Source organism: Notolepis coatsorum (assembly GCF_963971535.1).
Source record: "Notolepis coatsorum genome assembly, chromosome: 6".
NCBI lineage: Eukaryota > Metazoa > Chordata > Actinopteri > Aulopiformes > Paralepididae > Notolepis > Notolepis coatsorum.
Window position 1 is genome coordinate 117,110,123 of NC_140170.1, and position 144,179 is coordinate 117,254,301.

The 144,179-nt window shown below is 44.6% G+C and overlaps 4 protein-coding genes across 5 annotated transcripts in view; 1 reads left to right on the forward strand and 3 right to left on the reverse strand.

Moving 5' to 3' along the window:
* Window positions 1-2,443: 2,443 nt before the first annotated feature.
* On the reverse strand, window positions 2,444-48,220 carry ccdc51 (coiled-coil domain containing 51). 2 transcript variants are annotated; one of them, XM_084316029.1, is made up of 6 exons: window positions 48,204-48,220; window positions 34,469-34,776; window positions 32,011-32,148; window positions 20,445-20,609; window positions 19,037-19,243; window positions 2,444-4,413 (listed from the first exon to the last, which is right to left on the reverse strand). In XM_084316029.1, exons 2-6 carry the CDS (start codon window positions 34,688-34,690, stop codon window positions 3,592-3,594), a joined length of 1,554 nt encoding a protein of 517 aa, XP_084172155.1. In that variant the 5' UTR covers window positions 34,691-34,776; window positions 48,204-48,220; the 3' UTR covers window positions 2,444-3,591. The 2 variants fall into 2 exon arrangements, with proteins under 2 accessions (XP_084172155.1, XP_084172154.1); XM_084316028.1 differs by having other exon boundaries at window positions 48,130-48,206.
* A 54-nt stretch (window positions 48,221-48,274) lies between these two features.
* tma7 (translation machinery associated 7 homolog) lies at window positions 48,275-65,687 on the forward strand. The gene is made up of 4 exons (XM_084317392.1): window positions 48,275-48,405; window positions 49,558-49,613; window positions 59,059-59,146; window positions 65,316-65,687. The coding sequence occupies exons 1-4, from the start codon at window positions 48,390-48,392 to the stop codon at window positions 65,348-65,350; spliced, it is 195 nt and encodes a 64-aa protein (XP_084173518.1). The 5' UTR covers window positions 48,275-48,389; the 3' UTR covers window positions 65,351-65,687.
* A 12-nt stretch (window positions 65,688-65,699) lies between these two features.
* On the reverse strand, window positions 65,700-98,452 carry dnase1l4.1 (deoxyribonuclease 1 like 4, tandem duplicate 1). Its single transcript, XM_084317391.1, has 10 exons — window positions 98,380-98,452; window positions 77,494-77,579; window positions 76,679-76,767; window positions 73,045-73,131; window positions 72,505-72,617; window positions 72,257-72,369; window positions 71,945-72,102; window positions 71,678-71,774; window positions 69,163-69,214; window positions 65,700-66,081 (listed from the first exon to the last, which is right to left on the reverse strand). The coding sequence occupies exons 1-10, from the start codon at window positions 98,444-98,446 to the stop codon at window positions 65,945-65,947; spliced, it is 999 nt and encodes a 332-aa protein (XP_084173517.1). The 5' UTR covers window positions 98,447-98,452; the 3' UTR covers window positions 65,700-65,944.
* Window positions 98,453-134,781: 36,329 nt separating this feature from the next.
* The window catches only part of LOC311229653 (gamma-glutamyl hydrolase), a gene marked incomplete at both ends in the record, with an annotated part of 196,343 nt that continues 186,945 nt past the window's right edge, over window positions 134,782-144,179 (reverse strand). The window contains one exon of the mRNA XM_084315730.1: window positions 134,782-134,903. Coding sequence (XP_084171856.1) covers window positions 134,782-134,903 — 122 coding nt within the window. The remainder of the gene's footprint in view (window positions 134,904-144,179) is intronic.

The following is a 144,179-nucleotide window of genomic DNA, read 5'->3' on the forward strand; positions in this document are numbered from 1 at the left end:
ACAATTGCTGTGTAATATAATTTTGTATTGATATTTTAAGTTAATACTGTGTGAGGAATCAACTATTCAGTTCAAATATTGATGTTTTGAATATTCTAGTATGGCAAAAATCAAAGATGGCTGCAATTTCTGTATTTATTTCAAATTACGCTTCATAACTTTTATTCTATTGAACCTAGAATGGTGATGTTGGTGCCTGTACCTAGGTTTTCATGAATGAGTAATTGAATACAAATAAAATAAACATGATTGGAGCATATCTTATATGATATTTCACACAATGAGACAATAAATATGTGGAGAACTAGAGTTAGATATGAGAACTGTAAACAACAGTTGATTGTGAAGAACAAACGATGATTGTGAAGAATGTCCTCATCACAAGAAAGGATCTGCATCTCAGCACCAATGTCAACGCCATGCCAAAGACCTGATGGAGGTGTTGCTGAGCAATGGGAATCCCTTTGAGGAGGGCAATAAAGACCGGTTACATTAGACAATAAGGTGTGCGAGTCTGCGGCTGCTGCCGTATCTGTCCATCAACTCGAGTCTACGGGACAAGAGCAGTACAACAATTTCAGGAAGAGTGCTTGAATCAAATGACAGACTTCTGACAGCACCGATCAAGCGAAATAACTTACTGTTGTTCCATGAGAAGAAAACACAGAAGAAGACAGCAAATAAGCTGAGAATGCAGCACTTCAAACATCATGCAGAGCTCTATGGGAAAGCTTTTATTGTGCTAGACACAATACACGTCAAGTAGAGATATTTCTGTTGACGAGGAGTTAGTTGCGCCAGGTGTAACAAGACATTTTCTCATTCCTGTCAAATAAGTTGTTAACAGATGGACAGTTCCCAGATGACAAGATGTCTACATCACTGCAGGTGATCAAGTCCACCATGTTGGAAACAGTCCACCAATGGATCAATGCAACCATGAGGAAGCTGACACTTGTGTCCTATAAGGGCCCGCGTCCACCTAGCGCATATTTAGGACCGCACGCGTCTGTTTTCAATGTATTACAATGGGGAGGGAGCGCATGCGGCCCCATGCGGCCGCCTCTAGGAAGTGCGCTGCCGTCGGCTTCTTTTTTCAGCGCCTTTATGCGGCCGCACAAGCCAGAGAGTTGAAACTGGCTGAACTTTTCTAGAGCGGTGCGCCGAGCGCATATTCAAACAACCAATCACAGCCAGTCATCTACCACTCTGCTTGTAACCTGACACCGGAGCTGCCTGCCTGTCTGGCTGTCTCCACACAGACCATTGAGATCCGCGACAAAACTAATAATAATAACTACACGAATACACTACTAAAAAGCTAATAAAAAGCAAAGGGCGAACTGTGGTGTCAGGCAATAACTATATATATAATTAATATACAATAAAGTTATTCAAATATGCTATAATATGTGCAAAACCGCGGCATGGCTGTAGATTTCTTTCTGTCATCTACAAGATGCGCGTCAAGCCAGCTCTGCCGGCGCACTCCCAGCATGTTTCACGGAGAAATATGCGCTAGGTGGACGCGGGCCCTAATACATCTCCTCCACGCCCTCCAAACATCATCACTTGGGAGGGTGCATACTGGAGATACAGATGTTTGTCGTAATCCTTCTGACTAATTTCCATCACATCAAGCCACTAACAGATACCGGTACACACTCTACCCTCATTCTTAACCCCAACAAACCCCCTCCCCCACCTTTCCCCAAAATGTCATGACACCCTTAGGCATAAAAAAAAATATTGTTTGTTTCCCATTGGTTGTCAGTTAGGCCATGCGTAGGTAGGGAATTTATTTTATTTTTTTATTTTATTCTTTCCCACGGCGACTATGGATAGGGAATTTCTTTATTTAATTAAAATGTTCACAACAACATGGATGCATGTACTCTGCCAGCATGTTTAATATCCATAATACTAAAGGTTTGACTAAGATTTCTATATTCTATTATATATTATATTTCTATTTTCTTTATTCTATAAAAAAAAAAAAAAATCTGATTTTTTTTAACTCATAAAATATATTGGGTCGCACCTAAATCGGCAGAGTCGGTCGGCAACCGGAAACAAACCATTATTTTTGTTAGGCCTTATACCTATGGCCCCCACCCCTCTCAGTTTCAGGTATGAAGCTGTTCCTCATTCAGTGGGGGTCCTCTCACTCCGGGTGTCCTAGCTAGTCACCTCGTTGAGTCATCCAGCCATTCTATTGACTAATTTTTTTTTATTGAAACTGTGACTGAGGTAATAAATTGTATTAACCGGGTCTCTTCTGACTGAGTAAGTTATTCAGCTTCGGATACTTTCCACCCCAATTCTCACTCACTGACCATCTGGCAGGGACATATTGTCGGCTGCATGCACAGGTAGCACTGTGGGTCTGCATGGTTTTGTGCTAGTTTCTTTTATACATGCACATATACACAAGGGGAAAAGGTTGATTTTCTGTAAAAAGATTTATTGACAACTGTAATCCTTATAACATTTGTTCCCATCAGAGCAATGTTAACAGTGCATACCACCTTATTTTCCCTGTTAAACATCCTGTGAATATGAATCACAGATTCATAGAAATTATTTCACTGTCTGGGGACCGAAATAGAGTATCTCTCAGAAGAATAACGTGGCCCAAGTAATATATTACTATTCAAATATTTCCCTGCGATTAAGTATATACAAGGCATCTGGGACAGTGAAGAGTATAGGTCAAGGCAGTTAAAATGTCTGGGAGGACAAATTAAGCATTACCTCGAGTGGTTCAGACATCAGGGTGGTGTGCAGACTGCAAAACAGCTAAAGGGCAAAAATAGCACTAAGCTATTGGACAAGGAAATGGTACAAAGATATACATTGTACATTTCGTCAAAAAAGACACTTAAACGTTTCCTAGGCAGGGGAAATCCTGTACATGTGAAACCATATTCAGAAGATGTAGGTTATATTTCAGATAGACCGATGCAACATTCACATCTCAGCTTTGCTCGCCACTGTGTATTGCGCAATGTTGTGCATGTTGTGCCACTTGAACAAAAAAGAATAATAACACACACCACGATCCTTTTAAAATTGATTGGAGAAAGCCAATATATCATGAATTTATGAAACAGAGGAAATTACTACAACCTACTGTAAAGCTATTGGCTGCACGTTTGAGGTCAGCGGCACTGGGGTTAAAAGTTCAATTCCATAAGACATAGGACATAGGGACATAGGACCATATAAGACATAGGACATAGGGACATAGGACCGTGCGCTGCCTCTGTTGAACATAATGCCTGAGGCACTTGCAAAGTGTTTCCTCTGCTGAGATGTGAACTTGGCTCAAGTCTGGCTCTGGCTCTATAGGGTAGGATGGGTAGACAATCTTACGTGTACATTTTCAACCCATTTTACATCACAAACACAGCAATTTGATCAGAGCATTGTTCAATTTACCTATAAAGTACCAACATCCTTCTCTAAAATGTTTTCGGTTATGGACCCTAATGATCGTCAAACAATATAATATGCCCTAAGTAGTAATAATAATATTACTATTATTCAAGTAGTTCTGTATACTTATTCATGTTCAAGTACTTCTGTAGATTAGCCTGTCCCTCTGAGGAGCAGATAGAGGGCAGGGACAGTGAGCGCTGCAGCAGTGTAGGCGAAGACAGCGTTATACACATTGGTCCTACTGATGTGTCCCTCCAGGCTCCTGTGTGTCTCCTCCACGCTCTTCATCACACTCTCAGACTCCCACGCTAACCTCTCTGCTGCCTCCATCCTCGCTAGCTGCTCCATCCTCGCTGGCTCCTCCATCCTCGCTGGTTCCTCCATCCTCGCTGGCTCCTCCATTTGTGCTGGCTCCTTCATCCTCACTAGTTCCTCCATCTGCGCTAGCTCCTTCATCCTCACTAGCTCCTTCATCCTCACTAGCTCCTCCATCTGCGCTAGCTCCTTCATCCTCACTAGCTCCTCCATCCTCGCTAGCTGTCCATCAAACTGTTGTTGGGCCTGTGTTTCAGCATGTTGATGAGTCTCCACCAGCCCTCTCACTGCCAGGAGTTCACTCTCTAACTGACTAATGCCTCGGATGAGCTGGCCTATTTGCGGCTGCAGGGACTCCAAGAGGGACCGCGTTGTCTCACTGCACACACTCAGTTCTTTCAGGGCTTTGTCTGAGGGACATGGCTGTGGGTGGGGGTGGGGCTGAGGTCCTGGGGGAGGCACCATGACTGGGGCTGACAGCGTAGAGTGCCTGTCTTCTCTCCTCTGGATCTCAGCGCTGTCCACGGTGACCTTGAGGGTGTCTATGAGTCCGCGGAGCTGCTGCTGCTGGGCGAGGTGGGTCCCCGCTTGCTCTCGGATGGCTTCCTGAAGGCTGACTGGGCCTTTCTGGGCCTCCAGCAGAAGGCTCTTCAGCTCCTGGACATGAGACATGAGAACAACATACTGTAACAAATGGTTGTAGAATGAATTCCCCTTGAGGGCGCCATGGTAACAACAGTATGCTTAGCCTTTCTTTAATGAAGTTGTAGTATGTTAGACATTCAAATGTTCCTGCATTGATACTGTATATGCATCAGGGATGTGATTGCGCCTTAAGAAACAATACTTTTTTTTTCACACTCCATTTGAATGAATGAACACATTTTATTTGTATATATTTAACTGTTCACAGGGAAGAGGAAGGTGGGAGAGGAAAGGGACAAAGAAAATGAATCAAATATATCAGTGTCCCCCCAGTCATCCTGGCTCAAACACTAACGTTATCTTTTCTTCTTTGCAACCAGATTGTGCAACACCTGTAACCGCCTCCTCTCAAAGTCTTGCCTACTGCGAAGGGCTGCAGCTGGACTAATGGACTCTTTTGCTTTTCTTTTACTCTCAGCTTGATTTTGAGAATGAAGGTGGTGACATTTCTCCACCTCAGCTTCTTGGCTATGTCTAGGTTGGCTTCTGTACCTCATGCTTGAGAGTTTGATGTTTGAGAGCTTCACATTAACTGGACAACTGCTTGCTCTCCCTTGAGTAGTGTTGAGTGGCAGACTGCGGCACTGCTTGCAAGTAACCTTCCCTGGTTGGTCAGTTTTACAAAAGCAATCCAGTGTTAGTGTGTTTCCTAGTGTGTTGACGTCTTTACAGCCAGGGTGCGAACCATGGGGGAGCTAGGGGAGCCATGGCTTCCCTAGATGAGACATCAGCTCCCCTGAAAACATGATTTGTGAATTTTTGGGGGGTCTCTAAAATACTGACAATAAATGCTATTTTTGCCATGCATTTCTAATTTTTCTGTAATTTTCTGTATCGTCATCATCGTGTATAATGCGTAAAATTAGGCTATTTTGATGTATGATTCATGATTTGCGCACTAATTCACCATTGGTTCAATAGATGGTGACATGCATGCTATTCTTGCAATTACCATTTGGAGCGTGGCGGCGCTGCAGCCTGCAGGCACAAATCAAACTTCACCCGCCGTTTTAAAAGAAAGAAAATACAGGTATTCAGGATAATGTCGAAAGTTAAACGAAAAATCAAAGAAGTAAGCCTTCTAACCAATTTTGGTTTTACAAAGAAGGCGAAGCAGCCAATCGACTCGACTGAGCAGGAGCCGGTAGGAGCATACTTCTTCAATCGCAGACCATTTTAAATTGACTGCTGGCGACGCTAACAACCTGCTGCGGGGACTACTTCTGTGACATGCCGATTTTGAGAATTGGGCAGATCTTCACCATCAGGTGGGTGGCGAGTAATTTTAATACTGTAAAAGCAGTCTGGAATAACTACCCTGCTTTAGCGCGCCACTTTAAAACAGCAAGTGAGGACGCATCTCGCAGGCAGCTGATCCCAGGACTTTGTGGTCGCTTCTGTGTTAAGGTAAGACCTTCTTTTCCTAATTACAGTAACTGTATTATTATCATTATTGCTCATTTATAAAATGTCTATGGTATGATTATTGTGCGTTGGTGGTTACATGCGCAGCTGCGCTTGTCTCGTGTGTGGGTGCGTGCGGCTCTCACCCTGTCTTTTAGTACTGACCAGGGTGCTGACTGGTGTGATAATGTTGCATTTGCCTATTGTAACTGAGGGGTACAATTCCCTGACTGTATTGAATAAGTATGGTATCATTAAACCACTACTGAGTTATGTACATTACTACTGGCCATACAGTACACATGTATATGAGATGAACACCCCCACAATAACACGGCTTCACAAGAAATACTGTTTAGAAGAATATTTATTAGAAGAGCACGAAGATTATCTTACATTACTTATCAAGATTGAGAGTTGCGCTTGTAAGGCGAAGAATGTGCATGAATAGGTCAAGAGCGTAAGTCCATGAGCATATTACGCAGGAGATAATTAATACCACCTGTATCATAAGAATTATATATGGTACACTAGTAGATCAGCTGGAGATACTAAGAGGGTTCCCTCCGGTTGTAAGCCAGCAGGGGAGAGGATTTGTCGGTAGCAAAAGTCTGGGTCAACGAGGAATAAGGAGACTCCAGGTACAGGAGACAGTGCAATAATCCCTTGATCCGTAGACAAACAACAGCTATTCTCCGGTATGCAGTGCCGCATGGAGGAAAGCTAGCCAGCCTCAGAGTACTAGAGGCGGGCTCGACGGTGCTCCTCACAGGGTAGATCCCACACAGTAGTGGGTGTAGACGATTCTCCGCTCCAACAGCTACAGGACCAAAGCAAATATAATCCAGCCGAAAAGGGCTCTGTAGTCGTCGGGTAGGTTATCCAGTGTACATATCCACACGGTTCTCGTCTAGGGCTCCTCGGATGACGGCACCAGGTTAGGCCGCCCAGCCTGGATAAGCACACTAGCTCGGTACGATGAAACGTTGGTAATGCTGGTCACTGTAGAACGGTAGCCGCACGATACACTATACATAATAGACTATTACTTAATAATAGAATAGGTCGAACTCGACGATACAGCGTTAAACTCTGACACTTCAGCTATCAATTCGCACGCGGTCTCAAGGCTCTATTTCGGGGCAAAACGGGCCCACTTCACCGCACGTTGTATCGTGGTGTGAGGCTTCAACTTATTGGGGTAACACGTTTCGGGTAACTAACTGCTGTATCCACCTGCAACGTATTTATTTGTAAGGTGAACAATCTAGTACCAGCCTTATTTCTGTCTCGTATTCCTGCGCAGAACCGGGCATGTCCAGGCATGTCTTAGCGGTGACTTTGAACTAGACATTGGGGGGTATGGCCGTGGCGCCTAGGGGATCGCTGTCCAATAGGAGAACGAATATTATGGTCTGGCCTGTACTAGGTAAAGGGATATTCCGTGTATATGTACAAAGAATATACAAGGGATATCAGACGATATACAAATACTATACAATATATCTCAAGTAATAAATATATATATTCGGTTTAATCTGACCCTTTGTAACAGCCGCCTCCTAATTAGTCCGCACCTAATTAGATAAGCAGAGACAGATTAACCACACTGTCCACTACTCAATGTCCGTTGTGAGGAGTAGGGCAATTCACAAAGTCAGGGGGTCATGGTCGTCATCAGGAGAGTCGGGGAGCCTTGGCAACTCTATCAGCCTCGCCACGGGTCGGGTGTATGTCCGCCCTTGGACGAGCACTTCTGCCGCTCTAACCTTTCCGTCGGCACCAGTGATCACTTTGCTTACGCGGCCGGCCGGCCACATAGCTCGGGGTAGTGACTGGTCGATAATCATGACGACTGTGCCCTCCGTCAAATTGTCTCTTTCTTTCACCCATTTCTGGCGGGTCTGTAGAGACGGTAGATAGTGGAGGAGGAAACTGTTCCAAAACTTGTCAGCCAATACTTGACTGTACCTCCACATTCTTCGGCCGTTCGCTTCTTCAGGTCTGTACACTGTCTGTGGGAGCGCGGGGTCCAGCCGCCCCATCAAGAGAGTGTTGGGGGTGACTGGGTCGACATCTGCTACATCACTTGAGACGTAACCGAGGGGCTTTGAGTTCAATACTCCCTCGATCTCCGTGAGGACTGTCGTGAGGACTTCTTCCGCCACGGTCTGGGCCCCAAGCACGGCGTACAGGGCTGTCTTTATTGAACGTACTTCTCGTTCCCAAGTTCCACCGAAGTGAGGTGCATTCGGGGGGTTAAACTGGAAATGATTCTGAGAGGGACCGAGGTGGGTCTTAAGTTCTGGGCCCATAGCTTGGAAGCTCTCTCTCAGCTCTCTTTCTCCGCCTTTGAAGTTTGTCCCGTGATCAGACAATAATATAGACGGTTTTCCTTTCCACGATGTGAATCTCCGGAAGGCCATAAGGAATGAGTCCGTACTCATGGTTGTAAGGAGTTCTATGTGTATCGCTCGGGTGGTCATGCATTTGAATACAATACCCCACCGCTTCTCCGTTCCTCTTCCTTTCTTTACATACAGCGGGCCGAAACAGTCCATACCAGTGGAGTGAAAGGGCTTGTCGCCGAGTCGGAGGCGACAGGGGGGTAGGTCAGCCATCCGGGGTATACTGGGCTGTGCTCGCCACTTGCGACAGTCTAGACAGGTCCGCTGGAAGCGTCGTACTGCTTCTCTTCCTTGCAGTATCCAATAGCGACGTCTGATCTCCGCGAAGACTCTCTGCCCCGGCGTGGTGCACGTCCTCGTCGTATTTCTTTATGATGAGCTCTGTGACCTTGTGTCGGCTGTTTAAGACTATCGGGTACTTGACGTCATCCGTTAAGTCTGGGGCTCTCCTCAGACGACCACCCACTCTGATGAGATTATGGGCGTCGCTCTCAGGGGCCAAGTGGAGCAGTCTGCTGTCTGACGGGACTGGCTTTGATCCCTGCAGACAGTCTAGCTCGTCGGGGAACGAGTCTCTTTGGGCTCGCTGTAGCAGAAGGAGTTCTGCTTCTTCGTAGTTAGCTGCAGTAATGTCAGTAGTGGACGGAACCTCTGGGTGGTGCCACAGGAATGTCTTTAACTGCGCACTCTCAAGGGTGGGGCAGTCGTCTATGTTGGGATCTGTGGGGACTAGTGTGTGCGTCAACCCACAGAACATAGATTTCTTCTTCTCTGCCTCCTCTTCACTCGCCTCCCGTGGGGTGGGTGTAGGCCACTCTTCTTCCGGGAGCTTGAGGAACTCGGGACCGTCACTATAGAGATTGTGACGGGTGAGGTCATCCAGGGACATTCCCCGTGTGATGACGTCGGCTGGGTTCTGCTTTGTGTCCACATACCTCCAGCATGCTGCTTCTGTTAAATCTTGGATCTCTGTGATTCTGACTCCCACGAAGACCTTGTATCTACACGAATCGGACTGGATCCATGTGAGTACGGTCATGGAGTCTGACCACAGGATTGTTCTTTGTACCGGGATGGTGAGTTCACGTTGGATTAACGTGGCAAGTTGCGCTCCTACTAGGGCTGCGCAGAGCTCTAGACGTGGGATAGATTGTTGCTTGCGGGGGGCTATTCTTGAGCGAGCCAGGATGAAGGCAGTATGTATTTCTCCTCCCTCCTCTCGGGCCCGCAAGTAGGCCACCGAACCGTAGGCTACTTCGGAGGCGTCGCTGAAGACGTGCAGGTCCATCTGGCACGTCTCCGGCCTCACTGTGGGTGGGAAGTAAATGCGGCGTATGTTGACACCTGGGAGCGAGCTGAGTTCCGTCTCCCACTCTCTCCATGTGGAGGCAAGGTGTTCGGGTATGGGATCGTCCCAGCCCTGGTCCTTGTCCCATAGCGCTCGTACAATCATCTTTGCCCTGGTGGTGTAAGGTAGAATACATCCCAACGGGTCATATTGTCTGGCGAGTGTTCTGTATACACTCCGTCTTGTGGTCGGTAGGGAAATCGACCTTCCCTGCTCCTTGGTCAGGGGTGTGTGTCTATAATGGAGCGAGTCTGTTTTGAAGCGCCAGACTAGTCCTAATGTCATTTCTTGGGTTTCTCCTGGGATGGTCGCCATCCAGGTCTCGCTGCTTGCTGCCTTGTCCTCTGGGGAGAGGCTGCGCAATACTTGCGGGTCGCTACTGGCCCACTGCCGGAGATCAAAGCCGCCTTTGATCAGAGAGGCGCGGAGCTTGAGTAGGAGGGCCTCGGCTTCTTCTGGCGTCGAGACGCTTTGCAGACAGTTGTCCACGTAGAAACTATTTCCTACACTTTGTCGGACCTCTTCATCAGCTGTTGGGTCCTCTGCGACGTGTTTTTGCAGTGCGAACGTAGCACAGCATGGGCTGCATGTGGTTCCGAAAGGGAGGACTTCCCATTGATAGATGGATGGTTGCTCATCCCCGATCCTCTCTCTCCATAAGAACCGCAGCAGGGGCTTGTCCTCTTCCACTAGTCGCACCTGCAGGAACATCCCTTTGATGTCGCCGCTGATGGCCACCTTGTTCTGGCGGAAACGTAGCAACACGCCTAGTAGAGAGGGGCCGAGTGTTGGGCCGGGCAAGAGCTCTTTATTCAGATTTTGTGATCCGATCTGGTAGCTGCAGTTAAACACAATACGATCCTTGCCGTTGTGGTGGACTTTGTGGTGCGGCACGTACCATGATTCGGTCGTCTGATCGGCCTCTTTAATGTCAATTCTCTTTATGTGTCCCGCTGTGATTAGCTTGTCAATCTCAGCGCGGTACACAGTAGCTTGAGCGGGGTCTCTGGCTAGGCGCCGCTCTGTGTTCGATAGATACCGCTCCGTCGCTTCTTTTGGGGCGTGGAAGGTAGGCATACCCTCTCGCCTCAGGAGTGGAGTTGCGTATCTCATCACTCCGTTGACTTTGACTCTCTTTGTCCCCTGCTCGAGGAGGGCTATGGCATAAATGTCTTCCTTGGAACGAATGTGTTTCTTTTCGTTCTTAAAGGGCATTGTCTCTAGTGTCCATAGCCTCTCGACGTGCTGTAAGAGGGCGGTGTCTTCTTCTGTCACTCTGGAGTGGAGGCAGCGAGTGGCTGCTGTTCGGTTGGGAGACCTGGAGAGGGGGCCTTGTAGTGTCCATCCTAGGCGGGTCTCGACTGCTGCTGGACAGCCTCTGGGCCCAGTGTGGACCCGGTCCATCGGGACGATGAGGTGCGCATGGTCGGATCCTATCAGCAGGGTCGGGGTGGCACCGTCTAAGAGCGGTATAGGTAGTTGACGCAGGTGCACGTATTTGTCCATCAGCTTGGCGATGGGGTAGGTGTACTGCGACAGGCCTATGTCTTGGCTGGTGAAAGCGTTAGTGATCCTATACCGTCTCTCTGGCTGCCCGCTTGCTGCGATAGTGAAGGAGACGTTCTCACCCTTGATCGTCTTCAGGTCTCTTCTTATAGTCCGAATCGTCATCGTTTCTTCGCTCCCCCGCAGCCCCAGCTGGGCCGCAGCGGACGCGAGGAGAAGGGTCTTTTCTGACCCGTCGTCAAGGACGGCGTAGGTGTCCATGACCTTGTCCTCGTAGCTCAACGTTACGCGGACCACCTTCAAGAGCACCCGGGCGCCCCCGCTGCTGGCGGGGTCAATGTACATAACACTTGCCTTTGTGCTGCTTGAGGGTGCGGGCTTTCTTCTGTTACTGTCATGTAAAACGTCCAAGTGGGCTCCGTCACACCGACTACACCTCTTCTTTAGGCGGCACTCGGCTGCCATGTGACTGCGCGCACAGCGGCGGTTGGACTTTATCCATTGACTCACCTCGTCGGCGGTCATCTTCTTGAACGTGTCACAGTGTGACAGCCAGTGTTCCTTTTCGCAGTACTGGCATACAATCTTCCACTTCTCTTTCGTCGAGGGGGTACTGTGGTTCTTGTTGCGCGGTACTGATTCGGCTTGGTGCATGACGGTCACCAGCCTGCGGCCATCGTTTGATCTCCTAGGTCCCTCTCTGGAGCTTGGTACGCTCCGCACGAACGTATCCAGTCGTAGGCTGCTGACTTCTCTCGCCAGGAAGTCGGCCAGGTCTAGGAGGGATGGCTCGGGACCGTTGGGATCACGGTGGTCCTTTTGCCGCCTGAATCGCTCTTGTCGGGCGGGCGGAAGCTTCTCTAATATTCTCTCAACATTAGAGTTTGCGTACAGTTCGTGCATACCCTTTTCCTTTTGTGCCCCCAGCATCCCTACCAGGGATTGTACCTTGATAGAGTCAAGTCAAGTCAAGTCAAGAGTTTTAATTGTCACGGCATACAGGTATACAATGAAATGCGGGTGGTCTTGCCCGCAACGATGTGCAATACAGTGGTCAAAAACAAACATAATAGCTAAAAGTGAGTACATCGTTGCGGAGCTAAAACCAGAGGCGTCTGACCAGGGTCGCGTCCTCTTGATTGTTGTCTAATGAGCGATTGTCTGTGGCTGGCGGTAGACGGTCAATATTCCTTATCTCTTGTATTACGTAGTCCCATATGCGTCCATAACGTTGGTCGAGGGCTACTAGAGCCGCGGTGTATGGGGTACTTGAGTTGGAATATGCCAGCGCTATATTATACGCTCTGGGCACCTTCAGGTGCTTGAGTAGGATAGCATACTTGTACGTCTCATCTGGGACATCGGACATCATTGTCTCTAAGCACATTCGTAGCTCTGTGTACTGTGCTCTGTTCTCGTGTGTGAAGTCCGGGAACGTCGGTGTGCCAAGGTACGATGCCATGGATGGCTGGCACATCGGTGAGCGTTGGGGGAGAGGCCTCCTAGGCGAGTCTCCTCTTACGTGTCGTGGTGGGCTGGTACCTGGCGGGTACCAAGGCCCGTGTACCCAGGTGCTGTTCCTCTGGGCTGGTCGTGCGTCAAGCTCACCCGTGAGTTGAGTCGGGGGTCTGTAACGCAGGGCCTCGGGGGTAAAGCCTGGGCTGTACTGGACCTCCTGGTCCTGTGGAGTACGATGCTGCTGTTGGGCTTGACTTTCCTCCTCTCCCTCTTCTTCTTCCTCTGCCAGGTCTTCTAGATCCTGTAATCGTCTATTTAGTCTCTCTGCGGCGTAGGCCGGTTCTTCCCTGTTGCTGGGTCTCGCATGGACCGGTCGGGGAGGGGGTTCGGAGAGGTGTATAGGCTCTTTCTGTTGGCCGGGCTCCGGGTCGCTTGATCGGGTAGGACCCTTGTCTTGACGAGGCCCTGGAGCTACGTGCGGAGGGAGGGGGGGTTGCCCTGGCAATCAGTTGCTCCATTATCTGCGCTTGTAATCGGTCGCGCTCGGCTTCGCGCTTGATGTGAGCGAGGTCGCGCTCTGCTTCGCGCTGGGCTTGGGCTGCGTCGCGCTGTGCATTGGCGGCTCCGCGCTGTGCATCGGCGGCGGCGCGCTGGGCTTCGGCGCGGTCTCTTTCCATATTTTCTTCCGTCTGGAGGCGTCTGGTCTCCAGGCGTATGCGGTCGTCTTCACTCCTTTGCTGCGCCTGGAAGCGCTCTCGCTCGATCGCAGAGTGTTCGCGTTCACTAAGGGCTTGCGCTTGGAGCTGCGCGTGGAAGCGTTCTCTTTGGTCTGCAGATTGTTCGCGCTCACTTAGTTGTTGAGCCTGCAGGCGGTCTCTTTCCATGGTAGAGTGTTCGCGCTCACTTTGGTGTTGCGCGCGGAGGCGCTCTTGTTCCATGGAAGAATGTTCGCGCTCGCTAAGCGTCTGTGCTTGGAGTCGATCGCGCTCAGTGGAGGCTGCCATGGTGGCGATAAATGCCTGCGCTAGCATCTTGTCCGCCTCGCTGGGGGAAGACGCTGATGGAGGTGATCGGCTTCTGGCAGTGCTCGTTGGAGATCCGTTCTCCTGTCACGCTCCGAGGAGGTCCATCTCCTGGGTGCGCGTCTCTTCTGGTGGTGGGTCGGGTTCCGTCCCTGGAGGGCTTTCTTTATCCTGGAGCTCTCCGGGGACTACCTCGTTGACGTTGGCGGGGGGTAAAGTCATGTCATGTCCCTCCTGGTCCCCCCCGTGAGCTTGGTCAGTTACGTTAGAACCCACTAGGGTCTCTACTGGCGGGGTCGCCTGGTCGGTGGGGTTTGACATACTTTTACTATCCGCTTTTTCCGCGTTTAACGTCTGTATAAAGCTAGGTAGTAGACTGGCAGCGTAGTCCTCTAGGTAACGAGGTGGCTGCCGTCTGCGCTCCGGGCGATCTAGCTTAGGAGAACCGTTTGTGGAGTGTTCATCATTGGCCATGTCAATATTAATATTATATTAATATTACGCTAATTACCATCCGGCTCGAAGGACCAATTGTAACTGAGGGGTACAATTCCCTGACTGTATTGAATAAGTATGGTATCATTAAACCACTACTGAGTTATGTACATTACTACTGGCCATACAGTACACATGTATATGAGATGAACACCCCCACAATAACACGGCTTCACAAGAAATACTGTTTAGAAGAATATTTATTAGAAGAGCACGAAGATTATCTTACATTACTTATCAAGATTGAGAGTTGCGCTTGTAAGGCGAAGAATGTGCATGAATAGGTCAAGAGCGTAAGTCGATGAGCATATTACGCAGGAGATAATTAATACCACCTGTATCATAAGAATTATATATGGTACACTAGTAGATCAGCTGGAGATACTAAGAGGGTTCCCTCCGGTTGTAAGCCAGCAGGGGAGAGGATTTGTCGGTAGCAAAAGTCTGGGTCAACGAGGAATAAGGAGACTCCAGGTACAGGAGACAGTGCAATAATCCCTTGATCCGTAGACAAACAACAGCTATTCTCCGGTATGCAGTGCCGCATGGAGGAAAGCTAGCCAGCCTCAGAGTACTAGAGGCGGGCTCGACGGTGCTCCTCACAGGGTAGATCCCACACAGTAGTGGGTGTAGACGATTCTCCGCTCCAACAGCTACAGGACCAAAGCAAATATAATCCAGCCGAAAAGGGCTCTGTAGTCGTCGGGTAGGTTATCCAGTGTACATATCCACACGGTTCTCGTCTAGGGCTCCTCGGATGACGGCACCAGGTTAGGCCGCCCAGCCTGGATAAGCACACTAGCTCGGTACGATGAAACGTTGGTAATGCTGGTCACTGTAGAACGGTAGCCGCACGATACACTATACATAATAGACTATTACTTAATAATAGAATAGGTCGAACTCGACGATACAGCGTTAAACTCTGACACTTCAGCTATCAATTCGCACGCGGTCTCAAGGCTCTATTTCGGGGCAAAACGGGCCCACTTCACCGCACGTTGTATCGTGGTGTGAGGCTTCAACTTATTGGGGTAACACGTTTCAGGTAACTAACTGCTGTATCCACCTGCAACGTATTTATACGTAAGGTGAACAATCTAGTACCAGCCTTATTTCTGTCTCGTATTCCTGCGCAGAACCGGGCATGTCCAGGCATGTCTTAGCGGTGACTTTGAAATAGACATTGGGGGGTATGGCCGTGGCGCCTAGGGGATCGCTGTCCAATAGGAGAACGAATATTATGGTCTAGCCTGTACTAGGTAAAGGGATATTCCGTGTATATGTACAAAGAATATACAAGGGATATCAGACGATATACAAATACTATACAATAGGGCTGGGCGATATGACGATATTATATAAATATCGGGTACAGTTCATTAACGATACACTTTTTTAACGTATCGTGGATATCGTGATGTTTTGCCCAAGAGGATTGTGTCGCGTCAATCTGGTCCACCCCGTTCAAACTTTTGAACAACGCCGCTCCCACACACACACTACTGCATCAAAGTTAGTACGTATGATTAACAAAGGCATTCGTTTTGTGGCATCAACATTATATAGTTACACGTTATATAGTTACACATCAGCGTATTTACCCAAACATAGCAACGTCCAATGACGACATAGATAGCAAGCGTTACTGTTCATATCTCAGTCCGTGCCGAGTTGTGCGTGCCCATTCTGCGGTCTGTTAATAAAGTTTTCAATCAGACAGATGTATGGAAAGGCTTTTATTATAACATTTGTTGCAGTAAAATCATTATGCCTCGTTGTCATGCTGCGGTGCGCTAGTAATCACTCGTCGGCTGCGGTGAGCTGTTGTTGTTGTCGTTGAGCTGAGCTCTCGTTAAAATCAAGGAGGGCATTCAGGAAGTAAAAAAAGAATAGCGCTGCTTGCCGATTGGTGCTAAGAACAGCAGGGCGGGTACAAGCGGTGTGACGTAATTGGCAGACTCGACTGTCAATCAAAATTATTCTGTTGCCGGCTGAATGATTGAACGAATGAACGTTATTAACGATTGCAGAATGGGTACAATACAGTACAGCTCAATACAACAACAGTGGACTGACTGGAGGATGAAGACCAGAAAAAGACTTTCGGCTTTTTTACATAAGGGTCCTCCATTTTCAATTCATCAAAACATTTAGAGACATACAAATATATAGTAGTTTCATAAAAATGCTAAAATCCTATTGATTGATTGATTGATTGATTGATTTAAAACTTTATTAACATATTGCAGAATGGGTACAGTACAGCTCAATACATACAATTGTTAAGGGGATGCAGACCAGCGAAAGACTTTCGTCTTGTTTACATCAGGGTCCCCCATTTTCGATTCATCATATTTCATTTCTAAATTATATAATATCTCATTGCTAAATATATGCAATATATAATCTAATAATCCAATAATCTAAATCTAATATATAATATAAAAATGCTAAATGCATGGGTATTTTATTTTGTCTTTAATGTTAGCTTGCAAACTCAAATACTGTCTTGGTAAGCCTCATAATGAATTGTTTGGGGAAAAAAAGAAAAACATCGTGATGCGTATCGTGTATCGCCGAAAGGTCAGAAAATATCGTGATATCATATTTAGGCCATATCGCCCAGCCCTACTATACAATATATCTCAAGTAATAAATATATATATTCGGTTTAATCTGACCCTTTGTAACACCTATAATAATGTTAGACTCGATGTGTTTGGTCGTTGACTTGTTGTTCGGTATTGGTTAATCCGTGTGTTTATGTGTAAATAGGACTCTTGTGTGTGAAGTTTAGTGTTGGATCAGAGGGGTTATTCTGAGCATGTGTATTTCAATCATAGCTGTCAACATTGGGATTTGAAAAAACTGCAGATTTAGAATAGATATAGAAAGGGCACATTGTGGTGTATCATAATTTATTTGTTGAATACAATAGGATTTTTATAATGTTGACACAAATGAAGGAATATTTACACTAAGTTCTCTTTTACCTCTTATTTAATTCATTCATTAATTTAATTGTAGGTACTGTTTATATTGTACATGTTACTTTAGTGTTTATTGTCTCTTTCTATATACACCGTGGGAAGGGGGGCACGTAATTGGAAAATGACAAAGTTGACTTTGACTTTTAACATGTGTCTAGTGTCAGACACTAATTGTAATGGTAAAAACGGATACTGCTGTAATATAAAGTGAAATTGTACCATTCCTCAATGTATCAACTTTAAACATACACTAAATGTTAATGTTAGAAATGTTAATTTCCATTATTTCCACCATGTGCAACATTTCCTAAGAACAGCAATGTCCATTCTATCAACTCCAAATATGTGCTATGAGCTCAATTCTCCCGGTGCATGCAGAAGTAGAATTGCTGTCTTGTTTTGGATGAATGAGTAGAAATGAAAAACGGAAATCTTGTTTTATTAAAGTAGTTTTGACATTTAAAAAAAAAATACAAGATTCCAGAAAAACGTCAAGGATGCTAGACAAAAAAGTCAAGACTTATTTCCATTGTGGTCCTTGATATAGATAAAGATATTGTTTCATTGTGTATTGATTAACTTTACATTTGCGCTTCATTACTTTACAAAAGTTATACTGGCACATGGGTCACTCTAATACAGCAATGGATTATGGGTAAATGCAACATTAAAGCAGTGCCAATGTAAGACTGACTTTACATTAAACAAATGACAATAATATAGTATAAAGTAGGGTATTATTTGGACTAAAGAATGGTGTTCTCACCCTACTCACATGTTGAGGGAGAGCACCATACATTATACACTGAGAAACCACGGCCGAGAGTGAGCTCTCCGGGAACAACCCCACTTTGCGAGATAGCTTTCTTGGCCACCGTCTTCCGGTCTGACTTCCTGTTCTAATTTTCTAATCTACACTTCTGCCCCCTTTTGTCACGGAGGGGAATTGCAGCCATTTTGTATAAATAAAAAAAAATGGAAAAATACGGGAAAATATTTTAACAGGAGGACGGTGGGAGAGAAGGTTGAAATACGGGAGAATCCCTGGAAAAACGGGAGCATTGACAGGTATGATTTCAATATGTGCGTCTTCATCATGCATGCATGCAGACCTGTGTGGTGTGGACTATGTGTGGTTCTGTAACGTTACTCATACCTATAGCCTATGTCAGCATTGCAAGCGCCACAGCACGCGCAAAAAAATATAATGAGCTCCCCCGAAGACCATGGTATGGTTCGCACACTTTACAGCATCTCGTGCCACTCAACAAAACTGCTAACATTATCGATAGCCAATGAAAATCTGTTATGCAAGAATAGCAGGTCTGATAAATGTTGCTTTCGCGTTTCACTTAGACCAGGTGAACAAATAATCAAAACATAAAAATAAAAAAATAAAAGGTAATCTTTTTTTTTACAATTTTTTTGTTTTTTGTGAATATTTTTTTATCATGATTTTAGGTCCGAAAAAACTGAAATCCGGTTTAAAACGGAAAAATCACACCCCTGATGCATATATGCATTCAAATGTGACTTTGTTTGAGGGGCTAGATATAGTTATTACACTTTTATACACAATTTTGCCTGTTATGGCGCCACAACTGCTGGAAACTGTAGGGCTATATATAGCCTATACACTGTTGGCACAACAAACCCTAGCCTATTTTTGTGCTTTATGCCTTTTATGAAACACACACACACACACCGACGCCTGATGATGAATAGGGCTATTTTGTTTAAGCACCTGCAAAGTGTTTCCTCTGCTGAGATTTGAACGTTGCTCAAGTCTGGCTCTGAGTAGGATGGGTAGACAATCTTACATGTATATTTTCAACCCGTTTTAAATCACAAACAGCAGACTCGCAGTTTGTTTTCACTGGCACCCTACAATTCATATATCAAAATGCACTGAGCTGCACCACACATCATTAAATACCTTACCTGCAAACGGACACGGTTGACATACGTTGACCCCATGACTCCTATCAGGGTTCCCAGCACGGAGCCAATAATGGACCAGTTCTTGGTGCGCTCTGCACGTGTCCTCTCCTTGTCGTGGCTCTCCCTCACAGCAGCCGAGAACAGGGAGAACTTCTCCCGCTCAGAGCCCTCGGAGTTCTCGTAAGCCATCCGCAGACGACGCTCCTCCTACAGTCGCAATGAATGGGAGGGTATTTTGTATTTATTGGTTTAAAATACAGAGAGTGCATATTAAGGTACATTTTACTGTAAATATGCCAGTTTAGCCAGGTTGGCTAATTTTCAACTCTAGTCTCTGGGGCAGGTGACATGAGCACTATAATAATTAAGACAGTACAATAATTAAAACGGGTTGTAAAAGGTCTGCTGTAGATTTATAATCAATGTTAAACAATCAATGAATAGAGGCCTTGCACAGAATGTAGTTCTCCTTCTTCCAGTATGGCAGCCTGTAACCATTGGTAACCACTTTCAAATGGATATTCTTAATTTCTGCGCAGCGGTAGTGTAGGTAAAACACTGGAAAAGCATGACATTACTGTTCTACTGTGACTCGTTTACAAGATCCGAAAAAAAGAGACCAAACTATTATGTTTTTGTTGATATATTTCCTCATATCAACACAGCAACCATTGTTTTGCATTGTCATGTACAAAACAATGGTTGCTATGTTACAGGAAGAGAACTACGCAAACATTCTGTGCATTGTCTCTATTATTTAACCACAGTTTCTATCATTGGAGTTCTGAATAATACTAGGGGAAACATACTGTAACAGTGGAGGTTCTGTGTAACTCGGAATTTTCAGTTCTAATTCCTATTTTTATGACAACAACTTAATTTTGTTCTCGAGGTTGCCTTTCTGTCATCTTCTACAAGTTACCAAAGATGTCTCAAAATAACTGGAGAAATGCACCGTGGCTCCCTCCTCCCTCAACGAGCTGAAACTACTGTTTGGACTTGGGGGGGGGGGGGGGGGGGGGGGGGGGGGGTAAATGAGAGCAACATAGCATGTGGCACAATCTCTATTATCTTGTTTTCATGATCGTGGGAAGCCAAAATCGTAATCGAAATTGAAACTCGATTAATCACCCAGCTCTAATTACCGGTATAGAAGGTTTCACTGGAATTCTGTTGGTAGGGAACAGTTTGGACACAAATGTATTTCCTGTCAGTTATTGCATTAGCAAACATCACAACAGGAAGTAAACATGGGCCTTTTTAGAGCGTTATTATTGTCACTTTTAAACAGTCTACCATTATATTCTATTCTGTTTTATTCTATTACCTGCAGTAGTTTGTTCTATATCGTCACCAGCTTCCGGTGGTTAGATAAAATACCTGTCAGTCAGTTAGCCGGTCTGTTTACCTGCAGTAGTTTATGCTCCAGTGTGGCCAGCTCCAGGTAGTGGGCCTCCTCTCTGGATACTCGGTCCAGTCTGTCTCTCACCTCCTTCAGGCGGCCCTGCAGAGTCTCCAGGCTACCATGGGACTCCTGCACCATCCCCCTGGCCACCATGAATGCTGCTTCAGCCTGGTTGATAAGACAGAGATACCAGGTTCAGGTGAAAGAGAGAGGGATCCCCTTGACTAACATAAATGTGCCACCAGCCAGCCAACTAGCTAGATAGCGTGACAGACACACAGAAAGACAGATTCATGTTCAAAATGTGAGAGAGTTTGTTAGAAAAGGGGAGGAAAGTGTGTCAGGAATAGAGACAGAACAGCAGAATAGATGCATCACAGGTGTTTATTGTTTATTAAAAAGGATCCCCATTAGCTGATGCCAATGGCACCAGCTAGTCTTCCTGGGGTCCGAAGTACCACATATCAATATATACACATACACACGCACATACTGTATATACATGTATACACATACATATACACACATACAGTGGGGGAAAGAAGTATTGAACACATCAACATTTTGTTCAGTAAATGTATTTTCAATGAGCGTATTCAAGCGAAATTTGCACCAGACTTTGGTATTAACTCAAGAAATCCAGACAAGAAATCTAAACATTAAAGTCCATATGTAAATAAATTTATGTGTAATAAAGTAGAGTGAAACAGGGAAAAAGTATTGGACACACTAAGAAAAAGCAGTACACCACAGCAAGGAAAGGCAAGGAACTATAGCCGAAAACCAAAACTCTACCTCCTAATCTGTGCTAATAATGTCAACTGGGTTAGAATATATTGATGGGCTATAAAATGTTTTTTTTGTTACCAAGGTGCCACACAAGAAACATCAAATGATTGGTAAAAGCAAAGAGCTCTCAAGACCTTCACAAACAGATTATTGCAAATCTAAATACGTATTTCACAACTTCAGAATCTTCCAGTAAGCACCATTAGGGGTGCAACATCACTCCATCATCAACCGGCCACGCACAGGTGCTCCTCGCAAAATTTCTGAGCAGGGAGTCAGAAGGATACTTAGAAGAGTAGCCGAAGAACCATGGACCACTAGGAAAGAGCTCCAAAAAGACTTGGAGGCAGCAGGTACAACTGTGACAGAAAGGACCATAGGCAATGCACTCCATGGCCTCTGTGCACGCTCAGCCCGCAAGACCACTACTGAAGAAAAGACATGTTGAAGCTTGTTTAAAGTTTGCCAAACAACATTTGGACAAGCCAGTGAACTACTGGGAGCATGTACTCTGGTCAGATGAGACCAAAATGTTACTTTCTGACTGTCACACACAACACACCATGTTTGGAGGAGAAATGGCACTGCACATTACCCGAATAACACTATGGTGTGGGGCTGCTTCTCCTCTCCTGGTACTGGCAGACTTCATATCATTGAAGGAGCAATGAATGAAGCCATGTACAGAGAAATTATTGAGAGGAACCTGCTGCCATTCACCAGGATGTTGAGGATGAGAAGTGGGTGGACCTTCCACCAGGACAACGATCCAAAGCAAACAGCAAAGGAAACTCGCAGTTTGTTTCAGAGAAAGAAAATCAACCAAGTATTGAATAAATGTCAGTTAGTGTGTTCAATACTTTTATCCTATGTCATTCCACTTTATTACACATAACTTTATTTATGTATGGAATTTAATGTTTAGATTTTTTGTCTGGATTCCCTGAGTTAATACCAAAGTCTGGTGAAAATTTCATTTGAATGGCCACATTGGAAATATATTTACAGGACAAAATGCTGATGTGTTCAATACTTATTTCCCCCATTGTATACATACTAGTGCTGTCAGGTGATTCATTTTTTTTATCTAATTAATTACAGGATTTGTAATTAATCGCATTTTAATCGCATAACTATTTTAGTCCTGATATTCTATAATCATATTTCAAATGGCATGTGTCCGGATGGCAGAATTCAGTACTGCATCTACAAAACCTTCTGTTTAATCATCTTCCATTTATTCATTTGCTTAGATTTTTCAGGTCTGGTAAATTTTAGCATGGTGCTATTCACAGTCAAAGATAAAAAAAATATTTAATTGATATTCTCATTTGGTTCATTACAATTTACTCAAGCCTAGTAACAGACACAGTATTTCTGACACTGGGAATACATTCCCTGAGATCCATAGATGTCCCTAGAATCAGATACCAAGAACATGCAAATGGACCATATTAAAAAAAAAAATCTGTAAATGTGTATTCTACGTTCTTATGGAATGAATGATTAAAAAATATAAAAAAATAATACCAATAATAAACATTTATTAATTAATTTTGAGTAAATGTTCATAACACGATCATTTACTGTGTAATTAATTAATCTAATTAACACGATAAACTGAGCCCTAATGCATACATATACACTTATACACTTATACATACATACATACATACATATACATACATACATACATACATACATACATACATACATACATACACACACACATGCATACACATGTTCAGTATATACACAATACAACAACCTAACTTATTACAATCATCCCAAAAGAAGACGACATACAAAAGAAAGAACGAAAACAATATTGCACATGAAAGATGAAGAGCTAATGCGTGAAAAAGTAATACATTCGTAATTTATGTTTAAATAATGATTTGCTATTTAATTGACGTATGTGTTCTGGGCAGCTATTCCAATAAGTAATGGCTCGATAAATGATTTTCATAAGGCATTCGATTTTGGGCAAGGTAACATCATTTTACCTTCTTCTTCTTGTATATTTCCGGCGGACTACGCGTCTAGGCGTATTGCCGCCCTCCACAGGACAGTGAGAGCACTGTAGAAATAATATAATATGCTGCTTCTTCTTCTTCTTCTTCTATGGGGTTAAACACCCCCAAATCAACGCTGAAAGTCCATACCCCACCACCATCCACAATGTCCGTTTTGCGTTTACCACCAAGGAGTGCAGCTACTGCTGCTCCCTCCTGACTGAGCACCCCTCTGTTAGTGCTGCTCCCTCCTGACTGAGCACCCCTCTGTTAGCGCTGCTCCCTCCTGACTGAGCACCCCTCTGTTAGTGCTGCTCCCTGCTGACTGAGCACCCCTCTGTTAGTGCTGCTCCCTCCTGACTGAGCACCCCTCTGTTAGTGCTGCTCCCTCCTGACTGAGCATGAATTGTTCCAGCAAAGTAGGCTTCTATTATCAAATTACTTGTTTTAATGGGTATCATAGTAGTAAGTCCTACTGTAGAACATGACATATTAGCATGACATCTGGTTTATTAATGCCAATACTGGACAACAAGCGCAATTGGCTCTTGACAAGTGTAAACTATGGATTAGTCAGTAACAGTTCACGTCGGACCGTTTAGCTAAACGGGTTAGTGCGGCTGCCTGTGAATCCTATTGTCCCAGGTTCAAATCCTATACCCTCGGCACATACATTTGAACACCAGTCAGGAACTCCAGCATCAACACCCCAAGCCGAAAATTGTTTGATCTTCCGCGTGCCGTGACAGCTGGTCATAGCTTTTCCTCCCTCGTCGTGACTCAGTCAAACATCTCCACCTAGCCACTCCAGAACGGAACGGACGTAAAAAAAAATAAAACGAATTTTACCTTCTCCTGCCATTCTAGTTAAATGATTGTGTAAGTGACTGCATCTGATATTTGACTATATAGAAACACAGGCTTAGAGGTGTGGATGCTCTTATTGAAGAACGTGACTATTAAAGACAAGCCTTTTATCTACCAATAACCATAAGAGTTCCCTATGCATACTGTTTATCTTCGTTGTTATGGGGCAATGTAGGACTAGTCTGGCAGCTCTGTTCTGGGTAGTTTGTAGTTTCCTCTGTGCACTGTCAGATGCAGAGGACCAAATAGGTGAATGAATGAAATGAATGAATGAACATTTTATTTAACAGATTGCAGAATGGGTACAATACAGTACGGCTCAATACACACAATTGTTAACACTTTGGCGTCCGCAGTCTTGCTGCGATTTATGCCTCAAGAGGACAGCGGTTTGTTTACAAACCTATGTACTTTCTAAGAGATATATATATCATTTATAGTATTGCTATCTGTCCATTCTCATTTTCACTTGAGTGCATAAACCGTGCCTTCATAATGGCTTAAAGAAAATAAAAATCCATCGGTTGGTTGTCATTTTATAGCGTCGTGAATATAAGGTTTATCGCGCTTTTCGTCTAGTCTTTTTTCCAGGAAGCTAGATAATAGGCTAAACGTTGGCGCCGTTATATCAAACGCCATTTCTGCTGTATATATACGAATGAAATAAAACAAACTGCGTAGCATCCGGACTGTTACAGAGCATCTATGGATGAAATGGGGGCGGCGGGGAACGCCGATTAGTATTATTGATTAGCAATATAGTGTGCGTTCAATCAGCCATGTTCACTGATCATCACGTTAGGTTTTCAAACTGTAAAAGATTTTTTTTTTCTTTTTTAAATCCCCTCAATGATACTGCAGTGGAGCGATGGCGCCCCTAAGCGGATCTGGCCGGTAGTGCATGTTTCGAAAATCAAATATGTGGGTAAGTCATGGATCTCGATAGCGGACGTTAATAGCGTTATAAATATGGAATAAAATAATAACAACTTGCCACGAGTATATACGTGGCTCTGGTCCACAACGCATGGAATCAAAACACGTATATACTCGTGGCTGGTCCTTAAAGTGTTAAGGGGATGCAGACCAGAGAAAGACGTTTGTCTTGTTTACATCAGGGTCCCCCATTTTCAATTCATAGTGACATTTATGACATCATGACATTTATGGCATAGGGACATACATGACATACAGGTATATTGTACCGTTACATTTGTGACATATGATATGCAAATATACAGTACTGTTACCCATATATTCTGACAGAGTATATACATATGATGGGGATGAGACTGTACATTAGGAGGGGGTGGGTGGGTGGGAGAGAAATATATACACGGTGGGGAGAGAATATATACATACGGTTGGGAGGAGACTGTACATTAGGAGGGGGTGGGTGGGTGGGAGAGAAATATACATACGGTGGGGAGAGAATATATACATACGGTGGGGAGGGGACTGTATTAGGTGGGGGTGGGGGGGTTTGGACATTTACAGTGGCCAGTTTCGAATTGCAGCCTCCCGTAGGTGCTCTTTAAGAGCGGTTTTGAATGTGGGTCGGGATTCACATTCCTTTACAGCTTTGGGTAGGGCGTTCCACATTGTTGTGGCATAATTGCTAAACGTGTTTAGTCCCTTGTTTGAGCCGAATCTGGGTTTAACATGATTTGTTGAGCTTCCTCTGGTGTTGTGGTCGTGGTATTCACTGACCTTTGGGAAGTATTTTGACATGTACATGGGTACCTTAGTCGTATAGTGTATCTTGTAGACCAGGCCCATTGCAAGTTGCTGTACTCTGTCATCTACTCTAAGCCAGGGGTTCCCAAAGTCGGGGTCGCGACCCACAGGTGGGCCACGAGCCGCCGCGGGGGGTCGCCAGATGATTAAAAAGAAATATATATATAAAATGTTTATGCAGTCAGGCCACTGAACTTAGAAGCAGGCCAGGCCAGTGTTTCTAGTTGCACCAGCGCAATAGTTAGATAACCTAGGTGGGGAACAACCAGGAGATCACTGCAACTCACACAAATTGGAGAACTATCTCTCTCTCTCTTGCTCTCACACACACACAAAGGGAGCCGCATGTGATTGGTGGAGGCGGGACCCTTACAAAAAACTGCTAATCATTGACACATGCTAGCCTGTAATAATCCCCCCCAGAAAAATCTACTTTGCATTTGATATATTGCAAATATATGCCATCACACACACTGGCATTTAAAGGGTTAGAATTATAAAATGAATATGTGGTGTTATGATCAGGGTTGAAGTTGAATAAAATATTGTATTTATCAATTACAAAAAAACTGAAAATCCATAAAAATCTGTGTTGTTGCTAATCATACATATTCTAGCCTGTTTTTTAACAATAATTTGTGATGCCATCACAAACACTGGCATTTAAAGGGTACAAATAAAAAAAATCCTGCACCAGAATGCAGGAAATTAAGTCTTTGTAACAAAAAAATTCCTGGTGGGGGACCCCCTGCTTAAAAAGTGGCCTGACTGGGGCTATATTTTGCACTATATTTCCTGGCCTGAATGATTTCCCCAGTCCGGCCCTGGTTAAAAGCCTCCAATGCTTATTAGTGTGTGTGCGTTTGAACGTTTGCATGTTTCAACCATACATTTCCATTTATATATAAAAAAAAATATATATTTATACCTCCTATAATAATGGGGGTCGCGGCTCTCTGACACAGTTTTTTTTGGGTCGCGGCCTGAAAAGTTTGGGAACCCCTGCTCTAAGCCATCCTAGGTAGTCAAAGTGGGCAGGGGTGAGGTGGGTTCTAGGAGTAAGGTCAAGTAGTAGTCTGACCAGTTTGTTTTGTGATGTTTGTAATCTTGTTTTTAGCGCCTTTGAGATGCTTTGGTACCATGAGGTGCAAGCATAGTCGTAGTGCCCTTGATTGAGTGCTCCTGCCAGAGTCTTCAGGGTATTCTTGTTTACCAGAGAGGAGATCCGGTACAAGAATCTAGTTCGTTGGTTGACTTTGTTTATTACCTTGGATGCCATTTTGTCACAGAAAAGATTTGCCTCTAGGATGGAACCTAGGTATGTAATTTCTAGGGCTGTCCTAAATGCTTCGAAGCTTCGAATGTTCGATTCGATGGCACAAGCTTCGAACATTAAAAAAAAAATCGAAGTTTAAAAAAAAAAGAAAAATATGAATTTCTTTTTTCAAATTTTTTTTTTTACTTCGATTTGTGTGTGTGTGTAGGTGTGTGTGTGTGTGTGTGTGTGTGTGTGTGTGTGTGTGTGTGTGTGTGTGTGTGTGTGTGTGAACTACCCATCCCAGTTAGGACAGCCGAATCCCGTCCAATCTTTCGCCGTCGACTAAAGACTCACTTCTTCAACCATTATCTGAAATGATAAAACATCGAACCGTGACTAACCTTACTGTCATGCACTTGTCCTAATAAACTAACCTACACTGTAACACGCAACACTTTGATGAACATTGTTACTCAGCTGATAGAGTTGTACCCTTCTTGCTGTCTTGTCGTACAGAACTTGTAAGTCGCTTTGGATAAAAGCGTCAGCTAAATGACTAAATGTAAGTGTGTGTGTGTGTGTGTGTGTGTGTGTGTGTAGGTGTGTGTGTGTGTGTGTGTGTGCGCGCACCTTGTAGAATTCCACACATAAGAAAGAAAGATACTGGGATGAATAAACAAAATAGGAAATAAAATGTAGAAATGCATGCAATACATAAATAAATATGAATCTCCATATATGAAATATAACATTTAGATAAGGTGCTACTGAGATGTTTTGGTGAGTTCTTTGTTTTTTTGTGGAAGTTGCCCTTCTTAAAAATGCATGAACATTCACTGATAATTGGTCTGTAGTGGAGTCTACAAGGTCTACATTGCCGGACCATGTAGAATCCGGACCTTGTAGACTGACATAATTCTGTGCATAGTTTAGTCTACACAGGCCATATTTCAAATAATCAAAATCTTACTTCATTCATCTTAAACATTCTTGATTTGGGGGATTGGTAGTTCCCATGAAATCTGAAGTTGTTCAAACGACAACAGCGATCCACCTTGAATTAAATCACACAGCCGAGTGAAACCTTGTTGGATGAGTCAGTCACGAAAGGGGCTACTTAATTAATTAATCCAACCCACTTTATTTATAGAGCACATTTAAAAACAACGTTTACGAAAGTGCTGTACAAGTCCCACAACATAAGATATACATTTTTTTTTTTTTTTTTTTTTTTTTTTTTTTTAGAAGCTTCGAATTAAAATCGAAGCTTGGCCCCGAAGCTTCGATTGCCAAAAAAAGCTTCGAAGGTCAGCCCTAGTAATTTCATCTTTCCTTGTGACAATATTGTCACCCACTGTAACTGAGAAGTCTTGCTGAGTTTGTTATTTGATCCGAAGAGAATGGACTGTTTTACCCAGGTGTAATGATAGTTTGTTATTATCAGCGAGCCATGTGCAGATTCTGCCGAGTTCTGAGCTGAGGGTTTTTTCAACCTGTAACTTGTTCTTGTCAGAGACCAGCAGGGATGAGTCATCCGCGAACAAGAACAAGTTGCAGTCACAAACTGACGACATGTCATTTACATAAATTAGGAACAGTAGCGGTCCTAGTATGCTTCCTTGTGGAACACCACAGCTCACTGTGAAGGGGGGGGGGGGGGGGTAGGGTACCGTTTACCTCCACCATCTGTTCCCTCCCCTCAAGGTAGGATTGCATCCAGCTCACTGATAGACTATCGAAACCAATTGCTTTTAGTTTGTCAATCAGAATGGAGTGATTGACAGTGTCGAAGGCCTTTTGTAGGTCCAGCATGACCATGCCGCAGTATTTGCCCGCGTCCACCTCTTGTTTGATGTGGTCGTTCAAATAGAGAAGGCATGTGTCAGTGGAGTCGGATGTTCTGAAGCCAGATTGGATTTTTTCCGCTAGGTACTTTTCGACCTGTTCGTAGACTTTTTTTTCCATGACTTTCGAGATGGAGGTAAGAATAGAAACAGGGCGGTAGTTGCCTGGGTCTAATTTGCTGCCCTTTTTGTGCAGAGGGGTCACTCTCGCAATTTTAAAGTCCTTGGGGACGTGTCCCTGTTTTATGGAGAGGTTTATTATGTGTGTGATGACTGGGGTGATGGCGGCTGCCGATTCTCTGAGGAATTTGGAGGGGATGTTGTCATGGCCAGTGGCCTTGTTAGGTTGGAGGGCGCTCAGTTTTTTGAGTACCTCATCTGTTGTTACCATTTCCAGCTTGAAGTCGTCTTTGCAGACCCCTAGGTTTTTGTAGTAAGCTACTACAATAGGTGAGCAGTAGTCCAGGTGGCTTAAAACAAATTACTTAACGACATGTCCCAGAATATGTGCTGGAACATAAGGAAGGCATTTTCTTGCCATATAAATGCCATTACCAATTTTCTTAGCCACTGTGTCAATGTGCTCTAGTCGACTATCTATTATGACTCCCAGTCATTTTACCTTATCAACCTGTTGTATGGGTTCTCCAGACAAGTGCAGACTCAGTGTTTGATTGGCAAATAGTTTGTGACTGGTTCCTAGGATAATGGATTTGGTCTTTGAGATGTTTAATACCAGCTTATTTAGTTGTATCCAATTAGATACTGCATATAACTCTGAAGATAAAACTTTGTGTAGATCACCACTAGTGTTTGCAGCATAATACAGTGTGGAATCGTCTGCGTACAGTTGTATACTTGCTTTACACAAAGCAGATGGTAAGTCATTTGTGAATATAGAATACAGGGCCCTCATTCATCAACGTGACGTGGAAAATCTTCTATTTCCACACGTAAGCACAGAATTTAGAATCAGTGGTGCACGCACAAAATAAACGGGATTCACCACACGTGCGTATGCAGGCTCTACGCACACCTGTCATGATGAATATGACTTTGATCCTACGTTTGAGCTCGTGCACTGTTTTAAGTATTTGCATACCAGAACCGCCCCGATTAACCATATACGGTAATGGAATACCCCCATGAAATGTGGAAAAATGGACTAAGCCGAGGGAAGCGTTTTATGTGACAGGCTGACAGACGTGTATGGTGATGTCGGATATGATATCTATTAACCATTGCTGCCTGGGCAGCGCAAACACTAATAAAGACCGTGCTGGAATATGACTGCCTTTTCCCGTTTTGTTTGATTAATACCCAGGGATTAAAGTTCTCCTCAATTTTATTCCAAATCGCGACGGATTTTCCGTCAATTTTCTACCTGCTGCATATGATTTCTAGAGGCTTACAATCTATTTTGATGTCAGTATTGGGTAGCCTATATAAACAATAATACGAGAGCATATACAAGAACAATGAATCTCACTGTATGATGTAGCCTGCCTTTCAATACATGAACTTGAATTCCATCATGTTTGTGTGCGGGACTCACAAGGCTGTTGTCACAATGGGTGGTACCGGTACAGTAATAACAGTCTACACAATATCACAATGGACCATGCCATGTAGCCTATATGTTCTATTATGACATGATCTGTGACGACAAATGTTCTAGAATGTTTGATTAAGATATCATACTCTGACAGCATGTCAACAAAAACGCGAACTTGAATCCCATCATCATATTTACATAGTCTGTCCACTATCTGGTGTCATTGCAATGCGTTTTTTATTCTTTCTTATACAGTAAAAAGGGGGAAGAACACTATATCGTGGGTGTTCATATGACTTGTATTCTGCTTACAGCTTCGAAATTCCACTTGTTTCGTTTAACGTAAAGCCTTTTAAATATAATCAAAACGTTCCCGTGTTTCTGCGGTCTGTGCGCAAAATAATAACGAGTTGAGCTACGCGGAGCGCAGTCAGTCAGTACACCCCGTATGTTCCGATAACGCTATATAAACCATGCTGCATTCATTCTGAGAGAAATATCTATTATTCCGAATGCTATTTATAGGGTTTTGACCATAATTACACTACTGTTGCTATTTTACAATGAACTATAATGAATTACGGGTCATACAGAAGTTGAACACTAATGCACGGAAGCTTATTTCCGCCTTGAAACTAATGCAGAACTGAGGAGCGCTTATGCCGTAGTAACGATGTTCTACCACTGGGCGTCAGCTAAGTGTGCTCCGAGCTGTGCGTACACATAAGCACGAAGTCAAGTTCAAGTTGAAATTGATGAATCCCACTATTTGCTTAGAAATGGTCGTACGCACAGGTTAAGCACAAATCTGTGCGTAAGTCAGGTTGATGAATGAGGGCCCAGGAGTGGTCCAAGACAGCTGCCCTGTGGCAAGCCACAATCTAGCCCTTTGCAGTTAGACATGCTGCCATTGCCAATACACTCTGGGCTAGATCCACAAAGAATGGATTGCATGGAGCAAGTTGCACCCTTACTTAAAATTCATTATGAATTGAAAATGGGGGACCCTGATGTAAACAAGACAAATGTCTTTCTCTGGTCTGCATCCCCTTAACAATTGTGTGTATTGAGCCGTACTGTATTGTACCCATTCTGCAATCTGTTAATAAAATTTTCATTCAATCAATCACCGTGCAGATTGATTGATTGAATGAACATTTTATTAACAGATTGCAGAATGGGTACAATACAGTACGGCTCAATACACACAATTGTTAAGCGGATGCAGACCAAAGAAAGACTTTCGTCTTGTTTACATCAGGGTCCCCCATTTTCAATTCATAATGAATTTTAAGTAAGGGTGCAACTTGCTCCGTGCAATCCATTCTTTGTGGATCTAGCCCTCTGTCTTCTACATTATTAATAACTTTTCATGAATGAGATGGCACTTTGTGCGAATCCATAGCATTCCAATTAAAAGTTTGTGGTCTATCACATCGAATGGTGCGCAAAAATCCAGTAGCACTGCACATGTGTGTATGTGTGTCTTTACTATCTGACCCACCTCAGTGACTTTGGTCTGGGCCCCTCGGACCTCATTGAGTCCCACGAACTCCTCGTACCTTGCCCACCAGTAGTTGATTGTGGCTGTGGCAGTCCTGGCCGAATGCTGCGCCCACAGCCTCCCCAGCTTGCCTGCATGCTGAGGATCCAAGAATGAGGAGAGAGGAGAGGTAGACAAAAAAAGGACGATGACTAGATGGTATGGTCTGAAATTTACATCACGGTATAATCTGAAGCATAGACGGTAATGGTATATATCACGGTATATTCATTTAATCTTAAAATGTCTATATAAATGCTTCTAAAGGGGTAGAACACTGGTATGACAGCTATTACTGTACTCTTGTATTACTAGGACATATTTCACATAGTACAGATTTGCAACCACTGTCTTCCAACATAAATAGCAGATTACAGTTTTCTGCTTGGTGTCTGGCAAGCAAACCATATATATATGTCCATATAATGGAATTAGCACCAGCCTTTTTTTACCAATTACTCCTCTTCGTTGCATGCTGCACTTTCAGCCATTTCTCTGTTTATAGCGCAACATGTTCCAGATGATTCGGTGGTGTAGGCTGATGACAATGCAGGCTGATGACGATGTAGCCTGATGACGACGCAGCCTGATGTTGACGCAGCCTGATGACGATGCAGCCTGCACGCATTGCATTGCTGCCTCCCACTGGTGTGGTTACATCATTACTACTTTAGAGCTGCTCTACCGATCACAAGATATAGTCAAAATCCATACCGGTGTACTCTCTATACCGGATGTGTTGCTGCGCAAGGCCAAATCCTATGTTTACGCAAGTGGTATATAAGGCTGTCCCCGAAGCCTGTTTTTGGGATTCGAACTTCGTCAGGGTTTTTCGAACGAACGTTCGAACCTTCGTTTTTAAATTACATTTTTTTAAATAAAATTAAAAAAAAAATCATATTAATAATTACACATTTTTATTATATCCTCAAACTAAATCCTCTGTTTGAATAAAGTGATTAATTTGATTAAATTAGTCTTTATTTGTTTTTATTAAATCAACTTTCCAGCCCCAGACCCAGCCCAGGGAGAAGCCCCAGCCCAACTAAATCAACTTTCTTTAATGAATATAACTAATCAGTTTCTTTTAATACTATAATATTAGTGTAGCCTAATCTTTATCTGCAACTGTGAAGAATAAAAAATAAAAATCGAATGTTGATTTAGAATTCGAATGCCAACGTAACAAACGAAGGTTCGAACGTTTGGGCTCAGCCCTAGTGGTATAATTGCATGCACTCTCATACATGGTGTAGGACAGGGATCGGCAATAGGCGGCCCGCGGGCCGAAATGGGCCCGCCAGCAATAATTTCTGGCCCGTCAGGTTATTTTGAGAATATGATGTTTATTTTACGCGCAGGAAATATTCACTCGTCGTGACGCCAGAGTGTCTTTGTGAAGCTGTATCTATCTATTCATCATATCTATGGCTGTCACTATAGCCAATTGAAATGCTAGAAATGGTCACGTGGACTGGGAGAACCAATGGAATTTCACTTTCACTTCCGCGTTTGGGATGCAAAAACAAAACAAACGTCTTTGAATTACTTCTTTGCAACGGGGAACTACCAACTGATGAGCCAGAAGAGGAGCCTACGACCTATAAAGCTTCTTTTAATAAACAGGAGTCATTCTTAAAATACGGGTTTATCGCAACAGGTAACTCTCGCAATAAGCAACCGGTGACTCTCGCGTGTTGACATGGCAACACGAGGGAATGAAGCAAGCAACTGTGTTAAAGTTGGGTGGGCATTCAACGCGAGTGGACATTTTACATGTTTCAAACATTAGCATGGATTTTGGAGGACCGAAGCAAAACAATAATAAGTCCAGGGCAGGGCTGCCTGCATTATGGTGAGTGTTGTGTTTTAATAATAATAATACATTCGATGTATAATACACCCGCCGTGGTGCTTCAAATCAAATGCACCCTACTGATCTCGATTTATAATGCGAGCACCTGCATTAAAATCAAATGACTGTTCATGTGTTATGCACTGTGTGAGAGGCACTTTATAATAGAAAAAAGACAGTGCAAACATGTATATGTCGTTTTTTTGACAGAGTTAAAAAATGTTCACTATCATTGGCCCGCCACACAATGGCTTGGGTAAAATTTGGCCCGTGGGCAAACCTAATTGCCGACCCCTGGTATAGGAGGTTAAAAGCTCAACTGAGCATGGCCAGTGCAGCGCTTCAGCACAGTACCTTCATTATGAATGTATTCAGAGGTCATACTGGTGCAGTTACCAGCAGTGGAGCACCACAGTTATGGGTTCAGTGCCTCTTGAGTCTTTTCAAACACAAACGTAATTCATCAGCAGGAAACTAGTGGCACGTAATATTTGCAGTTCAAATAAATAACTCTCAAACAATGTTGAGAACGTTTGTTCCTGACGGCTTGGAGGTCTGCTGTACCTGTAAGGCAGCCCGGGCACGCTCCTTTGCTATCTCAGCTCCCCCCTTATCCTCTGGAGAGGTGGGGTTAGCGGGCGGTGGCGGTGGTGTGGTCGGCTGTTGGTGGGTGCTGTAGGCACGGACCAGAGGGACTCTTCCTGTGAGAGATTGGGGTAGGGAGAGGCGGTACAGGCAGCCAGTCCCATGGCTCCAAGGTGGGATGGCAGCCCCTCTGTACCTCATGGGGACAGGCAACAACTAGAGGTTCTGCAGGGAGGTTTAGCTCTTACAGCCCACTATTGTAAAATGGACATTGGAGCAGCAGGCACCTGTGAAAATAACAAGCAGAATTCAATATTATGCACTGCAGTGATAAAGCTGCACACCTTCCAAGGTTTTCAACACCTTTGTCAGGTATGGAAGTTGTGGCCATGGCTTTATTATTAGCTATTACTATTCACAGCTTGGTAGACTGATATAATCCTGACTATTCCTAATCATCTGAAAATGTACAACATGAGCTAGGTGGGCATTCAACCCTTAGTATTCAGTTCCCTATATTAAGACAGTAGGAAGGCTGAAAGGGGGACATTCCATCCTAAACCAGCAGGTGTAGCTTACATGTACAGCATTTAGATGCCTCACCGGATATGGAATTGTCAGGCGGTGGGTCTTGAATACTAGCTTACATGTAGCGGCTGCACAGGCAGGTGTCTTGAACACAACAACCTTTTGAGGGACCCGCATTAACCACTTAGTCTGTAAAGTCCCCCAGACTACCAGTACCTAGCTAGTAATGTTAACATGCGCTCCCACAAGGAAATTACTAAATTAACACTGCCATTGGAAAGAGGAGCTTTTCCCCTATCCATAGGTGTATGACCATAATAAGGTAATTTATAGTTCATAATTAAATGTTTTATGTATAATTCAAATGGATTATAATTCAGTACTGTATCTACAAATCCTTCTGTTTAATCATCTTCCCTTTATTCATTTGCTTAGATTTGTTGTACACTTGATCCTAAGAAGGTGCTGAATGAGCTCAGTGAGCAAAGTCGGAGGTTGCACAATTTTAACATGGTGTTATTCACTGTCACAAAAGAAAATTAAGCTTCCTTTGTTTCATTATGATTTACTCAAGCATAGTAACAGTAACAGACACAATATTTCTGACACTGCGAATACATCCCCTGAAGTCCATAGATGTTCTCTGGCGATTCCCACCCCTAATACAGATATACAGATATATATCATGACATTTATAGGGCTGTCTTAAATACTTCGAAGCTTCGTTCGTTGGGCATGGGATTCGAATATGAAAATAAAATTTGATTATTAAATACGTTTTTTTTTTTTTGCTAAATCAACTCTGCCTCTCTTTGTTAACTATAACCAATGCTGTTTGTTATTTAAGATGAGGTCGGACTCTGCACTGACAAATTTGTGTTCATTGTGCTGCTTTTATAAAGCCTCAAATGATGGCTTACAATATTTCATGAAAGCAAAGTGTTTTGTTTGTCTAAGATTTAAAAAGGTTTAAACTTTACAGCACTGACAAAGTTGAACAAAGTGCTGTACAAGTCCCACAACATTAAAAATAAAAAAATGTAAAATGTAATCTCGACGCTTCGAATTAAAATCGAATTTCGGCCCCCGAAGCTTCAAATTCCAAAGGTCAGCCCTAGACATTTATGACATACAGGTATACAGTATTGTTACATTTGTGACATACAAGATATGCAAATATACAGTACTGTTAAACAGAGATCCTAACAGAAAATATATACATACAAGGGGGAGGAAACTGTACATTAGGAGGGGGTGGGTGGGTGGGATGGGTTGTTTGGACATTTAGGGGGGCCAGTTCGAATTGCAGCCTCCTGTAGGTGCTCTTTGAGAGCTGTTTTGAAGGTGGGTAGGGATTCAAAAATGTTTACAGCTGTGGGTAGGGCTAGAGCTGCCGCGATAACCGCATTACCGCGGTATCGCTGTTGCATCACGCTCACCGCAGAGTTAGGCTGAATACCGCGTCACCGCTGTTTTTTATCATAATAATAAAGTTGGCTTGCGGCTTTGCAGATATACCCTACTCGGTTCCAAGCGACCCTATTGGGTAGAAGTGGTACCAGAAAAGTCATGTGAAACATTGCAGACCACTGACTGGTCAGAAGAGAGACGCGTCACAGTTTGGAGGCTCTGAACAAAAACAGAACGCCGCCATCTTTACTGCCTCGCTAAGGATGCATTTCATTCAGGATTTGTTTGCGACAGAACCAAGTGCAATAAACAAAAAAGAATGGATTCACTGTGTATTCTGCCTTATTTATTGATGAAACAAAACCGACATCAACCCAATTTACCACCGAGCGGAGAGTTTAGTGTCACAACAAGATCGCTGATGTGTTAAGTTTGTTGTTGTTATTAGCCTAATACTACCGTCAGCCGATATACACGAGAGGTAACGTTAAACCCGGGTTGCTTGGTAGAATACACAATGAGAGGTAACGTTAGCTTTGGCAGAATAGACGCAACGAGAGTATGGTTAATGTTGTTATTGATTGATAATGTTTTTTTTGTATTTTATTTTTTTTATTATTTTTTAAACAAACACATAAACAAACATGACAACACACAATAGGATATACAAATACACATATGCTCCAGCTCGTACCCCCCTCTCCCGGACCCCCCATTGGATAATCCAACCATTATAATTTGTTCCTGACCAGACACTACCATTATATGCTGGCTTTTATTCTCTCCACCACTTCTAACCACATTGCCATTTTGGATTCATTGAGACCCAAAATTCTAGCTGTTGATATTTCTTGATAAATCACATCGAGATATGTAAGAATCCAGACCTTACGGCACATTTTTTCCGGTTGAAACCATCGTGATGCTATCAGCTTTTTAGCCACTGTGATACCGGATAAAACCAATCTCTTTAGCTGTGGAGGTACTGCATGCTCAAATACATCATTCAGCAGTAATACAGAGGGGTGTACAGGTATATCCAGAGTTAAGAGATTTGACAATTGCTGGGTCACTTCTTTCCAAAATATCTTAACTGGTGGGCAGTCCCAGTACATGTGCATAAATGTCCCTTCGTCCCCATTTGTACATAAGGAGCATTTGGAGTCTTGTTTAAGACCCATTTTGTTCAGTCTTATAGGAGTTAAGTATGTCCTGTGAATATAGTTAAGATTGATTTGTTGATGGTCCGGGTTCCTTGATGCAAGGCGTACATTTGCCCAGGCTTCTTGCCAGTCAAAGTCTATCTCCAGGTCTGGTATATCCCTCCTCCAGACTGAGTCTAGATGTAGGGTTTCATACGAGGCCGTTAGTAATTGATGATAAAAATCGGAAACAAAACCTCTCGATGTCTCTCTTTCATAGAAGAATTTGTGGTATCTGTGGTGTACAATTGGTATCCTTAATGGAACACCGTGAGCCTTCAAACATGCCAATAACTGTGCGTAAAAATAATATGAGGACTTGGTGAGATAAATTTTTTTGCATATCTCATCAAAACTACAAAAACCCTGTTTGTTGAAAACGTCTCCTAATGTGTGTATGCCTTGCTTTTCCCATCTAGGGAATCTTATAGGTTGTTTTCCAATCAAGAGTGCATTGTTATTGAATAAGGGAGTATGATTATGCCATTTATGTGGGATAGAGTCTTTTTTTTGTGTTTCACGCCATATCCGGATTGCATGAGTGATTATGGGGCCAAATTTCCGTTCGCATTGCTTAATTGATAATTTGGTGTACACTATGTCCTTCAGCCTATGTGGAGCTACTATATTTTCTTCTAAATTTCTCCAGGATACTGATGCTTGGGGATCAAACCATGTTGTCAGTGGTCTTAAAGTGTATGCCTTAAAATAGTGGTGGAAATCTGGAAATGCCATACCACCGTCTGCTTTGTTTCTCTGTGCGGTGGATCTTTTTATACGTGGTGGTTTGTTATTCCAAATAAATTTGTATGTGGAGGAGTGTAATTATTTCCAGTAACCCTTTGGAGGGGGTAACGGTAGCATTGAGCTGAAGAAGTTGATTCTAGGTAGGACGTCCATCTTAATTATTGATATCCGTGCTTGTACTGAGTTTTTAAGTTTTGACCACCTGACAAGGTCGTATTTGATTTTATTTTGGATTTTTATGTAATTGTGCTTCACCGTTTGGCTTATGGTAGGGAATATTTCAACTCCCAAACATCTAAAGTGTTTTACCATCGGTATCTCTTCTGGGAGGGTTATATTTCTTTTTGCAGGGGCGTTAAGTGGGAGGAAGGCCGACTTCGGCCAATTTATCCTAAATCCCGATAAATCTCCAAAGTCCTCAATCAACTTGAGAAGATGAGGCAATGCGGTGTTGGGGTTTTGCATGAACAGTATTACGTCGTCCGCATATAAACTAATTTTGTGTTGTGTGCCCTTGATTACGATTGGTTCTATGGATTGGGATTGTCTTATATATTGTGCTAAAGGCTCTAATGATAGATCGAATAGTCCGGGACTAAGGGGGCAACCCTGTCTGGAAGACCGTGATACTGGAAAGATTTCGGAGGTGATTGTACCTGTTGTAATCATGGCCGATGGGTCTTTGTATAATACTTTAATCATATCAATGAATCCTTTTCCTAACCCCATCCTTTCTAACACTGCCCATAGATACGACCATTCCAACCTGTCAAAAGCTTTCATTGCATCCAGGGACAGCATCGCCTTAGGTGTGTTGTCTTCCTTGTTAGCATCTAGTACGTGTAGTAATCGTCTTATGTTATCAGTGATCAGGCGGCCTCTTATGAAGCCTGTTTGGTCCGGATGAATTAAAGACGTCATATGCTTTTGTAGTCTGATGGCTAATACCTTAGAGTACAGTTTGATATCGGTTCCGAGGAGGCTTAAAGGTCTGTAACTACCGCACTCGGTGGGGTCTTTGTCTTTTTTGAGGAGGACTGTTATGAGTGCAATATTGTCATTCTTATGGAAGTTCCCCTCCTTGACTGAGTATAAAATCATATTTAGTAATAATGGTCCAATTATGTCCCAACAAGAGAGGTACATTTCTGGTGGGATACCGTCTCTTCCAGGGGCCCTTCCACTTTGCATTTCAGATATGGCCTCCCTAAGTTCATCTAGTGTGATCGGTGTTTCTAACTGTTTAGCGTCATCCTCTGAAAGTTTAGGGAGGTTAATTTGATTAAGATATTTGTCCATCTTGTTTTGATCGAAGGTCGTTTCTGATTTGTATAAGTTGGAGTAGAATTCTTTGAATGTCGTGTTTATTTCTTTGGGTTCTGTAACAAGTCCTTGTTGTGCTCTAATGGTAGTTATATCTGCAAATTTTGCGTTGACTCTTAGTCGCATAGCTAATAGGTGACTTGGTTTGGAACCTTGGGAGTACTGCTGTTGTCTTGTGCTACGTATTTGCAATTCAGATTGTTGTCTGTATATGGCGTTAATCTTTTTTTAGTATATTGACTTGATTTTCCAGTTGAACCGAGTTGTTGTATTGCAAAGAATTAAATAACGTTGAGTAAAGTGTTTCCAGTTCAGCCAGTTTTGAGCATCGATTCTTGCGTATTTGGGAGGAAAAGCTATCAGTGAAATCCTTGATCATTCCCTTTGTCGACATCCATAATATTCTGGGGTCCTGCACCGAATTCACATTTATCCGTAGGAATACCGTAAGAGCTTCTTTGATTTGTGTAATGAATTCCTTGTTATTAAGCAGCATCGTGTTAAATCGCCATCTTGGGGCTCGGGATGATAGTATACCAAATGTTCCTTTTAAGAGTAAATAACAGTGATCAGACAATGCATTGGGTATCATTTCCACATCGTAGTTATCAAATAGTCTCGGGGTTGTGAAAACGTAATCTATTGATTGATAATGTTGTTATTGATTGATTGATTGATTTAAACTGTGTTAAACTCTGGCTTGCTGCAAGCCCTCGGACATGGCTAATTGGCTATGCCCACGGAGCTTTCAGTGTACACAAGCGAGCGGCACCGCCTGCATCCCCACACGGAGACAAACGGAGTAGTACCTGGCTGCAGTGGAAAAGGAACGAAGTACCAGGTGCCTAAAGCGGGTCGAGTCGAGTAGGTACTATGCAGTGGAAAAGCGCCATTAGACTAGAGGCAGGCTATAAGAGTAGACTACTAAAAAAAAAAAAATGCATTCAAACTTTTTTTTTTTTTTTTTGCGCACTGTGCGGTAATAACCGCGGCGGTAGGAAATATTTCGCAAATTTATGCGGTAAGGAAAATATCAATACCGCGGCAGCTCTAGGTAGGGCATTCAACATTGATGTGGCATAATTGCAAAACATGTTTAGTCCCTTGTTTGTGCCGAATCTGAGTTAAACATGATTTGTGGAACTCCCTCTGGTGTTGTGGTCGTGGTATTCACTGACCTTTGGGAAGTTTCAAGTTTCAAGTTTCTTTAATAGTTGTCATACAGAAGTACAGAATACTTTTGTACAAAATGCTTCTTACTGTTGCGCTCCAGAGACTGTGCATGACAAGATAAGTATGAAATAAAAACATAGTAAAAATTAGAAGTAAAAAAGAGGTCACAGTGTTCAGTTTAGACATATGTACAATGTTCGTAGACGTAGTTACCATACAATATACAATACTGTGCAGTGTACTAATATACAATACTATATAGTGCAAGGCATAAATGGACGAGGTGCAGTTTAGGTACAATTCACAGTAGGTGTACGAGTTGTAGTGCAAATCCTTTATCAATAAATATAAAGTGTAAGTGTGTTTGTGTGATCTAAAGTGTGGAGAGTGGGTGCTGCAGTGTGTTGTTTGTTTGAGTGAGTGTGTGCGTGTGGGTGTGTGTGCTGTGTGCATTTGATGGTTGTTGCATAGTGATTATTGTTCGTTTAGCGATTTTTTTTTTCGTTTAGCAGCCTGATGGCCTGGGGATAGAAGCTCCTTCTGAGTCTTTCTGTGCTCGCCTTAAGACTCCGGTATCGCTTGCCTGACGGCAGCAGTTCAAAGAGGCAGTTGTTCGGGTGGCTCGAGTCCTTAATAATTCTCTTAGCCTTCCCCTTGCACCGCTTGTTGTAAATGTTCTGGAGGGTGGGAAGCCCCCCTCTAATTGTGCGTTCGGCTGAACGTGTCACTCTTTGTAGTCTGCTACGGTCTTGTGCAGTGCTATTCCCAAACCAGGAGGTGATGTTGCCGGTCAGGATGCTCTCTATTGTACATGAGTAGAAGTTCCTAAGGATCTTCTGACTGACTTGGAACTTCCTTAGGCGCCTGAGGAAGTAGAGGCGTTGTCGTGCCTTCTTCACAACACTGTCAATGTGTGTGGTCCATGTCAAGTCCTCGGATATGTGGGCTCCGAGGTACTTGAAACTGTTCACTCTCTCAACTGGTGCCCCGTCGATGCTGAGGGGGCTGTAGTCCTTGACCCCCGACCTCCTGAAGTCCACAATCATCTCTTTTGTTTTGCTGACGTTCAGGGAGAGGCAGTTCTCCTGACACCACTGTGACAGGTTCTCTACCTCTTCCAGGTAGGCCCTTTCGTCGTTGGCAGAGATCAGGCCCACCACTACTGTGTCATCAGCAAATTTGATGATGGTGTTGTTGTTCCGCTGTGCTACGCAGTCATGTGTGTACAGGGAGTAGAGGAGGGGGCTCAGAACACAGCCCTGGGGGGCCCCTATGTTGAGCGTGATGGATGAGGAGGTGCAGTTGCCGGCTCTTACCACCTGGGGTCTGCCCGTCAGGAAGTCCAGGACCCACTGGCACAGGTCATAGTTCAAGCCCAGGTCCCTGAGCTTGGCTATGAGTTTGGAGGGGACTATGGTATTGAATGCTGAGCTGTAGTCGATGAACAGCATTCTCACATAGTTCCCCTGCCTCTTGTCCAGATGTGATGCTGCTGTGTGCAGCACATGGGCTATGGCGTCCTCCGTGGACCTGTTGGGGCGATATGCAAATTGCAGAGGGTCCAGGTTGATGGGGAGGGAGGAACAGATGTAGCCCTTCACTAGCTTCTCAAAGCACTTCATGGCTATGGAGGTGAGGGCTACAGGGCGGTAGTCGTTGAGGCAAGCGGGCGTAGATTTTTTGGGTACAGGGATGATGGTGGACTTCTTCAGACAGGTGGGGATGACGGCCTGTTCCAAGGACAGGTTGAAGATGTCAGTGAATACCGGGGCCAGTTGGTCGGCACAGACTTTTAGGACGCGGCCGGGGATGCCGTCCGGTCCTGCTGCCTTCCTGATATCCACTTTTTTAAAGATCCGTCTCACCTCATGCTCTGTTACCCTGAACACTGAGTCTCCATCAGCAGACCCCCCCCCCCCCCCCCCATTGCCGTGGTTTGTAGGCTGGTGTTGTTATTCACAGCCTCAAACCTCGCATAGAAGGAGTTGAGATCATTTGCTAAGGAGATGTCACTGTTCAGTTTGAGGGGGGTTCCTTTGTAGTCTGTCATTGTTCTGAGGCCCTGCCACATGCCTCTAGAGTCAGCCTGTTCAAACTGAAGTTCAACTTTATCCCTGTAACGCCGTTTTGCCTCTATTACTGCTCTCCTGACGTTGTATCTTGCCATCTTGTGTTCTTCCATGTTGCCTGTCACCAGCCCGGTATTGTATGCTGATGTGCGCACTTTCAGAGCCTCACGGACGGATTTGTCTACCCAGGGCTTTTGATTTGGGTAGATATTAATTTTGGTGGAGGGGATTATTACTTCTACCTGAGTACAGACATAGTCAATCACCGTTTCGGTGTATTCGTTAATATTGGCTGTGTTATCACGGAATACACTCCATTCTGTGCTTCCCAGCACTGCTTGGAGTGACTCCACTGACGTCACGGCCCAACGCTTAACCTCTCGCGAGACCACCGGCGTTCGCTTGAGACTCTGTTTGTACTTTGGCAAAAGGAATATGGCGGCGTGATCGCTTTTACCGAATGGACTAAGAGCCTGTGACTTGTACCCATTCTTAAATTGCGAGTATACATGGTCTAATATGTTCTCGCCTCTGGTGGGACAGGTCACATGCTGATAGAAATTCGGCAGCACCTTTTTAAGACGCGCGCTGTTGAAATCCCCCAAGACCAAAATGGCAGCGTCAACATTAGCTGCCTGGAGTTTGTTTACCTCGTCGTGAAGTTTTGAAAGTGCGACCCCAGTGTTCGCGTGTGGTGGAATGTACACTCCGATGAGGATGATGGACGTTAACTCTCTTGGGAGGAAGAAGGGTCGACATTTTATCGTGATAAACTCCAGGTCTGGGGAGCAGTGGTTAGACAGTTCCTTTGTGTTGCCTAAATCGCACCACTCCTTGTTTATCATGAAGGCAATGCCGCCTCCTCTCGTCTTTAGTGACTCTTCTGCCGTCCGGTCTTTGCGGAGAACGAAGAAGTGGTCTGCCGGTTCTATTGCGTGATTCGGGACATCTGGACTCAGCCAAGTTTCTGTGAAACAGAGGACGTTACAATCCCGAATGTCCCTCTGGAATTGGATCCTTGCTCTGATGTCGTCCAATTTGTTTCCTATCGATTGCACATTGGCCAACAATATGCTGGGCAATGTGGTTCTGTGTCGTTTGGACCTCAGTCTGTTCCGGACCCCGGCTCTCTTTCCTCGTCTTCGCGGCGGTTTCTGGTCTTGGCCATGGCCGGCATAACAAAGGATCTCGGCGGGCCATTTCTGCTGTTCAGCGATCCGATCCAGAGAGCAATCCAAGCGGTAAGTTTTTCTTAATCCAATGTCAATGATTGACTGACGGTCATACACATATAATGCACCAACAGTTGGTGCAAATAAAACTCCTAATACTATAAAAATTAACAAAATAAAGCACAGTCTCGTCGGAGCGATCAGAAAGGCAGCCATCAGAGCAGCGCCAGTATTTCGACATGTACATGAGTACCTTAGTGGTTGTAGACCAGGCCCCTTGCAAGTTGCTGTACTCTGTCGTCTACTCTAAGCCATCCTAGGTTGTCAAAATGGGCAGGGGTGAGGTGGGTTTTAGGAGTAAGGTCAAGCAGTAGTCTGACCAGTTTGTTTGTAATCTTGTTTTTAGTGCTTTGAGGTGCAAGCATATAGTCGTAGTACCCTTGAATGAGTGCTCCTCTTAAAGGTCCCGTGTCTTGCTATTCCTTTCACTATTTGGGCAACTTTACACAATTCCTGTGAGTCTATGGAACACATCTGTAAAGTTTTTAAACTTAAAAAAAAAAAAAATTCATTGTTTTGTATTTCTAATCAAGTACTCTAAACAAAGCAGCATTTTTCCACTTCAAGATTTCAAGCTGTTTTGGGCTGGGCTCCGCCCATAAGCGCTTTGAGTGACAGTCACCCACACAGCGTGATACATGTATACGAGAGAGAGCGAGAGAGAACGAGCGAGCGAGAGAGAGAGGGAGAGAGAGATAGGGATACATTGCTCCGTGCGCGTTTGTGTAAAATGCTGCAGGTGGACCGTGGAGAGAGAGAGGGAGAGTCAGGGACAGGGAGACCGCTTCCGCATTATTCCCACTGCTCAGTTGTGGAGTGAATTGTTGATTCTCTCTGTCGGCACTACTGGGTGGGAATCGCCAGAGATCTCGTGATACGATACTATCGCGATACTTGAGCCGCGATTGATACTCGATATATCGCGAATATTGCGATAATTTTAAAAGATTTTATCAAAAAAATTTTTAACTGCAAAGTAAAACTGTCCATGTTTTATCTAATAAAATAAAGTTCAGTCTGTTCATCTCACTTCAATATTTGTTATTGCAGAACATGGTATTTTCTCAAGCAGACAGATGTAAACACTGTAATCTGTGTTGCATGTACCTGACAAACTTTATGAATAATTAAATATCGATACTTGGCGTCCCTGTATCGATACAGTATCACCACGCAAAGTATCGCAATACTACTACGTATCGATTTTTTCCCCCACCCCTAGTCGGCACCCGCGCACATCAACCCGTTTGAGGAAGTGTCAGTATTTACACTGGCTTTGTTGTTGAGTGCGCTACAACCATAGCGGGGACGTTAGTTATGCAGATCAGCTCCTTGCTACTTAGGATAGCGAGTCAAATCAGAATGGCTTAGTTCACTGGGGGAGGATATAGTCTCAAATGAATTGGAGCAATCCGTGTTGCTCATGGGACAGGGTTGCACGCCGAGCAACCGGCTCTGTGAGCAGAAGCACGCGCACGCACATGCACGGATGTGCACGTGCATGTAGGGCTGGGCGATATGACGATATTATATAAATATCGGGTACAGTTCATTAACGATACACTTTTTAAACGTATCGTGGATATCGTGATGTTTTGCCCAACTGTCGCGTCAATCTGGTCCACACGTTGAAACTTTTGAACAGTGCCGCCCCACACACACTACTGCATCAAAGTTACTACTTATGATAACAAAGGCATTCGTTTTGTGGAATTAACGTTATATAGTTACACGTTCAATAACATCAGCGTATTTACATAGCAACGTCCGAGGTCGACCTAGATATAGCAAGCATTAGTCGTTCATATCTCAGCCCGTGCTGACTCAGTTGTGCCCATTCTGCGGTCTGTTAATAAAGTTTTCAATCAGACAGATGTATGGAAAGGCTTTTATTATAACATCCGTTGCAGTAAAATCATTATGCCTCCAGTCGTTTAGTCATCCTGCGGAGCTAAAAGCTAAACGTCGGCCGCGGGGAGCTACCGCTACCATTGTTGAACTTGTTGTCATTGAGCTCTCCAATGGCGAAAGTAAAAAATTAATATGCGCTTGCCGATTGGTTCTAAGAACAGCAGGGCGGGTGCAAGCGGTGTGACGTAATTGGCAGACTCGACTGTCAATCAAAATTATTCTGTTTGCCGTCTGAATGAATGAAAACGTTATTAACAGATTGCAGCATGGGTACAATACAGTACAGCTCAATACAACAACAGTGGACTGGAGGATGCAGACCAGAGAAAGACTTTCGTCTTGTTTACATCAGGGTCCCCCATTTTCAATTAATCATATTTCATATCTAAATCATATAATATCTCATTGCTAAATATATGCAATATATAATCTAATAATCCAATAATCTAAATCTAATATATAATATAAAAATGCTAAATGCATGGGTATTTTATTTTGTCTTTAATGTTAACTCAAATACTGTCTTGGTAAGCCTCATAATGAATTGTTTGGGGGGAAAAAGAAAAACATCGTGATGCGTATCGTGTATCGCCGAAAGGTCAGAAAATATCGTGATATCATATTTAGGCCATATCGCCCAGCCCTACGTGCATGCACACAGGAATGCGCTGCACTCGACTGATGCGCCAAGTACCCACCTGGCTACGCGTGGCGTCATTAAAACACAGTGCAACCAGCTTTGAAATCACCAACACACCCCTGTACAACAAGATATACAAATATACAGTACTGTTTAAGAGACTGAGATTCTAAAAGAAAATAATATACATTCGAGGGGGAAGAAACTGTACATTGGAGGGGGTTGAGGCCAGGGGGGTGTTTGGACATTTACCGGGGCCAGTTTCGAATTGCAGCCTCCCGTGGGTGCTCTTTGGCCGTGCCCTTGTAAAGGCGTATATTGACATACTATTATTATTTACTCTTGTAATTTATGGCAGGATTGGCAGCTCACCTTAAATTATTATAAAGAGACATGTTATGCATGAAACACAAATTATTTGGGCATTATTTATAGTTTATATCCTGGACAATTGGGCCATTATTTCCCGTTATTTTATTTGATCTATATTAACCTCCCCCTTTCCACACTATCATTGATTGATTGAAAACTTTATTAACAGATTGCAGAATGGGTACAAATAAATACAGTACAGCTCAATACACACAATTGTTAAGGGGATGCAGACCAGAGAAAGACTTTTGTCTTGTTTACATCAGGGTCCCCCATTTTCAATTCATCATAACATATGACACACAGATAGACAGTACTGCTACATTTATACATTTATGACATACCAGATTTACATACAGTACAAAAAGAGTAAAAAAGAGAGTATACATTTGACGGAAAAACAGTAGGCCTACATTGGAGGAGGTTGGCTGGTGGGGGATATAGTACACATTATATATATGTACTGTATATATATATGCAGCATTATTGCACATGCTATCATACAGATGTATATGCAGAATATAGTTTGAGGTAGGTGTGTAAGGCAGGTGTAGACAGTGAAATGCAGGAGTTTGAACAGTATGGATAACAGATCCTAGAGTATAGGCAATCAGGTATAGGCACTATTAACTTTAACTATTATTTAACTGACTAGAAGTTTTCCCAATATGAAGTACTTCATGTATAAGAATGACTCACTTTCTAAATTCGAACGGAGGTACAAGACAGCAATGGAGTTCTGGACTAAATCACAGTCATTAAATCCGCTCTTCATAACTGAGATGACATGACTCAGTACGATACTATATGGTTAATGGTTATATGATACTATATTATTATGTGTTTGACACCATCAAACATTATGATCCCGAATGGTAATCGGCTTGGTTGTTACTTCCTACACAATTTTAGCTCCACGTTGCTGGTGGTAGCTAACAATAACAATAAACCAATGTTACAGTAGCCCTGTCTGTCTGTTATATAGTAGTCAGCATTGTTGATTCATTTGAATTAATCATACTCGTTAACATACCGGTTGTCTGTCAAAGGCAAATAGGGAACGTGTCTTCGGCTAACACGCTAGCTAATGTAAAATGAGGCACATACCGGTAGCTGGCAAGGGGTCATACATTGCGGTCAGGCATATAAAGAGCCTCCCACATCCGGGCGTGCCGTGCACTGCAGTTCAGCAAGGTCCTCCTTACAGCGCCACCGACCGAACAGCAAGGATCCATTCACTCTCCAAAAATACCATTATATTGTTGGTGTTAGACGCTCTAATCAACCGTAAACATGTCTGGCAGAGAAGGTGAGATGTCTTTTCATTTGACGGATTGCTAAATATTTCTGTCGTGACAAAGTCATGTATTAAAAACCCCGAAACAACACTTGCGTCTTAGCTACCTAGCTAGTGATGTTAACATGCGCGCCCAGTCATCTCTCCGCATGTAACGTGAGGAGCGTTAACGTCACGATGGTGCTTTTTGGCACAACGTTACACGATGTAATATTCCAGGCCGTTTATGGATTATATTTCAGCTAGGGTGTCTGTTTCAATTTGGTCTCGATACCATGTCTGCTAAGTGCTAACTCCATAATGAGACTAGCCAGGCAGGAGGCCCGTGTGCTCCTTTCTTTGAGCTAGGCTAGGATGGATGTCTCGGCAGTCTTATGTGCTGCTCTCCACTGTACTGACAGTTTGTCTAAACACTGACCGTTTTCAATAGCTAGGCTCAATTTATAAACTCGTAATATGTCATTCCTATTCATTTGGACAGCAGTCAGCATTTTCTGATAGCCTGTAATTGGTATTATTACGCCTAACGTTATAGGCTATATCATTTTTCATATGTATTCTTGCAACCCTGCCGTGGTACATATTTGCAATGTAGGCTAACCTGTTATTTATGTAGCCGTCTGTAAATGTGTAAAATAGATTAGTCAAAGCATATATTTTTGTTAGCCATAGAATGGCTGATATTCCATACATTGCACGTATTCCATATACAGCCATAGAACATCCCATGTAATTTCTTGGCAGCATTTAGGCTACCCCTGCATCATTCTATTTTGTGATGCTGCGTATGTACACTCCCAATAATTAATTGATGTTGGGGTTCGTTCTTAGTAATTTAATAGTAGCAATTCCTTTGAAACTTCTGGCATTAAAATATCTACTTTTCCACAATATTCACATGGACCACATGCACAATGGGATGGCAAACGCAGTGGCACCAATCACATGGATATGTGTATATGGAATACCTGCAATATAGAATATCAGCCATTCTAGGGCTAATATTGTTGTATGTAAATAAAGACATGTCTGACTCTTTATATTGTATTTTCTCTTATGTCTTTGTTCTTATGTACATTTTATTTACAACCACCATAGTGCTGCTGACAACCACCACTGTAATAAAGTTATCATCTCTGTTGTTGACATTGCTCTCATTCACAGGTGGCAAAAAGAAGCCTCTGAAGGCTCCCAAGAAACAGAACAAGGACATGGATGATGTAAGTTGCACCCTGATCCTGCAGTCATATCACAATTATGTCATCTGGGGTTAGGGTGAGGTGGGTTAGGTTAGGGCTGGGCGATAAAACGATAACTATAGCGATAAATTATTTCCTCGAAATAAACATGAAACGTGGTCGCAAAGTTTCGATATATCGATTTTCCAAGCTTGGATATGAATCGATATTCCAAGCTTGGATATGAGCACACGCACTAACAACCAATCAGTGAAGGAGATGGCCGACAGCGGAAGGAGGCCCGGAATCTAGGACTCCAGTAGTCAACAGGCTGGCTAGGATAATTAGCTTGCACGGCGCTATTTTACAGTTTACCTGCCGAGTTGGTGTGTGTTTTGAATTCTGAGGGTAACTGTTATAGTAGTGTGGGGTATACGGTGGACGTCGTTGCAATGTATTGGGGCGGAACAGAGTGTTTTATGGTCATATTTAGTACATTGTCATGAGATACTCTGCTTGCTATGGCTAACTGCTAACGTGCGCAGACTGATGACGACATCAACTCGACTCGAGACATTCGCAGCAGCAAAACAAGTCTATTAACACTTTGACTGCCGGAAAACGCTTAAAAGCGTCATTCCCGGCCATTCTCAAGTTGCCGGAGGACGCTTTACAGCGTCCTTATATCAATATTTCAAAAATCTGCGATCGGATTCATATTTCCCCTCCGCTGGCCTGAGATCCACCAGGAGGACCCACTGAGCTCTCTGGCGGTTCAGGAGCGCCATCTGGTGGCCGATCGGCGCAATCGCCAAACAGGAAGTGCTATGGAGGTTGTGCTGGTCGGCCGTATTACTTCCGGGCGCTCTGTTTGGCTACCGGGACTCGATCTCGACACAATACATAGCGATCGATTGCCAATAACTCGATAAACAACATGATTTGGACATATATACTATTATACAAGCTGGAAATGGACCCGATATTTCGACATACCATAATAGGTAAATGACTGTTCCACGCTCATCGCCCAACGGCGTGAGGAGGATACGGTAAGATTCAGCGTTATTTTTGATCGTATTCCATATAAACTGTTATGATGAACATATCACCCACACTAGATGAATGATATAACGCTGCCCACGGAATTATAAACGATCCCCCGCCCATCCGGTCATCATCAGATCATACGTAGATCATTCTAGAAGTACGTCCAATTGAAATTTTTTATATCGCCCCGATTGCCATCAAACTGTATTTCATCATCAATATAATGCATTTGGGGCTATATATCACGTTCTGGAGAAAGCTGCAGAAAGAGATGAAAACATACTTATACATTAGACCATACTTTACTATGAATATGTGAATGAAAAAGTTTAACGTTGCTACACAATGAACAATACATATAGGACTTTGAATGGGCCCTAATAATGGCAATGTAGCAATAGAATTAAAAAAGTTATAGCCCTGCAAAGAAGGGGAATTTCTCCATAGACAAATAGCGCTGGCAATCCAGTCATTTTCCGGATTTCTGGCCGGCACCCATAGTGTTTTAATAGCCCGTCCATCGGCGCCGGGCATAAAAAGTTAATTAAACTTGACAGACATTATATCAACGATAATTATCGATAGAGTTATATGAAAATAATTTAATAATTTTATCACGATAACGTTTTTGGCCATATCGCCCAGCCCTAGGTTAGGTGATTTCAATGGGGATGTGAAGATATGGCAACCTACCCTTAATACTTTAATTGTAAAACTCATCCCCTAAAGGGATAATAGGATATTTGGATATCGACGACCCATGGTCAGAGTTCTGGCCCACTGCCCAGTTCCAAGCGGACGGAGAAGCATCAGACAACCAACAAATTATTTTGGGGGGGGGGGCTTTTTTCCCTGTCTGGTGCTTCCTGGTTCGCTCGGAACCGGGCAGTGGACCAGAGCTCTGACTGCATTGCATCAACTACACTACTAGCAAGTATTTCATATCACTTAAATGTCCAAAAATTAGGGGTGTAACAAATTAATGCATCAATCCTAAAATCGAATCGTGGTCAAGAGATTTCATGATTCATTGAATTGTTGCCTGAAGAATCGTAATCGAATCGCTGTGGGGTCAAATATTTACACTCTTACCAAAAATCTATCCAAACTATCCCTTTAAGTAACGAGAGTAATTCAGGTAAACAGATTTTTCCTCCATGAGTGTCTTGACTGTGGGACTGTGGGAGCATCACAAGTGTGGTTGTTTTTTTGGGGGGCAAGAAATGTACTATTTAGTCAATTAAATGTCATCAAACTAAAATACGAAATTGCACACGCTTATCAATTGCCAGCAGATAATTCCTCAAGCCCTGCCCTCTTTTCTTGGTCCTCCCAGGAGAAACGATGTTTATCTGAGGCTACGTTTAGACGGAGAGAGTCTGAACAGAAACCGCAAAAGTCGTCTTACGGTCTCACTTTTAATTTTGCGTTTAGACTAGCGTTTTGGGATGGAATTCTGCGTGCAGACGACGCTGTAACGACGGAGCCCCACTGTCACACGATTGGCGCATATGTCACATGACATGCTGTGAAGACCCGCCCTACTCTGCCTCTGATTTGCAGACTGTGGGTGGGGAATGTGATTGGACCAAAGCAGAGTCACTCACAGACAGTGGGTCCAGTACTAATAGTTGTGATAGCCGCGGGACAGATTCTTGTGTATTTAAAAGTACTGCCAATGTAGCCTTCAGGTGATCGCCATGGATAGAATCAGACATGCTTTGTTTATGCTTCTAGGCTACTGGCGCATGCCTGTGATGTAAGCAGTACACGCGACAAGAGCCTTGACAACCCTTTCGTCATCGTTTTATGCGGTTTGACAGTTTAGATGATAGCGCAAAGGTTTATCGTTTCTAGGAATTCCACCCTGGAAGGTGGTCTCACTTTTTTACGGTTTCACTCCGTAAAAACGCTGTTTCCGTATAAACGAAAGGCACAGCCGAAAAAATATTTTTGTGGATTCACCTGCTAGCGTTTCCGTCTAAACGGGGCCTGAGGGAGGAAACAGTTGTGATTGGAGGATCGAGAAAAGAGGCTGGGGTTTGAGAGGTCAATTTACATCAGGGGTCTCAAACTCGCGGCCCGTGGGATGATATTTTGCGGCCCCCTACTTGACATCAAAGTTTGGTGTTAATGCGGCCCGCGCGCAACTGTTCGCAGAGTCGTTGCGCGAGAGTTGGTTTTATGGGGCTGCGGCACTGCAGATATACCCTACTCCAATGATCCGCACGGACATTAGACGGTGTTGCACTCGCTACCCAGTCTGTAAGCTCAGTAGCAGTCGCAGAGGCTCTGGCTAGTAGTAACGTTCGAATGTTGTGATTTTCGATGCAAAATAAATATTCAACATTCTCTTTTGAGACTCCGCCTCAGACTCTTATCCTGGCACTTGGAACTTGCTGTACTTTGCTTGCAGGTCTGCAGCCATTATTGCTGGATTATGAATAGCACCAACCTTAGCCACGGTACCGTTAAGGTACCGTTGTCGAGCTAAGCTAGCTGACCTAGCTCGTCTTCCCCGCAAGGTTTTCACATTGACATGTAATAACGTTAGTCAGTAGCTACTTGACTTAAATACGATTCACCGTGGGTGCATTATTGTTGATAGACTGACAGTAGGTCCTGGAGAAAGGACAGGCGATCATCTGATTTGATGTAACGTTAAAGCGGATGTTCCAACTAGCTAGCTTTTCAGCTAATGATAATAACACCAAGCAAAACACATCCCGTCCGAGCTCCCCGTCACATGCTCTGTCGGGGACAATGGAATTTAAGAAAGTATCTGCTGTTAAAATGACAAACGGCATCACACTTTAAAACACGTTCATTTTATAATCCTCACTCTCCGCAGGAGATAAATTACGTCATGGGATCGGAGGCTAGAATTTACGTGTATTGATTGATTGAAAACTTTATTAACAGATTGCAGAATGGGTACAGTACAGCTCAATACATAATTCTTAAGGGGATGCAGTAGGGCTGTCTTAAATACTTCGAAGCTTCGTTCGATGGCACAAGCTTCGAAACATAAAAAAAGAAGAAAATATTATTTTTCTTTTCAAAAAAAAATCAAATTTTTTTTTTTTTTACTTCAGTGTGTGTGTGTGCATGGGGCCATTGGGTGTGGCCGGGGGACAAATACACTGGAGGAAAGTAACCCAGCTCAGCACTGCCCAAATTATATCATCACTATTGCCTGTTTGAAGGATATCATCCTCAAAACACATATACACCACCTACACGCCTATTCTCAGTCCTTGCCTCACAATGGTGGAATGAACTACCCACCCCAGTTAGGACAGCCGAATCCCGTCCAATCTTTCGCCGTCGACTAAAGATGCACTTCTTCAACCATTATCTGAAATAAAATTAAAAAAAATCTAACCCTGACTAACCTTACTGTCATGCACTTGTCCTAATAAACTAACCTACACTGTAACACGCAACACTTTGATGAATATTGTTACTCAGCTGATAGAGTTGTATCCTTCCTGATGACCTGTCGTACAGAACATATAAGTCGCTTTGGATAAAAGCGTCAGCTAAATGACTAAATGTAAATGTGAATGCCTTGTAGAATTCCACACATAAGAAAGAAAGATACTGGGATGAATAAACAAAATAGGAAATAAAATGTAGAAATGCATGCAATACATAAATAAATATGAATCTCCATATATGAAATAGAACATTTAGATAAGGTGCTACTGAGATGTTTTGGTGAGTTCTTTGTTTTTTTGTGGAAGTAGCCCTTCTTAAAAATGCATGAACAATGCATTCACTGATAATTGGTCTGTAGTGGAGTCTACAAGGTCTACATTGCCGGACCTTGTAGACTGACATAATTCTGTGCATAGTTTAGTCTACACAGGCCATATTTCAAATAATCAAAATCTTACTTCATTCATCTTAAACATTCTTGATTTGGGGGATTGATAGTTCCCATGAAATCTGAAGTTGTTCAAACGACAACAGCGATCCACCTTGAATTAAATCACACAGCCGTGTTGGCTGTGTCGGTCACGAAAGGGGCTACTTAATTCATTAATCCAATCCACTTTATTTATAGAGCACATTTAAAAACAACAAAGTTTACCAAGTGCTGTACAAGTCCCACAACATAAGATTTAAAAAAAAATATATATATATATATAAAATATTTTTTAATTCGAAGCTTCGAATTAAAATCGAAGCTCGGCCCCGAAGCTTCGATTGCCAAAAAAAAATTCGAAGGTCAGCCCTAGGATGCAGACCAGAGAGACTTTCGTCTTGTTTACATCAGGGTCCCCCATTTTCAATGCATCATAGTACTCGCCGATACCAAGTCCTCACTCGGTGGCAAGAAGCCATTCTCTCTCTCTGATGCATACATAATAAAATAATGTATGACTGAAGTGATGGAGACCATGTTTGAAGGCAAACAAAAGCAAATCCCCCTCAGATCGCACAGCAACCAGAATAACTGAAATACTGGCTGGTGATTTGATTAAACAGCTTTGTGATAGAATAAAAAGAATGCACAGTGCATTTCCATAGCTGTGTTCCACTGACACCACTGAGAAGCCTATGTTCTGAAGAACTGTTCATGTTCTGAAATGTTATTGCTAAAGATTGAGAAGATTGGATCAGTTGTACTTTTTTTTGGAATACTTGAAACCCTTTTTTTGTGGAATATTTGATGCGGCCCAGACTCTACCTCCAGCGGCCCCCAGGTAAATTGAGTTTGAGACCCCTGATTTAGTAACAGTGTTGGTGGGCATTGCAGATGTAATAGCAGCTACTCTCCTGTTGCCTGCACATGGCACCCTCCGGCGAGTGCTGGGGATTGAACCATTAAGTATTTTTGCCTCTAGACCAGGGGTTCTCAAACTTTCATACCGCGACCCCATTTGATTTAGAAATTCTTTTTGGCGACCCCACACTTAATGTATCGCGTAATTTCAATGTGGAAATAAGGAATATCAAAATAAAAGCACACGTTGTTGAACTTTATGCATATTCATTAGAAAATGAAATTACAGCACTGTTAATGAAATTAATTCATATTATCAACAAAATCAAGGGAATTGTTTCTGTATACACATTTATAAAACGAGGCATATTTGGCCAAAATATGTTGCCAGAACATGAAAAGAAAATGTGCTCACGTGCGCTTTGGCAGCGATCCGCTGCTACTCTGAAAATCCGGCCTCACAGAGGTATATTGATGAGAACTAGAAGGGGACAAGCTTTCTCAGCGCAGCATTACACATAGGGATGGGTACCTTTCACATTTGAACCGATACCGGTACCTGTGAATCGATACCGGTACCCAACGGTACCTTTTTTCGGTACTTTAGTCTCAAGACATTTTATTTACCTGCCTCAGTCGTAAAAAAAAAAAAAATTCAAACTTCAAATAACTACAATTTCGACAGTTTTCGGCTTGTCATTGCTCCGACTGCTTTGTTGTTGAATCAAGTCAAATCCTAGGTAAGCATATATTGTGCGTGTGAACGTTGACACGAAAAAAAAAAATATTCGGTTTCTCACTTGATTCGATACTCGGTAGTACCGACGTGTTTCGGTTCGGTACCTCAAAAGTACCGAATTCGGTACCCATCCCTAATTACACAACACTGGGTACTCGTTCCGGACTGATATCCAGAACTTTGCGAGGGCCTGTAGTGTCCAGTGAACTTGACTTTCAGTAGCTCGTCACACGAAAGACTAATTACCCCGAAATCTCCGCTGATTAACGTGTCACTAACGGAGTTTCGTATCCATCTTATTATCAGCACATTTCTCTCCCATTGTTTTTGTCTGCAAGGAAAATCTGCGCTTCTGTGTTAAAAAAGGCGATTTAATACTCTGCCTCGATAGCCACCTCACTTCAGTGTGGTATAGCAGCTGGTTATGTGCAGAGCCCATTTCATCGTGACCAACCAGCACCGCTTCTGACAACAAACCTATCCATTGCGAGTCCAGGTTACACACAGACCACACCCCCGGCCCCCTCCCGCGAACATTGCATGCACAGGATGTAGTGAGATGTGTATTGGAATACTGTGTGTCGGCCTCCGTTGATGAAGGGGCGAGACATGGCAAATACACACAGCTGCCGGGTGGAAAAGTTGATGAGTTTTTTTTTGTTGTGCCCGCGACCCCACTTTGGGTCGCGACCTGTAGTTTGAGAACCGCTGCTCTAGACCAACCTACTGCCCTTCACATGGGAAGACAAACTATCTGTCGTTGACTCCCTCCCTGCATCTGTAGCTATCGGAAGATGATTCATGTATTTTTTGATAAGAATACACATTCAGCTGTCTAGGTAGACATTTAACTGCAATGTAGGAAGAGTCTTTAAACGGCCTCAGAAATACATATTAAACCTTAAACCTGCAGTAGGTTACTTCTTCTGATTAACATCTTTTTGAATTCGGGCACAAAAAGGTAAAGGTTGTCACCCATGACTAGGCTAGTGTGAGATTTCCAGTATATAGGCCCAATACAGAGTCATGCCTTCTGAGAATTTAAGCGTGGCTTGGGCCTCCAGCTAATCAAGGAAATTGGCAGGGAAAGGCCCATACCTCATTGGCTGTCAATCACTCATGTAAGAGGCTAGAGCAGAGAAGCATGGCAGGCGATTATTATTTTTTCATTGTTAATTTTTACTAGGGATGCCCCGATCACGTTTTTTGCCACCGATACCGATCACCGATCGTCGTGAGCCATATCGGCCGATACCGATTGTTTTTGATTAAAAAGAAATTAAAAATTATTTTATATATATATTTTTCATTTTTTTTTATAAATATATATTATATAATTAGACTTGTACTTGTATTATCTGCGAGACATCGCCACCACGCAACAAGTCAAAATGCTCGCTATCTGCAAACAGCTCCACTGTCTGTGTACTCTAGTAGCCTCCAGCTCCAAAAAGGATTCTCCAGCACTGCAGCTGGACCCTATTGGTAACGTTACGGTTATTTGGTCATTTCACATTCAGCAAGCCCTCAGCTCCAATACGCATTGAATCAATGTTATAAGACATTGATATCAAGAGCTATCTGTAGCTACTGCTAGCCGGCTAGATGACGTTAAGACAGAACTTTAGTTCAATGGGACATTTCCTTTTGAACAGAGAACTAACGTCAGCTAACGCAAGCTAACGGAGGTATGAACATGGACTACTAGACTTTCTGGATCATTTGTTGATATCAGGAGCTATCAGTAGCTAGCCGGCTAAATACCGTTAGACAATGCCTACTAAACGTGAATAGTTGACTGGGTAATTTTGTTTAAACAGTAACGATAGCTAGGTAGCTAATGTTAGCTCAGGTCGAATGCACTACAGACTCGAGCAGGGGAGCCTCCTCTCAGTCCTCAGTGTTTACAAACTCTACACGGGGCGGGCGGGGCTAGGGAGGAGGAGCTAGGGAGGAGGAGCAGCGGCAGTTTGCAGGTTGTGTGTGTCTGAGACAGACAGCGAGTGAGACCTTCGCTTGATCGGTTTCCGCTATCGGCGAATATGACTCATTATCGGAATTCACAGATTGCATATTTATACTGAGTATCGGCCGATAACGATCTGTGGCCGATCGATCGGGGCATCCCTAATTTTTACGGAATATATTCCATGTACCCCATGGCTGTTTTTTAAAGCTGCCTTAAGTATATTTGTGTGCATGGGTCATCCCTTCTCTTGCAAGGTACCCACAGCCACTTTAATGTAGGAAGCGAACTGAAAACACTAGGGCTGACCTTCGATTTTTTTTTTTGGAATTTGAAGCTTCGGGGCCGATATTCGATTTTTATTCTAAGCTTCGGGGAGAAAAAAAGGTAATTTTTTTTTTATGTTGTGGGACTTGTACAGCAATTTGTTCAACTTGGTCAGTGCTGTAAAGTTTAAATCTTAGACAAACTAAACACTTTGCTTCCATGAAATATTGTAAGCAGTCATTTGAGGCTTTGTAAAAGCAGCACAATGAACACAAATCTTTCAGTGCCGAGTACGACCTCATCTTAAATAACAAACAGCATTGCTTGTTGTAGTTAACAAAGAGAGGCAGAGTTGATTTTGCAAAAAGAAAAAAAATCTTTTTTCAGTTTAACTATATAAGAATCATGGTGGGAAATTGAACACCAGCCAAATGCTGGCAAACATTTTCTGTGGCTGGTAAGTTTGTCTACTCTAATATAGACACTTTGGGTAAATCACCAATGTAAATCAAAGACGGTGCGAGCACAACTCTAACATCTTCCAATAGTTTCTTACCGGATGCAGGGTCCAGACAGGCTCTTATACAGTTAAATAACCTCTTTTCTGTTCTAAAATTCTGTTTGTCTAGTACAATAATAAATTGACCATGAATCCACCAGCCACTGTGGATGTAACATTTAGTAACCTGCCCCGATAAGAATCCTTACGTTTTTTTTCTTTGTGTGACCATAGGATGAAATGGCCTTCAAGCAGAAACAGAAGGACGATGCGAAGGCCATGGATGCCTTGAAAACCAAGGCAGCGGGGAAAGGACCTTTGAGTAAGTTGCCGTCTATGGAGCCCTCTGTTCCTACTGTACTCTTAACCTGATATCCCCACACATCCATTCTATCTGAACACCCAGACCTCCAGACTGATGGTTAACAAAGTGGCGTGTAATGTTTAACCTGTTCCACCCGACAGGGTCGGTACCGACCCCAAAATGGCATATGACTGTCATAAATCAATATTTTTCAGTGTTTCATATTTTTTGCGATTTTTTTTTAAATCAAACTTTTAAGTATTAACATCACTAACATGTCACAAGCATGTAGAATGTATATTATCATCAATACGTTAGTTTAGCCACAGGTTAAAGTGCCATTATATAGTTTTAACTTCTCGATTTGCTGAAGTCTATTACAAGACGGTGACTATTTTGGAAAATTTGAATCATGGGAATTGTAGTTTTTTTTGTGGCCATTTTGTCGAGGGGATGCATAGCTGTGGATCAGCATTGGAATTATTCCGAACTACACTTACTGTCAGATACTGTGGGGGTTCAAAGTTCAGCGTTCTGAATGAATTATTTCAATAACTGTTATTATTCGGGATAATAAGCCACAACGTTTTTGACCAATATTGAAACGCAGTTAGTTTCTCCTCCCTATTTTTAGCATGTAGCAACAATTAGATCTGAAATTAGTTTCAAAATGGTTGCACTGTGGTAAATAAAAAGGTACACTAAATTACAGTAGATATCATTATCTGTTCTTATGCACGCCTGGTGATACTAAATCCAAATTGAACTTGGGCATTTGAAAGATAATATATGTATATAAATGTGCGAATTTGCTATAATAAGGTAATTTATAAGCATCATATTCTATATTCTATAATAATATTTCAAATTGCATTGGTCCGGATGGGAGAATTCAGTACTGTATCTACAGAACCTTCTGTTTAATCATCTTCCCTTTATTAATTTCCTTAGATTTTTGTACACATGATCTCAAGAAGGTACTTATTAATAATGGTCATTATTATCATGGTGTTATTCACTGTCAAAGATTCAAAGAAAAATCATAATTCATATTCTGTTTCATCACAATTTAAGCAAGCCTAGTAATAGACACAATATTTCTGACACTGAATACATTCCCTGAGGTCCATAGATGTACCTAGATACCAAGAATATGCAAATGGACCTTGTAGAAGTGGAGCAATATTCCATTTACCTAGGTATATATTTTAGGTGAAAATATTCCACGGGTGGAACAGGTTAAAGCGTGCAGCCATGCAAAACAATGTTATTTTTATTGCACACCATTGTTGGAATTTCCTCAAATGTTTTTGAATAGATGTGTGCGTGTATAAACCTTGTGACCCAGTATTTCTGTGTAAACTCATTTAGGGGGCAATTCATATTTCTTTATCTATTCCATTAAAACAATGTTTAATTTAGGATATAAAATGTGAGTAGCATTGTGACTACATTCAAACAAATGAGTCGGTGGTAGAATTTAGCTCAAATGAAACAAGCTATATGTATTACTTTTGCACACTGCAACCAGCAGCTCTATAGCTCGCTCTGTTGGTTGGTCCACAAAACTGTCTCCACCCTCTAGCGGCCACAGTTTTGCCCTGTGGATTTGTGCTTGTGCATGTATTATAAAGTCTTGTACATTTCTGTCCTTTCACTTAAGAGTACTTGTGTGTAGATGTTAGACAAAAGTCTTAGCACAACATAATCTGCAAAAGGAATCCACAAACTTGCTACTGTGATACAGAACAGAATGTCCATGAAAACAGCTCACTTAGGGCTGGGCGATATAACGATAAATATTGCGATATATTTTAATAATCGGGGGGGGGGGGGGGGGGGTAAAAAAAAATCGAAATATATACGGTATATATATTTTTTTGTGACCTGCAACAGGGCAGTTTTAAAACCAGAGACGGTGGACAGACTTGTCTTTCTTGCATGCAACTTAATAACCCCCTGAGGTCTAAAGTTTGTAGCTCCACCTTCTCAGAATATTCTCTTTTTTTTTGTTACATAATGTAAAATTACAGATTCATACCTTCAAAATAAGCCATCAATTGTCAAATTTGAGACGATAGTTTTCAATCAATGTCTTATCAAACATTCTGGTAAAATCCTAACTACTTTTCAGGATAGGACTAGAACTTGATCCAAGTTCATTCAGCTATCTGATGAGAGAACTACACTCCCAGAATTCAATGTGATCATTGTCACTAGAACCATTTCACACCTGGAGCAAAGGCCCAGTCATTCCTTTGTTATTCCAGTGAATGGACCCAGCAGGAGGCCTAGCCTAGCGACAAGCGGCCACTACATAGTTGGGTATTGAAAAAATGCTCATACACATGGAGAATAATAATCAACAAGAAACATCAACTGTATCAATTGTATTGTACAATGAACAACCCTATATATCACTTTTGGATTACAATAGTAATACAAGGTAATGTACTGATTTCTTTTGATTTCTCTGTTAGAGAGAGAGAGAGTGTGTGTGTGTGCAGGGGAGTAGCTGGGGGGGGGGGGGGGTTAGGATGATTCCAAGGGCCCAGCAAATGCCCCAATTTTTTTTATAGATTGGGGGCCCCACATTTTTTAATAGATTGGGGGCCCACAAATTGATTCTTTCATGGGGCCCAGAATCTCCAGCTACGCCCCTGTGAGCGCACCTTTCTACTCTAGAGAGCTGTCATCACCGTGATGCGCGCTTGAATGAACTGCGAGATAACTCATAACTCGCGTGCACTCTGTCTCTGCCATACAGTATGCTGTTTTAGCGCGACGTGGGTATATACACGGGCGAGGATGAAAGCATGTTAGACTACTTTTAATACATAAATTAACGTTCCGTCGGGTCCCGTGTATTCTCGAGAATGATAATAATAATTAATGCAGGACCTCTTCAGATTATATTATCAACGACAGACAGTGAGAAACACAACCCCCCCCCTCTCGTGCTGAAGAATATGCATATTAGATCACTCAGTGATTAACACCTATGCGCTGTTTGTGTGTGCGCACGTCCATGTATGCGAGTTTCGTGACGCGATGTAGTTTTTATCGCAAATGGAGATTATTACAAGCATACCATCTAGCAAGAATTAAACGTATTTACAAGTCGTATTAGGTTTAGCAAGTTGGGGGACGTATACCTTACATGTCAAAGCACTAGAAATGGCCATTTTTCTATTTTTATCGATTTCTGAAAAGATGTCTTTTTTGAGCATTTAAGAGGGATTCTAATTTCTTTTGTTGTCCGCCGACGGGTTCAAAGCTCCAGCGTGACCCCTAAGGGTAATGGCTTTGCTTGTCCAAATGACAATACTGACCAAATTGAGATTTATTTCTCTTGTCCATTTATTTTGTTTGCTTTCTAATTTAAAATACAGTTTGAAACAGTCTGTACACTCCAGTCACGGTGCACATGTGCGGTGGTTTGTCCACCAAAAAAGCGCCAAAGGATAGAAAAGAAACTAGCAGAGCCAGAACTGTTTCAACTCCCCTGGAGCCACAGCCAGCAGAGAAGCCGGTTTACTTTAGCTTTTAAACCAGCTGCAGCCTGAGAACTAGAGTGTGAGGGGATGTAACACTAAAGATGGCGGCAACGACAAAGAATTGCTGCAAAATAAACATACATCTGTTAAAAAAAATTTTTACTTATAACAATTTCGATATAGAGTGATATGATAACATTATCATATCGTTATCGCGATATGATTTTTTGCCATATCGCCCAGCCCTAAGCTCACTATCCCTGTACTTTTGACTGTATATAATGTAACCGTATGAGCTGGGCTAATCTTACTTCATATATAATATAACTATGAGCTGGGCTAATCTTACATTATATAAGTTGCAGTATCAAGCCTGGATGAAATGAATGCATGGAAAAGTGTCAGCATATATCTCTGACCCTCCCAATCATTCTCTGCCGCTGAAACACTGGTCCATCCATTAATTTCATCCAGGCTTGATTATTGCAACAGCATCCTTAACACTTTGATTGCCTAAGGCTAAATTCATGATATACCATCCCTTGCCAGCTCTATTTGTCTATGGAGAAGTTCCCCTTCTTTGCAGGGCTATAACTTTTTAAATTCTATTGCTAAATTGCCATTATTAGGGCCCATTCGATGTCCTATATGTATTGTTCAGGGTGTATGAACGTTAAACTTTTTCATTCACATATTCATACTAAAATATGATCTAAAGTATAAGTATGTTTTCATCTCTTTCTGCAGCTTTCTCCAGAACGTGATTTATAGCCCCAAATGCATTATATTGATGATCAAATACAGTTTGATAGCAATCGGCGCGATATAAAAAAATTCAACTGGACGGACTTCTGGAAGTTACTACACGTCATCTGATGTTGACCGGATGGGCGAGGGGGCGTTTATAATTCCGTGGGAAGCGTTATACCATTCATCTAATGTGGGTCAAATGTTCATCATAGCAGTTGGTGTCGAACACGGTAATATTACACGCTAAAACTCACCCCAGTCTCCGCGGGGCGATCAGCGTGGGGTAGACAGTTTTCCATTATGGGATGTCGAAATACCCGGTCCATTTCCAGGTTGTATAATACTATATACGTCCAAATCATGTTGTTTATCGAGTTATTTGCAACCGATCGATGTCCAGTGTATCAAGATGGAGTCCCGGGACCTATAGCGAGTGCCCCGCCGGAAGTAATATGGGTGATCAGCACTTCATCCACATAACTTCCTGTTTGGCGCTTCTGCCGATCAGCCACCAGATGGCGCTCTTGAACCGCTAGAGGATTGAGGAGCTCAGAACTGTGTGTGAAGGCTGCGGATGGAAAATATGATTCCGATCACAGATTTTTGAAATATTGATATTAAAGATGAGTTACGGCGTCCTCGGCAACTTGAGCATGGCGGGGAAGGACGCCTAAACACGTTTTCGGCACTTAAAGTGTTAATGGCTCATCAAACAACTTCCTCGATGAGCTCCAATATGTCAAACTCTGCTGCCCACATGGTCGCCTCCACCGGCTGTTCTGACCATCACCCCTGTCCTCCATTGGCTCCTGACAAATACAGGATACACCTCAAAATACTTCATCACCTTCATAGCCCCCCCCCTCCCCCAGGTCTGCTGATGCCAACCTATTAGGGTGTGTTCACATCTGAAAGTCCAGGGATAGTCCGGACTTTCTGGTGGACCAAATGTGAAAATGATACATTGTTTAATTTTGGTCTGCGTTCACACTACCCTGTTTGGTGCGGATCTAATTTGTAAACAAAGGACATGCTGTCGCATCTATTGGACTATAGCACTCGTAAACGTAATCAGTTGCCGGCAGCGTAATGAGAGAGATACTATTATGAGCGCGGCGCTAGGAGGGAGAGAGAGAGAGAGAGAGGGAGAGAGGGAGAGGGAGAGAGAGAGAGACCTTTCCTTCCTGCGTAAGCTGTCAACTACTAGACAGCTGCATAGAAGCAGCTCGAGATGCGTTGTTGTTACAGAGCTGGTCCACGCTGCTATTATGAAATTACCCAAAAAGTATGTAAGCTTTTTTTTTCTTTATCTGAGAGAATGTCCGCGAATGTCCTCACGCAGGAGAAAGTTGGGGGGGTCCGCGCGCGGCGCGAGTCTAGAGTAGAGAGAGGGAGAGGAAGAGAGAGACTGCGTCTAGAGAGGAGAGAGAGAGGGAGGAAGAGAGAGACTGTCCGCGTGCGGCGCCAGTCTAGAGAGGAGTAGGCTACTTTGCTTCCTGGATTAGGTACTATAGTTCGATTGAAACGAACCGAGTCCCAACTTTTCAAGAGGACCATGGTTCGGTTGTTTGGTCCTCATTATAGTTCGGTTTGCGTTCACACCTGTACAAACCAAACGGACTATCGATCTAAAGGGACCATGGTCCACTTAAAGTGGACCAAACAGAGTAGGTGTGAACGCGCCCTTACATTCCATCAGGACCAAGCTCCAGACCTGGAGTGACAGGGATTTTGCTGCAGCTGCCCCCTCCCTCTGGAATACCCTCCCCGGCCACATCCGCAATGCAGACACCCCACCGTCCTTTAAAGCCCTCAAAACCCCACCTTTTCACTCTATTTTGATCCCATACTGTAAAGCGTCTTTGAGCACTGACGTGTTATATAAAACTATTTGAGCTGTGTTAACGTTACTTTGGTCTGTTTCTGTTTCCCCTCTTTAGCAAGTGGAGGGATCAAGAAATCGGGCAAGAAATGAAACTGGAATTTGAAGACATGTGCTTGTTCGCTGCTGAGTCCCTGACCCCCATTCTGTCCAGAACAACCCAACCAAACCCAGACCGACCCCCATTCTCTGTCCAGAACAACCCAACCAAACCCAGACCGACTCCCATTCTCTGTCCAGAACAACTCAACCAAACCCAGACCGACCCCCATTCTGTCCAGATCAACAACCCAACCTAACTCCACCCTGTGTCCAGCCCAACGAATCTACACTATTGCCTGGGATCATATATAGGCTAAATTAACAATATGAAATAACTGTTGCTCAATTCTGTTGTTATTGTAAAGAAGAAATAAACATTTTGTAATTACTGCTTTTTATTTTTCAATCAGTATTAGTTTAGATATAGCACATCACTATTAAAGAACATTTAGACATTTGATTATTACTTCCATCTCAGAGCTTCCATCACTGACCTGGATTTGGCTAGATACTGTTCATGTTTTACAATTATCACTATGTAAATCAAGACAGAAAGAAAGGCGCAGCACTATTACTTGTCCCTGAGATATTGTTAGCTGCTCCCCCAAGTGGCCCCAACACCTTAAAGTTTGAGAGACTTAGATTTCATGCTTCCAGCTTGGCCAACTGCATGCGGAGTAACTGTATCTCCAGGCTGAGTTTCTCTCTTTCCAGAAGCAGGTTTCCTCTTTTCATCTTCACCATGTCTTCATCCAGACCAGCAAACTCCTCATTTGGCATAACTGGAGAAAGAGACCATACAGTAGAATTAAAGGAAAACTCCAACATTTTGGGAAATTAGCTTATTTGCCATCTACCCTGGAGTTAGACAAGATGATACCTTTTTTCTTTTCTGTCCATGCAGTAGGAAGACGCGCACCGTTAGCCTAGCTTAGCGTCAGTCACTGGAAGTAGGTTCCTTCATTAGCCTAACGTCACGGTGACCAATTGCAGTCACTCTTATTGTCTGGGATCAAATACGGCCACGCCCCACTCCTCTGAACAGCGGTAAACTATTACTGCGACCTCGATATAGCGACTGCGAATGGTAAACTAATTATCTTAACAGAAGTGCGCTGGTAGCGTTACATATGTTGTCTAAAGGGGGACATATGGTACAATTTAAGATTCTAATGATAATCGGCATATAAAGGACAACATAGAGCATCGTTAATTTGTAAGCAACTCAATGAAAACGGCGCAGGGTGCTATGGTGCTATTGTTATGAAAATGTGATAGAATCCTATAAAAATGTGGACGCATTTGGTTTACGTTCCGTTAGTTCCAAACGTCTTCCTACTCCTACTGCATGCAGAGAAGAAAAAGTATGTATGCATACCTTTTTCTTCTCTGTGCAACTGTATGAGTAGGAAGACTTTGGGAACTAGGCTAATGGAGGAACCTACTTCCAGTGACTGACGCTAACGGTGCGCGTCTTCCTACTCCTGCATACACAGAAGAGAATTTATAACTCCAGGGTAGATGGCAAATAAGCAAATTTCCCAAAATGTTGGAGTTTTCCTTTAAGCAAGAACAATATTAGCCTCCTGTCTCCCCCATGCTGAGGAGAGAGAGCAGTCATACAGGATCCAGTGCTGAGGAGAGAGACATCATACAGGATCCAGTGCTGAGGAGAGAGAGCAGTCATACAGGATCCAGTGCTGAGGAGAGAGACGTCCTACAGGATCCAGTGCTTAGGAGAGAGAGAGCAGTCATACAGGATCCAGTGCTGAGGAGAGACGTCATACAGGATCCAGTGCTGAGAAGAGACGTCATACAGGATCCAGTGCTGAGGAGAGAGAGACGTCATACAGGATCCAGTGCTGAGGAGAGAGAGACGTCATACAGGATCCAGTGCTGAGGAGAGAGAGACTTCAAACAGGATCCAATGCTGAGGAGAGACGTCATACAGGATCCAGTGCTGAGGAGAGAGGCGTCATACAGGATCCAGTGCTGAGGAGAGAGACACGTCATACAGGATCCAGTGCTGAGGAGAGAGACGTCAAACAGGATCCAGTGCTGAGGAGAGACGTCACACAGGATCCAGTGCTGAGGAGAGAGACGTCATACAGGATCCAGTGCTGAGGAGAGAGCAGTCATACAGGATCCAGTGCTGAGGAGAGAGCAGTCATACAGGATCCAGTGCTGAGGAGAGAGCAGTCATACAGGATCCAGTGCTGAGGAGAGAAGAGATGTCATACAGGATCCAGTGCTGAGGAGAGAGACGTCATACAGGATCCAGTGCTGAGGAGAGAGCAGTCATACAGGATCCAGTGCTGAGGAGAGAGCAGTCATACAGGATCCAGTGCTGAGGAGAGAGCAGTCATACAGGATCCAGTGCTGAGGAGAGAGACGTCACACAGGATCCAGTGCTGAGGAGAGAGAGATGTAATACAGGATCCAGTGCTGAGAGCAGTCATATAGGATCCAGTGCTGAGGAGAGAGCAGTCATACAGGATCCAGTGCTGAGGAGAGAGACGTCACACAGGATCCAGTGCTGAGGAGAGAGAGATGTCATACAGGATCCAGTGCTGAGAGCAGTCATACAGGATCCAGTGCTGAGGAGAGAGCAGTCAAACAGGATCCAGTGCTGAGGAGAGAGCAGTCATACAGGATCCAGTGCTGAGGAGAGAGACGTCATACAGGATCCAGTGCTGAGGAGAGAGATGTCATACAGGATCCAGTGCTGAGGAGAGAGAGACGTCACACAGGATCCAGTGCTGAGGAGAGAGAGATGTCATACAGGATCCAGTGCTGAGGAGGACAGGACAAATACTGTTGCCTATGAAATGGATTGATTTCAGGGAGCTTAAGCAAATGAAGATGAAAAGGTTGTATGAAGTGACCGTTGGGAAGACCCCGTGCTGCTGACACCGTGCTGAGTTTGGGAATGTGCAACTAATTTGTTTAAGATTTCTGTCCTCATGCCCCCCACTCACACATGGGACAACATTTTGAGGCAGTTCAAATAAGATAAGCCTGCTATGAGTTTGTCTAAAATGGGACCAAAGCAATATGGATAATAGAATGGCATTTAAGGAACAAAGGTATAATGAAATATAGTGTGGCTTGTTTCCAGAATTGCTCATCTACCATGCCTCAAAATGTTGGCAGAGTACCGACGGTGGAAACCATAAGTGTCTGAAGTAAATTTTTGGCCACATTCCCAAGGTGAGAGGGAGAGGCCACAGGAATGTAATTACCGGTTTAATGGTGGTGTTTTTACAACATAACACATCTCCAAGAACCTGCAATGTTAATGCAGTTATCCATCATCAGTCTAGGGCTGAACATTATATCATTGAAATATATTGTGGATGTCATGGGCATTCAATTAAAGTTGTATCAAGTTTTAAACTACAATAAAAAGGATATTGCAAATCACTCAATCACATAAGTCTACAGTATATGCCAAAATATATTTAATATTCCCCAGTTATGAAATTATTCAATTGATCCATTGATCATGATCATGTTTTCCAAAAGCTCCATTTTAGTTCCGTTTCACCTGTTCACAAAAATAAATAAAAACTCCACCCTGGAAGGGGGTTTCAAAAAGCTTAATTTCAGTGACTTAAAACTCAGGTTTTCCATAATTTAGTGTGGATGGGAGGCCAACATGCCGAGAAAATACATGTGGATGTTATTCTCGTGTGTACTGTAACAGACTATTTTGAGCTGCAATTATCTTGAGTACAGGTCAGTGTAAAATAGTATAAAAAAAATTTCACTGAGGCAATTCTTTTTATTTTGTTATGCCACACACAACTGCTCAATGCAAGTGGAGAATGAGGTTGATAATGATAATGGATTGTGGTGATTACCTTTGGATTTGAGCTCCACCTCCACAGGGTAGTGATCACTCACATCCAGGGCCTAGAAAACAGAGCACACTCATCTAAACATTGTTTACTCACCTTTTCAATGGGTCAAAGCTTTTCTCATATTTATAAGCTCATATTTATGTCCAAGATGTAATTCATATTATTTTAGTAGGCTAGGTATAATACATACTGTAGAATCAGCCTAATTTATGTTTGATACATTTCTAAGAAAATACTAAATAAATGATTATTTCACATTATTACTATTATTTTGGTGGCTGTCTTATCTTCATCAGCAGCTGGAGTTAATCCTTTCAGGTGTGAGGTGTCACATATGAGCTTAGAATTTTGAGAACTGAACATTCTAATGATGTCCTATTGGCTGCTGGTCATTTAAAGCTATAGACCTTTTGTAAACAATGATGACATTATGGCATGCACGCGCAATTCTCCAGGGAGGGAGTGTAGATGAAACCACACCACGTCCAACGACTTGACTTGTCCCTCCGTTTGGTTAACTTTGCCTATAGTCTCCAGAATGTCCCTAGTGTCTCTCCCTAAAAGATGCACACGCATTTTGGTAACGGAAGCAGATATACAGTACTGTTACATTTGTGACATACAAGATATGCAGATATACATTACTGTGAGATCCTAACGGTAAATATATACATACGACGGGGAGGGAAATGTACATTGGGAGGGTGTTCGGACATTTACGGGGGCCAGTTTCGAATAGCAGCCTCCCGTAGGTGCTCTTTGAGAGCGGTTTTGAAGGTGGGTAGTGATTCAATTTTTTTTACGGCTGTGGGTAGGGCGTTCCACATTGTTGTGGCATAATTGCAAAAGGTGTTTAGTCCCTTGTTTGAGCCGAATCTGGGTTGCACATGATTTGTGGAACTCGCTCTGGTGTTGTGGTCGTGGTATTCACTGACCTTTGGGAAGTACCTCGACATGTACATGGGTACCTTAGTGGTGTAGTGCATCTTGTAGACCAGGCCCATTGCAAGTTGCTGTACTCTGTCATCTACTCTAAAGCCATCCTAGGTTGTCAAAATGGGCAGGGATGAGGTGTATTTTAGGAGTAAGGTCAAGCAGTAGTCTGACCAGTTTGTTTTGTGATGTTTGTAATCTTGTTTTTAGTGCCTTTGAGGTGCTTTGGTACCATGAGGTGCAAGCATAGTCGTAGTACCCTTTAATGAGTGCTCCTGCTAGAGTCTTCATGGTATTCTTGTTTACCAGAGAGGAGATCCGGTACAAGAATCTTGTTCGTTGGTTGACTTTTTTGCTAACATTGTTTGCCATTTTGTCACAGGAAAGATTTGCCTCTAGGATGGACCCCAGGTAGGTAATTTCATCTTTCCTTGTGACAATATTGTCACCCACTGTAATGGAGAAGCCGTTTGTCTTGCTGAGTTTGTTATTTGATCCGAAGAGAATGGACTGTTTTACCCAGGTGTAATGATAGTTTGTTATCAGCGAGCCAGGTGCAGATTCTGCCGAGTTCCGACCTAAGGATTTTTCAACCTGCAACTTGTTCTTGTCAGATACCAGCAGGGCTGAGTCATCCACGAACAGGAACAAGTTGCAGTCACAAGCTGATGACATGTCATTTGCATAAATTAGGAACAGTAACGGTCCTAGTATGCTTCAAGGGCGGATTTAGGATTGTAGGAGATCCGGGGCTTAGCCCAGATAGGTGCCCTTTATTTATTTTTTTTATTTTTATTTTTATTTTTTTGGCAGGCAAGGGCAGATTTTTTTTGAATTTAATGAACCTGTACGTGCAATTTCCTGCAATATAGAGCCTTCAATCTTGACCAATAAAGCTGCTCTTTTCACTATAAAACTCAGTTAACCATAACGTAGTTATGGTTAGATTTATATATTGGGAGGGGATATATCATATTTTTCATATAATCAAAAAGTGGTGGAGCAAGATCATACCTTTGCTCCCCCAAGTTCAATAGTGGGAGAGCAGAGATGCTCCGAATGCTCTTATGGCCAGGCGTCTATGATTCACTGATACAAAGTAAAATAGTGCAGTGCAATAAAATAGTTAGTAAAATAGAATAAAATAATGCAATAGTGCATTGCAATAATATAAATATCATCGTATTTTTTCGGGAGGCCGGTAAGGAGTGCATTACAGTAGTCGAGTTGGCTTGAGATAAAGGCATGGATCTGGTTTTCAGCGTCCTTTTGATTTATAAATGGCCGTACTTTAGCTATGTTTCTAGCTTTTTTTTTTATATAAATAGATTCTGGGCTTTTCAGAATACATTCGGGGCTTGAGCCCAAGTAGCCACCCCCTAGCCCCGCCCCTGGTACTATGCTTCCTTGTGGAACACCATAGCTCACTGGGAGGGGGGGGGGGGGGGATACGTACCATTTACCTCCACGCTCATGTTACATCATCTTGAAACAAGTTAAATTATTGTAATTCCTTGAAAAGTACTAATGAGATAAAATCACTCGTGATTAAGACGTTTCTTTTGCAGTGTGTACTACACACCTTTTCCTCAGTAAGCCCGTATGCCTTCTGGAAGTTGAAGGGTTGAGCAGAGTTCGGTACGATGGCTTCCAACATGTCATTTCCATAGATCACAATCCTAGGGAGAGAGGAATCAGTCTGTCAGTCACATAGACATACAGTGCTAGTGTCCCATCAGATTTAATGATAATCATATTAGATTCTTTGTGAATATGGCACCTGGTATGTAATATAGATGGGGATGGTAACACATCATAAGTGTGTGTGTGTACATGTGCATGATGTCACCTGTCATAAGTGTTGTCATTGCCCAAGCTGGCTGTGGTGTCCACATCGTCCTTAATCAGCCAATGGAAGTTCTTATCGCTACGGATACGGATCTCCTTCATGCCCCTTTTGCTGACATAGGCTCCGTCCGCATTGAAGTCACCCAGGATCATCACATTCTGAAGCACAGGGCAGGAAGTTAGATCATCAACATACTAGAACCCATGGAGAAACAGAATCAACATTCTAAAAGGAAGGGATCTGGATCATTAATGGAAATAATAACAAAGTCAGGGAAACGTGTGGAGGCGGTTGAATCCCAAGTTGCCTCACATCAGTCCTCCACTTATTCTTGACGTGTTGGAAAACGTCGTACAGCTCATCCAGCTCCGTCACTGAGTCCTCCGGCTTAGTGTGGACCGGAATCATCACCAAGTCCTTCAACACTGGAACACACAAATACATGGATGCTGTTAAAATACCTGGCAAGAATGACTGGCAGTGTTAAGAGTAATCTATTATACAATGAGCTGCACAGGGAATTAAACCCTAAAACCAACACTCACACACCAGTAGCCTACCTGTATTCAGACATCTGAACCGGAGGATATAGGGGTCTCTGGCAAAAACATCACCTTGATCCATCTGCTGGTCATCAAACTGGTAGCTGCCCACCAAGTCTACCAGGTCATCCCTGCATACACACGCAGTACACACACATGTCACATGGTGCACCAATATAAATGGCCCCAAAAAACATACAAACAACTAGGGATACAGTCGGAACAAAAACATTTTACGTGAAATAATGCAGATTAAAAGCTGGAAACTGGAAATTGAACCACAAGAATCCATTAGAAATTATGGAGGATCCTTTGTTAAAAAGGTGAAATGCTTTGTATGCAGCATTTCAATACATGATCAATCAGACTACATGACAATATGTTTTTGGGTGTGTGTGTGGGGGGGGGGGGGGGGGGGCATCTCAGTATTTCTATTGATACAGTAGGAGTTCCAAGAGAGCCACAGAGTAGGGGAACCACAATAGAGAAAGGTTCTTGTGGAACTTTAACCACTAGTCCTTGGAGAAAATGTAGATAAAGTAAGAGTGGTGATCATACCTATAGAGGAACATGAACTGCTCCTTGTAGCGTGTCCTGCCCAGACGAGAGCTGATCTTCAGACTGTAGTGGTGCTCCTCGTTGGCTCTGGGGAGAACGATAAGTGGACGGACAGAAATAGACAGACAAACAGATGGATGGACAGGCAGACAGATGGATGGACATATACAATAGATAGGCAGTCAATCAAATGGACGGACAGATACAATAGATAGGCAGTCAATCAGATGGATGCGCAGACAGACAGATGGAGCCTATGTAGTAGCCGGTGTGATCTTACTGCGTTGTGTTTGTTTCGATTCGACCCCTGTTAAGGGATTGCCCTGAGTGGGAGTTGAACCCCGGTCTCCCGCACCGGGGGCGACATCACAGACTACTGTACCAAGAGGTGAACTCACCTCTTGCTACTTGGTCTGGATGCCTCTGGGGAGTGAGTTTACTTGCAGTACCGCTTAACGTCCACAGCCACGTCACTACTTGTACCCGTGACTGTGGATAGACTGCGGTACCTCCGTTACACTCACCCCCCTAAACTCACTCCACCCAGGGCATCCGGGTCACGGCACCACGTGTAGCCAGTGTGATCTTACTGCGTTGTGTTTGTTTCGATTCAACCCCTGTTAAGGGATTGCCCTGAGTGGGAGTTGAACCCCGGTCTCCCGCACCGGGGGCGACATCACAGACCACTGTACCAAGAGGTGAACTCACCTCTTGCTACTTGGTCTGGATGCCTCTGGGGAGTGAGTTTACTTGCAGTACCGCTTAACGTCCACAGCCACGTCACTACTTGTACCCGTGACTGTGGATAGACTGCGGTACCTCCGTTACACCTATCAATCTATTGCCTGCCAATATTTGTTCCTGAATTGATCCAGTGTTTGTCCACCAGACTGCAGCACACAGGCTCATCCTGCAAGGAGTGTTGATCACACTGATCTATATCTAAATTATATTAGAGCTTTTCCTGCCGACTTTAAACTGTATGCTGCCCACTCAAATGTACCTTTTTATTATTCCTTTGCATATTCCAAAAGCATTTGAATGAATTCTAATTATGGTTGTCAATATCAACAAAAAAAAAACCTGTGTCCAACTTTACTCTTATAAAAGGTTCACTAAAACATCCCCTGTTTTTTTAAGCATTAAAACCAAATGATGGATGCTGTCGCAACAACAAACACATTGTCCAACAGGTACATTGGTAAGCAAAATCTTCCATTACTGAAAGATCATCCCCTGGATCCCTCACACTTCTAAAGCGAATCACACAATGTATTTGTGTTCAACCTCACATGGGGGATAATAAAGGGTCACAAAAACACCCCCTTCTATGTGGAATCAAAACAGTGTCACCAATCCAACTGAATGGAGTCCAATGTTAATCTCTTGCCAACCTTTTAGTACAGAGTACTAATATACTTTTGTATAGTAAAACTGAAATTATTTCTCTCCCCCTCTCGCACAGTATCATGTGAGGGGTTATTTTCATCGTCTGGGCATATTGTTCAGAAGAAGCGAGCTGCGACAGCTGGGAGGTAGAGCAGTCGTCTGACAATCCGGAGGTTCCCGGTTCGATTCCCGCTCCTCCCGGGCAGCGTGTCGATGTGTTCCTGAGCAAGACACTTAACCCCTAATTGCTCCCGATGAGCAGGTTGGCACCTTGCATGGTTGCCTCCACCGTCTGTGTGTGAATGTGTGAGTGAATGGGTAAAATGTGAGTAACAAATTGTAAAGCGCTTTGGATAAACGCTATATAAAAAAAAAAAGCAGCCATTTACCCTGTCATCGGACAATGTAAACAAGCTTGAGGGACAGACACAGGCTACAGAGAGAGGGACAGACTCGTACAAGAAATGCATGTCAGTAGGTAAAATCTACTCAATATGAACTGGTATGACTGAATGTTGAAAAATTGAAAGAAGTATTTTATTTATTTTAATGTGCGTTATGAGTCAAAATAATTAGTGCCGTTAATATGCATTCGCGTTAATGCATTCATATTATGCTAACCTTGACATCCCTACTTATTTCATTGTACAAAGTTTCCAAATCGACTTTTGGATTAAACCTAGTTGTATGAACGATGTAGTGATGAATGGTCTTTTCCGAGCGAAGCAACATTAAGTGCACAGGTCGAGCTACACTATGCTTGCCCATTATGCTCATGTTAGGTAGCATAGAGATTGTATGAAGGAGTCATCTGCTGACGACACCCAAATATACATCAGTACACAATCCCCCCACAGCCCACCCCTCAGTCACATTGAATCATGCATCACCGAACTCCAAACTTGGATGACCCACAACTTCCTCAAACTGAACAGTGACAAGACTGAACTCCTCATCATTGGCACCAAAACCACCCTCACCAGATCCGGACCCATCACACTCACCATCAACGACTCCACCATCACCCCCTCCCCCCTAGTCCGCAACCTTGGTGTCCTCCTTGACCCCACCCTCTCATTTGACCCCCACGTCCGCTCCATCGTCAAAACATCCTACTTTCACCTCCGCAACATCGCAAAAATCCGTCACTGCCTCTCCCCCCCCGCTGCTGAATCCCTCATTCACGCCTTCATCTCCTCCCGCCTGGACTACTGCAACTCCCTCCTCACTGGTATCACCTCCCGCTCCCTCCATAAACTGCAAATGGTCCAAAATTCAGCCGCCCGCCTCCTCACTAACACCCGGTCCCGCGAACACATCACTCCTGTCCTCCACTCCCTCCACTGGCTCCCGATCAAACACCGCATTAACTTTAAAACACTACTCCTCACCTTCAAAGCCCTCCACAGCCTGGCCCCCCCCTACCTGACTGATCTCCTTCTCCCCTACCGCCCAACCCGTTCCCTCCGGTCCTCCTCCACTGCCTCCCTCACTGTCCCGACATCCAAGCTCAAAAACTTCGGAGATCGGGCCTTCTCTCGCACTGCACCCCGACTCTGGAACTCCCTCCCCCAGTCCATCAGAGACTCCCCTACACTCTCCACCTTCAAAGCTCGCCTCAAAACCCACCTGTTCTCCCTTGCCTTCAACCCCCCCCACCCCTAAACCCCCCCCTCCCCTCCAACCTGATCGATATGTCTCTAGTCTTTTTTTTTTTGTGCCATCAGGCTGTCTCCCCCGTTCCCCCCATGGTCTCATGTTCCTTTGTTTTTGTTTCTTTGTTGTTTTGTTTTGTTTCTTTGCTTTCGCCTCTTTGTTTGTACCCCTGCTCCCGACTACTGTCAGCGACTTCGGGTTATTGAGAAGCGCTATATAAATTAAATGAATTATTATTATTATTATTTAATAATGATCACATAATCAGAGAACGAATTAATTCACAAAATGGATCACCATTCATGTTATTGAAGACTCCTGTGACCATAACCTCTACTAATGCATTTTGCGCTGCGTTTATTTTATTTGCATTACTTGCGTTAACGCAAGCTGATCATGTGATTAATGCATACATTTTTTATTAATTTATTGACAGCCCTAGTTCTACATTAGTCAGGCTTGTAAACAGGTTGTGAAAGCTTTATATTTATTTCTTAAGGTTTTTAAGAACCCTTCAATAAGGAGTCTTCAACACCTTCTTCCCACAAATCCACTGGCCATGGCCTCTCTTACTCGCTTTTCTTCTCACCTGTTGAGAGCTTCCAGGAAGGTTTGTACGGATGTTCCACTAGCATCCACCACTTCCAAGATCACGATGATGTCATACCGGGACACTATCTAATAGAGAGTGAGACAGACACACAAGTTAAGTCTTTCACTACCACACTACAGAAGGTTAACCTTTCACTACCACACTACAGAAGGTTGTGTAGTGTGGTTGTGAAAGGGTTAACCCCTTGTTGTGTGGCACTGGCAGTGAAAAGGTTAACATTATGTATTGTTGCAGTGAAAGGGTTAACAATTTGGTAGTGTGGTAGTGAAAGGGTTAAGAGGCAAATGGCACTCACTCCAAAGATGTAGCCCCAGGTGTGACACACACAATGGACTTGGCCTATTTTCCTCAATTTGGACAGCCCCACTTTGGCTCGCTTAAGCTAAGATGATAATTCTGTGTTGTATGCTAGCACTAGCTTATTCTAGTTTAGAAGTTATGTACATTCTTCCATTCATATGTGTAGACATAGTTGAATATTTGCATGTTATTTGAGTTTGTACAAATTATTTTTCGATAGCAGTCAATCTTTCACTGAATATCAATTTTTACCATAAATCAGACAAAGCAAAAGAGAGAGAGATAGAGAGTGGTAGCATGAAGAGCATTTCCCCATCAGTCAGAAAGAGAAAATAAGTGTGTGTGTGTAGGGTCGGGAAAACCCTCCCTTGTAAGGAGACATTGTTATTCTTTCAGACAGACATGATACCATTCCATATTTTCCTAACAACCCCCTGGCTCACTGCTAATAATAGATGTTGAACCTATTATTATGACACCAACTTCCATACCTTAACAAGGATGTTGAGAACATCTGGTTTTGAAAGTTTTGTTTTCCCAAACTTCTGGATGTTGAAAGATGCTATTTTCATTGTGCCTGTAAAAAAGAGATACAAAGTAATCAGCACTTTATTGTGGCCATTTACTGATACTAACTGCATGCCTAGGACGTGTGCTAAAAAGAGTCATTTACACCCTTTGCCCCAACATGAATGAATGAATGAATGAACGAATGAATGAATGAAAACTACATTGCAGAATGGGTACAGAAACTAGATTTAACAGATTGCAGTATGGGTACAATACAGTACGGCTCAATACACACAATTGTTAAGGGGATGCAGACCAGAGAAAGACATTTGTCTTGTTTACATCAGGGTCCCCCATTTTCAATTCATTGTGACATTTATGACATACACAACATACATGACATCATGACATTTATGGCATAGGGATATACATGACATACAGGTATATAGTACTGTTACATTTGTGACATATACGATATGCAAATATACAGTACTGTTACCCATAGATCCTAACAGAGAATATATACATATGATGGGGAGGAGACTGTACATTAGGAGGGGGTGGGTGGGTGGGAGAAAAAATATACATACGGTGGGGAGAGAATATATACATACGGTGGGGAGGAGACTGTCTATTAGGAGGGGGTGGGGGGGGGTTTGGACATTTACAGGGGCCAGTTTCGAATTGCAGCCTCCCGTAGGTGCTCTTTATAAGAGAGGTTTTGAATGTGGGTAGGGATTCACATCTTTTTACGGCTGTGGGTAGGGTGTTCCACATTGTTGTGGCATAGTTGCGAAATGTGTTTAGTCCCTTGTTTGTGCTGAATCTGGGTTGCACATGATTTGTGGAGCTCCCTCTGGTGTTGTGGGCGTGGTATTCACTGACCTTTGGGAAGTATTTCGACATGTACATTGGGTACCTGTGTGTAGTTTATCTTGTAGACCAGGCCCATTGCAAGTTGCTGTACTCTTGTCGTCTACTCTAAGCCATCCTATGTAGTCAACGTGGGCAGGGGTGAGGTGGGTTCTAGGAGTAAGGTCAAGTAGTAGTCTGACTAGTTTGTTTTGTGATGTTTGTAATCTTGTTTTTAGCACCTTTGAGGTGCTTTGGTACCATGAGGTGCGAGCATAGTCATAGTACCCTTGAATGAGTGCTCCTGCCAGAGTCTTCAGGCTATTCTTGTTTACCAGAGAGGAGATCCTGTACAGGAATCTAGTTTGTTGGTTGACTTTTTTGATTACATTTGATGCCATTTTGTCACAGGAAAGATTTGCCTCTAGGATGGAACCCAGGTATGTAATTTCATCTTTCCTTGTGACAATAGTCACCCACTGTAACTGAGAAGCCGTCGGTCTTGCTGAGTTTGTTATTTGATCAGATATAATATATATATATATAAATCTGTTTTTACCCAGGTGTAATGATAGTTTGTTATCAGCGAGCCAGTTGCAGCTAACAAGCTCCTGAATTTGGACTCTTTGAGTTTAAGAAAACTATTATTTTAACCTCCTTTAATGCATTCTGTTTTATGTTAGGCTATATTATGTGCTGTCAATATGTATGTATGGCTGTTGTGTGCAATGTATTTTATAAAAATTCTTGCATTTATGTTGCTATAAATATGTCTAAATGGAAAATAAATCTTACTCAAGGTTTACAAACCTGTTCCACCCCTTAGGGTCGGTACCGACCCCAAAATGACATTATGGTAATAGATCAATATTTTTCAGTGTTGCATATTTTTTTGCGATTTTTTTTATCAAACGTTTTCAAGTATTAACATCACTAACATGTCACAAAAGCATGTAGAATGTATATTATCATCAATACGTTAGTTTAGGAATAAGTTAAAAGTGCCATTAGATAGTTTAAAGTTTTCGATTTTCGATCGTCTATCCAAGCCGGAAACGGAAATGGACATTTTGAACCATGGGAATTGTAGTCTTTTTGCGGCCATTTTGTAGAGGACATGCATAGCTGTCGACAAGCGTTGGAATCTTTTCGAACTACACTTCCTGTCACATAGTGTGGGGGTTCAAAGTTCAGCGTTCTGAATGAATCATATCATAACTGTTATGATTCGCGATAATAAGCCACAAAAGGTAACGTTTTTGACAAATATTGAAACGCAGTTAGTTTCTCCTCCCTATTGTTAGCATGTAGGAACAATTCGATCTGAAATTAGTTTCAAAACGGTTGCACTGTGGGGGAAATAAAAAAGTACACTAGATTACAGTAGATATAATTATCTGTTCTTATGCACGCCTGGTGATACTAAATCCAAATTGAACTCGGGCATTTGAAAGATAATATATGTATATATATAAATGTGCGAATTGTCTGTAATAAGGTAATGTATAAGAATCTATTCTATAATAATATTTCAAATTGCATTGGTCCGGATGGGAGAATTCAGTACTCTATCTACAGAACCTTCGGTTTTATCAGCTTCCCTTTATTAATTTCCTTCGATTCTTTTGTACACATGATCTCAAGAGGGTACTGAACGAGATCAGTGGCAGTTTTTTAAGTTTGGTCATTATTATCATGGTGTTATTCACTGTCAAAGATGCAAAGAAAAATCATAATTCATATTCTCCTTTGTTTCATCACAATTTAAGCAAGCCTAGTAATAGACACAATATTTCTGACACTGAATACATTCCCTGAGGTCCATAGATGTACTTAGATACCAAGAATATGCAAATAGCCCTTGTAGAAGTGGAGCAATATTCCATTTACCTAGGTATATATTTTATGCAGATTTTCACATTGTGTGGAACAGGGACTACATTTTATCATTGTGGTATTTTTTGTCTACCGCAGTCAAATTGGAAAAGTAACTCAAAACAACAATTCTATGTATTGAATAGAGAATCGATTTATCGAATCGTGACCCCAAATATTGAAATTGAATCAAATCATGAGATTTGAATTGTGCACCTGTTTTTTTATGGTCACGGTGCAAAGCATATTTTCTTAGGGTCAAAAAAGGTTAATTCATTAATCTAGTGTTGTATGAATCTAATTAAATAAAACAAATTTGTAACACAGCCAGAAAAACCATTACATAGCAGTCATTCACTGGGTGTGCCAGACTAATGTCCCAGCCTTAACAACTACTCCTTGCTCTGTCATCACAACTCCTCACGTGAACAATTATATTTTACGCAGACAAGCACAATATCATATTGTGAGGGAGTGGCATGAACAACATTACACAGCTTTATTGCAACATTGGTATCTTTAACAACTCCTCCCCTTCACAATATTATGCCCACATACAGCATCATGGGGAAATAAATTCTCAGAAATAAATTTTCAGTCGCATGAACAACATTACACAGATTTATCGCACGATTGGTATCTATAAATAAGACTTGTTTGAGTTTATGTCAGTTTCATTCTGCAGCAGCATCCGTCTATTCCAACATGATTCACCGCTTTTGGTCATATATTTGATCATGACAATGATATGGAAGAGAGAGCAGACAAATAGAGATTGAGGAGGATGTGTCTGAGGATGAGGATGATTCCTGATCATGATGAAGACACATCTGATGAGGAGGTGAAACCTAATGACCTTGCGTCCCTCGCAGGACCTTTCCATCACAGTCGAGAATGCAGCTGTGACCGCGTCCCCGACTGCCAAGAACCTTGGTGTTGTCCTCGATGACCAGTTGAACTTCTCCGCTCACATCGCAGCGACAACCAGAACCTGCAGATTCCTCCTGAGCAACGTCAGAAGGATCCGCCCCTTCCTGACATTGACAAAGCCACCCAACTCCTTGTCCAATCAACAGTCATCTCCCGCCTCGACTACTGCAACGCACTGCTTGCTGGCCTCCCAGCCACTGCCACCAAGCCTCTTCAACTCATTCAGAACGCAGCGGCCCGCCTGATCTCAAACCTACCGAAGTCGGCCCATGTCACCCCACTTCTTAGGGACCTGCACTGGCTCCCCATTGCTGCACGAATCCGCTTCAAGGCCCTCGACCTGGCATACCGTGCGGCAAAGGGAACCGCTCCCGCCTACCTCCGGTCAATGGTCTCTAACTACACACCCTCAAGACCCCTACGCTATTAGAAGTTTACTGTTCTGGCTACATGATACATCTGCCCCGGATGTTCCTGCCTGGTTACACATCGAAGCTAGTTCTACCGCCCGCATTTCACTCTCCGCTCTTTTGTGCTCTTCAATTCCCCTGTAACCTCCTCAGCCCTGTCTAAATCCTGTAGTGTTACACTCCCTGAACATTTTGGTCCCAATTTAGAAAAAGTTATGGTTTAATCTCTATGTCTACTTATGCTCCAATTGCAGCGAATCATCCGTTTCCAGCCTCCCTCCTAGATAACGTATTTGATCAGTGGTTCAAAAAGGGAGTTTTGAACACGAGACTGCTCTATGAAAGCAACATATTTATGTCATTTGAACAAATTAAGAACAAGTATGATTTGCCATCACACCACTTCTTTCGTTACCTACAAGTTAGAAACTTTATACGTAGTCAATCCACTACATTTCCATCCCTGCCTCCAGATACATCACTGGACTCAATCCTGGAGATAAAACCTGAGCTCAAGGGACCTATGTCTAAGCTTTATATGAACATATTCGAGATGGAGGACTCATCACTCTCAATAATAAAGGTGGCACTGGGAAAAGGACTTTGAAAGATCAGAAGAGGTGTGGTCAAGAATAAAAAAAAAAAAAAAAATCACGCTTCATCTATCTGTGCAAGACACAGGCTTATTCAATTTAAGATAGTACATCGGCTACATATGATATATCCAAACTCAAACTGTCAAATTTTCCCTGAGGTTAGCCCTACTAGTAACAGATGCAAACAAGCCCCGGCCAGTCTGTATCACACATTTTGGTCATGTCCTAGGCTAGCCTAGCAGACTTCTGGTTGTCCATATTTAAGCTCTACTCAGACCTGGCAGGTCGGGTACTGGAACCGTGTCACTTCCTGGTTTTTTTTGGTGTTCTTTCCGACGACTTACATCTACCAAAAGCAAAACTGAAGTGCATCACTTACTCCTCCCTTCTAGCAAGACGTCTCATTCTTATGAACTGGAAAGATGAACATCCTCCCTCATTTGGCAGGTGGATTTGCGATGTAATGTACCATTTAAAAGTTGAAAAGATTAAATATGCTTTATGGGGATCAAGTGGGAAATTTGATGTGGTGTGGCAACCCTTTATCTCGTATGTGGAACGGTTGACTACGTCTCTCAACTCCTGAAACAAGGACACTGTATAGGAACGACTCTGTAACACGAAATACTCTGAGAACTTTTTTTTTTATCTTTTTTTATTTATTTATATATATATATCTTTTTTATTTAATTAATAAATAAAAAAAAATCATTTTTTACCATTATTATATATATATATTTCTTTCTACATATTTTTTGGTGTTGGTCTGTTTTTTTTTGTTTGGTTTGTTTTGTCGATAGGTGTATGTATGTCACGTTCGTATTGTCTACTGTAATGTCTAAAAAAATAGAAAAAAAAATATCAAATAGAAAAAAAATACCCCTACGCTCTGCATCTTCTGGCCGCCTCAGACCCACTCCTATCCGAGCTCCGGGAGGCTCATCAAGGAGAAGCCGCCTTTTCTCAGTCCTTGCCCCACAATGGTGGAATGAACTGCCCACCCCAGTTAGGACAGCCGAAACCCGTCCAAACTTTCGCTGTCGACTAAAGACGCACTTCTTCAACCATTATCTGAAAAAATTTAAATATCTAACCCTAACTAACCTTACTGTCATGCACTTGTCCTAATAAACTAACCTACACTGTAGCACTCAACACTTTGATGAACATTGTTACTCAGCTGATAAGAGTTGTGCCCTTCCTGATGACTTGTCGTACAGAACTTGTAAGTCGCTTTGGATAAAAGCGTCAGCTAAATGACTAAATGTAAATGTAATGAGACAGAAGCTCAACAGGAGGTCTTCATGTCAAAACATGGCAATATGTCATGGTCCTCGATCGCTTATATATGTCATGGTCCTCGATCCCTTATATATTTCATGGTCCTCGATCCCTTATACATGTCATGGTCCTCGATCCCTTATACATGTCATGGTCCTCGATCCAATCCCTTATATATGTCATGGTCCTCGATCCCTTATGAAACCCAAGGCAGAACACAAACTAAGAACAGAATCAGAATGAGGCCAGGGCCTCTCAGGGCCTCATGTTCAAGACAAAGATTTTAGGCACAAAAAAAAACTAAAGCCTTTTATCCTTTTTTCTAACATAGATGTATGCGGGTACATTTTGACCCATAACACAGCATTATGGTTACTAATGTAGTTATTAAAATAAAAAAACGAACATTAGTCTATTATAGTCACTGTATTCAATATAAGACATAATGAGTGAATTTAGACTTTTTTTATAAAAAAAAATGTATTACTGAAAATGAGTAAGGTAAATAATAGTCTTGGAACCATAACAAAAAAAGTAAGTCATTGTATGGTTATGAATGATAATAAGTCAGTTATGAGGTAAAGAAAACAAAAAACAGTGGAGCGTTTTGTACCAAGTTAAAACATTGGTAAAATTTTACCCACCAACAAAGAAGGTTTGTGCAGATTTCTAACACATTAGGAACGTTAAGACAGTGTGCTGGTGCCTAGAAAGCAGGCTTCTCCTGTATACCATTATGTGTCACCAAGACTTAGCACTCAGCAGGGATAGTTGAGCTATAGCCTACTGCTGCGGATGTGTGATCAAAATCTATTAAGACTGAAAAGTGGACACTGTAAATCAGAAAGAGCTGGGTATACCTCAGCAAACCTCTGAATAGACAACAGCCATCCATTCATATTTGATTTGGCTTACTAGTAACAGCTTAACTTGTTATTATATGAACAGTACTTTTATTTCAATAGAGTTTGAGTAATCTATCATTTGAGCGACCACTCATCTGTATAATGCCATTAGTCCCAATTCAGGTAAGATGTATCCAGATTTTGTATAAGTAGGGCAGCAAGACACAATTAAACATGTGAAACTACATCCAATTAGCACACATTGATTTCTCGTTGGTGTATTTATGTTTAAATGTGGCTTGGTGCACAATCATACCCTTTACATGTTCATGTTCGATCTTCATTGGGCTGTCTGATGGATAATTTAACATCAGGCCTCAAGTGGCTGGACATTGATTAATTCGAATTGCAACAAGCAATTCGCTTTATTGGGTCTTATATCATCATGGGTTTACTAAGCTGCCTTGTAATACACAAGTTATCTCAGAATTACTCCTGAAATATAATCAAACAGCATCAAAATAGATACCATGTCTGGAATTCTTTGGAGGACCCAAAAGTACTTTTTGGAGTACCATCCTTGGCCCCCAGACACTATATTGGGCAGTGCTGAGTCAGATTGAAGCTCAAAGCATCAGTGTCCTCTTGCTCCTTCCTTTCAGTTCTGTGAGGAAAACACCTCAGCGGCCCAGAGTATTGATGACTTCATCCTGCAGCCATCATCTGCCTTGCGTGCAAGAAAGAGCTTACTGTACAAGAGCTTCATGACAGGCATGTGAGGGGTAAGTATCGTCTACCTTTCACTCCTCAATTAGGGGGCCAGCCCCCCTTCCTTTCATGTGTCAACATTTTGAACACAAAGTGTAGAGGGAAAGTAGACGATGGGAGCATTTAGGGAGAGTACAAGGCATTTAGCACTTTCTGCGTTTGCCTGGCATGGGTGTTTCATTACATATTCATTGTGTGTGTGTTCTTGCATGGGAATCAGACAATTATTCTTTACATAAATCCACCTTTTTCAATATTTTAATGAACGTAACAAATAATAGTTATCCTGCAAATGATGTTGTATGTCTTTACATTATTTTGCTTGAATTGAATGATTCATATGCAATCATCATTATTCAAATGCTGGGCAAGTTTCATGACTTCGTCTAAAAAACAACATTCTGAAGCCAGAAGTGGCTTCAGACAAGTGGCTCCCAATGCCAAGGTGATGCCAAGGCGTTGGCCACTGTACCTGAGTCACCTCATCAAAGGAGAGGTGTGCTGCTCTATTGGCTTCAGGTTTCTTTAAATGGGTTTGGTTTTCAGTTGCGAGCTGGCACTATAATAATAATAATAATAATAATAATAATAATAATAATAATAATAATAATAATAATAATAATAATAATAATAATAATAATAATAATAATAATAATAATAATAATTAATAATAATAATAATGCAGGACCTCTTTAGAGACGTCTTTATTCGGCATGCAACGACATGGGACATGCAATGGGCGGCACACACACATGCATTGTGTTTCTCAGGGTCGCCGATGCGATTGAGCTCTGCGCTTAACCCATCCCGTCGTCCCAATGCCCCAGTAGACATCACCAGCACAGCCAGTTCCAGTGCAGTCGCCATCACAGCCAGCCCTGGGGCCCGCCCAGTGCCAGGCAGCCTTATGATGATGGCCCCTCCAGCCCCTGTAACCTGTCCCAGCAGCCCAGCAGGTTGAAGCCCCTGTAGCCTGCACCCCAGCACCTGTAACCTGTCTCCCAGCAGCCCAGCAGGTTGAAACCCCTGTAGCCTGCACCCCAGACCCTGTAACCTGTCTCCCAGCAGCCCAGCAGGTTGAAGCCCCTGTAGCCTGCACCCCAGCCCCTGTAACCTGTCTCCCAGCAGCCCAGCAGGTTGAAGCCCCTGTAGCCTGCATCCCAGACCTAACCTCTCTCCCAGCAGCCCAGCAGGTTGAAGCCCCTGTAGCCTGCATCCCAGACCCTGTAACCTGTCTCCCAGCAGCCCAGCAGGTTGAAGCCCCTGTAGCCTGCATCCCAGACCTAACCTCTCTCCCAGCAGCCCAGCAGGTTGAAGCCCCTGTAGCCTGCATCCCAGACCCTGTAACCTGTCTCCCAGCAGCAACAGGAGGTTGAAGCCCCTGTAACCTGCATCTCAGCCCCAGCAGCCCAGCAGGTTGCTGCTCCAGCTGCAGGTGTCCCAGGTAAGCTCTATTGGCTCGGGTTTCTTTAAATGACTTTGGTTTTGGTTTTCAGTTTGTTTCATGATTTTGGTCAAGGAAAGACCTGTATTTGATTTGCATGTTAAGTGTTTTTGTACCTTTCTGTTGAGTATAAGACCGGTTTGGTCAGTTTCAAGCATGTTTTGCCTCTGCCTCCTTTGATCCCATCACAATTATATTAATGATAGTAATTATAAACTGTTAGATCATGAAACTGTCATGTTCCAACAAGTGATGCGATTTATATCCATCTCTATTTGCCAGGTCACCCCCTCAAGGAATTATTTCTCAACATCACAACTGTCACACACCAAAACTCCAATTACTACAGTACTTTTACAGGGATATGAGCACATTTAACTGTAGGACTTAAATAATAAAGAATGTAATGTAAATGCTTAAGGAAATATTCTATATCTCCACAAAGCTGGTAATGAATTAACAATACATGGAAGACACAGCAGTTTGGTGGCAACACTTTTAAATAACCCCTTGCCCAGTCTGTCCAACATCCTATTGCCAGTTGCCACCTGTGTTTATGAGCAGCTGAGCCGAGTAGAAGTCCTGCCTCTCTATGTTAGGTGTTCCCTGCCTTGTTTATCTCTGTCCAGTCCCTCTACTGCTGCAGATGATTTTCCTGCCACAACAAGTATGGTCCGCTCTTGCTCCTTGCCCACTGTAGCTGACCTCCCCGTCTAGGTTTTGTTGAATGATGATTAATCTTTCTTAGCACCTGCTGTGTACTACATCATTTCTAACATGGTATGTTTCTCTCCGTATCCTGCTTTTTACCATACGTTGACTACTAAACAAGCTAGGTAGACAATCCTGTTCAAATCTAATACATGCACATTTATCAAAATTGAAGAGTGACTTCCATTGGACCACTGATTAATGTATTGGATGGACAGAGAGGGTCATGGAACAAAGCACACTTTATGAATGCATCAATCCATGTATATATTTGCATGTGACACGGGGCGACGGAGCAGGCCGTCTGTTACTAGCTGAACAGACACTGTTGCACCAGCTGTGTGTGGAAATTCAAACTTAGCCTAGTTAGAACGTAAATTCCGACCAAGTTGTGATTTACACATTACTAAAATAAAAGCGATAGTTACACATGCCCTAGGCCTAGGTAGTTGTAAATCATAAAATGTCACAGAATTATACTCACTAATAGAAAAACAGCAGTTTATTTACGCCCCGATCACGTTTTTTGCCACCGATACCGATCACCGATCGTCTTGAGCCATATCGGCCGATACCGATCGTTTTTGATTACAATTTTATTTTATTTTATATAAAATAAAACTTTTTTTTATAAAATATATATATTATATAATTATACTTGTAGTTGTATTGTCTGCGAGACATCGCTACCACGCAACAAGTCAAAATGCTCGCTATCTGCAAACAGCTCCACTGTCTGTGTGTATACTCTGCTTTGGTCAAATCACATTCAGCGTGGGGCCTGAGAGTGCTGGGGCTGACGTTCTGCAGATGGATACTATTGAGTCAGAGCGATAGTTCAACAGGGTCTGAAATGTGTTATGAAGCATGATAGCTAATTAGCCAATGTTCAGCTGCAAAAACGAATGTCAATTATGTTATAAGACATTGATATCAGGAGCTATCTGTAGCTACTGCTAGCCGGCTAGATGACGTTAGACAATGCATCATGTATTAAAATAAAGTTAACTATTTAGTTTACTGGATCATTTCGTTGTGATCTAACAATGATCTAACGTGAGCTAATGTTAGCTACCTATGCTAACGGAGGTCTCATGCTGGCGCATTCCTATCATTCTTAAACTGAAATGCGCATTTGTTGATATCAGGAGCTATCCGTAGCTAGCCAGTTAGACAACGCCTCATCATGTATTAAACTAAAGTGAATAGTTGACCGCGTAGTTTTGTTTAAACAGTAACGCTAGCTCGGTAGCTAACGTTAGCTCACGGGCAATAGCTAGTTAGCCAACGCTAGCCAGCGCTTGCGAAAACGAATGCCAAACTGTCACGTTGGTTGCAGGAGCCATCAATAGCTGATAACATTAGACAACGCCTCGTGTATTAAACAAAAGTGAATAGATGACTGGGCCATTTTGTTTAATGCTTCAGTTATGTTGAAAGAGGAGCTCTGCTGTGCTCATCCACTCGACTCTTGTCGAAGGGTTTGTTGACAACATGACACGGGTCTGGGAGGGGGAGGAGGATGAGAAGGAGGGGCAGCCTATTGCTTATTAACAGCGGAGGAGTGCTGCTGAGTGCTTCCGCGTTTTCCCTGATTGGCTGCGACACGCCCCGCGGCAGGCGCGGCAGCGGCAGAGCTTGCGGCATTATGTAGCCGTAATCCGCCATGATTTTCATTAGAAGCTTAGCTCACCTGGCAGCGCTGCGGTCCTGCGATCCTGCGGTCCGAATCCCATCAATTTTTTTTTTTTGTTTTAACGTGTATTCTTTCGCCGGTTAAGGTTAGGCATGGTTAAGGTTAAGGTTAGGCATTGTTTCGGAGTTGGTTAAGGTTAGAAGAGTTAAGTTTAGGCGCTGTTAAGGAGCTGGTTAAGGTTAGAGTTTGTCTTAGAGAATGGTAATATTCTTTCTATGGTTAAGGTTAAGGTTAGGCATGGTTAAGGTTAAGGTTAGGCATTGTTTCGGAGTTGGTGAAGGTTAGAAGGGTTAAGTTTAGGCGCTGTTAAGGAGCTGGTTAAGGTTAGCGTTTGTCTTAGAGAATGGCAATAGACAGCCTATTTCCGCACTGCCGCTCTCTCGCGCTGCCGCGGTCACATGGTCACATTGTCACATTCTTGCACTCCTCCGCTGTTAAAAAGCAACACACGGAGGGGCAAGACGTGGAGCAGCAGAGTGTGGCTGTGAGCGAGTGAGAACTCCGCAGAGAAAGTTTTCCGTGTCATCGATCGGTTTTGATGATCGGCGAAAAACCGATCGCATATTCATACTGATTATCGGCCGATAACGATCGGTGGCCGATCGATCGGGGCATCCCATTACAGTAAATCCAGTAGAGACCTCATTTATTGATGTGATATTTCAATGTCAATCTAGTTTACTATGATGTGCTACCAGAAAGCTAATGCTAAATTTAAACAGACCCCCCCCCCCCCCCCCCCCAAATACAAACTTTATGTTGTGTTTTTGGTAGCAGATTTATCATGGTGCAATTTTCATTCACGATTATTAAAATCCAATTTCCTTCTCAAACACTGCTTAAATGTACTATGTTTAATACAAAAAATGTATGACTTAATATAAGTTACGAGTATTATTGTAAAACTCAACCAAATTGTTGTAGCTCAGTAGCCTATACCTCCCAGCCCTAGGGGTATGCATTCCATATTTAGTGTGAACATAAAGAGCCCCCTGCCCTACACCAAGGGGGATCATCCCTATGTTCCCCGGGTCCTATGTTCCCCGATACATTTTTATTATTTTATTAATTATTAATGTCCGCCTTGTTTCGAACTGGTTAAGGTTAGAGTTTGGAATCAGGGCTGGTGGTCTAAAATTTTCAATCAATCAAAGCGGGGAACATAGAACCCGGGGAACATAGGACCCCGGGGAACATAGACATGCTCCCCACCAAGGTAGCATTTAGACTAATAAGGAAGAAAGGGAGACTCTCTACATGTCAGAACATGTTGGACGGCTGTTAAATTAAGATCGCAAAAGAATGGGTTGACAGGTGGTGAATCTTTCAAATGAAAATGATATGCAAAGTATAACCCTTCACAGTAGGAAGGGACAAACCCTCAAAATGGTATACATGATTAGGTAATATTTGACCAAGCAAAGAGTGTAAAATGATAATGTACTTGTTTTTCTTTCTAGCATGTTGTCTACATAGCAGTAGAACAAAGCAGAGGGTGGCTGCCATAACAACTGGAAAAAGAAGCGGTGGAAGCGAGTTCTGGCAGGACACTCTAAGTCATGCGTGGGCGCTGTGACAGCTTAGCTGACATTCCATCCTCCCACCTACACCAATTTGATGGTGACATCCACACACTCTGGGCTAGATCCACAAAGAATGGATTGCACGGAGCAAGTTGCACACTTACTTACAAGTCATTATGAATTGAAAATGGGGGACCCTGATGTAAACAAGACGAAAGTCTTTCTCTGGTCTGCATCCCTGTTGAGATCAGAGACTCTGTATAGTATTGTTAGTAACTGTCTAACTTTGAGATAGGTCTATTGTCTCCACCAGTGATTGCCTTGTTGCATATATATCTGTCCCCACTGGAGGGCGCTCTGGGCGGAGCCACCCATGTATTTTACCTTAGGGCAACTATAAAAGGAAAGGTGCCCACCAAGGACGCGAGAAGTGGGTCAGACTTGGGGGTGCGGGAGTCGGAGATAAATAATAATAACGTCATATTAAATGCATGCGCGAAGCGCATCATTCGTGATTTTCCATTCATTTGAAAGATCAATATTTTACACTACAACAGACAAACTTGAACACCAACATGTGGACAGTTCACACACGAAATGCAGCAGTTTTTTCTCTAATCAGACGAAGATTTATTGTCGATAAGACGCAAGCGGCAACAACTATCGCTTGGACTTTCGTTTCGCACACCGCACAGGATCTGTGTGTGTGTGTGTGTGTGTGTGTCACTGTCGCAACAACAATCGCTGCAGGAGCGATAATAACACACATTACCTATTCCGAAGACAGTAAAACACAGAAGGTGGTCTTGCGTTCAGGAGTGGTGGAAATAAACTCCTTCATGACAACATTAATGTCCAGTGAGTCCAGAATATCCTGATGCATATGCTGCAGCAAGTCCAGGTTATTATTATTAAAGAAATCGGATGAGACATTTCTTTTCTGAGACACAAGTAAACACACTCTCCACTTCAGTCAGTCCTCCCTCTCTGCAATTCGTTCCTGCATACAACATCGGCGACAGATATATTCCTTTACTGCGAATTGTCCCAAAACAAAAACTATTCCAGGCCGCTATTTATTTTACCAACGGATTTCCAGTTCTGCGTTGACGCTTCCAGGCCGCGTCTATTCGAATCCCAACCGGTTCATGAGTCGGCTACACGCTGTTTTAATAACACTGCATTATCGAGACAGCGCCCCTATGGATCTGGCAATGAATTCCAAGAATAGGGTAAATCTGCAGTGCCGTTCCGCTCTATGACATTGAGTAGCGTCGGTATTCCAATGGAATAAAGGCCAAAACCACCATGCAGTTGCAGTTACCCTCCCCGCCAGCAGGGGGTGCTGGAGCACCCGTCGCACCCCCACTTCTCGCGTCCTTGGTGCCCACCCGTTTCGTTCTCTCCTCCAACGTCTCTCAGAGAGAGAAGAGTTGTACAACTGCTGCTTATATGTGAATAAAAGAAGCCACGCCAGTTCAGGCACAAGATAGAAACCATGCCTCTTGACCACATTATTGTCGCCGTAAACTGAGTTCTGTTAACAATCCCCTTAGCAATTGTGTGTATTGAGCCGTACTGTATTGTACCCATTCTGCAATCTGTTAATAAAATGTTCATTCAATGAATCACCGTGCAGATCGATTGAATGACATTTTTATTAACAGATTGCAGAATGGGTAAAATACAGTACGGCTCAATACACACAATTGTTAAGGGGATGCAGACCAGAGAAAGACTTTCGTCTCGTTTACATCAGGGTCCCCCATTTTCAATTCATAATGAGGGTGCAACTTGCTCGGTGCAATCCATTATTTGTGGATCTAGCCCTGTGTATGCTGATGTTGTGCCAATTGCTGCTGCTGTAACCTGAATACGGGTTTCACTCTCCACCACCCCAGCCTCCACCACCACCACCACCCCAGCCTCCACCACCACCCCAGCCTCCACCTGTGCTTCATCTTCGGTGTTATGATTTAACCTCTTGCAGCAGGGAGCACAACTAAGAGTAGAACCATACCACCAAGACCAACTGTGTTGCTGTTGCCATTTATTATAATAAATGCACTAATTACATGAGTGATTCCTGACAGAACTTTCATTGCACTCAGTTTTGTACTGGATTGGCAACAGATAATTCTCACAATCATTACATACACCTTAAAAACATTTAGAATAAGAGATAGATTAACCACTTGGTTTACACTCCAATTGGCATCTTTATCTAAGGAAAGGAACAGAGCGTGGTCACTTGCCAGACACTTGTGGGGATTCAACTGGAAATAAATGGTCTCCTTTCTTTCTTCAGCAGGCCATCTGCTCCATTAATTACAGAGCAAATAACACATCCATTATTTTTTAATATTTCTCTGTCAATAGGCATAGTTTCTAGTACCTGGAAAACTGCTCATGTATCTCCATTACATGAGGTGGAAATAGGAGTGAGCTAAATAATTATCAACCAATCTCCAAACTATCCTGTCTAGCAAAATGTGCTTATTTACTGCAAATAAAACTGAATAAATTGCATATATATATTGACTAAATTTGTCTGACATTGAGAGAGTTACAGAATACAAATATCTTGCCATCTGCCTTGATGATAAATGTACATTTAAATATCATACACAATCTTACCAGTAAACTGCAGCCAAAAATGGCCTTTTTGTACAAGAACAGAACCAGCTTCACAACAATTATTGGAGTTGTGATTTATAGACCTGCTACTTGAATTCTGTATATCACTCAGCCCTCAGATATATCACTGGTGATAATACTCACCATTGGATCTTGTACAATATGGTTGGGTGGTCCTCTCTGGCAGAGAGACGTGATTTGCAGTGGCATTTGTTTTATAAAGCCATTGTTGGAGATCTTCCCTTATATCACTTCATTATTGGACTGGTCCACTGGACCTTTATTATATATATATATCATATTCTCTCCAGTGATTGGCTTACACTTACATCCCACACACTGAACTTGGGAAATCTCCTTTTAACTTCTGTGCCTTGGTACGTGGAACATCTTGAAATGTACATTAAAACCCAATACTTTAGTATCCTTTGGACAGTTTAAATCTTTAATGTCTGTTACGTGTGGGTGTGTTTGTACCCTGATCAGGTGTTCCCCAGTGTGATGTGTAATGTCTGGTTGTAGTCCCCTGTTCTGGTCTTGTAGTTCTTTGTCGTTTCCCCCCCAGGTGTATCCATTATTATTATTATGATGATGAATTGAAAATGGGGGACCCTGATGTAAACAAGACAAAAGTCTTTCTCTGGTCTGCATCCCCTTAACAATTGTGTGTATTGAGCTGTACTGCATTGTACCCATTCTGCAATCTGTTAATAAAATGTTCAATCAATCAATCAATCCATTTGTAATCAGCCCAGGTGTTTCTTGTCTCGTCGTCCCCTTGTGCATATGTGCTCTGTTCTCCCCTGTGTGTGTGGCTGATCCTGTCTGCACAGTCCTGTTCTTGTTTGTTATACTTTTGATGTTATCCCGGCACGTTTGAAAACCATGGTAATTATAATTAAACCTCTTTGTTACTTTGGCTACCGTTTCATATTATGTTTCATTGACAAGACAACGAGCACTTTAGAATAGTCAATGGTAACGTAATAATGTCCGATCTAGCATGTTAAATATCTGGACGCTGTCGGGGACAGGCAATGAGCTACAGCCAATGAGAGCGTTGTGAGACATGAGAGAGAAAGATGGCATTCTGCTGTGGTTGATTGACTTTGAACTAGAGGGATCCAAACAAAATGAAGAAACTGTCTTGAAAAGCTGTCAATTTATTGGCCGTTTGTCTGACATCGGAACAAGAAAATTATTCAACTGTTCAGCCTATTGCAATGTGTGATGACCCTGCAGTGTTATTAGAGTGTCTCTATTAGTTGTGATTCATTTTTAAAAAGGGGGGATGGGCGAAGATCTGGGAAATAACCTATTATACAGCCCATGGGGAAAATGAGACCCGGACAAGAAAATAAAGACACTTCACTAAAACCTTGCCTTGCGCTTTCTCCAGTGTATTCCTCTGACAAATACCTCCATGATCAAAACCTGTGTCACTTCTCATGTGTCTCCAACATCAGACTCGTCAGGGATTCCTCCTGGTGAAAGATCTTGTAGTGTGTAAACCTGGCTGATCAGTCATGTTGTAGTGTGAAACCACAACAACTTCAATATCCATGATTGAGTTGTGTTAGGTGAACAGCACAGTGCGCTGATGTTTTTTTTGTTAAAGTTGTGTAGTAGGCTGCTTTAGAAATGTCTAGCTGAAGACAATTCTGCACCAGAGCACATGTCTGCTTTTAACATGCATGACCACTAGATTCCTCAGGCCATCTGGTAGTGGGCTGAACTCTTTTCATTCATTTTTATTCTTTGGTGTGTGTGGTAGCCAGGCAAGAATGGGAATAATTCATTTAGAATTGTGTGTGCTACAACCACCAAAAACGGAGGTGCTGGAAAATAAATAATAGATTTAGACTTGTTTATTTGAAACAAATATAAAATAATAATATTAATAACAAACATGTTTCACAGATTCAAGGGAGTCATATACAATTGTTATATACACATACATCCTTTAATCTTATGAAATTGTTTTAGTCTTATATAATTTATTTCATGTTTTCATTCAGATTCACTTTAAATTGCATTAGTTAATTATTTAGCCATTTTGCTGAGGAGGCTCTGTCAGTAAGGCACTGATGGAAAGTGTCTTGTGAACACACCACACAATGCAGTCATAACAATGGCCACCAAGACAGTAGAGGACACTTCTCACTCACTCCTTATGGTGCCTGAACAGTTTTAAGAAATGTCTCATTTCAATTGCAATATCACCAAACCAAAGGACAATACAGGTGTTAATGTAATTCAGCACATTGCATCAGCACCTGACCACTTCTCTTTTTAATCTGTTTTAAATTCTTGTTTTGCACTTTTCTCAGACTCATTTGGAGTTATTTGTTTTGATTTGTGTTTGACGAGCCCAGCACAAGCGAAACAAACATTTCCATTATGTTTTCTTGAATCTTATATACTTATTTTATTTATCTTTGTCTTACTTGTTTCATCATCATGTCTTAATTTTTTTTGTATTCTGTTAATCACTTTAAATTACATTCTATGTATGAATTGTGCTAATAATGGATTGATTGATTCATCTTCACCTATGGGACGGGAGAATCTGGCCAACCAGAATCAGTTTTATTGTCACATCGTCTAGTCCTGTTACAGCATAAAGGAGTGAAATGTCTAGTCATTGGCTCCTTTGCCTAACAGCACAGTCAACTTAAAGTAGTATAAAAAAGGCAGTAAAATATTATTAATAAGATTTAAAGAATTAGCAGCATAGCAATGTAAATATTTTATATAATTAATTTACAATACTATAATCACAATATCGGTGTGGTGGATGCAGTGGCAGTAGAATCAATGATAAAGTAGCTCTAATAAAATGGCGCCGCACTATCCGGCAGCCTCTCTGTGTGCTCCGTCGAGACTGTGCTTAAGTTTGTTATTTAAAAAAAAAAATCTTTCTCTCCCTTCCCCAATTTCGTGTTGTCCAATACTACCCTCCCCTGTCTCGAACGCTGTTAGGCCATACCTCCCACAAGCCGGCTGCAATGTGGACGAAGCCTTGCATCACGTGTCCCCTCCGGTACTCGAGGAGGCAGCCGTCGCATCTTTTCACCTGCACAGCGCGATCTCTCAGCGTCGGGGGTCTGCGTGAGAGGGACACGCCGCCCCCGTCACTTCCTGATTCTACTGCGCAGGCGCACCAACCGACCTGTAGGAGTCGCTGTCCACAACGTCCGATCCCCACCCACCAGCTTCCCACCCCCTAATACTGCCAATTGTATTAGTATAAACGACCAGCCAAGCTGGTAGCAACGCTGAGAGCTGGGCTCGAACCCAGCATATCCTGCGTTGGTGGCGAGCGCCTTGCCCACTGTGCCACCTAGCCGCCAATTTAGTAAATTTTTATAGTTTTAACAAAAAGTAGAAATACCCACATAAACGACTACTCTGGTAAAAATAAAAGTCCTCCATTCAAATTGTACTTAAGTAAAAGTAGAGAAGTATTTGCTATTAAATGTACTTAAGTATCTAAAGTAAAAGTACACATTCTACGTGACGTTTGTGTATTCCAATGCTTGGAAGCATTCAACCCTTGATCCATTGACTTCTATAGGTCATGTTAAAGCGGTATGTGGTCCAGTTATGCTGCTCTGATTAAAAGGTTACAATATATTCCCATTTAAATGTAGTGGAGTAAAAGTATAAAGTTCCCTAAAATAAAAATACTCACGTAAAGTACAAGTAGCTCGAAATTGTACTTAAGTACAGTACTTGAGAAACAGAAACAAGCATTTCACCATAAAGTATTCTGTATTTTGTTGTGACAAATAATAAACAAACGTGAACTTGAACTTGAGTAAACACAATTGGTTACTTTCCACCACTGGAAACATTCATCGAGTCAGACAACATCCATATTGGTTCTCCAGAAGAGACAATCTAAAGTACCTCAAAACATTTAATTGCTGCTTTGTTTTCAGCTTGCTATGTTAGAAACTTCATACAGGTATATCCTTTTACCAAGAGTCTACATGTAAATAATTCAAAGCATGCTGTGTTTGTAAAAAATTATTAGACTTTACACACAGTTTCCTTTAGGATGACAGTACATTGGCTGCCTTGTTGTTCAAGCGGGTCAGGGGGCTTATTTTGAGGGGAAAGCCATCTGCTAGAATTAAAAGTATAGGAACCATACAAGGTGGATTCTGTCAGTAGGCCTACTGCCTAACTAGCCGTTGAAGCTAAAACGAACATAAAAAAGGTGTTCAGCATTCTATAGTATTGTAAATGTATTCATGAGACTTAAAGACTGAGGTGTTCAAGTGAAGTTCAAAAAAAGGTTGTAACTTGAAACTAGTGCCAGATGTGGTTTCTTAACATGTGAGGCTCTTTTTAAGAATCCACATCTGGCAACCTTTTTTTGAACTTCACTTGAACACCTCAGTCTTTAAGTCTCATGAATACGTTTGAGTCTAACTTTGAGTCTAACTTTCAGCATGAACATGTCTGTATATACATGTTTTTTTGGTCTACCAATGTCACCCATCTGTTTACACTTAGTACACCTGCAGGGGGTCTATTCACTTTCCATAGAAGTTAGAACCAGTTCACATTATTTCTTGATACAACCACCAAAATGTTTGTTCGTCACTCAAACCTGAAGAAAATCCAGGTCCTGAGTTAAGGTCCTGAGCTAAATTAAAAAGGACTAACCAGACAATAACAACACTCCTACAGCCCTCTTATCAGTAGTATCGTATGTTAACATCGAATGACAAGCACATAGTCTTTCATTCAGTGGTTGCCAGCGCATCTCTTATTACATTCTGGTTTAGCAACTGTATTTATCACGTTTAAACATGAGTTTGTTGATATTTTGAAACCGCTTCCATTATCTTGTAATGCTGATGTACTCTCCTTATCATATAACCCTCTCATTCCCCTCTCATTCTTGTACTTTACCCTCCATGTGTTAACTTAAAGTTCAAAATACAATAACTATCAACTTAAGTCGACCAGATGGCCCATAAACCCCTCCGTCTATAATATTTAAGAGAGGCCAGAGTAACTGGACCATATCTGTAAAACATTTATGTTTCCTACATTGACTTTGCTCTAATATCCTGTATGTATGCTGAGTGCACCCATGCAAAGTACTCTACATTTATACATCTACATTGCCTCAAATCATTACCAATTGATCATGGTCAAATCTAGAGGTTACAGGTATGGTTTAAAGAATGTCAACATTCCAGGCATTCCAAGTTGTTGAAACCAACTAGAAGAGACCAGCAGATGAGGACATATGCAGAGATTACAATCAGTCATCACTTACCAACAGGAGAGTCTTGCTGTGAGGAGGAAGAGAAGTGTGTGTTGTCTCTGCTGTGTCTGCTGCCCATGCTGGGAGCATGGCACACTAATAGGACAACCACCTGCATTGTGATTGGTTGCCAGTTGTATGTGAGCCAATAGGAAAGTGGGGAAGGGCCTGATGCCAAACACAGCAGTGAGCCATAACATCAACATTCCGCCTTACAAGATGTTCAGATCAGAAAGAGAGAGGGGGGGGGGGGGGGTGAAAGAGAGACATGGAGGGAGAGAGACAGAGTGAGAGAAGGAAAAAAAGAAAGAGATTATGTGCCCATGAACAAAATGATTGTATATTTTCCACCATCTGCCTTTGGACCAAGTCACGACTCTTTTTTAATTTCTATTTGAATCTCGCTTTTCTGGTTTTACTATGAGGTCACATTCATTTCTGCATTTTGGTGTCTTTTGATTGAACTTAGCAATTAAGCAGGAAAACCGGAAAAGCATTGTTCACAGGAAGACAAAACATCTTCCTGATTAGTGTGATGACACTCACTTCCTCTTTGGCAGTCGAGTCTTTCCAGTTCATCCAGGGGAAAGAATACATCTTTTGGTTCATTTGAATGAAGTAAACTGTATTAATTTGATAATAGAAGCTTGTAATAGTTTCAGTCATCATTTTGAGTGTGAACCCACCGTTTCACTGCATGATATTTATGATGAATCACATAATCTTCTTAAGCAGCGTGTGGTTCCTGCTGTTGTGGTTAAGTCCTCCATGTGGGGCCATGCTTCAGTCTGTACAAGCCCTGAAATAAACACCTACACCACAGTGCACCCAGAGCAAATACGTTTGTTTTTCAGTATGGTTAAGTTATTTTTAATGTAGCATTTTTAAAGATCAATTTGACTTTGATGTGGAGTTGATATTGCAATTGATATTTTGATGAGTTCATAATTTGGTCAGCTGAAATAAATAAAAATATCATCTTGTTTTTGGCCATCCTGGTCACAGCTTTGCTTCTGTCATGCTTGATATGTACAACAATGTTTGCATATCATTTGATCTTTCTAAAAATATATTCCTTTTGATGGAATCATAGAGGAATCAGGTGGACTTGCTCTCATTGAATAACTGCAGGGTATACACATTATGAGCTGCATGAGTGTGCATGCCGTTTACGTGTGGATGAAAGGCCCAAACGTGGAAGAAAATGTGCGTTTTGCAAAAGATCCGGATTCGTGTGGACATGGCCTCAAGCCCTTTAGGAAGTCACCCAACTTACTCCGGTACAACAGGTGTTTATCATTACATGTCACTCTATAAAGACAGCCTGTTGCCTCTGAAACCTTCTCTGGTCTCATCCACTGCCTGGTATCTGTTTTTGGTGAGATGCTTCTCCTGGTATGTCAACCTCAGCACAGTTCTATAAAGCATATGATTGTGCCATTCTATCAAGTGTTTCTGGTGACCTGTGCACTGTTTGTGAGTTGACTGCCTCATGCTACGAGGAAGTGCCCTTAACTTGTAGAGTTAAGAGTTCAGTACACCAGTGAGATGTCTCAACCTACTGCTGTTAAGGTATGTGTTGGCCACTGTAAATTCATGCTCCTCTTATGTTGTCTGTAGGCCGTAGTGTTAGCTCGCTGTGTCAGGGTTTGGTCTACTGGTCCAAGTGATTGCCCCAGATGTAAGCATTCCACCCGTGTTACCAGGTTAAGTAAATTGTGTTTTTATTTTTGGTACAGTAGGATGGATTTCATCCATCTATTATTTATTTTTCTATTGTCTGTTGCATGACATCACAAATAATTGTTATCTTTTTTTATACTGTCAACTGCTTTGCCTCTGCCTATTTTGAGTCTTGTTTAGTTGGTTTCTGTATGTATATTTTGTTGTGTGTGGAATTGGAAAGACTGTACACGCACACGGTTTCAATGTCGGAACAACAATTCCTTTACCCCAGTCTCCTGTCACACATCACAGATAACACTACTTTGTATCAGCGTGCGCTCTGCCCAGCGTGCGCTCTGCCCATAAGCTCTTCCCTACAGCCAACTGGCTTCCCTCGTCCATAACCCCCTTCCTGAAGCCTACTGTAGCAAATTTCAAGGGCTGACCAGTTACATTTTGTATTAGCTCCGCGCTCTGCTCTGTGGAAAATATACTTAGAGTATATCCGTTACTTGAAAGATTCTACTACATGCACTTCACTTGCCCGGCCACGCCCCTGTCTGCCTATATGCGAGGGGTGTGACCGTACATCCGCCTTCCCGTTCTTTCACTTCAGGAAGTGTTTTTTGCTACAGGCATGCGTCAAAGTGTTCGTTTTTGTGTTGCTATTTTCTGTGGAAATGGCATCACCACCGTTACATGGGAAACGCTTTTCCCCCTTTCTTCCTTACCTCTCCCCCTGTTGTTTTCCCTCTCTTACACCTAAACCCTCTTTCCCCCCCCAGAGAAAACAACTATGTTCCCTTCAATGGAGAGACCCTGGGTTTTTTATTAAAGCAATGTGTAAACCTTTCACTGAATGTGTTGTGTATACCTCGAACGTAGAGTGTGGGGTAACGAAAGAGCTGGGCTCTGTTCCCCCCTACCTCTCGCCTGCCTTACAGTTGGAACGTGTTTTTTTTTATACAAACGTAGACCCTGAATCCGCGATTGGTGTTGTTGCTATTATTTAGCTTGCAAAAGCAATGTACATTAGCTTATGACCAAGGGCGCTGCCCCTCTCTCCACCCCGTCTGTGTGTTGCTTTACGTGATAAGGTGAAAACATGACAGGCGTCAAGCTTTCGCTTATGAAACAGAGCCGTGGGCTTCGGGTGGACGCGTATTTTAAACAGACGTAGCCTGGCCCGCAGTTTGGTGGTTAGCTGTTGTGTTTGGGTGTTTCAAAATGTAGCGGGGGTAAGTATGCCCACCCTTGTAGGCGTTAATATGGTGTGTTCTTACCTTGGAAGATCGAGACAACGAAAGGAGCTAAGTCCCCGTCCCCAATACAATTAGCCTCACTACCTACGTGTGTAAGTATGTTTGTAACTATCCCGCCCTACTCTACAGTTAGTATGAATATAAATAGATATGATGAGGTGGGCTTCAGGGTTTAACTCTGACACAGTGGCAACCTGAAGTGTACAATTATGCTCAACTCTCAACAGCTTTAGCTGAAACATAAACCCTCCCTCCCCAATTCTAGCACGATAGGTGAGACGCCCCTACTCCAAGGTAAACCATTACTAAAGAACACCTGAGAAGTTGATTCATTTTGTCAAAACAAAATAAATATTTATTTTCATTTAAGTATTCTCTCTCTCTCTCTGTCCTTCCTTCTGCTGGACAACTTTCTTTCAAGGACAATTATTTCAAAACAAAACAATATAACAATTCACTTTCACAGCAACAACATTCTCTTCATTTCACAATATAACCAATACCCAATCTATTAGTTATTACCTCTTCTTCAAATGATTCACAGAGTACACATAACCTGAATAGTTATTTGTACTTCAAAAGCGGATTCACAGTGTACATTTCTATATATCCCAATATGAGGACAGTTCACCTGTAACAGTTACTTGTGGCAGTTCACTTATGATAGTTGCATATGATTATGACAGTTCACTTATAACTTCCCAGAGAGAGTATTCACTCTGGATATAAACGGGATATCTGTCACCCACTAAACTAAGGGTTAACGCATTAATTCAGTCTTCTACAATTGACATGGGTTTGATACAGTTAACTATCACTTTAACACAATACCTCAGTTGGTTACAACTGCAAAAGGTTTGGTACAGGTTTGATACAATTACCACTCCTGTAGACTGCATATGGGATGAGCTGAGTCGCTGGAAGATGTCTTCTGATGGCAGGGAAACGTTCTTTCTCTAATGTTCTAAATAATGTGTGTGACTGCTTGGTCACTGAGCATGTGCGTATGTTTCAATCTGTTTGTGTGTGCGTGTGTTCCAGTCTGTTTGTGTGTGCGTGTATTCCAGTCTGTTTGTGTGTGGGATAGTGTGTGTGTGTGTGAGTGTGTCTTAAGCTGTTGATGGACAGTAGCTGGTCTCCCTCAGATCCTGGGACTGCCTGGACAGCAGGCACCACGTCTTCTTCAATCCAGAACGAATGCACAATTCAGTCTTTGCTGAGGTTGTCTTTCATCTTCTGTACTCGATACGATAGGAACATCAACGAACACGATCGCAATAACGCACTCACTGGTATTTACTGCGCATGCCGTTCAAGGCGCGAAGCTACATTTCACGTTAACACTTCACGTACTGACCGCAAGTCTCGGCGATAGCTACTGACTTTTAGCTTATTAAAAGTCCATCAAAACTCTCACAGAATATTCATCTGCTTCTTTCTTCAACAATGTCATTCACTTTCTTGAAACTCACAGCACTGACGATCGAAGCCTCTTTCGCTCTCAGTCAAATGTTACTTTTCAGAAACGAACGCCGCCATTGTCGTGGTTAGCATGATATTCTATCAGACACAAGGGTACTTGTCGCATAAAACTCACGTTATTATAACACTGCGACCACACACGGTTATTAAACTGTCCGTTCTAATGTCCGTTACTTCTTCTTAGAAGTTGTGTTGGCTTAACGTCAACTTCTAGTAGTGAAGAGACAGTATTTTCCGTGCTTCTCTCATGGGCAACGTCTTGTCTCAACATCCCGTCTTGTTCCAACATGCCTGGACGCGTGTATCATTTCGGCAACTGGCTTGTCCTTCCGCGTTCCTGTTTGGCGCTCTGATTGGCCAGGTCATGTGACATGTGCGCCCAATAGCGTGTTTGCCCATTTCCGCGTTGAACATCCTGCAAACTACCTGGCGTTCTATCGCCATGCTCTAAGACAAACTCTAACCTTAACCAACTTCGAAAGAGTGCCTAAGCTTAACCGTCGAAAGAACTTGCCGTCATGCTCTAAGACAAACTCTAACCTTAACCAACTTCGAAAGAGTGCCTAAGCTTAACCGTGCAAAAACTTGCCGTCCCACGATTGGCGCTCATGTCACATGACCTGGCCAATCAGAGCGCCAAACGGGAACGCGGAAGGACAAGCCAGTTGCCGAAAGGATTCACGCTGCCTGGACACGCCCGTCACTGTGGGACTCTGGTAATCCATTCTGAAAACTCCCGCCCTGCTTGTGATAGGACCATGTACCTGTTCATAATGATTCCACTATGTGTAGAATTACGATGGTAGGATAACCATCTATTTGCATCCCCTACATTCCACCCTGCTAAACCCTGCCATACATCAGACATCTCCAGCATACTCACTCCATCTCTGAAACACAAAAGAAACAAGAAAACCAACATGGCATTAACAGTAAATATACATTCACATGACATTCCCTTAACCATTTGACATTCAAGTTCTAACTCTCTTAGTACTTTACTTCACAACATAATCATTTCTGTACCTCACAGGCATCGTACCCCTATTCTGTCTTTGAGAACGTCTGGGTTCTGGTGACTTATCACTCTCTGATCCTGATATGTCTGCATCATCTGACTCTTCTCTTAACTCCGGTTCTGTCTCCTCGACCATAGGCTGAGCTACATCTTCCTCCAAGTGCACCGACTCATCTACTCCCCTACGCCCCACCTCTGTATCTGTGTCGGGCACAAGTGTAATGGCTGGAATGCAAATAATGCCTGCAACATCAGAGTCTGACACCAACTGTCCTTCGTGTCTGTCTCTATTCACCTGTCGTCTTGTGGGCAACCTAGCATATCTACCAAACATAAGATAGAAGGGTGAATAGCCTGTGGATGAGTGCACACAACTATTATAGGCCATAACCAACTCTGGCAAATGCTCTTTCCAATTTCTCTTCTTCTCTGGCGGCAATGTCCCCAACATGTCATGCATTGTCCTATTGAACCTCTCGCATTGCGAGTTACCCTGGGGATGGTAGGGACTTGTCCGACTCTTAGCTATGCTATAGACCTTGCACAGCTCCTTAATTACATTGGCTTAAAAACATCTCCCCTGATCTGAATGCAACCGGGCCGGACACCCATAGTAAACGAACCAGTGCTTCAGGATAGCTCTGGCTTTAGTGCTGGCAGTTTGATTCTTGGTGGCCACAGCGACAGTAAACCTAGTGAACATGTCCGTGAGCACAAGTACATTCTCATACCCTCCGGTGGACATTTCTAGTACAGTGTAATCCATTGCAAGGACTTCCAATGGGGCAGTTACATTAGTACACGTCATGGGAGCGCGGATCCTGGGGAAAACATCTTTAGCCAGTGTGCACCTTTTACACTGCTTGATCCAACTTTGAACGTCGTTACACATTGTTGGCCAATGGCCAATAGTAACCCCTTCTAAGGATCTCTATGGTACTCCTCTCCCCGAAATGCCCCCCCCCCCATGTTCGTGCTGGCTCTCATACACCCTTCGCTGTAGTGACTCTGGGACTACCAGTTGATGCACTTCCTCCCCATCCCTTGGATAAAAAATACAACGGAAGAGGACACCCCGACGCAATCGCAGACGTTCAAACTGCTGAGTGTGTCATATACGGAAGTATATAAGAGATGCAGGGGTAGTTCTAAGGCTGCGCATTGATCTGGAGTTATATATATTGTTACACGGAACGTGAAGGAGTCTGTCTGTTACTACATACTGAAGTTGTCAATAAACGAGCTTGCACCAAGTCATAGCCTCCAGACGATCATTCTACATGGTGTCAGAAGCGGGGTACTACATGGGGGAAGTGAGTAAAGCAGGTGGGTCGCCAAAGAGGTGGGCCGTCAAGGTGTTGATGGGCTCCACACCGGTCGAGTTTAAAATCGACACTGGGGCGGATGTGAGCATCATTCGCGAGGAGACCTACCACTCACTCATACCAAACAGACCGCTGGAGCCTGCGGAAATACCACTGGACAGCCCAGGTGGCGAGCTGCATTGCATAGGACAGATCCAGAGCACTGTGACCTACAAGGGTAAGACACACCCACTCACAGCTTATGTCATCCGGGGGCCTACAGTAAACAACCTACTCAGCAGGCCAATGTCAGTGAAAATTGAAGAAGAGTGGAGGAAACGGTGAGCAGCAGCGGGAAAAATTAACATTTGCAGGCATACGGGGAGCATGGGACATTACAAACGGAACCAGTAAGAATACTGCTGAAAGATGGCGCCCAGCCGTACGCGGTATACACAGCGCGACGTGTACCTCTCCCTATGCTGCAGAAGGTCAAGGAGGAGCTCCAAAGGATGGAGAGGAATGGCATCATTGAGAAGGTGACACAGCCTACCGATTGGTGTGCACCCATGGTGCCGGTCCTGAAGAGCACAGGCAAAGCCCGCATCTGTGTGGATCTCAAGAGGCTGAACGAGGCTGTTAAAAGAGAACAGTACACCCTGCCCACTACCGACGAGATCACAGCAAAGCTAAGCGGGGCCACAGTCTTCACGTCACTCGATGCCGCCAGTGGATTCTTCCAAATCCCGTTGCACCCAGACAGCTGTAAGCTCACCACCTTCATCACGCCGTTTGGCAGGTTCAACTTCAAGCGACTGCCATTCGGGATCACAAGCGCGCCGGAAATCTTCCAGAGGAAGATGATGGAGACCCTGGACGGGTTAGAGGGCGTCGAGATCTTCATGGACGACATTCTCGTCTATGGGGCCACAGAAAAAGAGCATGACAGTCGCCTGGAGAAGGTGATGCAGCGCATAGAGACGGCTGGCCTGAAGCTGAATAGAGAAAAGTGCTCCATCAGGCAAAGTCAGCTACGGTTTCTCGGGCACATCATCGACCAGTCCGGGATCCAGCCTGACCCAGCAAAAGTGGAGGCTATCCGGCAGCTGGCGCCGCCAACAGATGTGCAGGAGCTGAGGAGGGTGCTGGGAATGGTGAATTATCTCGGCAGGTACGTCCCAGACCTCTCAACAGTAGGACAACCGCTGTATGAGCTCCTGAAGCACAAGAATGCATGGAACATGGAACCATGCCCAGCAAACAGCTTTTCAGAAGATCAAAGAGCTGTTGACCACAGCACCAGTACTCGCCTTCTACGACGTGAGCAAGCCCACCGCCGTGTCTGCCGACGCAAGCAGTTACGGGTTAGGGGGCGTGCTACTTCAACTTCATGGCGAGCAGTGGAAACCTGTGGCGTACTGCTCAAGACGCCTCACCGAAGCAGAAACGCGATATGCCCAGATTGAAAAAGAAGGTCTGGCGGGCGTGTGGGCGTGCGAGAGGTTCGACCGGTACCTCAGTGGACTGGGCCAGTTCAAGCTAATAACTGACCACAAGCCCCTTGTACCTATCATTAACACTCGCAGCCTGGAAAATGTGCCTCTCCGATGCCAGCGACTCCTCATGAGGCTCATGAGGTTCAACGCGGTGGCAGAGTATGCTCCTGGAAAGACTCTGGTTGTCGCAGATACTCTGTCACGCAGCCCAATGGCCAACACAGATGCAGACTTGGACACACAGCGTGAGGTGGCATGCTATGTGGCTAGTGTAATGGAGGGGATCCCAGCGTCCACAAGCAAGATGGATGAGATCAGAGCGGCCACAGCAGCTGACGCCGAACTGTTGTCAGTCGCCAGACTCATAAAAAAGGGATGGCCTGAACACCTGGCCGAGGTGCCTATCGAGGCGAGACCCTATGGCCCAGTGAAATCAGAGCTGTCAGAGCTAAATGGACTTGTCCTAAGAGGGAACAGGATTGTCATGCCGAGACAGATGAGAGTAGAGATCCTTCAGAGAATCCATGAAGGGCACCAGGGCCTAGTGAAATGTAGAGAGAGAGCGAGTTCCTCAGTATGGTGGCCTGGTCTCTCCACAGAGTTAAGCCAGCTCGTGGCGTCGTGCCAGGTGTGCTGTGAACTGAAAAGAACTCAACAAAAAGAGCCTCTCCTCTCCACGCCACTCCCAGAGCGACCCTGGAAGAGGATCGCCATGGACCTCTGTGAGTACAAGCACAACAACTACCTAGTAATATCAGATTATTACTCTAGGTTCATCGAGATACTCCACCTGTCTTCCACAACCAGTACACAAGTCATTCAGAGGCTGAAGGCCGTGTTCGCGAGATTCGGAATTCCTGAGGAAGCGGTGAGCGACAATGGACCCCAGTTTGCAAGTATGGAGTTCAAGGAGCTGGCTAGGCAACTGGACTTCAAACACTACACGTCCAGCCCTCATCACCCGCAAGGCAACGGGCACGCAGAGAGAGCCGTGCAGACGGCAAAGAAAATCCTCAAGCAAGATGACCCAGCTATGGCTCTACTGAGCTACAGGTCTACTCCGTGCTCCTCCACAGGCTACAGCCCAGCGGAGCTCTTGATGGGGAGGAAACTCAGAACCACCCTCCCCACTCTTGAGAAAAACCTCACCCCAAAATGGCCCAGCAAGGCAGCTGTGCGAGAGAAGGATCAGAAGGAAAAAGCTAAACAGGCCTTCTACTTCAACCGCCGTCATGGGGCCAGGGCCCTACCCGCCCTGCGACCAGGAGACGTTGTACTCTCCAAGCTGGACCATGACAAGAAGTGGTCCTTGCCAGCAGTGATCTCCAGCGAGAGCAGCACCCCGAGATCCTTCGTCATCCAGACACAGCAAGGAACAGAGCTGCGGCGTAACCGCCGCCACCTCCAACCAGTGCCTGCGATGCAGCCAACCCCAGCAACGCCTGGTGACTGCGCAGGGACAGACTCCCACTCTGACAGACACACCTTGTTAGAGACTGTTCCTGCCAGTCAGAGTGTGGCTACAGCTACACCTACAACCCCGTTGTCTGGTCAAACGGTGACCCGATCGGGACGACTGAGTAAGCCAGTCAAGAGACTTGACCTGTAGATCGGTCGGGTAAAATGGACTGTGCAGAGTTTTGGGTACAATGTTAAAAAAAAAAAAAAAAAAAAGGAATGTTGTATTGGATGTTGAAATGTTGGTTGGTGATTTAATAATAATAATAACACTTGAAAGCTTAAACAGTTCATTGTTTTAGACAGAGACCAGAATGTGTGATGATGTCTCAGATTTAAGTTAAAAAGGTATGTTCAGCCTATAGTACTTTTCATTTGGAATGTTCCTATGATGTTAGAGATAACATGCTGAAAAGGGGAGATGTCATATACGGAAGTATATAAGAGATGCAGGGGTAGTTCTAAGGCTGCGCATTGATCTGGAGCTATATATATTGTTACATGGAACGTGAAGGAGTCTGTCTGTTGCTACATACTGAAGTTGTCAATAAACGAGCTTGCACCAAGTCATAGCCTCCAGACGATCATTCTACAGAGTGAGCCTCTTTAACTTCGGCCCCATGACACGCTGTTCAGCAGGACTCGGTTTGGCGTTTTTCCCCACCGCCTTATAGATGGGCCCAACAACCTCGTCTATCTTTTGCTGCTCTTCTATTTCACACCAACTCTGTCCACTGACCAGCACCTTTCCAACCGCCTGTACCGTTGCCCTTACTGTCACCCCATTGTGTTTGTCCTCGACAACTGGCCACAAACATGCACGCACTTCATCAGAATTCATCTGTCTGTATCGTCTCTCTCAGGCTCCTCTTCACAGGGGATCTTGGAGAGGACATCTGCATTGGTATTCTGTCGCCCTGGCTTGTAACAAACCTCAAAGTTATACTCTGCCAGCTGTGCTACCCACCTCTGTTCCACTGCCCTGAGATTAGCCATCTCCAAGTAGCGTAGTGGATTGTGGTCAGTGACAACAGTGAACTTGGAGAACATCAGGTACTCTTTAAACGTCTCCGTCGCCGCCAACTTGAGTGCCAGAAGCTCCAACTTAAATGCACTATAGTTCCTGTAATTCTTTTCCGAGCCCCTCAACCCTCGACTTGCATAGGCTATGACACCTTCAGCTCCCACCTGCTTTTGGCTGAGAATGGCCCCAACCCACGAAGACTCCCATCTGTCGTTAATATGAAGGGGAGACTGAAATCAGGATAAGCTAGGATTGGCGGAGATGTCAAACACCGCTTCAACTCATCCAATGCAACCTGGCACTCCTCAGTCCAAATTAATGGCTCAGCTACTGTGCGGGAGCTTAGAGCAGTGATTCCCAACCTGGGGTCCGCGGACCCCTAGGGGTCCGCCAGGGGGCGCAGGGGGTCCGCCAGACCACAGATGATTTAAGGTCCTTTTTTTTTTTTTTTTTTTTTTTTTTTTTTTTTTTGGAAATATTTCATTAGCATATTTTTATCATCAGAAGCATGAATAGTCTCTCCACTACAATAAAAAATAAAGATAAATAAATAAACATCTAGACATGATTTTTGAACGTTAACAGTAGGCTACCGGGTAGCCGCTAAAACGCGAATCAGTTGACTGTATCACTTTCTGTAGCTAGCCTAGCACGCTAGTTAACTTTCTCGGCTCGTCTGCAGTCAGCCGCCAGAGGCGAAAATGTGTGACAAACGAAAAGGAGATGACGGCAGCTCATTTGCAAAAAAAGTTAGGACCTACAGCAATCGCGAAAATTACATCACCATGGGCTTCACTGAGGGACCAGACAAACGACCTGAGTGTGTGATTTGTGGAGAAAAGTTGGCAAACTCGAGCCTGAAGCCCAGCAAGCTGAAGAGACATCAGGCGTCTAAGCACCCAGAAACCGTTGGGAAGGATCCGGACTTTTTTCGGAGGAAAGAACAGTCTCTCAAGGCGAACAAGCCTGTTGATGTTAGAGTAGCGTGGAGCAGGGGTGGCAGTGATTTACAGAAGGCTACCGAAGCCTCCTTTGAGTGTTCGCTTTTAATTGCAAAAGCAAAGAAACCGCACAATATTGGCGAGCAGCTCATCAAACCAGCCTGCATCAAAATGGTTTAGAAAATGTGCGGCCCACAGGTGGCGGATAAACTAAAATCAGTACCACTCTCGAACAATGTAGTGAAAGACCGAATTGATAAGATGTCAAGTGATTGCGAGCAGCAGCTGTCAGAAAAGCTTAGAAAGGGTCCATTTGCCATACAACTTGATGAAACTACAACTGTCGCAGACGAGGCTGTGCTCATCGTTTATGTGCAATATATCGAAAATGAGGATCTGAAGCAGGACATTCTCATGTCAGTCAACCTTACTACCACCACTCGAGGTGAGGATATTTTTACTGCAGTGGATTCTTACTTCATTCAACATAAATGCAAACCGTTCACCATTAGGGCCTGATTTGAGAGGATGAATACAGGATTTGAATATTGGCCAACATTTTTAAATACATATGGTGCAAGATTAGATTTGTTGATTGAAGGCACAAGTCAAAGAAGCATAGTGGGTCTAATTATGATGCATATGCCTGTGTATAAGCAGTTTGTTATTAAAATGACAAAAAAAAGGTATTAAACCCAGCTAGGACAGATTCTCTCTGCTACTGATTGGAATTTTCTGTCTCATATTTAGTTTAATTTGTTGCATTGATTTGTTCCATAAATGCAAACCGTTCACCATTAGGGACTGATTTGAGAGGATGAATACAGGATTTGAATATTGGCCAAACATTTTGAAATGCATATGGTGCAAGATGAGATTTGTTGATTGAAGGCACAAGTTAAAGAAGCATATAGTGGGTCTAATTGTGATGCATATGCCTGTGTATAAGCAGTTTGTTATTAAAATGACAAAAAAAAGGTATTAAACCCAGCTAGGACAGATTCTCTCTGCTACTGATTGGAATTTCCTGTCTCATATTTAGTTTAATTTGTTGCATTGATTTGTTCCATAAATGCAAACCGTTCACCATTAGGGCCTGATTTGAGAGGATGAATACAGCATTTGAATATTGGCCAAACATTTTGAAATGCATATGGTGCAAGATGAGATTTGTTGATTGAAGGCACAAGTCAAAGAAGCATAGTGGGTCTAATTGTGATGCATATGCCTGTGTATAAGCAGTTTGTTATTAAAATGAAAAAAAAAAATATTTTATGGTATCTTATTAGGAGGGGGTCCGCGAATTTCATCAGAGATGTTTGGGGGTCCCTGGGGGGAAAAAGGTTGGGAACCACTGGCTTAGAGGACTGTATATAAATTTCACCTTAGGGGGTGTGGTAGGATGCCTTAACTCTTAAACTAATTGTACCAAATACACAACTGAGTGAATAACTTAAAATGGAGTCACCTAAACTAGAAAGAGCGAGGAAACTGTTTGAATCATAATGCCATTTTTATATAAGCAAAAAAGGGAAAAAAACATACATACAAATATTATTATCACTTTACACAATGCCTAATTAAATACTATAACTAAATTTAGATGGGCGCCCAAATAGTTCTATTAAAGTGTTTTGGCCAAACGTTGCCGCGGTTACCACTGCAGCAGAGGAACAATTCCCTCTGCAGTATGAGAGAGGTGGAGAGAGTTAGTAATCCTGGTGGTGAGAAAGAACCCGGATGGGTTCTGTAACGAGGAGTAGTAGACCGCTGCGTGGTGATGAGGGCGGGAAGACGCTGCCCGGTCCAATTGGCGCCACCAGTCTGCTCCTGCAGACCAGATGCTCCGCTGTGGTGGATCCGAGTGTCTCGCTCCGCTCCGTAGTGCTGCACGGCGCACGCCGACAGCTACTGAAGACACGCTGGTCCCCTCTGTACAACAGGCTACTGCTAGTGGCTACTACTTAGGACTGGTTGTGTCCCTTTACAGCATCCCTCCGACACAGACCCTATCTAAATGTCCTCTGGTCTGTGCTATTATCGTCTGATATGCCCAGTATAGAGCAGCTATCAACGCATGAGCTGGAGCTATGTTAGGTATTCAAGTTCAAGTTTCTTTATTAGTTGACATGCAAAGATACAGAATACCTTCACATGGAATGCTTTTTTCTGTTATGCTCCTATGAGGATCATAGGACGCTTGGATCATACACATACAGCTCATTACAGTAATATTCCACAATTATTACATTTTAGATAGTAATAATGGTACAGAGCCTTGAGACAAACATATGCATATTCACCACCGCAAACAGACTGGCAGCCGTCATAGGCAGCGCCATTTACGGAAGGAGGGGGGAGTGGGTTGGGGTTGTTACAGGGCTGTAGGGGGGGGGGGGGGAGTGGGAGGGGGGGGGGGGGGAAGGTGGGGGGGAGTGCACAAGCCAAGTCCTGGGTGGGGGAGGTCTCCCTCACACGAGGCAGCCGACATTGCAGCGCCAATGCAGAGGAAGGGGGGGGGGGGGACTAGGGATTGGGGTTGTGGGACGCCGCTCGCCACTCTTATCTCCCAGAGAGCCTTCGACTCCAGAGCTCTTGGTTCGACCTTGGTCCAAGAATTTGTTTTGGCTGACTGACTGGCACAATTTATCCCAGCCACGTCCCTTTAAATTTGATTTGAATAGAGTGGAATATAACTCTATTGATTATTAGTCCAAGTGTCCAAGTGTCTTATCAGTTCATTTTGGTAGATCCTGTGTGGTAGATTAGCTCCGAGCTAGCTAGCTTCGGCTAACTGTTAACGATAAATGGGGAATACTATAGTCCGCTGTAATGTGCTAATCCCAGACGTTTACTAAACATCGAATTAGCTGGTTATTAAAAACTCACTCTCTCTTGGTGGTATAATGTCCGCTTGGTAAGCAACTTTACATCCTTGGTCACGTCAAACTATAACGTTACGAGACCAACGCTGGATGCATTTCTCCCGTCTGGTTCTCTAAACAAGTCTGGACAAGTCCAACGTCAGTTCAAGCTCTACAGGAAGTGATGCACTTACGCTGGAACACTACCACCTCTGGCCCACTAGATGGCAGCACTGTCATATAACCTGAGATGCCATCAGTAGGCAGACAGTAAACATTATGTGGTAAATAAATAACTTAACTCCCACATATTAAACAGGTTGGTGAACTTAAAAGGGGATAATCTTAGGTCTAATTTTACCTAATTGCAGACCCTTCAGCACAGCCGCCCCCTGATTTGCGGCGCTAATCAGTACTGAGGTCTGCTGAATGTCTAGTAGTCACTCAGGCTGGTCAGAGTCAGAGTACGGGGGTAGTCGAATCAGTCGAGCCACTGGTCTGTGGTATGTTCTTCCTCCGACATCCACGATAGCCGAGCGGACTCTTCCATCTTGCCCTTTTACCACACTCTTCACCCCTCCGGTGAGCCAGCGGGCTCGGGGGAGCGCCTGATCCACGATCATGACTGGGGTTCCTGGTTCTAGGTTGCCTCTTTCAGTGATCCACTTGCGGCGGCCTTGCAGCGATGGGAGATATTCGGTGGTGAACCTCTTCCAGAATTGGTCGGCTAAAGCCTGACTATACCTCCATTGTCTTCTGCCGATGATCTCGGTGGAGGCGTAGACCGCAAAGGGAAGGGCCGCGTCTCGCCGCCCCATCAAAAGGCTGTTGGGTGTTATGGGGTCAAGATCGGCCGTGTCGCTACTGACGTACCCCAGTGGCTTGGAATTCAGAATGGCTTCAATCTCCACCAGCACGGTGTTGAAGACCTCTGCCTTAGGAACCTGTCCTCTGAGCGCGGCTGCTAGAGCAGCCTTTACTGACTTGACCTCTCTCCCACGTTCCACCGAAGTGGGGTGCATTTGGAGGGTTGTAGGATAAGGTGACCTGTTGGGAGGCCAGCTCGTCCCTCAACTCCTCACTCATCTGGTGGTAACTCTTGATGAGTTCAGCTTCTCCTCCCTTGAAGTTCGTCCCGTGATCAGACCATAAGGTATGGGGTCGCCCTCTCCTTCCAGTAAATCGACGGAATGACTGGAGGAAGCTGTCTGTTGTCATTTCAGCCAGCACCTCGAGATGGACGGCTCTCGTGGTGAGGCACTTGAAGATGATTCCCCATCTCTTAGCAGTTGCTCTCCCGATCTCCGCCTTGATGGTGAAGGGCCCGAAGCAGTCCATGCCCGTGTTGTGGAAGGGCGCTTCTTGGAGACGGAGGCGGCAGGATGGGAGGTCAGCCATTCGTGGCATGATGGGTTGGGCTCTGAGCTTCTGGCAGTCTGTGCATGACCGTTGGTAACGCTGCACAGCCTCCCGGCCGCGAAGTATCCAGAACCTTCTCCTGAGCTCCGCGAAGAGCCGCTCCGCTCCAGGGTGATACAATTTGGTGTCATAGTGACAAATCACCAAATTAGTCACCGGATGCTTCGAGGGGAGTAGGATGGGGTGTTTGCTGTCCTCGGTGAGGCCCTGAGCCCGTCGTAGGCGGCCTCCGACACGTATGAGGTCTTTCTCATCCAGTTCGGGGGCCAGTAGCCTCAGCTTGCTGTCTCTTGGTAGCTCCATCTTCCGTCCCAAGCACGCCATCTCGATCTGGAAGACCTCCCGCTGCACCCTCTGCAGCAACATGATCTCAGCCGCGGCGTAGTCGTCGGCGCTGAGGGGGGTCGGGTCTCCGGGACCGGGTTCCGGTGGTGGAAGGTACGTACTTGGAGCTCTTCTAGGGTCTGGCAATCCTCAACCTTGGGACCGTCGGTGGTTGAAGGGTCTTGGAGTCCGGTGAGGCCGCAGAAGATGGACTTCTTAAGTTCTACCTCCACCTCAGCGTTCTCCAAGTTCGGAGGAGAAGGCCACTCTTCTTCTGGCTCGCGTAGGTATTCGGGTCCTCGGTGGTAGAGGTTGGGACGTGCCAATTCCTCGAGGGTCGCACCTCTGGTGATCACGTCCGCCGGGTTGACCTCTGTCGAAACGTATCGCCAGCAGCTGATCCCCACAAGCTCTTGGATCTCTGTCACCCTTGTTCCCACGAATACTTTATATCTGCACGAAGTCGACTGGATCCACTGGATGACTGTTGTGGAGTCAGACCACATCGACACCGCGTGAAGGGGGAGGTGCAGCTCTTCCTTCAGCATCTTTCCCAACTGGGCTCCACTTAGAGCTGCGCAGAGCTCCAGCCGGGGAATGGATTGCTGCTTCTTGAGTGCAACTCTTGAGCGTGCAAGAATGAAGGACACGTGGACTGTGTCGTCGGGCTCTACCGCGCGCAGGTACGCTACTGCACCATATGCCTTCTCAGACGCGTCACAGAATACATGAAGGGAGAGCTGGCTGCCGGTCAGACTGACGCTCGAGGGAAAGTAGCTCCTGGGAAACTCGATCTGTTGGAGGGTGGGGAGCTCTTCTTCCCACTTCTTCCACTTCGCCCCGAGTGTCTCTGGTAGGGGATCATCCCATCCCTTCGCCTCAGTCCACAGCTCGCTGACCAGAGCCTTGGCACGAGTCGTGTAGGGGTTGATGTAACCCAACGGGTCATATTGACTCGCCAGAGTACTGTAGATCGACCTCCTGGTTACATAATGGCGAGTTTCGATTTTCTTTTGCCGGTAACACAGGGTGTCAGACTTGAAACGCCAGAGGAGACCCAGAGTCATTTCCTGGGCGTCCTCACTTGACTGGGAGAGCCAGGTCTCGCTGCTGTCAGCCTTCACTTCGTCTGGGAGGTCTCGGACGACCTCACGGTCGTTGGTGGCCCACTGGTGGACCTCAAAGCCAGCGGTGGCCAGGAAGGTGCGTATGTCATGCACCAGCTTGTAGGCCTCTTCCGCGGTCTCCATGCTGTGGAGGCAGTTGTCCACATAGAAACTGTGGTGGACAGCATCGGAGACTCCGGGGGGTGCGGCGCCGTCGTCGACATGAAGCTGCAGGGCGTAGGTGGCGCAACACGGGCTGCAGGTCGTCCTGAAGGGCAGCACCTCCCACTGATAGATGGACGGTTCCGGGTCGTCTGGGTTTTCTCTCCACAAGAACCACATGAGTGGCTTATCTTCGTCGAGCAAACACACCTGGTGGAACATGCGTTTGATGTCGCCACTGATGGCGGTCTTCTGTCGTCGGAAGCGCACCATGACTCCGAGGAGAGAAGGGGTCAGAGTCGGACCGGGCAGGAGATAGCGGTTGAGGTTCTGCTGGCGCACTTGAAAGCTGCAATTAAATACCACTCTGTTCTTTCCGTTGTGCTTCACGTTATGGTGTGGAAGGTACCATGACTCGGTACTCCTTTCTGCCTCCTCAGGCTTCAGCCTCCTGACGAGTCCATACTCTATGAGCTTGCTCATTTCTGTGGCGTAGGCGGCAGCCGTCTCTGGGTCTCTGCTGAGTCTTCTTTCAGTGCTAAGCAGACACGGCTTCGCTACTCCTGGGGGAACCTTGAAGGTCGGCATGGGCTCTCTTCTCAAGAGCGGTGTGGCGTATCTGAGGACACCGCGCACGCAGACACGCTTGGTCTTGGCTTGGAGAAGATCCATCGCCGCCTTATCTTCTTTGGAGCGAGTGTGTATCTTCTCGTTTTTGTATGGAGCAATGTCCAGCTGCCATAACCTCTGAACATTCTCCAGCAGTGCCTCGTCTTCGTGCCCCGCTCCAATGAAGAGGCAGTGGGTCTGACGGGCGTTCAGATTTCTTAGACTGATGGGGCCCTGCAGGGTCCAGCCCAGCGGAGTCTCCAGGGCGACGGGACATCCGGGTGGACCCTGGATGATGTGCTTGGGTAGAGTGAGGTTCACATTATCGGAGCCGAGCAGGAGGGTGGGCTTCACCTCCATCGCAGCGTTGATCCCCAGATTACAGAGATGTGGGTACCTCTTCATGAGGGACTCCATCGGGTAGCCGTAACTGGAGAGGCACAACCCGGCAGCTGTGAATACGCGGCTCACCTTGAAGACTTCCTTCGGCCGTCCGGCCGGTGTGAGGGTGAGGGCCACACTTTCTCCTTGAATAGTGGTGCGCCCTGGTTGGATGGTGAGGTGATCCAGCTCCTCTGCGTCACCCACGAGTCCAAGGGCGATGGCAGCCTCACGCATCAGCAGCGTGCGCTCCAAGCCATCGTCAATAACCGCGTAGGTCTCCAGAGTCTTGTTGCGGTTCCGCAGGACCACCGGCACAATCTTCAATAGCACGCGGGGAGTACTGCCCCTCACGGGGCCCACGTAGTAGTTGCGTAGCTCTCTAGAGGGCTCATCACGGACTTCCGCCACGTAAGGCTTAGCCTTGTCGTCTCTATTGTTGAGGTCGTGGAGGGCCGTGAGGTGGATCTTCCCGCACCCGCTCTGTCTGCAGGGTCCCTTGAGGGTGCAGTCCTTTGCTCTGTGCTCACGGGCGCACTTCCAGCACCGCTTATTCTCTATTATCCACTGTTTCTTTTCTTCTGTAGTCTTCTCTTTGAACACAGGACAGTTGTCTAGCCAGTGGACCTCTGTGCAGCACTGGCATGGCGGCGGAGTCTTCTTCTCTCCTTTCTTCTGGGAGGAGAAGCCTCGTTGGCCTTTCGGGGGCCCTTAGTGCTCCTTTGATGTGGTTTCATGTACGGTGGTCAGCACCCTAACTGCGGTGTGGCAGCAGCACCCTCTACTAGCTGGGGTGTGCCTGCCGTCTGATCTAACTGCGGTGTGGCAGCAGCACCCTCTACTAGCTGGGGTGTGCCTGCCGTCTGGGTTGTAAAGTCCCCTACTGTCCGGTCAGCTGATGTGTTTAGCACATGCTGATTGTTCTCCGAACTAGGGCTACTGGGTGTACCCAGGACACAGTCATCTAGTCGGGAGGGTAATCTACGCTCTCTCCCCCCACTAGAGCATGCAGGGGTTTTACGAGGTGAGCGAACCGCGGGACGAACCATCTATAGTAGCTCATAAATCCCAGTACTTGCCTCACCTCTTTCACACACTTGGGCACCGGCCATGTATCCAGTGCTTAGACTTTCTCTCCATCAACCTGGATACCCTTAGACGAGATCACATGACCGAGGAATTTGACTTCTGGTTTGAGAAGGAAACATTTACTGGGCTTCAGTTTCAGCCCGTGTTGCCTCAGCCGAGATAACACTAACTCTAGCCTATCACAGTGGCTATCAAAATCTTGTGAAAAGACAATGTTGTCGTCCAGATAAATAAACAACATATCGAAAGTCAGGTCGCCCAACACCACCCCTATAAGGCGCTGGAAGGTGGCCGGAGCGTTGCACAGGCCGAACGGCATCTGGGTCCATTCAAACAACCCGAATGGAGTGGTTACAGCAGTTTTCTCCCTGTCCATCTCACTTACTGCGACTTGGAAATAACCTGCTGTGAGATCCAATGTTGAGAACAACTGTGCATTGCCTAATGCATCTAATGACTCTTCCACCTGTGGGAGTGGGTAAGCGTCCTTGCATGTCACCTGGTTTAATCTCCTGTAATCACAACAGAAACGCACACTGCCATCTTTCTTGATTACAATTACGGCAGGTGACGCCCAAGGGCTGCAGCTCGCTTTCAGGGTTCCTTGACTTACAAGATCCTGCACATGCCGCTTGAATTCTTGGAATATTTGTGGTGGGACTCTGCGGTGCCTTTGTTTGATCGGTGTGGCCTCACCAGTAAGAATGTTATGTGTCACAGACTCACAGCTGTGGTGTAACCGTAGTCACTGTCGTTCCTGGAAAACACATCTTTGTGTTTTTCTAACAGTCCATTGAGCTGCTGACACTGCGACAGTGTTAAGCCCTCAAAGTTCACATGGACTGGGACAGGCAACTGACCTACCCTACTTTCCTCGGCCAGAACCCGGTTCTGGTCCCTCTTCCTAACATGCAGCACCCCACCACGTTCCTCAAACTCGACTGCCTCTTTTGGAAACACTCCCTGTGGTCTGCACACTTTTGCCAACCTGAATCTTGGCCGTAGCCTTATGGCTTTCTCACTTGAATTCAACACTCTAATGGGGACTTTCCCACCTGTGGCCCTTGTGAGGACATTAGCCACCAGGAGCCCTTTTGGTAAACTCGCCTCCGGCGTAGCCTCTACCAGCACCTGACACTCTACCTTGGGTGGCACCCTGCACCGACCTTCAAGCACTCTTTCACTGAATGGGGGAATAGTTATGGACCGTCTACCTGCTACTTTTACAAACCCAATCCTACCATCAGGCTGTACAAACACAACTCTCTTTCTCACTTTTGCCAACACCCGCCGGATACTGGCCTCTTCTGTACGCTGGCTATGCCTACCCATCTGACCCCTTCCTTCCCCTGTCAGAAACAGGGCCTCGAGCTCATCAATGACGTTCATTCCAACGATGCCTGGTGGTCCACCCACCTCCTGTGCCTTTGGACTACACTCGTTTACCACAAAGATGCACTTACGAAATCGCTTCCCCATACACTCTATTTCTGCTTCTAAACACCCCAACACGGGAATCTCCAATCCATTTGCTGCTGTGAGTTCAACCCAGTTGGCTGATGCTAACTCCTTCTTTCCGAAGTACTTCTTAAAGTGAGACTCTGTGATAGTGGTCACCACTGTATCCCAAAGGCAAGTGGTCTTTACCCCAGCTATTGTCAACTCAACAGTCCAACAATCTCCAAATGCACCCTTCTTGAGAGATTCAGAAGCCTCTTGGGCTACACACTCTGCTGCCTGACTTCCGACCATAGATGAACCATTACTTGCAGCCACCGCTGCCCCTGAGGCACGTCTGGTTTGGGAGTTTCTGGCCCTGGTATCACGTGGGGCTTCGTTCGATCTACAATATTTACTAGTGTGCCCTGGTTCACCACAAGTGTAGCAAATATTAAAAATTCAGTACAGGCACGAGTATCAATAGTTAAGATGGATGTTTTACCTAGAATCAACTTCATCAGCTCAATGTTACCGTTACCCCCTCCTGATGGTTACTGGAAAAAATTACACTCCACCGCATACAAATTTATTTGGAATAACAAACCTCCACGAATAAAAAGATCCACCGCACAAAGAAACAAAGCCGACGGAGGCATGGCATTTCCAGACTTTTACCACTATTTTAAAGCGTACTCTTTAAGACCACTGACAACCTGGTTTGATTCCCAAGCATCTGTATCCTGGAGAAACTTAGAAGAAAATATAGTAGCACCACATAGACTGCAGGACATAGTATACACCATATTATCAATTAAGCAATGCGAATTGAAATTTGGCCCCCTTATTACTCATGTGAATATGGCGTGAAACACAAAAAAAATATTCTAACCAACATACAGATACAGCGCTCAAAACTCAAACCTATCCTGCACCTCTACCACTCCTCCACCACTGCACTCCAAACTGATTGTGTGACTCCTATTGTTCTGGACCGGGCCAGATTTCACACCTCCACTACCTCCCACAGGCTGGGGAGATTTTCATCTTAAATTTGTATTCGTCCCAAATGTCCCAGCCCCATCGGATTTCTTAGCTTTTTTCACTGTTTACTTATCATGCATTGCAACACTAATATGGTCAGTACCCCAAGTCAGACTGCCCATATACAAATGATCTTGGGGGTCTGAGGGCAGTAGCCCCCGACCCCCTCCCTGGGGAAGCACTTAAGTTAAGTACCCTGCCTTTGTTCACCCAGCCACCAGCCCCGGAAAATTAACACCTGAATGCTAGATTAAGTGGCACACAAGCAGCAACAAGCAGCAGACAAGCAGCAGTCAAGCAGCAGAATTGGTTTGATTTTTGAGCGCTGCATTTGTAAATGGCATAGTCATACTCCCCTATTCAATAACAATGCACTCCTTATTGGAAACCGACCTATAAGATACCCCAAATGGGAAAAGCAGGGCATACACACATTGGGAGATGTTTTCAACAAACGGGGTTTTTGTAGCTATCAGGACATACATAAAAAATGTAACCTCACCAGTTCCACATATTATTTTTACGCACAGTTATTGGATTGTTTGAAGGCTCATGGAGTCCCATTAAGGATACCAATTGAGCACCACAGATATCACAAATTCTTCTATGAAAGAGAGACATCGAGAGGCTTCGTATCTGATTTTTATCATCACTTACTAACGTCCTCGTATGGAACCCTCCCCCTAGACTTAGTCTGGAGGAAGGATATACCAGACCTGGAAATAGATTTTGATTGGCAAGAAGTCTGGGCAAACGTTCGAATTGCGTCACGTAACCCGGACCATCAACAAATTAATCTTAATTATATTCATAAGACATACCTGACCCCTATAAGATTGAACAGAATGGGACTTAAACAAGACTCCAGATGTTCCTTATGTACAAATGGGGATGAGGGTACATTTATGCACATGTATTGGGATTGCCCACCGGTTAAGATATTCTGGAAAGAAGTGTCCCAATTATTAGAACTCTTATTTCTGAACATACCTGTACACCACTCTGTATTGTTGTTGAATGATGTTTTTCAGTTTGCAGCCCCTATACAGCTAAAGAGACTAGTTTTATCTGGTCTCACAGCGGCTAAAAAGCTGATAGCATCACGATGGTTTCAACTGGAAAAAATGTGCCGGAAGGTATGGGTTCTTACCTATCTCGATGTGATTTATCTAGACATTTCTACAGCAAGAATTTTAGTTGTCAGTGAAACCAAGATTGCAATCTGGTTAGAAGTGGTGGAGAGAATAAAAGCTAGCATATGAATTGTAGTGCCTGGTCAGAAACGAATGAAAATGGATGGATTTTCCAAGTGGGGGTCCGGGGGGGGGTGAGTGAGCAAGAGCATGTAGGGTATTAGATAGCAAGTATTATTAGGTATATATCTCGTATACTACATTTATAATGATTCAAATGGTGATTTCATTGGATGTTTACTGTTAATGCTTGTGTGTCTAATTTGATGTTATGTATAAAAAATAAATATAAATATAAAGCTAGTAGGGCCCCATTAGCCAACCCAGCCTCCACTACCAACCTAGCCCCTGCTAGGTTAGCCACAACAGCTACTACAGCACTGTCTGCTAGCCTAGCCCCTGCAGCTAACCAGGCTTCCACAGCTAGTCCAGCCCCGTCTGCTAGCTTAGCCCCTGCTACTAACCTGGCCTCGACAGCTAGTCCAGCCTCGTCTGCTAGTTTAGTCTCGGCAGTTAACCATGTCTCAAAAGCTAGTACAGCCCCGTCTGCTAGCCCAGTCCCTGCAGCTAACCAGGTCTCCACTGCTAGCCTAGCCCCTGCAGCTCGCAGACCTTCGAGAGCTAGCAAGGCTCAGAGGACTAGCGTGGCTCTTGTAGCTAGCCAGGCCTCCACAGCTGGCCCGGCCTTTGCTGCCAGCCTGGTTCCTGTCAGTGTAGCCCCGGCTGTCACCACTCCCCCTCCGGCCCCTACGCCATGCCTCGTCACCAAGACCGGCCCGGTCTCCACGCCCAGCCCAGCCTCTATGCCTGGTCCGGCTGCAACGCCAGGTCCCGGCTCCTCATCAACTGATCCTGGCTCCTCAACTGGTCCTGGCTCCCCGTCTGGTCCAGCCCTATGCCGTGACCGGCGTCCTGGTCCTCGCGTGGTCTTCACCGTGGTCTTCACCGTGGTCTACGCTGGGTCCTACTCCGGGGGTCGTCGCCGTCGCACCTCCGTTCCGGCCCCCCTGGTCCGGTCCCGAGTCCGGCGACTGGAGTGTCCCTCGTCCGGGATCCGGCTCCGGGTTCCTTACCCTCGCCCCTTTTCTCCAGGTCCCCTGACCGTCCCTCCCCGCCGCCCCTCACCGGGCCTCTGTCCCCGTCCCCACCCCCCTCGTCGGGCCTCTGTTCCTGGGTCCAGCCCCCCTCTCCGGGCCTCTGTTCCCGTCCCCACCCCCCTCTCCGGGCCTCTGCTCCCGTTTTCAGCACCCCTGGCTGCTATGCCCCTCCTGGGTTATTTTCTCTGGCTCCTGGCCCCAGTTTTCCGGGTCCTCGCCCTCGGTTCATTCCGGGGCCTCGGCCTCCTGCCTCGCCCGTTCCCGGACGATATTGTCGGGCGTCTGGAAGCCGCCCGTTCGGGGGGGGGGATAGTCCCAGACTAAGTCCTGTTTGGGGCTGTGAGGACAAGATGAACAGTGGTCTCATGGCGCCATCTAGCAGGCACCGTCAGATGGTGCAGGCCATTATTTTGTGTTGGTTAAATGTAATTGAATTGATTTCCTCGTGTATGTTGTCCTGGGCTCTTCCTTCCCTTGTTTAAATGTCGTCCTCCTGTCTGGTTGTTGTTTGTGATATTGCTTTTTGTGTCTAGTTTGGTGTTATTTGATTCTGTGTTTTGGACTGGCTTTGCCAGGTGTTGCCAATTATAATTAGTTGTGTATTTAAGTGTGGGTCTGTCCTAACTTCCTTGTGGCAGCACACCTCCGTGTTCCTGTACCTGTCATGTCACTGCTCTCGTCATCCTTGCCCTTTTGTTGTTTTCAGTCAAAGTACGTTTTGTTAGTTTTCCGTTTTGTGCACTTTGTTTTTCGTGTAACCAGTTTGTGTTTTCTCAGTGCCAGCTCGGCTGCGCCTTTTGCTTTTGTTTTGTTCATGTACAGTATCCTTGCTCTCATGGTTCTTAAATAAATGAACACAGTGATTGAGAAGAGCAAACGTCCGTCTCCGCTTCATCCTGTCATTCTGCATATTGGGTTCTCCTCTGTCATTCCGCATATTGGGTTCTCCTCTCCTTCCCTCGCCTCCTAATCCTAACAGTCTTGGCTAAAATGTAATTGACACCAGTTAATTGAACATAAAAAAAATTAAATACACATGGGAGTGGAAAAGAGTTAGCGAAAACCTTAACTTTTTATTTTTTTTACTTACTAACTAGCTGTTACATACTTCTTGCAGTCTGTGCAGTCTACACTCAATATGATATTAAGCAATTGCGGCCTGGATAACAGCACATGTAGGTGTGAGCGCAGTTCCAAGATTTTGTAAAAAGTGCACTATCCACACCGCAAAGACCGCACAAACCACAAAAAGTATGAAACATGTTTAACAACAAGTCACAATATTGGAAATGGAAATATCCCCCTCTGAGTGGCTGTGATGATCAACAGTCCAGCTGGACCAGGACCCCTGGTAGTCTTGTTTGTCTTTTCCTGGTTTTGGGGCCCACATTGTTGTTGAGGGCCAACAGTCTCCAGATGGTCCACTGTCTACCTGCAACCCTCTGCACAGGACCACTGGCTCCTGCACCTTCTCCAGGCTCCTCAATGGTCCACTGGCCACCTGCACCTTCTCCATGGCTCCTCAATGGTCCACTGGCTCCTGCACCTTATCCAGGCTGTATCCTAGCAATTGGGGATTATATCAATGTGGTCTGTGTCGATAATTATCATATTGACTCATCAGTCTAGTCTCGAGTTCACGAGATCTTCCCTCACTCAACTAAGCTGTTCTGATTTGACTCGCAATGCGACGTAGCAAGTAGCTGATCTGCAGTAACGCCCCCTCTATGGTTGTAGCGCATAGTGTAACCCGACACTTCCTCAAACAGGTTTTGACAGAGGCAGAGAATGAGCAAGCGAGAGAGAGGGAGATAGAGAGGGAGAGAGAGAGAGTGACCGGCGGGACCGTGCAGAAGTGTGTGTAAAAATGTGTGTGCGCCATCTCTCTCCCTTGTCGGAGCATTTACACACAAACTTGACTGCGTGTGTGTCGGGGACGCATCTCTCCTCTCTCTCTCTCCCTCGTCGGAGCATTTACACACAAACTTGACTGCGTGTGTGTCGGGGACGCATCTCTCCTCTCTCTCTCTCCCTCTCTCTCTCTCTTTTTCTCTCGCTCTCTCTCTCTCTCTCTCGCTTGCTCGTTCTCTCTCTCTCTCTCTCTCATATGTATCACGCTGTGTGGGTGACTGTCACTGAAAGCGCTTATGGGCGGAGCCCATCCAATAACAGCCTGAAATCCTGAGGCTGAAAAATGATGCTTTTGAGCACTGCAACTCGAACCAACTTCTCGAGAAGTTCCAGTAGGTCACCAACGACCTACTGATGACGGCTGATGCTGGCTCTCCTTCCCTCCTCATCCTCCTTGACCTCACAGCAGCTTTCGACACCGTCGATCATGACATCCTCCTTCACCGGCTCCAGTCCACCATCAGACTTTCAGACTCTGTCCTTGATTGGTTCAGATCCTACCTCACCGGAAGAGGCGGGGTCTGACACCCATCATGACACCCATCATGTCACCTGTGGTGTCCCACAAGGATCAGTCCTTGGCCCCACCCTATTCACCCTCTACATGCTCCCCCCTTGGCTCCGTCATCAGCCGGCATGGAATATCATTCCACTGCTACGCTGATGACACCCAACTCTACCTAAAAATAAACCCTACCCCATCCACAGTTCTGCCATCTTCCACTCTGACCACATGCCTTGAGGAGACCAAGGCGTGGATGAAGCACAACTTCTTACAGTTAAACAGTTCTAAAACTGAAGCCATTATTATTGGCACCCCACACCAGGTTCGCTCATCCACCATCACCACCATCACCTTTTCCGGCCAAAACATCACCCTGTCACCAACAATCACCAACCTAGGGGTAAAAATGGACCCTCACCTGACCTTTGAGGCACACATAAATCAACTATACAAAAACTCTTTCTACCACCTTAGGAACATCGCCAAACTTCGCCCCTCACTCACTCTGTCAGATGCCGAAAAGCTCATCCACGCCTTTGTTTCCTCCAGGCTGGATTACTGCAAAGCACTCCTCATCGGGATCCCTAGCAAGAACATCCAAAGGCTACAATGTATCCAAAACAGCGCTGCTAGGATCCTGATGAGAGTGCGGAAATACCACCACATCACTCCCATCCTCAAGTCCCTTCACTGGCTCCCTGTCTCACTCAGGATTGAGTTCAAAGTCTCCCTGCTCACCCACAAATGCCTCTATGGAAACGCCCCCCCCCCCTATACCTCAAAGAACTCATCACCCCTCACTCCTCCTCTTGACATCTCCGCTCTGGCCAGGCAAACCTCCTCCAGCGTCCAAGGACAAATCTCTGCACTATGGGAGATCGGGCTTTTTGCTCTTCCACTCCCAGTCTGTGGAATGCTCTCCCTGACTACCTGAGAGCACCACAGACTGTGGATGCTTTTAAGAAAGGCCTCAAAACTCACCTTTTTAGTAGAGCCTTCTGTTGACTTTTTATCAAATTTTTTGCTCCACACATTTTATGTTCTTTTACCAATTTCTTTTATCAGTTTTATTTATTCTATGGTTCTCTATATTATTCTATGTTTTAGTCTTGCCTATTTTTATATTCTTTCTTTCCTTTATTCTCGCTAGTTTTTAAGTTCTTTTAACTGTAGCGCTTTGAGATTTGCCCCGCAACTGTAAAGCGCATTACAAATGGAATCTATTATTATTATTATTATTATTGCATTAGAAATATAAAACAATGATTTTCTTTTGGAAAAAACCTTACAGATGTCTTCCATAGACTCACAGGAATTGTGTAAAGTTGCCCAAATAGTGCAAGGAATAGCAATGCATGTCCCCTTTAACTTATTTGGATATTTTTACGGATATGATCAAAGTGCGCCTTATTTTATTAATAAGCAGTAAGTCAGTGGTGGAAACTAAGAATCACTATGTCATTGCTGAGTGGGAATTTATGTGTACGGTTTATGTGTACGGCAAAGCACCTCATAGACTGACAATGGCTCACAGTCACAGCCATGCCACTTGTAAGACCAGATCAATCTATGGGAGAATTATTTGCATCTATGACACAGTGTATCCTTGTGTGTGTATCCTTGTGTGTGTATCCATGTGTGCGCGCACGTGTGTCATCAGCATGAGCGGTTCTGCAGGTTGGAGTTCATGTAACACATCTGGCTGAGGTTGGAGAACCTTAAATAAAAGCAACACAAGTCACAATACACCAAAAAAATATTCACTGTAGCACAAAATGTCACTGGTCTTAATGGATGGTTAATGATTCAGTGTTTTGATTTTGTGTGTGTGTGTGTGTGTTCTTGTGCATTTGTGAATGCATCCAAGTAGCCTATGTGTGAGTTTGTCTCATCCAAAGATTACCCTAGGCAGACAAGCTGCTCTTTTGAGAGATGTGAATATAATATTAATATTATATATTATATTATTATTATTATTTTTATTATTATTATTATTCATTAACAAAATCCTTATGTAAACCTGTCATGTGTTTTTTTTTTTTTTACTTACAGTATTCAACTCTAGTACTATTCTGTGCAATATGCTAGTAGGCTACTCAGTTACTTATTATTTATCATTGTCATCACACAATATGAATAACGAAAGGTTATTTCATAACCTAGTTATATGAATACTGGCTGAGCGTCTCACTCTGCCAATGAGAGAACCTCTTATCTCCACGCACCTAGCGTGCACGCGAAACAAACAAATGCACCCACTTGCACGTGACCAAGCCACTCCCATGCGTCTCCCTATATGACGCCGGAAATGGTCACGCTCCCCCCCATACTTGGCTATCGCGTCTCGCTCTGCTAATGAGATAAGGGGCAGAGCGGACGCGTGGCCCGACAAGTGTACCCCCTGAGGGCCCGTAAGCCCCAGCCAGGGAGGAGGGGAGTCCCATCCACCCGCACGTCCTAACGAAGGGGGGGAGGCAGTCAACTCCACCAAAGTCGAAAAAGGGGGAACCAGGCACCCCTGAACGCACAGCACAGGCGGGACCACGTGTGACACAGCACCCCGTGGTCCACACCCACACACCCCTGCTAGCCCACCTGATGGCGGGACGCAGGAGAGGTCCCAGACCCCAGAACCGCCTGGGAGACAGAACCCCCAGTCATGTCCACGAGTTAAAACTTAACGAAAGGACCCGGGGAGGACCAGGAGGCCGCAGCACAGATGTCCTCCACCAAGGCTCCCCCTAACAGGGCAGCAGAGGCCGCCACCCCACGAGTGGAGTGCACCCTGACGCCCCCAGGGGGGACCTGGCCAGCCAATGTGTAGCAAAGGGCAATGCCTTCGCACAACCAATGTGACAGGCGCTGCTTGGATAGCGCCTTACCCGCGCGAGGGCCACCGTAACAAACAAACAGTTGATCGGAAGCCCTGAGATCCTGCGTCCGACTGAGGTAAACCCCCAGTGCACGGACAGGACACGACAGGTGAAGGCTCGCCTCCAACCCACTAGCGGATGAAACGCCTGAACCACAATATCCCTAGAGCGAAAAGAGCTCCGGATATTCTTTGGCACGAAGACTGGATTAGGCCTCAGAGTCGCACCGCTATCGGCCCGAATAGACAGGTACTCCGGCCGCACCGAGAGAGCACACAGCTCACCCACGCGCTTAGCGGAGGTGATGGCCAAAAGGAACGTGGTCTTAAAGGACAGCCGATCCAATGGCACCTGCTCAAGAGGCTCAACGGGGCCTCCGACAACCGGCCCAGGACCAGTTGGAGGTCCCAACTCGGAGACAGAGAACGTTCCACAGGCTTGAGACGCCGAGCGACAAGCAGGAAACGTTTCACGAGAGGGTGGGTGTGACGTACGTGGGTTGGTCATTATCATTATTACTGTATTTGGAAGACCATGTGAACATTAGATTAGTATCGTTTGTATGTGTGTGTGTGTGTGTGAACATGAGAGCTAATGATATCTCTTCTTCTCTTCCTGTCAGGTGCTGCCCGTCCCTATACTGAAGGGTGCTGATTGCCTAATGAAGGACAGCTGATGGCAATCACATCAAGAGGGGCGGGTGCACAAGTAGCTGACAGCACACACACACGGGAGTCTCGTTGCTGGAGTCACTTGCCTTATGGGAGAGTGGGGAGGCTGCTGTCTCGCCTATCTATGGCCTAAGAACAAACACTGTGTGGCACGGTGCCATCTTATCATATGGAGTGTGGGTTAGACTCCACAGCTGTGGTGGCCTGGGATGGGCCCAAGGTAGTATCGTGACTACTAAGTGTTTGTTTGAGTTGTCTTATATGTATGTCTTGTTTGTCCTCCCATACCTTTTCCCTTTGTGTGTGTTGTGGGTTGAAATCCCCACTGACAACATCCCTTTTCCCTTTGGGAAAAGGCCGTGGGTTGGAAGCCCCACAGTACAATAAACATTATTTACCATTTGAAAACGTCTTTGTTTACTATCTGCCTACCCGGGACTGTTTTGACAAGCATTTTTCTACTGAGGGGGTTGTTTCTGCTCATGTACCACCTGCCCAGTTAACTATCCTGTATGGTCGTTAGACCTTCGTACATGACAGTGGGCGAACACCGTACTGCCCTCAAAACCCACGTGACAAGAGGATCTAGCTGCGGCATATCCAAGATAGACTGCAGGAAGGAAAGAACAGAGTCCAGGGGGCAGGACACCGGGTCCAGGCCCCCAACCTCACACCACTCTTGAAAAGCACGCCACTTACCTGCGTAAACCGCGGTAGTGGACGGAGCATGCGCGTTCCGGATGGTGTTAACCACAGTAGGGTTAAGACCCATCCCCTCCAGACTCACCCTTTCAGCAGCCAAACCATCAACGGCTGCCCCAGAACAGGGGGTAGACACAGCGCTCTGCGTGCCTGAGAGAGGGACCGCGGCGACCATGGAACAGGCCACGGCGGGGCTACCAAAAGCTGGATCAGGACCGGGAACCACACAGCCGTGCCCCGGTCCGGCGCGATCAGGATAAAAGTCCTGAGCTCCTGACGTCCCCGCTCCAACAGCTGAGCTATCAGGTGTATGGGGGGGTACGCGTACAGAATCCCGGGCGGCCACGAATACATCGAGAAGGCATCCGCCCCCAGAGGGGGGTTGTCCTTCCGACTGACCGAGAACCACAAGGGGCACTGGTGGGACTGTCTGCTCGCAAACAGGTCCACCGTGGCCTCCCCGAATCGGTCCCAGACCTGCCTGACTATGTCTGGACGTAGTCCCCACTCGTCGGGATGAGGACCGCCCCGCGACATCACATCTGCACCCACATTGTCCCTGCCAGGGATGTGGAGAGCCCTCAGGCTGCGTAGATTGAGAGACGCCCATAGCCAGAGCTCGACCGCCGCCCGGTGCAGACGGAGGGAGCGTACTCCTCCCTGTCTGTTGATATATGACGCTGACGTTGTGTTGTCCGTCCTGATCAAAACATGCTCGCCCACCACCAGGTGGCCGAGCCGCTTGAGGACCAGAAGGACTGCCTTCAATTCCAACACATTGATATGTAGTGCAGACCAGGCAGCATGGTCCGGCCAGCTGCCCCCTACTGCGTCGGTCCGACACGTCCCCCCCCATCCCGTGAGGGAGGCGTCGGTGAAGACCGTGATGTATGATAGCTGCCCATGGAGATCCCGCTGGTGAGGGCACCAGGCCTCCCCCAGTGGTCGAGATCCCCCAGTACTGACACGGGAACCTTCAGTCGCTTCCACTTGCCACTCATCGGGTCTATTTTCATACTGAAAAACCACCGCTGTATCCTCCTCATGAAGAGGAGGCCAAGAGGGACCACAGGTTGAGCAGATACCATCATACCGAGCAGGCGCATCACGGACAGCGCCGTAACCGTCCTGCCAGGATGGAACCTCCTGAGCGCGTTGAGAATATCCTCTCGCCGTCGCTCTGAGAGGGTTGCCCTCATGGGCCTTGAGCTTAGAACCAAGCCCAAGCACTCCACCTGTTGACTGGGAAGAGGAGTACTCTTCTCCCAGTTTACAGCAAAACCTAGACTGGTGAGGAATTCCACCACCAGCCTGGTATGAGACCTGGCAATCTCGCTCTCCACATTGCTTTCAGTTTAGCTGGTCGTCCACAGTAATACACATTGGCCGTATTACGGGGAGGGAAACTGAAGTGGGGATCGGGCGTAGTGGACAGCGACTCCTACAGGTCGGTTGGTGCGCCTGCGCAGTAGAATCAAGAAGCGACGGGGGCGGGGCCCCTCCAAAGCCCAGACCCCCGACGCTGAAAGATCGAGCCGCGCAGGTGAAAAGATGCAACGGCTGTTACCTTGAGTATCGGAGGGGACTCGTGCTATGTATGACTTAGTCCACATTGCAGCCGGCTTGTGGGAGGCAAGAAACAACGTTCGAAGACAGGGGAGGGTTGAATTGGACAATATGAAAATTGGGATGGGAGAAAAATAGAAAATGGGAAAAAAAGTGGACCAAAAAAAAAACATGCGCAATGTTTTTGACGTCAGCTGGCCCTAAGGCCCCACCACAATGAGGGTTGCTGCTAAATTCCGTCCTGCGGCGGTATAAGCTTCATCAGCCCACTCAGCCACCTGCCGGGCCGACTCGCCCTCTGGCGTCGGCTTCCGGGTGGGATACCGTTCAACCATGCCAGGGCAAAGGACCGATGATACCTGGCCCTCTAAGCACGGCACACCTGCCTTGCGCCCTGTCGTCAGCCCATCCACCCGTATAAAGTGTAAATAAGCCTCAGAAAAAACCCCCACATTAGACACCGATTGACCTTCAGCAATGAAACGGTTAAGAGGAGGGAAGAGAGGTGACAACCCCGCCGGGGCACATGGGGAACGGCGTCCCAACATTGTAGCATTAGCATTAGCTGCACGCTCTAGGATACTTGGAAAAACACCCAAAAGAGAGTCATGACGACCATGTTTTCCCAAATATCCCGCACCCCGCGCCAATACATCACTCGGTTGTCTCACGAGACAACGAGCAGTATTACCCATGCTAGTATCAATGCCTGATAGCGCAGGCCCTACCTGTGCACAACTTAGCTCGACTGCTAACCGTTGCGCGACGTCCCTCGGTCCGCTGTCACGAGACGAGGAAAACCCAGGACAGGACAGCTGCGCTGTTAGGATGTGCCGAGAAGGTTCCGGGGGCTGGTGAACTTCAGGCGAATACCCAACATTGTGTAATTTCTCCCTACGTTTCATAACAACCAGTTCACGAAGTGCACTGCTACTTCTGCGTTTGGAAACAAAATGAGGAAGGGGGAGCGTGACCATATGTCTCACTAGCTTTGGTATATGTCAACAGTAAAAATAACAATGATTAATTAACTCATTCACTGCCAACAATGATTATACTCGTTATTGGCTGCCAATCGTTGAACGCCAACAACGGGTATACTCGTTATTTGATCGTTATTTATTTTATTCGATATTTATATTCATTACAGGCCCACTGACTCTGGGTTAACATTGGGAATTGCATTGAGAATGCCTAGGTGCAATACCGGCCGCATCACGCTAGACGGCGTATCGAGCACCCTTTCTAACATTGTATCCTGGGCTGTGGGATGGCTAAAGGTGTCGGGTTACATTTTTCCTTGTCGGGCAAGATGAACGGTTCTGCCGGTTACATTGAAGTCCGTCAAATATGCCCGATCCATATGTTATGGTGGATTATGCCGTCAAGCAAATGGACATTGGATGTACCAGATGGCGATCAAGAAATTGGAATATTATTTTTGGAATACTCCCGGTCGCAGGTAAGGACGATTTGACGTCAATTTTAGCTTGATCCTGCAAGGCTTTTGTACCGATCAGGCAGATAAGCATTTTTAGTGTTGAATACGAATGCCGTTACCAACAATCAAATAATCTGAAACGACCCCCCCCCCCCCCCCCCTTTCATGCTTCCTGATGGAACATGATATCTATGATGTAGATTTGATTCCGGAACAATAGCGGGTTCAGGCAAGAAACGGCAACGTCTACAATGGAATCGACGTATACTGCCATAACTAAGCATTTAATCAATTACCAGACCGCTCTAAAACCATACTTATATTCACCACGGTATAACACAGGAATGGATGGGAAAATTATCTCTTTTTTTGCATCTTGACCGGAAGAAACTCAATGTCAAATGACTATAGTATTGTATCCATGGCTATAATATAGAATATAGATTTAGCTCTACAAACAAGGTGACTAACTCCCATTGTTTACAGCGTGGCAATACTACCACAGCATAAGGGTAATCCCCGGCGGTCAATGAGTTGATGTTAATATTATTATTGTTGTTATTAATAATAACTACATATATATCATTATTATTATATTACTATATTGTATGGTTTAAATGTTGTGTTGGATACGTTGTATGTTGTTGCACATATATGTTGTATCATGTTATATTCATGGATTGTGTATATTGTTCCACTGACCACCAAGTTAAATGCATGTGTATTCTGTACATTTGATGAATGAGGTGATTCTGATGAATCATTACTATTGTCATAGTAGTAAGTGTTACCAGTATGTTATTAACATATGTCAACGTTAACAAATAATCAAACAGTAACATCACATTTTTCCAGAATGATTTGAACACTCTGGTAACATCTCATAACAAACATTATGTGACAGCCTCTAGAAATATAGTTAAATCAGGAGAGACTATAGGTTTACGAATTAGAAATAGGCTAAAGCTTTTATTTTCACAACACAGAAGAAATGTTGGCCGTGACTCCAATTGGGATACATATATTATAACTCTCTGGGTAATGAACCCCATGATCCTGTTGAGAAGATTTGACATGACTAATATTACAGTGGTCAAATATGGACGATGACTATAAATGTTGTTGATTGGAACATAGTCATATCCATGGGGCTGTTATGACCTTAGTTTAGAGAAATGGGCCAAAGCAGTAACGAAGAACTGATATTTACACTCACTGGATTGCTTACTGAAATTGGTCAATGTGATTTAGTAGAACTTCACCAATCCAAACTCAGTAAAAAGGTCTATCAAACTACTGAATTCTTTAAGACATCTGAAATACCATGGCAAAATATGAAGTATACACCCATTCCAAAATATGTAACTAATTTGCACTACAAATGCCTTTAATTGCATGTGTCCTAAAATAAACACAAATCAATACACAATTATTGCAATGCATTTTTTAATTGTTGAATATGTTGTTCCATACACACAGTACTTGGTTGACCAGTCAATTCAGAAGTCTAAGGTTTGCATAAATGAGGCTATTTATTGCACAGGTTCTAAATTGTTATCCCTAATACAATACTTTCACAAAGGGTTGCTGCTGTGCACTGCCACCCTTTTAAAATTAAAACAATTCAAAATGTAAACAGAAAAAGATATAGATTAATTTACTAATGACAGAGCGTTCATTCTCAGTGATTTCTTGGAACGGTGGATAGAACCTCCTTCCTATGAGAATAGTTTTTCAACATTTAAAGGAGGAACATCCACAGCCTGCATTGATAGAATTGAAAGTATTTGTTCATGTATTACTGTAACATGATGGATTTCATACAGTAGGCTTACAGGTTAGACAGTAAAACAAAAATAAAATTAACAAAATAGTACATTTCAGTTTGTAAATTGTTTGTTTCATATTTCATAGATCTTTGAGGCAAAGTCAAAAGCAACCGAAAGTAATTCGATTACAGTGCTTATTTGTTGAGTAATGCAGCAGATTACATTACTGGTTACAATTGTAAGCAGGTAATCAGTCATTTGTATCAGAACACATTGTTAAAGTAACCTCGATACGGCAACATTCAGTTTGACATTCGGACGTAAGGGGATAATAATAATTTACTGAGCCACTGTCCCTTCTGAGGAAAATACTGCATTTCAACATTCAGTGATAAGACGTATTTCAACACACAATCATGTAAACCTGAACACTTTCTTGAGATTCTGATATCTAAAACCACACAGAAACAAATGAACGTGTAAAAACAGTAAAGTCATACAATCATTTTTCATCTCTCTCCGGTAGGAATGTTGAAGAGTCACATTCATTCACTGACACGATGGGGGTGACCACTGACCAGGTCTCTGCACATTCAGCCGTTTACTCAAAGTAATAGTTTTGCATGAAGACAGCGTGGACCCCTCTAAAGACAGGAGAGAAGTTGTAGATGAGAGCCTTCTCCTCCTCCAGCACGCTGGAAAACTGGTGATGGTTCTTCATGGCTAGAAAGAGAGAGAGGGAGAGGGAGGTTAGGAAAGACAGAGAGAGAGAAAGAAGGATGAGAGAGAAATTGTACATACAGATGGATATATTACGTGAAAGAGGAAGAGAAGGAGATATAGTCATAATTAAATAGTGTGTGTGTGTGTATGAGAGAGAGAAAGAGAATATTTGCATGTTTATTTGAGTTTGTACAAATGATTCTTCGGTAGCTGACTGTGCACTGTGTAGAGTTGAACATTTACAATGGAATTTCGAGACACTCATCACCATTCGTCATACACGCATATATGCTCCTCCCCACATCTCCTCTCACAGACTACCCATGCAGCACTTTGTTCCATTCCTCCTTTGCCACTCCCCATGGTCAATCATGTGCCATTCACTCTCTATTCTGCACACTTTTCCTTAACACTTTGAGTGCCAGCAGGGGGCGCCAGAATTAGCGCTTGAATGCCAGCCTTTTTAGACTGATTTTCCGATATTTCATGATTTTCACGGAGCTATTTCTATATTCTATATTATGGCTATGTGTCTAATACGCCCGTCGCTTATCAATGACTTGCTTGCAGTCAACATGTACGAAACTGGTTGTTTTTTCATCGGTACATTTCCGTTTTATACCATTTTGAAAAACGCCTATTTATGAATCGTTTTCAAATAAACGCTAGATTATCGATAGTATATGTGTACTTATGCACGCTAGAGAAGCGGGCTGAAAATCGATTATCTATTTCCTGGTCAACACACACACACACACACACATACACACATACACACACACACACACACACACACACACACACACACACACACACACACACACACACACACACACACATAATAGGGGACACGTTGAGATATATGTGAAAAAAACGATAGGTTATGACTATAACCAAGTTCTGTTAGTTAGGGGCGATGCTTGGCATCACTACTGCACTATCTCGCGTACGTGCACGCGTACTGAATAAACCACAAATGTACCTCTAATACCAGTATTAGTCTGACCACACCCCTCATCAGCTTACCTTCATAAGCAGGTGTGTGGTCACCTGCTCTCCTCCTTCCCAAGCTTTCACCACAAGGTGAGGACAAGGGCTGCAGCGGCCGTCTGATGCCAAGCATCGCCCCTAACTAACAGAACTTGGTTATAGTCATAACCTATCGTTCTGTATCGTTAGTGGCTTAGCTTGGCATCACTACTGCACAAGGGAGGCCAAGCGGAGCCACTTGGCTGACAAATACACCCCGCTGACAGCCCCCCAAAACCATCAGAACAGGGAGGGCCGAGCCCCCCCGACCCCCCCTAATGGAGGGTATCCCCCCTATTAGAGGCATCACGGGAAGGCGACGGACCCGACCGTGCGAAGAGGCACTCAAGCAACTTAACGCACAGGGTGAGCAGACCGTGGCTTGACCCCACGACTACACACACGCACAACCCGCATGCCACCCGGGAACGAACGGAGGAACAACCTCGTTACTGCCCCCAGAATCACGGGGCCAAGGGCAAACCCAACCCCGTGGCAAGGCCGTAGCAGCGGAGCGCGAAGGAAGACCCAGACCCACCAAAAGGACTGGACTCCCTGGAATGGGGGCCCGGAGAAGTCCATGATGCCAGCATCAAGACCCCACCAGGTGGGCACGCAGTGCCCCGCCCCCCACATCGCCAGCGTATTCGGACAAAGGCCCCTCAGTTACTGCACCTGGTATTCCCAGGCGGAATCCCATCCAAGTACTAACCAGGCCAGAACCTGCTTAGCTTCCGAGATCGGACGAGATCGGGCGTGTTCAGGTCGGTATGGCCGTAAGCCGAGCGGGCCCCGTCCCCCCAATAGTACACCGCCTGGCACACTGACCCTGCAGAACAGGCAGTCAGCATGGCCGTAAGCACACAAAAAAGGTTAACCAACGGAAGCAGGCAGCGCACCGGGGAAAAACCAGGCAACAGGCTGTTAACCCTAGCCTGGAGACTGCGGACGAGACAGGCGCCAGAGGGGACAGCTGAACACAGCCGCCCCGGCGGAAGGAGCGTAAGCTGGCGGTGTTGCATGACCAAGCCTCCATTTAACAACCCCCACCCAGAGGGGTCGAGGCAGAGAAGGCTGACACGATTGGCAGACGTCATGAACGTGCAGGGGCACCCTCAAACGGTGAACCCGGGAGTTGACACTGCTCCAACACACCAGGGAATCAACCACCTCGGTGTTACCCAATGCGGCGGTTGTTCCTATAACCCCTCAAGAAAAAACTCCAAAACACACCTGCGGGTATACACCGGCTATACCGCAGTACAAGTGTTTCAGTTTCCAAAAAGGGTTAACCCAGGCCTACGGGTCGCAAACATCACTTCGGACCGGGCCTGGCGGTACGGGAAGCACAGGGTCACCAGAGGAGGTCAAAAAACCACCCCCACAGGCCCCTCTTCGCCATGCGTGAGAGAGGAGCGAAAAACAATGGAGAACCAGCCCCTAAGCACACCGTACCTGGTATTCCCCGGCGGTCTCCCAACCAAGTACTAACCAGGACCAACCTGTGTAGCGGCCGAGATCCGACGAGATCGAGCGCGTACAGAATGGCATGGCTGCAAGCCATGACGACAGTGCTGAGTAAAAACATACCCAACCAGGGTCTCCATAGCGCTTAACCCTGTGACACCCAGACCGACCTGGCAATTTTCCCCCTGAAAAAAGCCCAAGTCCCTCAGGGTACCAGAACAGCAGATCTGCATCCCCGGCGGACAACGGGTTCAACTGATCTGGACCAGCGTGACCAGAACCAGTCCCGTGCCCTAACCACGCCGACATGCCTACTCCAGGAGAAGGGCAGATATGCGTGTTGATCTTAACATGAAAAGAAGGCGCCACCCAGACGTTCGGACGAACCGCGCCTGGTGGCCCACCCCAAGGGCGTGAGACCCCACTACATATGTTCAGATCCATCCCGTCATCATCCCCCAGACATGAACGAGAATCCGTCGACAACCCACCCAGGTCATGGGATGTGGTCGTCGGAAGAGGAAAAACCCCCATCTCAGTTGCTTTATAAAAACGCTGTTTCAACCACAAGCAACCAAGGCGTGCCAGTCAATCGCCTGTTTACAGCGAGCTAGCACTATACGTGCGTCGGGACACACCCCCATCAATGAACAGGCTACTTAGACCTGTCATTGAATCCCCAAGGCGCCCAGGGGAACGACAAGAGGGGTGTGACACTCCCTAACTCCAACACTTCTGGAATAGAAAGAAGGAAGCATCAACAGCATGTATCCCAGTCTACACAGCCGGGGTAAAAAATGGTCACATTTTTACATCCCACCACCCTCCCATAGGAAAGAGACGGGGATCCCCAGAGAGACTTCCCACGCGAGCTGTACAGATTGAAAAGAATATATTGCACCTTGAGCCATGTAAAAAACTGGTTTTAGGGCCTCCGGGGAAGAGGCACTGAACCCATACACACTCAATAAACGAATTGAATCGAATATACATACAATAGAAAAAGGACCCTTCTAGAGGGTCCACTCACTTTGACAATCTGAGGAGGAAGGCTCTGTACTCTGATGGAGGCTTCCTCACATGGAAGAAGGAGTCCGAACTCACAGAAGGCCTGAATAGGCGCTTGGTGAGGAGGAGCCCTGACCACCCCCCCTGAAAACAGATCCATCACATGGACCTGAACAGCACACGGAAGTCCTACCAACAGAGACGCGCACGGTGACGTACTCTATGGCGGGGGAATTCCTGCGGTGCACACGCCCAATATACCAGGCCGTGGGACCAGGAACTCCCTCCCCCCCCCCCCCCCCCCCCCCCCCCCGTAACGTGCCAAACCGCCACGTGACGGGAACCTTGAAGGACAGGGGGTGTACCCCTGACCGACAGAACAATGGGGAGAGGAAAGGTTACCAGTTCACCCCTTTACGACCCCACACCCATGATACGACGTAACGACAAAAAGAGAATATGACACAGTCATAGTCAGCTCTATGAAGCGTTTCACAGCTCCACACAGCGCATGAGCTAACCTGCTATCTGATTTTTACTAAGGAAAAACACAGAATAGAGAGGGCTCTAAGAACCCCGGTCCAACATACACATGTGCTTCTGTGGCCAGTACAACCCAGTTGTAGGTCACATGACACACACAACCCATCATCACCTACAAAAAATGGCAAAAACACTCAACAGAGGAACGCCGTTTTTTTCACAATGAGAGAATACATCATTCTTGATTAGTATCGACCACAGGCCTTGCTAAGCACACATGACAGCAACCAAACCAATTTCCCTTTAGGAAATAAGTTTCTCCAGCAGATTTAGCACAACCTCAGCAATCAAGCTAAGAGTTACATCGTATCCCTACCACACAAAAGACACAATTAATGCACAACATGTCTGATAGGAGGTGATAAAGTCCCCAGGGAACCGGGGGGGAAAAACACAATCCTCCTATTTTACCCTCAATACGGCCAGTTAAAACAGGAAAACCTGTTAATGTGTGAACACACTGTTCATTGTCATTACAGTCTGAGAAAGAACATTCTTTTACTCACTTGTCACCAAGCATAGCTTCATAGGTTAGTTGCCTTAGTAGTGAGTACACGGTACACATAAACACCATGATGTTTCTCACACAACAACCAGATCAATACATCACGATCTGCACGGAGAAGCTAACTGCCAGTGACAAAAACAGCCCACACATAACCCGCAACGTATCCTAAATGTATTTGCAACAACACACGTTTTGGGAAAAAACACCGTTATTCACAATACATCTAGCAAAGTAAAACCAGAAGACGTGTTATGAGGTCTGGTCAACCCCGTACCTACCCGGAACGCAGATCAGCGAAGTGCAGTCACAAGACACCGTAGAACACAGCCGTCCTGTGTTGTTCGATCCGGGCAGCGTCGCCGCTCCAACCAGTCGCTACAGTCCTTTTTGTTGACGCAATCCCCGTCCAGGCCCAGGGCAGGGTCGACGAAACATCCCCTGTCAAGGATGACGTCGCGGTCAAGAGTGTAAAACATGTTAAAATCAAAGCACGTTCAACAGAATAGCATCAAGCCAACGGCGATCAGAAGCGAGCTCCCGGCGGCGCGCGAGAAGCTAAGCTACCCCGCGCCAGCCATCTAACCGTAAGCTATGAACATGTAAACAATGACATAACACTCACCCAGACAGGCCGCCGTTCTGAACCTCTCCTCACTTTTTAAGAGAAAAGAGAAAACAAGACGTCAACACCGCTTCACAACGGTGACATTACCACGTCCGACGGAAATCAGCACAGTACCAACTGGCCTGTGTAGCTGACTTTAAACATGAATCTGCCGCTATCGCACATTACATGCACATATCCCCTCGTGAAGGAATACTCTCATTTGGATATGAAAGATGGGGCCTTAACACGGTGACAGAGAGAATCCACTCGTCCAGAACACACAGGGATCACCAGTGTCAATGGTCGCGGCCCACTATAGTTAAAACTATAATGGTCTTCAGACCAAGGTCTTCTGTCGCCTAGGTGGCTAAACAAAGGACCCTAGCCTGGGGCCGGTTTCCATAAACTTTGTCAAGTAGCCCCCATAGCACTAACAGACAAGTGGAGCCCGCCAGCAAACACTACTCACCCAACCTGGAACGCACCGCTTCTCACAACAGCGGCATGTCCGACAGTTCAGCTGTGGCCTGACAGGTTTCACCCCAACAAACACAGCAAGGAACTGCAGTTGAGAAGCATGCAGCGGCGTGCTCCCAATACGAAAACCGGTGGAGGGTTTTTAGAATGATCATCATCTTCTAGACACTCCAGTACGAAGACAATATCGCCGTATTTTCTCGAAAAATAGTGAGAGAGAAAATAAAGATATGATGTCAACGTATCCTTGCTTCCCAAGCTGTTCCTAATCCAATTTCTTCCATCATGGTGTCAAGTGTGGGGATCTACCGAGGCACCTCTTCCTTGTGGTGAAAGCGAGAAGGAGGAGAGCAGGTGACCACACACCTGCTTATGAAGGTAAGCTGATGAGGGGTGTGGTCAGACTAATACTGGTATTAGAGGTACATTTGTGGTTTATTCAGTACGCGTGCACGTACGCGAGATAGTGCAGTAGTGATGCCAAGCTAAGCCACTAACGATACAGAACTCTGATTACCTCAAGACTGGTAAAATAGATTCCTTACCTCACATCAGATGTTCTGCAAAAAGATTATTCCAATTCCTGATCGCCATTCCAAATATCGATCGCATTTATTGATCCAACGTTAGGTACTCGAAACACATATTCCACGCTGTTCTGAGTGTCTACAATGAATGGGATCGGCTCGGGTTACATGCCTGATAAGTAAAATGAGGATTCCGGATTTTTAACACTCAAAGTGTTAAAAGCCAGCCTCCTACGCAGAACCAGCTTTCAGTCTTTCATGGCAACTGCCTTCCTGCAGACTCGTCTGTTTCTACTCCCTAGAACACCACACCCACCCTCCCCTCTGTCCTCATCCCAGGTCAGAGGTCCCTCATCCCAGCCAGCCACTTAAGTTCTGCTACCCCCTGAGAGAGGGCAGACCTGTACTTTCCCCCCACAGTCCATGTGCTCGGCTTCCTCAAACACACGCTCTCACATCTGCAGACCGCTTAGCGCCGGCTAGGGACCAGCTGCCTCACGGCACGTGTTGCATTCTCCCCTAAATCCACCTTTCCCCCGCGCTCAGCTGCCTCACGGCACGTGTTGCATTCTCCCCTAAATCCACCTTTCCCCCGCGCTCAGCTGCCTCACGGCATGTGTTGCATTCTCCCCTAAATCCACCTTTCCCCCCCGCTAATAATAATAATAATGGATTAAATTTGTACCGCGCTCTACATTCGTGAGAATCTCAGAGTGCTACAGGAGATAAAAACAAAAGTTAAATGAATAAAACAATTTAAAATGAATAAAAACAATTAAAAAGACTAACAACCAGTGAAATGGAAGAACCTAAGAGTAAAATAAAATAAAAATAATAGTAAAATGAATAGAAGTAAAAAATAAAAGTAAAAGAAAATTCAGGCAAAAGCCTTGTTAAAAAGAAATGTTTTTAGGCCCCTTTTAAAAACCTCGACGGATTGTGGTGCTCTCAGGTGGATGGGGAGAGCATTCCAAAGTCTGGGTGCGGCGGAGCAGAAGGCGCGATCACCCATGGAGTGCAGCTTAGTCCTGGGGGCTTTGAGGAGGTAGGCTGTGCCGGAGCGGAGGGAACGTGAGGAGGACTGGGGGGTGAGGAGTTCCTTGAGATAGGCAGGGGCACCACCGTGTACGCACTGGTGAGTGAGGAGGGACACCTTGTACTCAATTCTGTGTTCCACGGGGAGCCAGTGAAGGGATCTGAGGGTGGGGGTGATGTGATCATATTTGCGCACCCTCATCAGGATCCTAGCAGCGACATTCTGGATGGTTTGCAATTTTTTAATGCTTTTGCTAGGAATCCCGATGAGGAGTGCATTGCAATAGTCCAGCCTGGAGGAAACAAAAGCGTGGACGAGTTTCTCCGAATCTGCCAGGGTGAGTGAGGGGCGGAGTTTAGTGATGTTACGGAGGTGAAAGAAAGAGGTCTGCTAGCGGCCTGTGTTTGTGCTTCTCCCCTAAATCCAGCTTTCCCCCGCGCTCAGCTGCTAGCGGCATGTGTTTGTGCTTCTCCCCTAAATCCACCTTTCCCCCGCGCTCAGCTGCCTCACGGCACGTGTTGCATTCTCCCCTAAATCCACCTTTCCCCCGCGCTCAGCTGCCTCACGGCATGTGTTGCATTCTCCCCTAAATCCACCTTTCCCCCCCGCTAATAATAATAATAATGGATTAAATTTGTACCGCGCTCTACATTCGTGAGAATCTCAGAGTGCTACAGGAGATAAAAACAAAAGTTAAATGAATAAAACAATTTAAAATGAATAAAAACAATTAAAAAGACTAACAACCAGTGAAATGGAAGAACCTAAGAGTAAAATAAAATAAAAATAATAGTAAAATGAATAGAAGTAAAAAATAAAAGTAAAAGAAAATTCAGGCAAAAGCCTTGTTAAAAAGAAATGTTTTTAGGCCCCTTTTAAAAACCTCGACGGATTGTGGTGCTCTCAGGTGGATGGGGAGAGCATTCCAAAGTCTGGGTGCGGCGGAGCAGAAGGCGCGATCACCCATGGAGTGCAGCTTAGTCCTGGGGGCTTTGAGGAGGTAGGCTGTGCCGGAGCGGAGGGAACGTGAGGAGGACTGGGGGGTGAGGAGTTCCTTGAGATAGGCAGGGGCACCACCGTGTACGCACTGGTGAGTGAGGAGGGACACCTTGTACTCAATTCTGTGTTCCACGGGGAGCCAGTGAAGGGATCTGAGGGTGGGGGTGATGTGATCATATTTGCGCACCCTCATCAGGATCCTAGCAGCGACATTCTGGATGGTTTGCAATTTTTTAATGCTTTTGCTAGGAATCCCGATGAGGAGTGCATTGCAATAGTCCAGCCTGGAGGAAACAAAAGCGTGGACGAGTTTCTCCGAATCTGCCAGGGTGAGTGAGGGGCGGAGTTTAGTGATGTTACGGAGGTGAAAGAAAGAGGTCTGCTAGCGGCCTGTGTTTGTGCTTCTCCCCTAAATCCAGCTTTCCCCCGCGCTCAGCTGCTAGCGGCATGTGTTTGTGCTTCTCCCCTAAATCCACCTTTCCCCCACACTCAGCTGCTAGCGGCATGTGTTTGTGCTTCTCCCCTAAATCCACCTTTCTCCTACGCTCAGCTGCTAGCGGCATGTGTTTGTGCTTCTCCCCTAAATCCACCTTTCCCCCGCGCTCAGCTGCTAGCGGCATGTGTTTGTGCTTCTCCCCTAAATCCACCTTTTCCCCACGCTCAGCTGCTAGCGGCCTGTGTTTGTGCTTCTCCCCTAAATCCACCTTTCCCCCGCGCTCAGCTGCTAGTGGCATGTGGTTGTGCTTCTTACCGAAGCCACCTTGCCGAGCAGATACTCTACAGGAGCTTGTTACTGTGGCAGCTCATTTAACTGAGGCAGATGGGTACATTATGTACACCGTGCTGCAGCTCCAGTAGTGCTCAGTTTCATTTCCCACATGGCGTGGGCAGTTCTGTACATGCAGGCTGTCTCATAGCACTGTCTATAGGCTAGATATAGTGGGGATATTTTTACTCCCTATGCAATTAGTTATCCTGCCCATCAATTTAGAGGGCTTTTTCTGTATATTATAGGCCTACAGTATGTATAATGTAGCCTACCTCATCCTTATATCATATTATTGTAATTTTTCAT

Bases quoted from the DNA above. Each gene is read 5' to 3' on its own strand.
- ccdc51 (XM_084316029.1), bottom strand. From the start codon at position 34,690: ATGAGGTACAGAGGGGCTGCCATCCCACCTTGGAGCCATGGGACTGGC. The intron at 32,149-34,468 runs GTACAGCAGACC...TTGGATCCTCAG, and splicing joins GTGCCCGGGCTGCCTTACAG to CATGCAGGCAAGCTGGGGAG. The intron at 19,244-20,444 runs GTAAACAGACCG...TTGCGACTGTAG, and splicing joins TGGAGCATAAACTACTGCAG to GAGGAGCGTCGTCTGCGGAT.
- tma7 (XM_084317392.1), top strand. The intron at 49,614-59,058 runs GTAAGTTGCACC...GTGTGACCATAG, and splicing joins AGAACAAGGACATGGATGAT to GATGAAATGGCCTTCAAGCA. The intron at 59,147-65,315 runs GTAAGTTGCCGT...TCCCCTCTTTAG, and splicing joins AGCGGGGAAAGGACCTTTGA to CAAGTGGAGGGATCAAGAAA.
- dnase1l4.1 (XM_084317391.1), bottom strand. From the start codon at position 98,446: ATGGGCAGCAGACACAGCAGAGACAACACACACTTCTCTTCCTCCTCA. The intron at 76,768-77,493 runs GTATGGAAGTTG...ACTCTCTATTAG, and splicing joins TTCTCAACATCCTTGTTAAG to ATAGTGTCCCGGTATGACAT. The intron at 72,103-72,256 runs GTGAGGCAACTT...CCTGTGCTTCAG, and splicing joins AGAATAAGTGGAGGACTGAT to AATGTGATGATCCTGGGTGA.